The sequence below is a fragment of the Cynocephalus volans genome, chromosome 3 (assembly GCF_027409185.1).
Source record: "Cynocephalus volans isolate mCynVol1 chromosome 3, mCynVol1.pri, whole genome shotgun sequence".
Taxonomy (NCBI): Eukaryota; Metazoa; Chordata; class Mammalia; order Dermoptera; family Cynocephalidae; genus Cynocephalus; species Cynocephalus volans.
The window spans coordinates 150,608,872-150,726,760 of record NC_084462.1 but is presented as its reverse complement, the minus strand read 5'-3'; the positions used below and the strand labels follow the sequence as shown (position 1 = coordinate 150,726,760).

The following is a 117,889-nucleotide window of genomic DNA, read 5'->3' as shown; positions in this document are numbered from 1 at the left end:
GTGCCGTGCAGCCGGTCACAAAAAGACAAAAAAAAAAAAAAAAGACAAAAAAAAAGAAAAAGTTTTAATCTCATTAGTTTATTAGAAATTAGTGTAGGAATTTTATCAGAGATTCTAATTTCTTTTTTCTTTTTTTTTTTTTTTTAAAAGATGACCGGTAAGGGGATCTTAACCCTTGACTTGGTGTTGTCAGCACCACGCTCAGCCAGTGAGCGAACCGGCCATCCGTATATGGGATCCGAACCCGGGGCCTTGGTGCTATCAGCACCGCACTCTACCGAGTGAGCCACGGGCCGGCCCAGAGATTCTAATTTCTTTACAGAAGGAAACTGTCATTCACATCATGCAAAAAGATCTGTGTTAGTCTGTTTCTGTTGCTTATAACAAAATACTTGAAATTAGGTGATTTATAAGAAAATGAAATTTATTGCTTACAGTTTCTGAGGCTGGCAAATCCAAAGTCCATCTGGTGGTGGCGATAGTGACCCAGAGGTCTCACATTGCAAGACAGTGGAAGCAGAGAGAGTAGAGACTCTCCTTTTCTTTTAAAGCCCTCAGAACTACACCCTTAACCACCATTTTTAATCCATTCACTACTGCACAGTCCTACAATCCAATCACCTCTTTAAAGCTCCACCTCTCAATTACTATAATAGGATTTCCCACCCTTTTAACAGTCGCAGTGGGAGCTAAGTTCCTAATACATAAAACTTGGGGGACACAATTCAAGCTTTGATGAATTTTGGGGGGACATAATTCAATCCACTACAGCATCCTACTCTGGGTTTGAATTTTTTTTCTTTTACGGGATGATATCTCCAAAATCTCCAGTCCAAAGCTGTATCTCTAACTACCTACTATACCAGTGCTACTCATAGTACTAGGATGAAATGAGAGAAAGACCTTGCTCCAGAATGTAAATCAGTGTTCTGCTTCCTTCCTTGAGAAAACCTTCCTACAAAAATGTTGAGGAAATAAACATGATGCTTAGTGATAGTTGCTTTACATTATAGCAATGAGGAGCGATAAAAACAAATTGCACATAGTGTGGTATATACACGCAATGAAATATTATTCAGTCTTAAAAAAGAATGCAGTTCTGACATATGCTACATCATGGATTAACCTACAAGATATTATGCTAAGTGAATAAGCCAAACACAAAAGGACAGATATTGTATGGTTCTGTTTATAATGAGGTACCTAGAATATAGTGAAATTCACAGAGAATGAAAGTAGAATAGTGGTTACCAGGGCCTGAGAGGTGGAGGGAATGGGCAGTTAGTGTCCAATGAAGAAACATTTTCAGTTTAGGATGACGAAAAAATTCTGGAGATAGTGGTGATGGTTACACAACAATGTGAATGTAATTAATGCCACAGAACTACACACTTAAAAATTATTGAAATAGAAAATTGTAGGTTCTGTATATTTTTCCACAATGTTTAAAAAACGATTAAAATGGAAAATGTTGTAATATATATTTTACCTTTTTTTAAAAAAATTGCAGACTGGCCAGTCAAGAGACCACACTTTGACTTCTACTGCATTAGACTCCAGGTTCTGAAACTAAACTTATCAACCATGGCTGGCCAGTGAGCTCAGTTGATTAGAGTGCAGTGTTATAACACCAGGGTCAAGGGTTCAGATCCCCTGTACTGGCCATCTGCCAAATAAATAAATAGATAGATAGATAAATTTGTCAACCTCAGCAGGGGCTGATCTCTTTATATAGTACAAAGGAGCTCTTCTCTACTCTCTACTCCACATATATCCTACCTCTTTCTCAACTATTCATTTATACTAAAGCTAGAAACCTGTGAAATGTCCTAGACTCCTGCCTCTCCCTCAACCTCTGCATGTATTTTGAACAATGATTATCTAACTGTGCTGGTTATGAAAAGATTGTTCCGCAGCTTTAAACTCACCCTCCTATACTATGCTTTGTGGGGCTGAGAGTGGATCTCTGCAATCCACATTTTCCTTTGCCAGCCTGTCTCTCTGTTTGGTTCTGCCAATAAATAGTAGGAGATCTGAAGGCAGAATGAAGGGAGAGGGACTTGCTCCTTCCTGTTTGCTTCCTGTTTCTGCTGGTGTCACCCCAGCAACAGCTCTTCACGCCAGCAACAGCAGTTGGTTCCAGCCCTGGACTTTTCTGCATACTCCCAGAACAAACGTCATCACATTCCCTCGTAGATACCAGGACCAGCCAGCCAGCAACCCTCCTCTGAGATCTGAGTCCCAACACTACCAGGACCCTCCTCTGAGCCACTGAGGCACTAGAATAAGTTGGACATCATGTTCTCCTCTGTGTCTGGGTTCCAGCTATCTAGGGATCCTCCTTCAAGTGTTTGATCCCAATAATCTTAACTTTGACCCTTTATTTCTTCATCAGCTTCCTACAGTTACTACCTCTTTGTTCTACTTTCCCTTTTTAATTCTCAATACCTGTGATATCCCCAATAACTCTTTGATTAATTTAAGATAACTGCTGTAATATGGCAGTTCCTCAAAAAATTAAAAATAAAATTATCATGTGATCCAGTAATTTCACTTTAGGATACGTACCCAAAAGAATTGAAAGCAGGATCTCAAAGAGATATTTGTACACCCATATTCATAGCAGCATTATTCACAATAGCCAAAAGGTAGAAGCAACCGAAGAGCCCATCAATGGATGAGTGGATATGCAAAATGTGGTATATACATACAATGGAATATTACTCAGCCTTAAAAAGGAAGGAAATTCTAACATATGCTACAACAGGGATGAACTTTGGGGATATTATGCTAAGTGAATTAGGCCAGTCACAACAAGACAAATACTGTATATGACTCTACTTATATGAAGCAGTTAGAAATCATAGAGACAAGGCCGGCCCGTGGCTCACTCAGTAGAGTGCAGTGCTGATACCACCAAGGCCATGGGTTCGGATCCCATATAGGGATGGCCGGTTTGCTCACTGGCTGAGTGTGGTGCTGACAACACCAAGCCAAGGGTTAAGATCCCCTTACCGGTCATCTTTAAAAAAAAAAAAAAAAAGAAATCATAGAGACAGAAAGTAGAGTGGTATTTGCCAAGAACTAGGGGGAGAGGAAAATGGGGAGTTATTTTTTAATGGGTTCAGAGTATCCATTTTAGAGTATGAAAAGAATTAAGGAGATGGATGGTGGTAATTTTTCCACAGCATTATGAATGAATTTAATACCGCTAAACTATACAGTTAAAATGGTTAAGATGGTAAATCTTATGTTATATGCATTTTACCACAATAAAAAATACAATAAATCTTATAGAAAGAAGATGACTGCTATGTTTTCTGTTTCTTCACTGAATAATAACTAATATAGAAAACGGTCCCCAGAGTGGGTCCCGGAAACAGACTTTCTGATACAGAATTTTGAGTTGATTTGGTCATATCCTTAAACTCAAATGCAGTGTCGAACAACTTGTCAATGGGAAATGGGATGTAGTGGTATCACAAATAGTGAACTTATCACCATTAGTCAACCTAAAATGGATTTAGATTTACAGAAAACTTGTGAAGATAGTATAGAGAGTTCCCATGTATCCCATACTCAATTTTCTCTATTACTAACATCTTATCTTGGTGTGATGCATTTATCAAAATTAATGAACCAATCTAACATCTATACTTTATTCAGATTACCTTACCTTTTACCTAATGTTCTTTTTCTACTCCAGGATCTCATCAAGGACCACGTTACTTTAGTCACAATGACTTTTTAGTTTCCTCTTGGCTGTGGCAGTTTCTCAGATATTCCTTGTTTTTGATGACTGTGACAGTTCAGAAGAGTACTGGTGAAGTATTTTATAGAATGCTACTCAATTGGGATTTGACTGATATTTATCTCATGATTAGACTGGGATTATGTGCTTTTGAAAAGAAAGCCATAAAGATAAAATTCCAACTCTGGGGCCGGCCCGTGGCTCACTCGGGAGAGTGCAGTGCTGATAGCACCAAGGCCATGGGTTCAGATCCCATATAGGGATGGCTGGTTTGCTCACTGGGTGAGCGTGGTGCTGACAACACCAAGTCAAGGGTTAAGATCCCCTTACCGGTCATCTTTTTAAAAAATAAATAAATAAATAAATAAAATTCCAACTCTAATCAAATCACATCAAGGGTGCATACTACCAGCATCACTTATTATTGCCTTGATCACTCTCTGAGGTGATGTTTGTCAGGTTCCTACACTGTAAAGTTATTCTTTTCCACCTTCTTTCTATACTGTACTCTCAAAGGGAGTCTACACATTGTCTCTTGATCCATATTGTCTTTGGCCTGTGCTACTCCAGGATCCCATCATCTCCATTGAAATCATGGAAGCCACCTCAGCTGTAACATCTCCTTTTGTTATATACACCTACAAAAAACAGCCACCACAGAGCTTACAAGTATACTGGTGTCCATCCACTAACGTTCTTCTCTGTTTTTGCCAGCTAACCAGTACGGGAATCCAAACCTGTGACCTTGATGTTACAAGGCTGTGCTCTAACTGAGCTAACCAGCCAGCCTTCTAATGTATTTCTCAATGCCTTAGTAAAGGGAGTATTTTCTGGGACCTCTTAGATGACATAGTGAGGGGGTGGCAGTTCATACATGATAGATACACTTCAACATTTCTATCTCCTTCAGCTTTTGGATCTTTTCTTCTAAATTATACCAGAAAGTTCTTTCATCTCAGGGCTGGCTGGTTAGCTCAGATGGTTAGAGTACAGTGTTAACACCAAGGTCAAGGGCTCAGATTCCCTACAGGACAGCCAACAACAACAACAAAAAAGTTATTGATGCATCTCAATTCATTGAAAGTAGTCCACTATTGAAACAAAGTTTCCTTCAGTCAACCCACCAAGTAATGATAGATCCCTGTCCAGCTGCACAAACTAACACACTAAATCCAGAATTTGTGGCAAGAGCACCCATATCAACAATTCAACCAAATCCAGGGTTGGCTGGTTATCTCAGTTGGTTGGAGTGCATGCTTATAACATTTCAACCAGGGGACGGCTCATGGCTCACTTAAGAGAGTGTGGTGCCAATAACAACAAGGCTGCAGGTTTGGATCCCTATGTAGGGCTGGCCCGCAGCTCACTTGGGAGAGCGTGGTGCTGACAACACCAAGTCAAGGGTTAAGATCCCCTTACCAGTCATCTTTAAAAAAAAAAGCAACAAAACAATTCAACCAAATCCAGTGTTAAATTCTGTCTTTTGGGCCTATTTCCTTCTTGGAAAGAAAGAATCCATTCTTTCACGTATTCTCCACATTTCTGCAAATATAAATTAGTAGTAATATTGCAATAATAAGTATATTATTTCTTCCCAGACTGTGGAACATGCTAAGATTTAACCCTAGTTATGGATCTAGAACAGTAGTTCTCAGCTGGGGATCTTTCTGTCTCCCAGGGCACATTCAGCAGTGTCTGGAAACATTTTTGATTGTCAAAACTTGAAGAGGAAGGTGCTGCTGGATCTAGTGGGTAGAGGTTAGAAATGTTGCTAAATATCCTACAACACACAGGACATCTCCTCACAACAAAGTCCAATATGTTGAGAAACTCTGATTTACAGATATCAGTGGGTGGTTTGAGTGAAACTTGAGGAAAATAAACATTCTTACCAACAATGATTTTAAGTGTTTTTTTATTTTTTTATTTTAAAGATGACCGGTAAGGGGATCTCAACCCTTGGCTTGGTGTTGTTAGTACCACGCTCAGCCAGTGAGCGAACCGGCCATCCCTATATGGGATCCGAACACGTGGCCTTGGTGTTATCAGCACCACACTCTCCCGAGTGAGCCACAGGCCGGCCCAATTTTAAGTGTTTTTAAGCAAGGGAAGGAGGGCTATTTTGTATTGGTACTGGAGATTTAGCGAGATTTGGGCATTGTAGACTTTTTTTTGCAGAGGGGGAAGGCTGACCAGTGCAAACACCCAAACCCTTGACTTTGTTATCAGCACCAGACTCTCCCAAGTGAGCTAACTGGCCTGCCCCAGCACTGTAGAATCTTAACTTTCTTTGAGTCAATGCAAAATCCCTATTCCAAGTTTCAGTGTCATACCCTTCCTAATCAATGTCCTATGTTTAACTACAGAGATTTGGCAAGCTGTGAAATCAACTAGTGTTATAATCTGAAAGCTGCACAAATAAATTTTATGTTTGGTTTCCAGAAAGATTGGTCTGCACGTACAGGAAATAAGAAAAGATTTTTTTAGGGCTGCCATAGAAGTTCTTGTCCTCTGACCGTGACCTGAACTGAATGTTTAATGACTTGAACTTTTAATTTCTTTATGTAAGTTCCTCAGTGCATTCAAATGAAGTCATCTCTAACCTACAGTTGTTGTAGACACCATTACTACCAAACAGTCAAATGGGGCTACAAACTACTTGCGTTATTAAGCAATTCAAAAATTTTTATTTGAAAACTGAAAAACACAATGCGGGCACAATGATCATAATGAGCAGCAGGAACGAAGTGATATTCAGTAAGTTTTCTTGCTTTTTGTTTTCTTTTTTAAAAGATGATCGGTAAGGGGATCTGAACCCTTGACTTGGTGTTGTCAGCACCACACTCTTCCAAGTGAGCCACGGGCCGGCCCTATATTCAGTAAGTTTTAATATGTAAGAATCTTTGGCAGTGCTGTTTGATACTGGTGTCCCTAGTTTTTTTTTTTTATTTAAAAGATGACCAGTAAGGGGATCTTAACCCTTGACTTAGTGTTATCAGCACCACGCTCTCCCAAGTGAGCCACGGGCCAGCCCTTGGTGTCCCTAGTTAAAATAAACAGCTTAATAAAGTATTACTGGAGTTCTACTTACGGTATGTCCTAGTAAGACCCTGCTAGTCCAGATATAAATTCTGGACCAAACACACCAAAAAACAACACTTTGAAGGCACTGGGGAGTGAATAAAAGCAGATAGATTCTTACAGGGAGTCAACATAAAAAAAAGCAATAGCATGGAGTGAATTTTCCAACTTTTACGGTGTTTAGCTTGACAGCATGCTTCAGTCAGTGTTGCTCGGGGTGCTAAAACACTGATAGAAAACCCACAGTCCTGGGCCGAGCCCGTGGCGCACTCAGTAGAGTGCTGCGCTGGGAGCGCAGCGACGCTCCCGCCGCGGGTTCGGATCCTATATAGGAATGACCGGTGCACTCACTGGCTGAGTGCCGGTCATGAAAAAACAACAAAAAAAAAAAACAAAAAAAAAAACCCACAGTCCTTGGGAGGGAGGAGAGTGAAGAGGGAGGGAGGTTTCGGTAATGGGCCACAATAATCAACCACATTGTATATGGACAAAATAAAATTAAAAAAAAAAAATAAGAAAAAGAAAACCCACAGTCCTTATGGACTGAAAAACCAGAGTAAGGGGCTGGCCAGTTACTCGGTTGGTAGAATGTGGTGCTGACAAGACCCTTATTCGGATCCTTGTACCAGTCAGTCACCAAAAAAAAAAGAGGAGAGAATTGGGGAAAACGATAGCTGCTGGACAGTGAGAAGGAATCTAAGAAAGGAGAGAACCAGGAAGAAGGAGCAACATTATTTGTGTTTAAATACTGTTCAACTTTCTGGAGAACCCCTGAACCACACATACTTAGGGCAGACTGCAAAGCAGCTCAATCAAAGGTAAAAGAACTGAGCTGAGATTTGAGTCATCCAAATTAATGGCATTGGGCTGGCCCATGGCTCACTCGGGCGAGTGTGGTGCTGATTACATCAACGCCATGGGTTTGTATCCCATATAGGGATGGCCGGTTAGCTCACTGGCTGAGTGTGATGGGACAACACCAAGTCAAGGGTTAAGATCCCCTTACCAGTCATCTTTGAAAACAAACAAACAAACAAATTAATGGAATGCTAAAACAAATAAACAACAACAACAACAAAATTAATACTCTTTGAGAATCATAGCAAGCTTGACTGGTTAGCTCAGTTGGTTAGAGTGCAACCTTGTAACACCAATGTCATAGGTCTGAATCCGCATACTGACCACCCACCAAAAAAAAAAAAAAAAAAAAGAAGAACCAAATGCAAATTCTAGAAATTATATATGTCTGTAACATTGTATATAATATACATATCTATAACTTTACATGGATCTATAACTGTATACACACACATATATATGAAATTTTAAAATGTGCTAGATGGTATTAACAGCAAAATGAAGATGACATAAGAAAGAATCAGTTAAACTTGAAGATAAACTAATAGAAATGATCCAATGTGAAAAACAGAAGTAAAAATTATTGAGAAGAAAATGAACAGAGCTGCAGAGATCAGAAACAATATCAAAAGATCTGGAGTCCCAGAAGGAAAGGTAAAAGAGAAAGGGACAGAAAGAAATATTTGAAGACGCAATGATCAAAAATTTCTTAAATTTGTTGATAGATATACATTTACATAGTCAGAGATCTCAACAAGTCCCAAGCTGGATAAGTTTTTTTTTTTTTTTTGTCTTTTCTGTGACCGGCACTCAGCCAGTGAGTGCACCGGCCATTCCTATATAGGATCCGAACCCGCGGCGGGAGCGCCAGTGCTGCACTCTCCCGAGTGCGCCACGGGCTCGGCCCAAGCTGGATAAGTTTTTAAAAACTATGCCTAGGTGTAGCATATCCACACTGCTGAACACCAGACAAAGATAATATCTTGAAAGAAGTAAGAGAAAAATGACCTATTACATACATGGGAACAGTAAGCCAAATACCTACTACTAACTTCTCTCAGAAACAATGGAGAACAGAAAATAGTGCCAAAAGAAGAAACTGACAATCCAGAATTCTATACCTAGTGAAAATATCCTCAAGAATTAAGGCAGATGATCTGAAGTCTTAGTGGGGGTACCTGAGGCCTGTCTCCCCACTGTAAGGCCAGATCAATAGCATTGTGGGCCTTGCCTTCATTTCTGCTGTTGCAGATAATGGCATTAATCTATTCATGAGGGTAGAGCTCTCATGACCTAATCACCTCTTAAAGATTTCACCTCTCAACACTGTTGTTTTGGGGATTGAGTTTCCAACACATAAACCTTGGAGGATACACTGAAACTACAGCAGGGGGAAAGGCCAGTAACATTGGAGTGGATTAATCTATAGAAGAAAGAGGGGATAACTAATGGAACAAGGCCAATGAGGAGATAAAATGAGATGCTTCTTGGATAAAATGGCGCTCAGATAAGAGTTTTGTGGTAGGGAAACCTGAAGTTGAAAGAGTTCTCAGCTGATGGTCTCCATGATCCTCGTGAAGGGTGGTGGAGGTCAAGGGTCGGGGCAAGCACTTGGGAAGTGTGCTCAATTCCCAAGGGTTTAAGAAAGATATTATGGCAGTATAACAAAATTATTTTATTTAATCCTTGCTCACTCCCATGAGGTGTTATCATCTCCATTTTACAATATTAGTCCACTTTACAAATGTAGAAACAGAAGCACAGTGATTATGTAATTTATACAAGACAGCACAGCAGATAAATGACGGAGCCATTTTAGGAAGTCCTAACCCAGACCTCTCTGACTTCAACGTTCTGACCCTGTCTATGTCTCAACATTCTTTTGGAATGAAGTGGAAATGGTCCCAAGCTACCCCATCCTCTAATACAATGGTCCCACAGTGGAGTGGGATGAGCACATCCAGGGTGTGCATGATTATCCATTAGAGTGCTGGAAGACAACGCTAGATTTCTATTTTTTAAATGTAAAAAAAAAAAAAAAAGAAAGTAATTCAGCTTTGCTAATACTAAGTACAGATAGATGCCAGCATCCTTATTTGGTCTGTATGCCAGCTGGTTATGAGTCATTCTGATGTCTTAAGAGAGACATAGGAGTTCCACAGTGCAGATGGAACGATAATGGTGCTCCCTCATATTATACCGGGGTGCTTCAAGAAGGCCGAGGAGGGACTGGCCAGTTAACTCACTGAGTAGTGCGTAGTGCTGATAACACCAAGGTCAAGGGTTTGGATTCCCACACCGGCCAGCCAAAAAAAAAAAAGGGGTCATGGAAAATATGGAATTAAAAGATAATATAAATCTTTCATGAACATTTGTTATTTTTTTTAAAGATGACCGGTAAGGGGATCTTAACCCTTGACTTGGTGTTGTCAGCACCACGCTCAACCAGTGAGCTAACCGGCCATCCCTATACAGGATCCGAACCCGGGGCCTTGGTGTTCTCAGCACCACACTCTCCCGAGTGAGCCACGGGCCGGCCCTTTCATGAACTTTTTGAAGACCCCTTGTATTTTTTTTGTTTATGGGATGACACCAATGTGTTAATTATTGTAGAAATAATAGCAGAATCTTTATAATACAGTAGTCTATGATGAAATGGTAATTGATGATGAAGATATTTGGCTTCACTCAGAGGTTTGCCAGATGTTTCTTGTCAGACTATTAAAATAATTGTCAAATCTTTAAATAACTTGCACTTTTCTTTTACAAAAAGACAGGCATTTGAACTTTGCTGACATTTTTGATGATATAAGGTTGCTGTCAGTCGTATGCTATTTTACAGATACTAGGAAACAATATTTTAAAACTCTGTTCCCTCAAGGTATGGTTGATATTTTCACAAGTGAGAAAACAACTGCTTTTTGAAAGTTATTGCAAAATAATATGGAAGAATAATATTTGGAAGTGTTTCCATTTTGGTGTGTGTTTTGTTGCCAAAAGATACATAAATACAGTACGTCTCATAAAAAAGCTCATAATTGCACACATAAAACTTTGAGGGCTGGCCAGTTAGCTCAAACGGGAGGTCATGGTGCTGATACCACCAAGGTCAAGGGTTTGGATCCCCATACCATCCAGCCACCAAAAAAAACACAAACTTTGGAACAGTTTTCTACTGTGTTTAAGAACCTTAAAAAAAGTAAAAGAAGAAAAAGTGAGATTCAGTAGATTTTAAATACATTTGTTAAAAATATCATTTAATGTCTTCTAATTAATTGCGAATGTAGCTGATCGATATCATGGAAGATAAAAATTAACAAGCTGAATTTCAATAAAAACCTTTTCAAAATTGGTAAATAGAACTGAAGAATTAATTTAATTAGTGTGTAAGCACAGCCAACTATTCTTCCATTTGGACCCTTTATACTTTGTTTTTTTTTTTTTTTTTTTTTTTTTAAAAGATGACCGGTAAGGGGATCTCAACCCTTGGCTTGGTGTTGTCAGCACCACGCTCAGCCAGTGAGCAAACCGGCCATCCCTATATAGGATCCGAACCCGTGGCCTTGGTGTTATCAGCACCGCACTCTACCGAGTGAGACACGGGCCGGGCCGGCCCCATGGACCCTTTATACTTTTGTCAGATTTATTTCTATTAAAACCAAGTAATGAAGTAAGCAGATCATAGAAACAAACCTTTGAAATCATAGTATTATAGTGTGATAAACAACTGTTTCTTTCTTTCTTTTTTTTTTTTGGTGCTGGGACTCGGTTATTAAAGCACTACTTCAAAAATAAAGCATAGTCAATCAAAGTGGTCTTTAAGGAAAAGTTAGTCGGAACAAAAAAAGAGGTTTTTTGTACAGATAATAAACAACACTTTTCCTTTTTTTCTTTTTTCTTTTTGGCAGCTGACCAGTATGGGAATAAAGTTTTAAAGATTTTATTTTTATTTATTTATTTTTTGGTGGCTGTTCTGTATGGGGATCTGAACCCATGACTTTGGTGTTACTAGCACCATGCTTTCTCCCAAGTGTGCTAACCAGCCAGCCCCAGTGAAATTTTATATTTTAAAATATTTTGTTTATTTCAGTGTTATCTCATCCTTTAACTTTAATTTTTGAACATTTTTGTGATTAGAAAGGTGCATATAGGTGCTTGCTTTGGCAGCACATACACTAAAAAAAATTGGAATGATACAGAGAGGATAAATATATCCCCTGGGCAAGGGTGACATGCGAATTCATGAAGTGTTCCATAAGAGAAAAGAAAAGAAAAGTATATATAGGACTGTATTACATGTACATAATATGTAAATAACATCGGGTGCATATTAAAATTTGTTTAAAGGATGATTTGTGATAATACAGTTTTTGTTTGTTTGTTTTTGGCAGCTTGCCATAAGGACCCTTGACACTGGTGTTACCAACACCACTCTCTAACCAACTGAGATAACCGGCCAGCCTGTGACTGAAAGAAAGTGAGTCGGGATGCCAGGTACTGTTCATTCAAGCTTTATTAAAGAAAGAAATCTTCCAGGCTGTACTCAAAATGGAGGACAGCCCAGGGCTGCCCTGAAAATGGGAGACAGCCCTTAACGTAGGGGGGTGGGAGCTTATATTGGTATGTTGGCACCAAGAGCTGGGTGACGTAATTCCAGGGTGGGGATTGAGTTAGGTCATGGGAATAGAGAGCTCTGCGCATGCAGAAACGTGGAAAATTTCATTTTCTCCGAAACCATGAGGCTTCTTGTAAGAGAGGATAGTGGAGGGGAGGGGAGGAGGTGGACGGCACCACTTTGTACTTGGGCTTGTCTAAAATGGCACTGGTTATGTTGCAGATCTATTAGTAATAAGATAATATACATTTTTTTTTAGCAGCTGGTCTGTAAGGGGATCAGAACCCTTGACCTTGGTGTTTTCAGCACCACGCTCTCCCAAGTATGCTCTCTGGCCAGCCCCTTTGATAATACAATTTAGATATCATTGTTCAAATGCACATTTCTCAACCTGGGCACTATTTACACTTGGGGCTGGATAATTCTTTGTTGAGGGGAGTTGTCCTGTGCATTGTAAGGTATTTAACAGGACTCAGCCCACTAGATGCCAGGAGCAGCAGCACCCCACTCCCTCACTACACACAGTTGTGACATTCAAAAATGTCTTCAGACATTGACAAATGCCCCTTTAGAGTAAGGATGCCAAATTTAGCAAAACAAAAAGCAAAATATTTTAAAAAGGGCATACTTCCACAAAACAAAATTGTTTATTGATATTTAAATTCAACTGGGTGTTCTGCATTTTATCTGACAACCTTAAGAGAGGGAAACATCTTTCTCCCTCCCCATTGAGAACCACCATTCTAATGTATTTTTATCCCTATAATACTCTGCATCATTGCCTCTCCCAGCCTCAGCCTACCTTCCCTCTCCATCCAAACTCTTCCACCGTGCTCTTTGGTGCTAATGATCCATAACCTGCAAAAGTCCCTGCCATTCTCAAGCGTTTTCTCCAATTTCTTATCTTTATAAAAATCTGGCTCTCTCTCTTTCTCTTCTCTTTTTCTTTCTTTTTTGGTGGCTGGCCTGTACGGGGACCTGAACCCCTGACCTTGGTATTATAAGGCTGCACTCTATGGCTTTCTCTTAAAGACAGCATTTTCCCTTTACCCACTTAGATGATGGCTCTTTATACTCTAAGTTTCCACATATCTCAGGGATGAGAAGTGTAATGAAATTTGGAATAAGCTAAAATATAACTGATGTTTCCAGTGGAAAATTATACATACGTTAGAGCAGACCCTTCCAAGGTATCTGATTCTAGCTCTTTATTGCCTTTGTTGAGGTATTCTACAACTCTATAAATTGTAGATAACTGATAACAATGTAAAATAATTCTTGTCTATAGACATGCAAATCAACTCTGTTCAGTGGAAGTTCAATTGACTTGCTTCCCCTGCTGTGGGAAAGAGCCAGTTTGCCTACCTGCTCAAACTCAATTCAATATTCCTGATCTATAAATATAGGGCCGGCCCGTGGCTCACTCAGGAGAGTGCGGTGCTGAGAACACCAAGGCCCCGGGTTCGGATCCCATATAGGGATGGCTGGTTAGCTCACTGGCTGAGCGTGGTGCTGACAACACCAAGCCAAGGGTTAAGATCCCCTTACTGGTCATCTTTAAAAAGAAAAAGAAAAAAAAAAATATATATATATATATATATAAAAATGTGGATTCCCCTTTGAATGTCTTACTAGTCCTCTCATTAATAGTGATTTAACTAAAATCTTTAACATATTTAATTTTACATCTGAATGAGAGCCATGATTTTTCCTTTTTAAAATATTTTTTTTCCTGTCAAAGAACAAAATTACAACAAATTTAGTTGAAGATGTCAGTTGGCTTTATTGCGATTCTAGAATTGGGCAACACGTTATTCATAAAACAGTGTAAGTGTTCCAATGAGCCAAGCAGAGGAGGTTGGTTTTATAGGCAGAAAAGGCTAAAGAAAGCAGAAACAAAACAAAAAGTAGATCAGTCATTTCAAAGTTACTTTCCTTGAAAGGTGGGGACAGGAAGACAGAACAATAGAAAAATATCATCAGGCTACTTCAGGCTATCTGTTTTGTGTAAGGACTAACGCAGAGGGAACTTCATTTATCATACCTATTGGAGATTTAAACTGGCTTGTTGGGGAAATTAGCTGTTACCTTTCTCCTGACTTCTCAGAAGGTCAGACCATAGCCTAAGTGACATGGAATGTAGAAGGGGTGACTCCATTTTGGTTTTTAGTCTGGGTCTTTTGGGACCTAGTTTAGGAACTTAGTCCAAAACAATGGCCTTCTATAATTTTTATTTAACATTCCTTTAACAGAGGTGGGATTGTTATTCTTTTGCTAACCACTGTTGTCTCCAGACTATTATTCTTTCGTCTATACTTAAAAAGAAAAAGACAGCCTTGTAACATTATGGCCAGCCGCCAAAAAAAAAGAAAGAAAAAGTTATGGAAAAAAAAAAAAAAGGAAAAACTTGAAAAAAAAGAAAAGAAAACCTGAAAAAAAAAAAATAGAAAAAAGAACAAAAAAAAAAGAAAGAAAAGAAAAGCCAACTTTGAGGTCTACGCCACTCACCTGTCCCACTCTTTTCTGTATCTCATTGCTTTTATCTGTTGCCCTCCCTGTAACTCCCTGCTCAGTCAAGCAAAGACGTTGGCCTGTTATTTCTCTCCACCACAAGCCCTGCCATTGTCCTAGATGACTTCATCAATCAAAGGATGATTCAGTGCCCTGGCTGTTCATTCCTTGATCTCCTCAACATCCTTCTCCTTATTTTATTTTTTTTAAAAGATGACTGGTAAGGGGATCTTAACCCTTGACTTGGTGTTGTCAGCACCACGCTCACCCAAGTGAGCCGCGGGCTGGCCCTAACATCTTTCTCTTTAACTCTTCCTGGGCAACCCACTCCTTCCATCACTCCTTGGTCCCTGTCATCATCTGTAACTGTGCCACTTCCAGAATCTCTAATTCAGCCATCTTTTTTTTTTTTTTTTTGTCCTTTCCGTGACCGGCACTCAGCCAGTGAGTGCACCGGCCATTCCTATATAGGCTCCGAACCCACGGCGGGAGCGGGAGCGTTGCTGCGCTCGCAGCGCTGCACTCTCCCGAGTGCGCCACGGGCTCGGCCCTCAGCCATCTTCTTTGACCACAAACTCCTTTCCTTCCAACTTTCCTGTGATAGGGTTCAGGACACACTACACCAAAATATGGTACCTGGGCATATTAAATATTTTAAGCTGAAGGAATTTGAGAAAATAGCAGAAGGAAGGTCACTCTCACTTTTCTCCTCCCCTCACACCCTTCTCCCCTGAGGCAGGTCATATAACCTAGATCTTCCCCTGAAGCCTCTTCATTGGAGAGGTGCTCTCCTTATATCTGGAGGAAAGGAGCATCCTTATCTCTGAAGACATAGGGTCACAGAGTAGAATCTAAACAAACAGGCCTTTCTGTGTTCTCCCCAGTTCATTACCCCTTTTTCCAATTGTATTTATCCGTCCGTGACTGTCTACTTTCCATCAAACTTAGCATAAAAGCAAAAAATTGGGAGAACATTTAACTGTTTCTCTGGGTTTTCATTTCCTTATGTGTGCTTTTCTATTGTTAATCTGTCTTGTTATAGTGGCCTCAGCCATGAACCTAGGATGGAAGAGGAATATATATTTTCCCTCCTCTTCATCTGTTAATTACTCCTACAACAACTTTCTTTGACCTCATTGGGACCCTCATTCACCGACCCTCATCAATCCCTTATTTTCCCTCCTGTTCTAGCTTAGATTCTGTTGTCTATACTTTCACTATTTTGCGAAGACTGTAAACTTGATTGTTCCTCAATTTTTTTTTCACTTCATTCACCCACAAAACTCCCAAACTCTAATGAGCCCAACTATCTTTTTTTTTTTTTTTTGGTGGCTGGCTTGTAGGGGGATCTGAACTCTTGACCTTGGTATTATCAGAACCAGCTCTGCCAAGTGAGCAAATCAGCCAGCCTAATGAGCCAATTATCTGCTTTCTGTATGGCCCTGATTATGGGTAGTTTGTACACTGTTCTAGAAAGCTATATAATAGGGCAGTCAGTACCAGAGGAACTCCATGTGAGCCCTCAACATCAGCCAGCTAGGTCATCTCACTCTCCTAGTTTTCACTGTTTATCTATTTATTTTATTTTATTATTATTATTTTTTGAAAAGATGACCGGTAAGGGGATCTTAACCCTTGACTTGGTGTTGTCAGCACCATGCTCTCCCAAGTGAGCTAACTGGCCATCACTATATATCAGGATCCAAATCCGTGGCCTTTGTGTTACCAGCACCATACTCTCCCAAGCGAGCCATGGGCCGGCCCTTCAATGGTTTTTAAATATTGTCTTTTTTTCCTATTAAACGAAACAAAACCCTTCCTGGATCCTACGTCCCCTTCCCATTATGCATTTTACTGTCTCCATTTCCTTTCCTTCCACTGCCTGCTCAACCAATTCTCCTCTGGGATCCTGCCTTATCACAACCTTGAAGGAGCTCTGATTGAAATCACTGGTGTCTCACTGGTGGGATCTTGGTATCAATAAATACAACATTTTTCAGTCATATATTAACTTTTTAGCAATAATTGACACAACTGATCACTCCCTCCTTGAGATGCTCATTTTTCCCAGCTTCCATGATACAATGTTCTCCCAATTTTTTGCTTATATTTCTGGCCACCCTTTCTGACTCCTTGGTAAGTGAATCCTCCTCTACCCAAGCATCAATCCTAGGCATTCCTCAAAGTGGTACAGGGCACAGGTCCATCCAATTGCCTGTCCCCTTTCAAAAACAAACCACTCAAAGTCAAATGTTGGTGAAAATGGAAGTCAGGTTTTATGCAGGAATACTGGTGCCTGAGCACAGATGGTAGGTGTAGTGGATTGAATCATGTTCCCCTAAAACTCACTGAAACTTGAATTGTGTCCTCCAGGTTTTATGTGTTAGAAACTTAGCCCCCACTGTGACTGTTAAGAGGGTGGGAAATCCTATTATGGTAATTGAAATGTGAAGCCTTGAAGAGATGATTGGATTATAGGGTCGTGCTGCAGTGAATGGATTAAAAATGGCGGTCAGGGTCATGGTTCTGAGGGTTTTAAAAGAAGAGAGTATGTCTCCCTGCCCTCTCTCTGTTCTCTCTGCTTCCACCATCTTGCAATGTGAGACCCGTGGTTCACTGTCGCCATCACCAGATGGACTTTGGACTTCTCAGTCTCAGAAACTGTAAGCAGGGCTGGCCCATGGCTCACTCGGGAGAGTGTGGTGCTGATAACACCAAGGCACCGGGTTCGGATCCCATATAGGGATGGCCGGTTAGCTCTCTGAGTGAGCGTGGTGCTGACACCACCAAGTCAAGGGTTAAGATCCCCTTACCGGTCATCTTTTAAAAAAAAAAAAAGAAACTGTAAGCAATAAAGTTTTTTTTTTTTTTTTTTTGTCATTTTTTCATGACCGGCACTCAGCCAGTGAGTGCACCGGTCATTCCTATATAGGATCCGAACCCGCGGCGGGAGCGTCGCCGCGCTCCCAGCGCAGCACTCTACCGAGTGTGCCACGGGCTCGGCCCAAGTTTGTTTTCTTTATAAATTACCCAGTCTCAGGTATTCTGTTACAGCAACACAAAACAGACTAATATGGTAGGCTAACCTATCTGTTTGGTAAACCTGAAGGAAAATGGCCAGACTAAAGCCATCTCAATGACTCATTTTATTTTATTTTTATTTTTATTTTTTTTAAAAAGATGACCAGTAAGGGGATCTTAATCCTTGACTTGGTGGTGTCAGCACCACGGTCTCCCAAGTGAGCCACGGGCTGGCCCTACTGGGGGGGTTCTAAAGAGGGGGGCTGAGGGAATGGAATGTGGGAAATGAAAAGCAGGAGGGAGGGGAAAGTGAGCTGTAGGGGCTCCATGCAAGGAGCCAGGTGCAAGGTCTCTCCAAGGCTCCATCTGTTTTCTGTTCCCATCCTTGCTGTTATCTCAGGGTCCTGCTGGAGGGATGGAATCAGCATAGCTTTATTGATGTCTTCCTTGGTTTCCCAGGGTCTGGATAGTATGTGCAAGTCTGCAGCTTCAGGCTGACTGGAAAACAACTTTACATTTATATAAATAATATCATCTAGCCCCATAACCAAGGTTCAAAATACCAAATAACCACAGGAAAAGAGGGAACTCAGAGAAATGCATGCCAAGATAAAAATGTGTCCTTTTGGGCCGGCCCATGGCTCACTCAGGAGAGTGCGGTGCTGATAACACCAAGGCCCCGGGTTTGGATCCCATATAGGGATGGCCGCTTAGCTCACTGGGTGAGCGTGGTGCTGACAACACCAAGTCAAGGGTTAAGATCCCCTTACTGGTCATCTTTAAAAAAAAAAAATCTGTCACTGTTCCGTAAACACCATGAACATTAGTTAGGGTCTCTTTCTTTGCTCACTATTATATTCAATAAACATTTGTTGAATGAATGAATGATAATTCATATCTGTGGTATAAGATGAAACATATTTTGTCTTTGTCCTCAGTTCCTGTCACAGAGTTCCTAAAATCCTTGGAAATTCCTAAGTGCTGGGAGTGTCTTTTGTTATTCATAATGAATCCCTTTGATCAGTTTTAAAAGGTCCCACATCTCAACTGTAAATTAGTTCAGTCATTAAGGAAAATGGTATGGAGGTTCCTCAAACAACTACAGATAGAACTGCCTCACAACCCACCCATCCCACGGCTGGATATATACCCAAAGGAATGGAATTCATCATATTGAAGGGACATCTGTACTCCCTTGCTTATTGCAGCTCTATTTACAATAACCAAGAGTTGGAACCAACCTACATGTCCATCGTTGGATGACTGGATAAGGAAAATGTGGTATATTTATACAATGGAATACTACTCTGCCATGAAAAAGAATGAAATACTGCCATTTGTAGCAACATGGATGAACTTAAAGAAAATTATGTTAAGTGAAATAAGCCAGGCACAGAAAGAGAAACTGCATGTCCTCACTTATATATGGAAGCTAAAACAAACAAACAAACAAAAAAACCCAAATAAATAAAAAAAGAAAGAAAGATACAACAATCACAATAATATGTTGAACTTTCAAGAGAAGAAAACAGAGCTGAGGTTACCAGAGGAGGCAAAGGGGGAGGGGAAGGGGAGAAAGAGAGGTAAAGGGCTACGAAAACTGACTACATCGTATAATGAAGAATATACTAATTATCCTGATTTGAACATCACATATTGCACACAGGTATTGATATTCAATGTTGTATCCCACAGAAATGTACAATCAATCCCCAATAATAATAAAAAAATAGGTCCTACCTCTCCACACTGTTGCCTTGGGGACAAAGTTTCCACACATTTTTTTTTTAAAGATGACTGGTAAGGGGATCTTAACCCCTGACTTGGTGTTGTCAGCACCACGCTCTCTCATGTGAGCCATGGGCCAGCCCATCCACACATTTTTGGGAACACATTCAAACCATAGCAAGCCCGAATGCCCATCAACCAGTGAACGGATAAACAAAATGTGGTACATCCATACTGTGGAACATTATTTTGTCTAAAAAAAGAATGGAGTACTGATACATGCTACAACATGGATAAACCTTGAAAACATTATGCTAAGTGGATACATGTATATATATTTCTTGGCAGCTGTCTGGTTTGGATTCGTGACCTTGGTATTATAAGGCTGTATTCTAACCAACCGAGCTAACCAGCCAGGCTTAAAACATTATGCTAAGTTGGGGGCTGGCCCATGGTCGGGAGAGTGAGGTGCTGATAACACCAAGGCCATGGGTTCGGATCCCATATAGGGATGGCCGGTTAGCTCACCGGGTGAGCATGTTGTTGACAACACCAAGTCAATGGTTAAGATCCCCTTACTGGTCATCTTTAAAAAAAAAACAACAAAAACATTATGCTAAGTAAAAGAAGTCAGACACAAAGACCACATATTGTATGATTCTACTCATATGGAATATGCAGAATAGGCAAATCCATAGAGATAGTAATTAGAATAGTGGTTGCCAGGGGCTGAGGAGAGGGAGGAATAGCGAGTGGCTGCTAATATGTATCAGGTTTCTTTTTGGGGTGATAAAATGTGGAATGAGAGTGCCGATGGTTGTACCACTTTGTGGATATACTAAAAACCACCGAACTGTATGCTTCAAAAGGGTAAATTTCATGGTATGTCATTTACATCTCAATGAAGTTATTAAAAAATGAAAGGACATAAGTCCTATAGATCTTGTTGGAAAGATTTATATTTAAATAAATCAGTTTCTTTTTTCCCCCCCAAATTAAAATTAACTGCTGTCTATTTGAGATGATCGATAATAACTTATCCTTTACATTTTAAATGATGTTACAGTTAAATTATATGTATATTTGAAACACTGATCTCTGCCTGAATATCTCTTATCTATGAGTAGCAGTTTATTCTAATGTTGAAAATATTTTTAATTGAACAATTTCTGAGCATATTAGTACCCATATAAAGCTCTTATATGCTAAAATTTAGTAAATATTTGAGAAAGCGTTTAGTATTTTCTTAGTTTAAAACACACACACACATACAATTTCTAATGTTGGAGCATTTCCTTAGCATCTAGTTGACTTTTAAAGATTCCTTACTCTTTCTCCAGTGATATTAGAGCCAAACAAAATAGAAGTCAAAGAGTAAATGAATTTCTGGGAACTCTACATTTGACCAGTATTCAGACCATGGTGGAGCAATCACATAAGGGTTCCTGTGGTAAGGAATTTGCATACCTTTATTATTGTAGAATGAATTTCTAAAATAGTGTTTCAGGGTTTCCTGAGTATGAATGTTGTTGGGAAAATAAAATAATTTAATCAGGCTCCCCTGCCTCAGGGCCAGTTGGGGGTAGTTCAGCACATTCTCTGTAAAAAAATTGTGTGGGGGGTGGAGTTAGTGCGCACGTGCGGTGCTGCAGTTTGGCTGGCAACTGTCTTGGGCAGTGGCTGCTCTGAGCGGCCATGGCCATGCTTTCCAACCTACGGCTTCCAAGGACCTGTTTGCCAGTTACCTGGCTCATAGACCTGTGTGTAAGAGGTCTGGTGACCCAGCCTGGCATGTGAGGGGTCTGGGGACCCATCCTGGCATGTGAAGGGTTTGTGACCCAGTCTGGACAACGGGCTTGAGTGGTCTGTGAGCTCCAGACCCAGCCCTAGCTCGACAATTGGCCCAGTCGGCAGGATTACGGGCAGGTAAAAGAGCTCAACAAATGTTAATACACATAAGTTCTGGGTCTATGTAAGAAATATATGAATTTTCACTCTTTTTCCTCTTCTTCCACGCATTCTGCACAGTGGAGAGATTACTCAGGAGTTCAATTCTATTTCCTATTTTAAAGCTAAGTACACTATAAATGCCTATATCAAAAAGGCAAAGCTCATATGGTCATTAAAATTGATTAAGTGTTTGCATTATGTAGTTATTTACAATATTATTAGTTTGCAATTAACGACACTAGAGACTATGTTAAATTCTTATTAAAAGCAAATAGATACCATGGGGTTTGATCATCTGAAGTTGGCTATATTATAGTTAGGGTTTCCAGAGCAAACAGAAATACAGAATGCCCAATTCAATTTGAATTTCAGATAAACAAAGAATAAATATTGCACGGGACATACTTATACTAAAACATTATTCTTTATCTGAAATTCATACTGACTGGGCACCCTGTATTGTATCTGGTAACCGTAATTACAGAAATAGGGAGAGTGAGATTTTATTCACTATCCTTACAAAAAGCTGCCCAGACTAACAGGAGGACATAAACAGACTGGGTGGTTTTATTTTTCTGCCCTGGTTGGTCACTAAACAGTTAAGGAAGTTTCTAGTAAAGTCCTAGAATTGGGTTGTCACGTGATCAAATCCTGTCTATTTTTAGGCTGAGGTAAATAGGACAGTTTTTCCAGAGTTAGGGGAAAAGAGTAACATTTAAAGTTGTGGGAAAAGGTAGGTGCTTAAGAGGGGAGAGGAGGGTGTGTCATATATTACCATGGTAAAAGTCACTTCAAATACATTATTCCTCTGCCCATCTCTCCCACTCCAGGCAAATAAGGTAGGTATAAATGACCACCTATTAATTAGAAGGAGTCAGAGGGCTCCCTGTTTAGGAATGTGTGAATTGAGTATGTCAAGCAAAGGAACAGTTAGAAGGAAAACCGGCCTTGCAATGAATGGACTCCACTGGAATGAAGCATAGATACCTCATACTCAGCACATCCAAAACTGAAATCATTTCCTTCCTCTCCAAATTCCTCCCCACTCCCTAAGTTCATTCACATATTCAGCAACTATTAAAGTGGTCACTAAGTGCCAGCATGTACTGACTCTGGACATACATCCCTGAGTAGAACAGACATGGTCCCTGCTCTCAGAGAGCTTAGAGCAGAGTGGGGGATATCTTCACAAAAACCACAAATATAAATGATTATTATTTTTTTATTTTATTTTATTTTTTTAAAAAAGATGACCGGTAAGGGGATCTCAACCCTTGGCTTGGTGTTGTCAGCACCACGCTCAGCCAGTGAGCAAACCGGCCATCCCTATATAGGATCTGAACCCGTGGCCTTGGTGCTATCAGCACCGCACTCTCCCGAGTGAGCCACGGACCGGCCCAAGATAAATGATTATACATTATGATATTGCTATGAAGGAAAGATGTTTGGTGCTATAAATCTCCAAGCAAGCTGGTATACTACTACTGATCTTTATGTTGTTATTATAATGAATAAACATTATGGATTATTATAAAGCATCCTGAGAATAAAACTTTAAAAGAAAGCACTATGGGTCTGGATCCCCATACTGGCCAGCTGCCAAAACAACAACAACAACAAAAAAAGAGAAAGCACTACACATTTTCCTATCTGGGGAATAATATTTTATTAAAACTCTAATTTCTGGGGCCGGCCCGTGGCTCACTCGGGAGAGTGCCATGCTGACAACACCAAGGCCATGGGTTCGGATCCCATATAAGGATGGTCGGTTAGCTCACTGGCTGAGCGTGGTGCTGACAACACCAAGTCAAGGGCTAAGATCCCCTTACCAGTCGTCTTTTAAGAAAAAAAAAAAAAAAAAAAAACCCTCTAATTTCTGGAATTTGGTGAATTTCTGTGAAGTCTAGCAATGTTTGTTATAATGTGGACTTTTAAATTCAACACTTGCATATTTGTACCACAATTAATTTATCACTCATTGTACAAAAAGCAGAAGTAGATAATTTCACTTGTTGTGCAAACCTTTTCCACTTGCAGCCCATCTTTCAATGGTGGATGTACTTACTGCTCACGTGCCATTTCTGGTCCAGAGGATGTAATTCCTGCTAAATTGAAAGGGCAAAACTGACATCTACGTATTTCAGTAGCTTGTTACCATTTAACGACAGAGCATAACTTCTAGGAAAAATACTACAATGCATAGAAAAGGGGACTTTTTACTGTAACTGGTAGAATTCCAAAATACTTAACAAGCAGTTTCTTCACTGGGGTCAACGAGGTGATTCCTGAAGTACAGCTACTTCTGACCTGAAAAACAGCTGCTGGTTAACTTCTGTACAACCTCAGAGCGCCACACTCCAGACCATATTCAGGAGAGCTCACCGCACCCAATTAAATAACATATATCGCTATTTTCGAATAATGCTTCCTGTGTTTTGCAAATGTATCTGAAATTAATGGACTTTCTGCTTCCTGGGATTTTCTTGACTCGGTTTTGGCAATTTTCTTCTCACTTAATGTCTTTCTCCCTCTCTCTTTCTCCCATAGATCACGCTATTATCTCCCAGACTGAACAATTTAGCCTTTTTTACTGAAGGGCTGGAAGAAGGGAGTATTAGGGACCCGAAATGGGGGTAGGAGGGGAAGTGTTCAAAATGTGGGGGGCGGGGGAGAAGGGGCAGGTGCAATAACAAAATCCCCAGGCAACCTTCCTCCAAGTGTCCAGTCTCAACTCCAGGTTCCTTTCCTTATGACAGGGCTGAGGCTGCCTCAGGATTAGGCGAACAGAGGGAGTCCTTTCCCCACCCCTTCGCCACCTCGGGCCCCATTTTCCCCGAGCTCGTCCGGGTGCTGCGGGGCCTGCAGGCGCCGATGGGCCGGTGGGCCGCGGGGGCAGGAGGGCGAGCCCGCAGCCCGGCGGCCACTTTGATTGTTACGAGCATTCCACTTCACAGAGTGCGGCGCGCTGGGGGTGCAGCGGGACCCCAGTCCTGGCGCGGGAAGGGGCTGCGGCGGGGAAGGCGCAGTCGCCGCCCGCGGTCTGCAAGCTAGCCGCCCGCGTTCTTCCGGGCAGCAGCCTGCGGCGGGGGAGGGACGCCGACGCCCACGTTCTTGAGGCCCCCCGGCGGCCGGCGGGAGGGCTGCGCATCGCGGAAGCGCGGCCGCAGCTGAGGATCAGCTGCTGGAAGAGGCGGAGGAGGAGAAGGAGGAGCCTAGGGGGGAAGGGGAGGGAGGGCACCATCGGGAAGCCGCGAACGCCACCGAATGTCTGCACACCTCGCTCTGTCTGCCATGGCTGGTTAAAGAACCACCCGGATCGCAGCGCGGAGGGAGGGCCGGGTGGGGGGAGAGCGGCGGCCGCGCGTGAGGCCGAGGGAGGGGCGGCGGCGCGAGCGGCAGCGGCGGCGGTTCCAGCATGAAGAGGAGAGCTGGCCTGGGGGGCAGCATGAGGTCAGTGGTGGGCTTCTTGTCCCAGCGGGGCTTGCATGGGGACCCCCTGCTCACTCAGGACTTTCAGAGGAGACGCCTGCGGGGCTGCAGAAACCTCTACAAGAAGGACCTCCTCGGCCACTTCGGTTGTGTCAATGCCATTGAATTCTCCAACAATGGAGGCCAGTGGCTGGTCTCAGGTAAATCAACCCCCTTCCCCTCCCCGCGCCTCCTGGCCCCCTTCCTACCTCCCCCTCTCGCTCTCCCTCGCCACCCTCCTCCTGCCCTCAGTCCCCACCCCTCCCCTCTCAACCCCGCTTCAGCGGTGGGAAGGTTTGGTGTCAAATTCAAACCTTTGCAGGGGGAGGGGGGAGAAAGGGGAGGGAGAGGATGTCTTCTGTAAAAAAAGACCTAAAATGGTTGACAGGTCCTTAATTCGCTTTATCCCAAGTGCAAAGTGATCTCTCCAGATGACTGCCCTGAAAGTGTGGGTCGCGGAGGGGGGCGAGGTTACCGCTTGACAAAGTTGGATGGTAAACTCTTCCTCCGCGTACTTTAAAAGGTGCGGAGGGCAATTTTGGGATTTGGAGGCGGAGGAGGCCGAGGCGTGCCGGAGGCAAGGGGAGCTCGAGCCCTCGTCGCCGGTGTCTTGGAGAGGGGGCCTTGGGGCAGGGGGCCAGGCGGTGACAGGGCCGGACGCCGAGCGGCCTGGAGCTGCGACCCGGGGGCTGGTGGGGTCAGCGGGGGGAGGGGACTGGAGGGCAGGTCGCCACTGGCTGCCCCCTTCGGCGCCTTTACGGGCCCAGCTCCATCTCCTTTCCTACGGCGGTGGCCTCTTCCGCGTCCTGTTTTTATTATGGTTTTGAGAGTGGCGAGGGCTCTGGAGACTAAGGGGCACCAGGCTGAACTTGAATGAGCAACTTCCGAGGCAGGGGGTAGGTGGGCGACCCCCCAGGAGACTTGTTGGCGGGAGCCGGGAGCCAGCACTCTGTTTCCCCGTGGCTGCCGTTGCAGGTGGTCGCTGCTTCTCCTCCCGTCAGCCCAGCCGGGCCTGGTTGCCCCCTGGCTCCCCCTCCGGAGTGGGGAAAGTGGCGAAATCGAGGCCGGGGCTCCGGCCGGGCGGTGTAGGCCTCACTCTCCCGGGGCTCCTAGCGACAGGCTGCTGAATCGATAGCCTATTGCTCCCGGGGAGGCCCGGGCCGGGCGGGCCGCGGCGACAGCTGCCCCGGGGGAGGTGCGACTGCTGCCGGTCAGGGCGCTCCCCGCCGCCCCCTCCTCCCCGGGGTCGCGGGCCCAAGGCAGGGGCGGGCGGGTGGAGATGGGCATACCCTGGGGGGTTGGGGAGGGTCGGGGCGGGGAGGCGACTCCCGGAAACCCGGCTCAAGGGAGGAGGGTGAAGATGGGTGATCGGGCATTCCTCCCTTTCAGCCCTTCTGCGTCCCTTTTCCTAAATTGAGAGGAATGAAGGGGGAACCCAGCGCCGGACGTGGCGCCTAGTTTCACCCAGGTCGGTGCCCGAATGGCTTTCTAATTTGCGTCAGTGGGCAGCTCGCCAGAAACTTCTGGGATCATGGCAAAGCATCCGTCTTCTTCGCTAGTAACAGTCGGAAGTGACAGGGGCATACAGTATAATTTGAGGGTAGCAGAGATAAGACTTGTGTGATCATTTCTTGATAAACCTTCTGGGATTTCGCCAGAACTGACTTGACTTTTCCACCCCAGATCGTTTTCTCTTTGACTAGGTAGATTTTGGCCCTAGATCATCCCCTGGAGAAACCTGATATTCCACTTCATGGCAGACCCCAAACAAAAGCTTCCTTCCCCCACACCAGTGATAAAATTTTATCAAATAAATTCCAAGGGGAAAAAGGGGGAACACGTCTTATTTAAAAACCGAGCTCCCAATTTTTCTCCATAGCTTAGTCCATATTCATAATACTCCTGTCGTCTTCTAAGACTGAAGTTTTGCACCAGAGATGTTCCCAGACACAAGTAAACTTTACCTACGGAGTGAGGGAAGTTGGGGGGTGTTCTTTAATAGATAACTGAACTGATCATGTTAATTTAAAACGTAAGTAGTCACACATTGCCCAGCTTAACACACTTTAAAAAACGACAGATTTATTTAGATAATTTACACATCATACAATTCACCCATTGAAAGTTAACACATTTTATTTTTTATTTTAGTTAAAAATGAACTCGATATGTTTAATAAAGCTCGGTATTACCAAAATCGTAACACATTTTAAAACACTAAAAAGTTCCTTCTATTCTCTACCAGTTAACCCTTATCCTTGTTCAGGACCTTCCCCTATATCTTAGATGAACTCCATTTTCTCTAGTCTTGGCCAGTTCATGTCCTTTAGCTTAATTGTAGCCTGTAGAAGAGGAGGGGCCTTTCCAGAGAGGGAGTTTTGGCAAAACTTCTGGTTCTAGGCTTTTATTTCCTTACTTTTGTAGGCCCTGAGTACCCCATCTCAATCAGTACTTCCTAGGTTCCAGCTTTCATTGCTCCTTGCTCCTCTTCCCTCTCCATACACTCTCTCTCGCTCAGTTTTTCCTGTTTCCTTTTTATCTACTCCTGTCCTTGTTCGTAGTCTTTCCAGCAGGCTTTTCCACTGCCCCCTCCAGTTCGGCTGAGATTGACCTAGCTTTTCCTATTTTGTTCCCTGAGCTTAGAGTTTTGGTTAAAACCCTTTTTAGGTATTCAACTATTATGAGTACAGCTTGTGTTAACAGAAAGTTCCTCCTGTTTGCTTCAGATAAGGAAGCCTTTGGGAATAATAATATACCTTAGCTTGTTAAAACTAATTAAATTTTGTTCTGGGAAGTCCTTCAGTAATCTTCCCAAAGTTTAAAACTATTTAAAGTGTCATGTTTACTTTTTTTCTTATCTATCTTTGTCCCTCATTAGCAGTTAACACGTTGGGGGGGGGGAGGCGCAGGTATTTCAAGGCCCATGCTCTCTGTCCCCAATGTTTCACTATAATGTGGTGGGATGCCAGATTCTGGGATGGTAATGGGATTACATTTATGCATTTTGTTGTTCTTGAATGTCTTGTCTGGGTTGGCTAAAGCCTTTAGAAAGTAATGATTAAGGGCCGGCCAGTGGCTCACTTGGGAGAGTGTGGGGCTGATAATACCAAGGCCACGGGTTCGGATCCCATATAGGGATGGCCAGTTAGCTCACTGGGTGAGTGTGGTGCTGACAACACCAAGTCAAGGGTTAAGATCCCCTTACTGGTCATCTTTTAAAAAAAAAAAATGCTATTAGTTAAGGACAGATTACTTTTCTGTTCTAACATGTAGATCCTTTTCCAGGACACGGTGAGGCTAGCAGATATTAAGAGTAAACCAGAGAAAAATCAGAAAGGAAAAAAGGCAACGAAGTGATGTTATGACAGTAACAAGTGGGAGAATGGTTGTTTAATACTTTAAAACATTAAAGCTTCAACATTAAAACATTAAAGTAAAGTAGTACTAAAAAGTACTAAAAATACTAAAAAGTACTTCACTTTTCTTTGTTGTTGATTAGAAAAGGACTTCACTGTGATATCATGGAAGGCAGTGTGGGATAGTGGACACATGGTTACAAGCAATGCTATGTCATTTGTTTAATGTGTAACTGTAGTCAAGTTACTAAGATCTCTGTAAGTCTGTTTCCTGAGGTATACAATGGGAATACCAGCACCTAAACGGAGAGTTGTTGTGAGAACTATGCCGAGCTATACAAAGTATAGGTTGGGTGCCGAACAGGGGGCCTCTCAGAGAAAATGCTGTTTTTTTTTTTCTTTCCCCTTTCGTACTTATAGCACATGGTGTCATTAGCAGCTGACATTTGTTCTTACAGTATTGGTAATAGACCTGTGCAAATTGGGCCAGGATAGTTTTGTGACCTTTTGATATGGACCTTTTGATTTGGTGTCACATGATTTGAGTTGGAGGCTCTACCAGTCACACATTATATGAATTTAGGTAAAATCCTTTCATTCCTCATTTGTAAAATGGGGATAACAAATTGCCCTCATTGGTTATTGAATGGTGGTAGTGAATGGGCAATGAAATATGTGAAAGTGCTTTATAAAGTACATGGTTTTGAGTGAACATTACTTTTCATATAGACCAGCTTATGCCTAATGACTGCAATTTTTTCTTAGAATATTTATGTGTGTTAGTCCTTTGAAGGATGGGGAAATGCTACTTACAAGAGATTCTAACAGCATCAAGGAGGTTATGGCACTACACATATTTAGGGGATATACTGGGTTTACCTTTTAGGTCTTTGGTTGTATCTAGTACTTTAAATTGCCTTCACAGCCTCCTCTTAGCTTTTCCTTTCCCCTAGAATGGGGTCCTTTATACATTTGCTTAAAAGCCTTTTTCTGTTTTCTTTGGAAGGAAGATGAACACCTTTTTAGGTTCTGATTGGAAGACCAATCAGAATGTATTTCTGTATGCATCTGACTTGGATTGTAACTCTGCCTTTATTATCTTGCGAAGGGTTTGTGTAAACAGAATCCTAGCAGTAAATAAAAATAAAGATTTGGCTCTTTGAGGATGAGAGTTGCTATAATTATTATCTCCCTTGAATTGAGGTTTAAGGCATTGGAACCTGTAGAGCTAGCAGATTAATAGCCTGTAAGTATGAAGTTTTGAGTTACAGTGAGAGTTTATGATCTTTTTTTTTGTGCTTATAACTAAATGTAGGAAAAGTACCTTCAGAAGCGTTTCAAATAGCATTAGCAACTACTGTATGCTGTTACAAGTGTTAATAAGTAGGAGTTGTGAATGGGGGGGCATTTATTTGCTCAGTCATAAAATTTATAAATAGTGATAACTATCAAGCCTATTTCTAGTTCACGTGGGTGTCTGACCTTATTGATCATTATGAGGATCATAGTCGAGATGTAGAGATTCAGAGTATAAACCCTGGAGTCATACTGCCTGGGGCGAATACCAGCTCAACTACTTGCTAACTGGGTTACCTGTGACAAGTCACTTATCCTCTTTGTGTCTGTTTCTTCCATGTAATAAGGATAATATTACCTCACAGGGTTGTGGTAAGGATGGAATGAAATAACACTTGTAAAGTTCTTAGCACAAGGTCCTAGCTCATGCTGTTGCCCTGGTTGCTACTGTTGCTGCAACTTTTGTTGTTGTTTCCCTGGAACCTCACAAAAAAGCTTTTAGGAGATTGACGCCTTCAACATCTAACATTGCACAGGTCATATATGCATGAGAAAGCACATGGCACAATATGGCTTAAAAAATTGAGACAAAGGCCAGCCCGTGGCTCACTTGGGAGAGTGTGGTGCTGACAACACCAAGTCAAGGGTTAAGATCCCCTTACCGGTCACCTTTTAAAAAAAGAAAAATTGAGAAAGATCTCTATAAGGTAAACTGTTAAAAATGCTTTGTGAATAAGCTTAACCACAGTATTGTCATCAAAGAATATTTTAAAGCAATGATTTGAATAATAGTGATGATTATAATTATATGCTTAATTTGAACCTATTCATTAATGGTCATTTCCTATTGCTCAGTCACTAGTTATATAACATTTTATGGAATCAGTTTTCTTCTTGTAAATAAATAGTCTAAAAGCACATTATCTACAGTTAAGTTTTTTGGCCTTAGTTAAATAAAGTCTGACTTTATTAAAACTGCTCATGTGTTTAATTAGAATGAATTTCTTGGTCCAGTGGTTAGTTATCAAGAGAAATATGGCCAGTTGAGGGCCAGATTTTTGCCTTTGAAAAGCTTTCATTTCATAGTATACATAGTTTGACAAGATGATTGAGGAATTGATTCTTGAATTTTCTTCTGGGTTTTTCTCTTTGCTGATAATCCATTGCTGTGAAGGTGTTAAATTTTATTCTTTGGTCTGTTCATTAGTTCAGTAAATAGTTTTACTATTTATATGTGCGTACTATTTATAAGACAAGAGCTATGAAAAGAACAGAGATGATGAATCGTATAAATTATGCTCTCAAGAAGCTAGCATTTTAGGAATGTTTAGTTCTCATTTGTAGCAGAGCATGACCCTTTTTAATTTTCCCCCTCTGCTTTATGATATTTTAATAGATATTTGTTTTTTCTCTGGTTGACAGTACTTAATATAGCAAAATGTTCTTGCCTATGAGATTTGGTGGGTAAGAAGGAAGGCCCACAGAGATGGTCTTGGGGGACTTTGCTTTGATAAATTATAGGATCACGTCATAAGTATAAAGTAAAATGGGTATTTATAGATACACATTATTTGTCCCACTTGTTCTTCAGTCAGCTAATTGATATCTATCAAAGACTGGCAAATTTAGAATTATGCCTGGGTTTGTCACTTTTGCTTTAAAATAAACTAGTGAGGTTTAACTAATGACCATCAGTCTGTTTAAACATTATTAACACATTGAAAAGTTGTCTTTGCGTTCAGTATTGTTCAAAGGATCATCACTAATTTGATTTATGTCATTGCATTTTTGAGCAGAAGCCGTCAGTATGTATCCTGGCCACCACATTGAAAGGAGGTGTCAGCCCAGGTACAGGCATGTGCTCATTCACTGATTATAGATGGATTTGGTTGTAAAGTACAGTTGGAATTTAGATCAAGGAAACTTTATTGACCAGTAAAACTTGCTGCACAAATGGATACTCTGAATTCCAGGTTAAGAGTGAATTCTTTTTTTTCATGCATGAAGCAAAGCAAAGAGAGCTTATAAGAGCTTATATTTATTTGTAAGAGTACCCATTTCAAAAAACGTGGCACTTAATTTTAATCTTTTTTTTTTCTTTTTGATGGTTCCGAGACAGAAGAAAATAATTACTTTTCCTATTACTTTAGTCTGTGTTTAGACACTCAAGAGTGGAATTTAAGGGCTGAGCCCATGGCGCACTCGGGAGAGTGCGGTGCTGGGAGTGCAGCGACGCTCCTGCCGCGGGTTCGGATCCTATATAGGAATGGCCGGTGCACTCACTGGCTGAGTGCTGGTCACGACAAAGACAAAAAAAAAAAAAAAAAAAAAAAATGGAATTTAAAGCCTTTTACATAAGATTTGTGGTGGGTTTTTTTTTTTTTGGCAACTGGCCGGTAGGGGGATCTGAACCCTTGACCTTGGTGTTATGAGGCTGTGCTCTAACCACCAGACTAACCGTCCAGCCCATGGAATTAAAGTTAAATAAAATCCTAATTTAGATGAAGATTATGTAGGTTAAGAAGGAATCAATTCATTTTCCATTTTCAGTGTCCCACATTATTTAAAAAGTATTTTTTCTTAGAATGAAAGACCTGAATATTAATTTTTTACAATTACCCTTTAGATTTTTTTGAGAATATGAAATTCCATTTCTTTTCTATTCAATTCTCTGTCCTTAAAAATTTTGATTTTAAGTTATAAAGATTAGGTTACTATTTGCCAAAGTTTGGGTATGTAAGTGGAATTTAGGTGATCTTTGAATGAATATTTAATTTTTGATAGTTAATATATTTATTTTTATACACATTGGAAAAATTAGCATGAATAAAATATTTTAATGAATTTATTGCTTAAGGTGAGGTTAAATTTTAAAAGTTCAATTTTAAGAAAAAAATGGTGAAGGTGTTACATGGATATGGCAAAAATCAAAAGGTGATCAAGACTGACTGAAGCTTGGGAAATACTGTATTAGATGGCCCCTTTATATCTTCCTCATGGAATCAGAGAGATCTTCATTTTGCAGAAAAGGGAGCTGAGACCTGGGAAAGTGACTTGCCCACAGCTGCCTGGTTAGTCTTCAGCAGTCAGGACTCTAAGTAGGGCTCATTGCTTCCAGGCAGATGCTGTTTCTTAAGTTGCCTTTTGTGTTTCTGTTTACCTTTTCTTTTTATAGGGCAAGCCACCTTTTCTGGATCTGTTTTAAAGAATTGAAAGCTGAATGTTAGCAATTTCTGGAGTACATGTATAACTCTAGCTACTCTTCTTAAATGATAAATTATCTCTGTTTTGCTGTAAATAAAATTATTTTATATAATTATGTTTATTTTGTTTATTTTTATTTTTAAAAAGATGACTGGTAAGGGGATCTTAAAACCCTTGACTTGGTGTTGTCAACACCATGTTCTCCCAAGTGAGCTAACCGGCCATCCCTATATAGGGGATCCGAACCCATGGACTTGGTGTTATGAGCACCACACTCTCCCAAGTGAGCCACGGGCTGGACCTATAACTATGTTTATTTTTTATTTGTTAAATTTTTTTGGTGGCTGGCCAGTGTGGGGATCTGAACCCTTTACTTTGGTGTTATTAGCACCATGCACTACTGATTGAGCTAACCAGCCAGCCCCTGGTTATAATTATTTATTCATTAAAAATATTTATTGAGGGCTGGCCCGTGGCTCACTCGGGAGAGTGTGGTGCTGAGAACACCAAGGCACCGGGTTCGGATCCTATATAGGGATGGCCGGTTCGCTTGTGGTGCTGACAACACCAAGTCAAGGGTTAAGATCCCCTTACTGGTCATCTTTAAAAAAAAAAAAAAAAAAAAAAAAAAAAAAATTTATTGAGTACACACTACGTGTGCCTCTTTAGTCTTAGTAATAACCATAAGAATTATTTAACAGTATTTATCATATGTGCCATGCCTTTCACTAAGCACTTTATACGTCTTATTTGCCACTTGGAAAATAGCTGGTGTTACCTATATTGTAGAGATGCAAGGAGATTTGAAGGTTTTGTGTTAATTGTCATAAGTAAACGCCAAAGAATCAAGAAAGGACATTGATAAATGACTGCTGAGGGTTCTCTACTGCAGAGAACAGGCAAGGCAATAGTAGAAAAATAGATATTAGAATTTATTGTTTATGGTTTAAATAAAGTGAAATATAATTATAGGGATGAAAAAAGGTTTTTATTACTTTGGTTTATTACCTTGGTCCTTGTAGAAAATTTGTTTCCTATAACTGCTTCCTAAATTTTTATTCTTTTCAGCTATAATACTTACCAGTCACCACTGCCATTATACTGTAAGCTTCCCAAAACTTAACTTAGGTCATATCCCCTGCCCATCCCTCAAAAATCTATAGCGCTCCTCAGTGCCTACAAAATTAAGTAGGGATGCCTCACCCAACATTCAACTGAGACATTGCTGTTTATAAAAATAAGTGTTTAGGGCCGAGCCCGTGGCGCACTCGGGAGAGTGCGGCGCTGGGAGCGCAGCGACGCTCCCGCCGCGGGTTCGGATCCTATATAGGACTGGCCGGTGCACTCACTGGCTGAGTGCCAGTCACGAAAAAGACAAAAAAAAAAAAAAAAAAAGTGTTTAACAATAAAAATATCTAATATTTGAGCATATTATTCATTTATCAAATATTATTTTGGGGCGTTTCATGTGCCAGGCATGTTTACACGTATGATCACTTCTAATGGTTAAAAGAATTTTTTCTAAGTTAGGCATAGTACTATTGTCCTTATTATTACCTATGAGGAAACTGAGGCTTAGAAAAGTTAAGTAACTTGAAAGCTCCCATAGTTTGTGGTAGAACTGGATTTCCAGCCTGGGTCTGCATGTGCTCTGAGACAGGTTGCTAGCTGCTCTGCAATTCTTACAATGTTATGTACATTTTAAAAGGATCTGCTTTTCCCCTTTCATTCTCATCTCCTGATGTGTCACTCTTGATACTTTGCTAGTCACAGTATTCCCCTTTCTTTCTTTCTTTTTTTTTTTTTTTAAAGATGACTGATAAGGGGATCTTAAACCTTGACTTGGTGTTTTCAGCGCCATGCTCTCCCAAGTGAGCTAACCGGCCATCCCAATATAGGGTTCCAAACCTGTGGCCTTGGTTTTATCAGCACCACACTCTCCCAAGTGAGCCACAGGCCGGCCGAGTATTCCCCTTTCTGTGTAAGTGGAGGGAAGCGGGTGGGGTTGAGGAGGTGGAGCAGTGGGCTTGGAGCTAATAAGAAGGGTTGGTCACAGCCATAGTACTCACATCTCAAGCAGGTCTTTCATGGTGCTATAAATCACCTCACCTGGATTTTGGTCTTTGCAGTTATCTAAAGTTTCTTTCCTTACACTTTGTGTGTTCCACTCTTGCTTACATAAGCAGTGTGAAAAAGTCCCACTAGGTCACTCACCTACTTGAGTCAAATTTGGAGTAGGTATACTCTGGTTACCAAGTTGGTTTGTCTTCTCCCATAATTCTACCGAAAGTATAAACAATATATTTATGTATTTACTGAGCCTGAAATTAGAGTTTGATATCTTTCATATGCTGCTTTACTATGTTTGGCTGAATTTCAGCCAACAGAAATAGGTATCTTTCCTCATATAATTATACATGGGGAGAAAATATCTATGCCTGGAGCATAGATGAATAATTTTAGAATAAAGTGCTTTTTGGAAGAAGGTGTAGACATGTAACATGGGCTCATTTGTCCCGAAAGTGCTGGTGAGTCATTTGGAAGCACTTTCCACAGACCCAGTATCACAAAAGGACTTGTGTCTTCTAGACCAGGTGATAAACCTGTTTAATCCGTAATGAACTTGAAGCATAGTGTTCTTGAAGATAAAATTTACTTCTGTCACCAGCAACTTCACTCTGCTTCTGTGAAAAAGAAGGCTTTTCATTTCCAGGGTCATTTATTGATTGGGTGAACACGGAGGGTTGCTCTGTAGGTTCTGGTCTCGGACTTGATTTGCTCTTCACATCAGTTTTCTTGAGTCAGGGATTTAGGGAAAGATTTGACAGTAGAAGTTTGTCACTTTAGGTATCTGCTCTCCCCATGCCTTCTTGTTCACACTTCCCTTGTCACCTTATTCACTGCTTGCTCCTTGCAGTGTTGAATACCAGAGATTCTATCACGTACCTGTCAAGCAGAGTTGACAGTTATTGGAGGTCAACTCCATGTGCTGTAGTACTATTTTCCTGTTAGGGCAATTTTTAAATGAAAACTATATTCTAGAGGACTGGGGTATGTAGGAGCAATGAAAAAATGGCATTTGAAGAAATTGATAGGCTTATAATGTCTCACGGATAATATTGTCAGAACGGCTGATTCCAATCTTTCCTTCTGCCTCTGCTGGGGCTCCTGCCAGTTGATAAGGTGAGGTAAGATTGTCTTAATAAGGTTGATAAGGTAACTTGGGACCATTCTAAATTCCCCGTTGTCTTGGTGTAGTTATTAGCACTCCTTTTATTCTTAAAAAGGTCCTCGTTTGGATGATATATTATATGGTCACCTACTTATAATCATTCAAGCTCTCTGGTACTCAGGAAAAACCAAAGCTCTAGTCTCTTAACTCCTCACATTCACCATGGAATGCTTCTGGTGGAAAAACCTCTAAGCCTTCGTTCTTCCTACTTTGGGTCTTTCAGCTGCCACTTTTAAGGTACCAGACAGCTGGAGAGGCAGAGTCGTTGGGTTAGTTGTTTGTCCCCTCCTTGTCTTTTAGCTAGAAAGTAAAAAGAGAAAAAACAAAACAAAACAAAAACTGTAGCCATTAAGAAAATGCTAGACCCAGAGGCAAATAAGTTACCCCTTCCTTTCTATAATAACATCCTCTTATAGTTCTTGTTCTTCTGTTCACTTGTTGTACTTAATTATTATTTTTCTTTAAAAAGTCTTCCTGTTGTTTTTGAGAAAGGGCATTTTGAGGAATGATTCTCCACTGAGTTGAGATTTTTTTCTGAGGAGTTTTTTTTTTTTTTTTTTTTTTACCAAAAGTGGGTATGATATTAATATTAAAAACCATGTTACAGGCTTAATTTTGTGGAGTATCTGTCCAACACTAGAGTATATTTGTAGTATAAGTTAGTCCTTTCAAGTGTATATAGATAGATTGGCCCTGAGAAGAGTTTTCAGAGATTGTAGTTTTTCAGGTATGTTTGTGGCCATTTGGCTGTAGAATGTCTCATGTTGTGGAATGTCATTATTATTATTATTATTATTATTATTATTATTGTCTTTTTCGTGACCGGTACTCAGCCAGTGAGTGCACTGGCCATTCCTGTATAGGATCCGAACCCGCAGTGGGAGCGTCGCTGTGCTCCCAGCGACGCACTCTCCTGAGTGCACCACAGGCTCGGTCCTATTATTATTATTTTTTTAAAAAAGATTACCGGTAAGGGGATCTTAACCCTTGACTTGGTGTCAGCACCACGCTCTCCCAACTGAGCTAACTGGCCATTCCTATATAGGGATCTGAACCTGTGGCCTTGGTGTTATCAGCAGTGCACTCTCCCAAGTGAGCCACGGGCCATTCCTGTGGAATGTCATTATTAAAGAAGTTTAAGAGACCTGGTTCCCGATTTCACCATTCCCACTTGTTATCTTATGCTTCTGATGTTCTGTTTCTGTAGAATCACAGGATTTTATTGATGGAAAGGACTAATGATCATCTGATTGAAGTCTTTAATTTTATATATAAGTAAACAAAGGAGCAAAGAGGTGCAAAGATTTGCTCAGTACCTCACACCTAGTGAGTAGAACAATTGGATTAAAATGTGGGTCTTCTGGCCTGTTTCTTCAAGAGGGAAAGTCATGAGGTTCTGCATTTATAAAGGACTTGTTAAAGTAGAGTGTTAAACTCTTTAAGTGGCTTGTTCTGCCAGTACATTCTACTTGCAGTTTCATTGTCCCTGAACATGGTTGTTTTGATTAAATTGATGGTGCCCCATTATTTTACAGATGAGTAAGTAGAGATTTTCCACGGGGTGGAGGCAGACTGTCACTGTGGATGATGCTCCAGTTTTAGTATTTAGCCTGCTGAGCTATACTTCCTTAGTTTGGGAAGTCTTTGTTTCCTTCCAAGAACATTACTCAGGAGTAGGAATTCTTTGCAAATCCAGATGCCTGTCAAAATCCTATTACACAACTTTCCCCCCATTTTTCTGACTTTCCATTCAAGTCTTGTATCTAAATTCTAGTTGTATCTTTTGCATTAATACTTATGACCAAGTGACTGATTGGAAACTCTGTAGATTGTTATGTTTCTTTTGTGGGGGGGACAGGGCTGGCTGGTAAGGGCATCTGAACCCTTGACCTTGGTGTTATCAACACCTCACTTTAATCAACTGAGCCAGGCTGTTTCTTTTTTTTTAATAGGTGTCTTGACCATGTTTGATGGCTTAGTGCAGATACCTCATAACTTGCTGCTATTGATGGCTGAAGTGTGTGCTTTGTCTTAGACATACTGGCAAGAGACAACTGAAATTTGATTGTTTATCAGCTAGACCCTTGATTTGTCCTAGAGTTGACATCTGTTTACACCTGCTCGTGGGTGGGTGGGTGTAGTGTGCCTTCCTAGAAGGACCATGAAAGCATTGGGGCCCATATGGATTCAATCTTTTTAGAATTGCCCAAGAAGTGAAAAGAAAGCTTTATTATGTTGTTAATTTTGCTTATACAAAAATTTTTTAAAAGTCCAGGCTAGCAGTGTTCTTAATATACAAAAACTGAAATACTAGGACCTGCTCAAAATGGATGAAGAGTATCTGATATATCAGGAGAGCATATTGTCAAATTCCCAAGTCTGAATAACTGTAGTTTGTCAGTTGTTTCAAGTAAAAAAGTAACACCAAGGTCAAGGGTTCGGATCCCCATACCAGCTAGCTACCAAAGAAAAAAAGAAAGAAAGAAAGAAAAAAACAAACAAAAATGGTATTGCATGAAAAAATCAACCAGTTCACCTTACAACGTAGATTATCACATACATGCTTTTTCACAAATAATCATCATTCTGTGGTGTGCAGTAGAGGTGCTTTATGTATCCTTCCCATTTCATCATAAAGAATATTAAGATGTATACTCTGGTTGAAATTTGATAAAATCATTTTCACTGCTTCATCAAGGACATTTCTGAGTGTAAGTGGCGTTTGTGTTTTACCGTGAGTGGCAGTTAAAAATACACTGATGAATAGTACAATTTGTCACTGCCTTAATTAGTGAAGGCACCACTGGTTTTACCCCCATGTGCTTTTGCACTATTAGTACAATGTCAACACAGTGAAAAAAGCAAATAACATTGTAGTGTTATTGTGAAAATAGTTTTGACTTTACAGACCTTCTGGGGTCCATGGAACATACTTTGAGAACAACTGTTCAAAAGCATATTTGTGATGGCAGCATTGTATCCTGTCAATTGTTTACATCAGAATTTAGCCAATTTGATCTCGTTCCTTCTATTTATTTTTGCTTTTGTCACAATCCTTGTGGCTAAATCTTTGTGGAAATTAATTTTCTCCCTTAGAATAAAATCTTTAGAAATGGAATTCTTGGTCAAGGGGTTATGAATATATTTTATATTTTAAAAATGCATTTCATATATATTGCCAAATTGTCCTCCAAGATTGGTTGAACCAGCTTATTTACACTTGTACCAGTTTATTATGAGACTGCATCATGGCTATTGCTGAGCATTATTTTATCTTTGCCAATTCAGTCAGTGTATGAAAAATGGTATCATTTAAAAAGTTTATTGTGACTTGAGTTCTCACATAAATGGCCTTGATTACTAGTGAAGCTGAATATTTTTATCTTAAGGTTTGGCCATTTTGTAGTCTTCCATTAGGCTGATTGCAGTGCAACTGATTAGTTTGCAACTTTCTTTGTAAAAATAGTCACAGTCTCCTAATGCCTTCTGAGATTATTCCCTAGTTACCCTGTTTGCATGTGGGTGTGTATCAGATCTCAGCCTCAGATTTAGAGGCCTTCTCTTAAGGAGGTAATGATGTGCCTGGTAACTGATTCTCTAAATTTCAGAAGTTTGAGCCCCATCTTTTTGACTTCTGCCATATTTAAGGGGTATCACCTGTGTTGTTAGCATTTTTTTGAAAGTTGACTCCTTTTAAAATAGTATTTGGAAGGAAACTTTATATTACTACAATGTCTATGAAGTCGTGGGTTTTATGTACTAGTTGTTTTTTCTAATTACACCTTAAAATATGTAATTATTAAGATCATTTATCTCCTGTCTAAAATCATCCAGTGGCCTATGTTTACCATGCTTTAGAAAGAGCAGGGGCTTTAGAATCAGACATCTTCGATTTGAATCCCACTCTGCCTCTAACTGGTGGTGTGCTCTTGGATAGGTGAGTTTAATTAACCTCCTGTGACTCTGTAAAGAGAAAGGAATATTTGGATATTTGTGGATTCCTTTCTCTGTTTCTGCTCAGGAATTAAAGACATTGGTGTGCTGGGTTAGGAATTAAAAACCCTGGCTTTGTTAAGCTCCTCTGCTACTAGTCATCTGATTTTGGAGAAATCATTTTATTTCTTGGGGCTCTGGTTGTCTAGTTAAGGTGTTGCTGCTGCTTTAAGTGCTTTAAGTACTTAAGTGCTTTAAGTAAGTACTTCCTGTTTAAAGTAAAATGCTCTAAGTTAGGAGCCAAAGCAAGCCAGAGCCTCAATTTTGACATCTTTAAAATGGGAATAATGTTTCTGCCCTACTTACCTAATTGGAAATATGGAAAAATGAGATAATAGGTAGATAAGTGGACTCAGCTTTAAGCAGTAGAGTACTAGATAAAGACAGGGTGTCAGAAGTTAATGCCTGTAGATGTTATCCTTCCTGCAGCTACTTCTGTAGTGAAGACCAAAATTGGTATAGCACCACCTCTCTTTGTCTCACCAGACCTGTCTGCACTTGCCGTTTGATTTCTTCCCCCCATTTAGGAAGTGCCATTGGACACCAGTTTTGTGACCTTGGGCAAGTCACCCATCCTTAACTTATCCATGGGCCAAAAGCAGCCTGCACTGAGCCTGTATTCAGCCTGCAAAAATCAGGTTACTGGCTTTTGAAAAATTGGGAGATCTGGCAACCTTGAGCCTGCGTTCCTGTATGGCAACAACTGAATGGAGCTGAGTAGTGGCTTGTCCTTGAGTTAAGTGTTCTCCAGTCTGCCATTTAATCTGTCAAGTTTCTCTCATTTACTTTGCTCTCTGGCCTTTGTTATATTGGAGAGGCTGGATTGCATCATGGTAAGGAGCACGGTCTCTGGAACCAGATTACCTGGATTCAGATTCATATCTCAACTCCATCTCTTAGTAGCTGTGTACCTTCAGGTTACATAGCTTTTCTGTAGCTTCATCTGGATTATAAGGTTACCAACAATACCCATTTTATAAGGTTGTTAAAAGGATTATGAAGAGCTACCACATGTAAAACCATTAGGATAGTCCCTGGCCCAGAGTTTACATAGCTGATGTTAGCTGTTGTGTTTGAATTCAAATAGCATAATAATTAGCTTCCACTTATCTAGCTCTTGTTATGTATCAAGCAATGGGCCTGTCTTTTTTTTTTTTTTTTTTTAAAGATGACTGGTAAGGGGATCTCAACCCTTGGCTTGGTGTTGTCAGCACCACGCTCAGCCAGTGAGCTAACCGGCCATCCTTATATAGGATCCGAACCTGTGGCCTTGGTGTTATCAGCACCGCTCTCTCCCGAGTGAGACACGGGCCGGCCCTGGGCCAAGTCTTTTACATGCATCTCATTAATCCTAACAATAATACTACGAAGTAGATAAGAGTTATTTTCTTTATTTTACAGATGGGAGGACTACAATTTAGAGAGGTTAAGTAACCTGTCTGAAGGCACACAGCTAGTGTAGCAACACTGAGAGATGAACCTGTGTACATGTATCTTAAGCCTGTGATTTTGAATACTGTGCTATGCTGTTCCATGTTACCTCCATCTCTAAAATAGGTCTAATTGCAGAAGTGGCAGGCTTGGGTAAATAGAGATTACTGCTCTTAATGTTTTTGTAAGTGATCTGAAGAGAGAATGCATATAAAGTCTCCCAGATTTATATATGACATAAGTTCTTTTAGGTAGTGAAATGCCAAACCAATGGCGATAAACTAAGAAACTCTTTGCTACCTGAAACTCTTGTGCTACTTAAAACAAGAGTTTGAAACAGATTAGGACAAATTCATGGATGAACTTCAGAGAAACTAACTTTTTGAGGGGGTATGTGTACCTAATATTGGACACACTGGACTGAGTGCTTTTACATATATTATCTCACTTAATATACACAACAACCCTGGGAGATAGTTGGTTTTTTCTTCATTTTACAATCATAAAATTAAGGCTAGAGGAATCGAATAACTCACCCAAGGGCACGTGGATGGTGAAACTAGGATTTGAATGTAAGCACTTTTATTCTAGAACTTGCACTTCCTGTATCCTTCTATTGTACCCCCTGTGCTCAAAGATGAGACCCAGAACCCTGGATCTAATCCCACCGTGCCATTTGTTAAAAGAAAGTAATGTTTTGAATAATTAATACGATCACTAACACTTTATATTTTAGAGATTGTTCCATGTCAGTACAGACAGACCTGCCTCATGGGTTTTTTTTGGGGGGGGTGGGAGGTTGCTGCATAGTGCATATATGAACTATAAACTTCCTGCATTTTTTTATTATAGTAAAATATATGTAACATAAAATTTACCATTTTAACCATTTTTAAGCGTCCTTATAGTCAGTGGTATTAACTACATTCACATTGTTATGCAGCCATCACCATCATACATCTCCAAAATGTTTTCATCTTGCGAAACTGAAACTTTATATGCCATTAAACAGTAACTACCCATTCTGTTCTCCCTTGCTCCAGCCCTTGGCAACCACCATATTTCTGTCTCTGAATTTGTCTACTCTAGGAACCTTATATTAGTGGAATTATAAAATATTTGTCCTTTTGCACCTGGCTTATTTTACTGAAGAATAATTTTAATCAGACTTCTATTGATGGACATTTAAATTATTGTCAGTCCTTTGCTCTTCAAACATTTGAAGCATGTTTCAAACATTTGAAACATTTGAAACATTTGAAGCTGTAGGAGCATTTGATCCAGAGTTTCAGAGTGCTCTCTCAGTCTTGTCCTGTGCTTGGCCGACTTTTTGAGGAAACCTAAAGCAAATTCTTACCTTCTGTGCCTCAGCTTTTCTGGGCTGTAAAATAAGAAGAATGTTAAATAATTACTTTTGTTATAATGTGAAATAAGGGCTTGCGTAGTTTCTATTTAAAGCTCAGGACCCTTTGGGATAGGGTATTCTTTAAATATAAAAGTTTTCTGTAGCTATAAAGCTGCTTCCACAATGTGATTATAGTACTTTTTTTTTTTTTTTTACAAATCAGTGATTTTAGGGCAGAATGAAATCGACCCAAAATAACCAGAATTAAAATAGGGGTACTCAGATGAGTTGGAATTAAGCAATTGTTTGCGAGGAAACCAGGCTTAAAACACCTGGCCTGTGCTTGTTACTTGCCTGGCACTGGCACTGACACTGAGCAGAAAGGCCTAGCCTTCCTGAGAGGTCTCTGTCCTCTTATCTCAGGTGCCCCAGTGAGGGTGGGGCGGGGCTTCCTCTTTTTCCTGAGGCTGACCCTATAAGCGCCCAACTGCCAGGCTTATGGAGCTGGCTTAAATGATCATATTCTCCACTTGGCTTATTTGCAGGTCAGTCTCTCTGTGTGGAAGTATACAATAAATCTCTGCCGTTTTGAATTGACTAGGTGACTCAGAGAGACAGGAGAACTTAGAGCTTCCTTTCATGTTCTGAACTGAGTTATCCAGTCCTCCTTTTCTTTGTGGTCTCAGAGTCTTGGGCACAGCTGTTCTGCTCCCTCTGCTGGCTTAAAATCAGTCCAATAGTTTCAAATAATTCCTCAGTTTGCACTCATTGAGTTTTTTAATCAACAAGGGGTTGAAAGGTGTTTTTGCCCTGGGCTGTTAATACTTTGCCTGAGGAAATTGGGGCTGGGCTGGGCTGGGGTGGGGTGGGGAAAGGATGGATGTGCACCTTACATCTTCTGACACTAACCTTGAGGGCAAAGTGAAGTGACAGGCCTTGTCTGTTTCTGCTTCAGTGACCCTAATCTCTCATGGATTTGGGCTGTCATCATCATGTTAGGTACAAGGACAAATCATTGAATGATTTCAAGGCACTCAACAAATAGCCGGGAATTTGTGAAAGACTGAATACTTGGCAAAATTAAATCATCCTGTAAATACCTAGAAGGAACATTAAAGATGCTGTCTGGGTGATGGGAGAAGACTTTAGGTTGAGAATAGTTATGATTTTGTGTGTAAAGTTATAGATATTGGTTTTTTTTTTTTTAAATAAAAGATGACCGGTAAGGGGATCTTAACCCTTGACTTGGTGTTGTCAGCACCACACTCTCCCGAGTGATCCATGGGCTGGCCTGATACTCTGTTTTTAATTGAACTTGTTTTCTTTATTTTTTATTAAAAAAAATTTTTTTTTGATGGCTGGCTAGTACAGGGATCAAATCCTGGGCCTTGGTGTTATCAGCACCGTGCTCTAATCAACTGAGCTTAATCAGCTAGCCCCTGAACTTTTTTTTTTCTTAAGCTGCTCTAATTCAAGAGAGATTGTGCTGCCTGGCATAGCTTTTAGTGAATAAATATAGAGGTGCCAACAGTTATTATTTCTTTGCCATGAGTATCCCAGGCCATCCTCTAAAGTCTTGTTTTCTTTTTTCTTCTATCATGAATATTTTTAAAAATCCAAAAATATTTTATTATGGAAATGTTCAAGCATGTACAGAAGTAGAATAGTATAATGTACCAATATATAACAATAGTCTGCGTTTTATTAATCACCCTCTCCCCTTGCCTTTTTTTCTTTCTGGAACATTTTAAAAGAAACTCAGAACATATGCCATTTCACTCTACTCAGTGTGCATTCCTAACTGATAAGGACTTTTTTTTTTTTTTAACATAACCACAATGCTACTACTTTAGCTAAGAGTTGTAATAGTACTTCCTTCATATCATGAAATATTTAAACATAAAAAAAGTAGAGAGATACCAATTGAATTTAACAAAATGTTGACAATTGTTAAATTTACTTCCAATCTATTATTTTTTTGTTTGTTTGGGGTTTTTTTGGAACCCATGACCCTGGAGTTATAAGGCTGTGCTCTAATCAACTGAACAAACTGGCTGCCAGTTTTGTTAATTTTTTTTTTCCCCCAGAGCAATTTTAGATTCACAGCAAAACAGATACAGAGATTTCCCAGAAACTCCCCCCACCTCCATACATAACTTCCCCCATTATCAACATCCTCCACCAAAGTGGCACATTTGTTACAACTGATGAACCTACTTTGGCATATCATAATCACTGAGAGTCCTTAGTTTACATTAGGGCTTGTTGTTGTATATTCTATGAATTTGGACAAATTTATAATAACATGTATTAATCATTATCATACACAGAGGATTTTCACGGCTCTAAAAGTCCTCTGTGCTCTGCCTGTTCAACCCTCTAACTCCCAACCCCTGCAGATCTTTTTACTATCTCCATGATTTTGCCTTTTCTAGAATGTAATATAGTTGGAATCATACAGTATGTAGCCTTTTCAGATTGTCTTGTTTCACTTAGGAGTATGCACTTAAGTTTCCTCCATGTCTTTCAGTGGCTTGATAGATCACTTCTTTTTAGTGCTGAATACTACTTCATTGGCTGGATGTACTACAGTCTATCCCTTTACGTACTGAAGGGCATCTTATTTGCTTCCAAGTTTTGGCAATTATGAATAAAGCTTTTATAAACATTTATGTGCAGGTCTTTGTGTGGACATAAGTTTTCAACTCCTTTGGGTAAATGCTAAGAAGCATGATTATTGAATCTTATAGGAAGAGTATGTTTAGTTTTGTACAAAACTTCCAAACCATCTTCCAAAGTAGCTGTACCATTTTGCATTACCACCAGCAACGAATGAGAGTGCCTGGTGCTCCACATCCTTGTCAGCATTTGGTGTTGTCAGTGTTACAGATTTTGGCCACTCTGATAGATATGTAGTGGTATCTCATTATTTTAATTTGCAATTTCCTGATGACATATGATATGGAGCATCTTTTCATATGCTTATCTGCCATCTGTATATCTTTGGTGAGGTATTAAAGTCTTTGGCCAATTTTTAAATTGGGTTGTTTTCTTATTGTTGAGTTTTAGGGGTTCTTTGAATATTTTGGATAACAGTCCTTTATTAGATGTGTCTTTTGCAAATATTGTCTCTCACTTTGTGGCTTGTCTTCTCATTCTCTTGCCATTGTCTTTCACAGAGCAAAAGTTTTTTATTTTAATGAAGTTCAGCTTATTGATTATCTCTTTCATGGATAGTGCCTTTGGTGTTGTATCTAAAAAATCATTGTGATACCCAAGGTTGTCTATATTTTCTCCTATGTTATATTCTAGGAGTTTTATAGTTTTGTGTTTTACATTTTGTGTTTACATCCATGATCCATTTTGAGTTAATTTTTATGAAAGGTGAAAAGTCTGTGTCTAGATTCAGTTGTTTTGCATGTGGATGTCCAGTTGTTCCAGCATCATTTGTTGAAGACTATCTTTGCTCCATTGTTTTGCTTTTGCTCCTTTGTGAAAGATCAGTTGACTATATTTGTGTGGGTCTATTTCTAGGCTCTCTATTCTGTTCCATTGATCTGTTTGCCTATTCTTTCACCGATACCACACTTTCTTGATTACCATAGCTTTATAATAAGTCTTGAAGTTGAGTAGTATCAGTCCTCCAACTTTGTTCTTCTTTGGTATTGTGTTAGCTATTCTGAGTTTTTTGCCTCTGCATATAAACTTTAGAATCAATTTGTCGATATCCACAAAATAACTTGCTAGGAATTTGATTGAGATTGCATTGAATTCTTAGATCAAGTTGGGAAGAACAGATATCTTAAAAATATTTAGTCTTCCTATCCATGAACATTGAATACCACTCCATTTATTTCTTTGATTTTGTTCATTAGAGTTTTAAAATTTTTCTTATGTAGATCTTGTACGTATTGTGTTAAACTTGTACCTGGCTATTTCATTTTGGGGGTGCTAATGTAAATGGTAATGTGTTTTTAATTTTAAATTTCACTTATTTATTGCTAGTATGTAGGAAAGTGATGGACTTTTGTATATCAACCTTACAACCTGCAACCTTTCTATAATCAGTTATCTATTTTTTTTAAAAGAAATAAACCTTTACAGATATAGTTAGAGGCCTCTTTTACTATATGTGTCTTTATCCATAAACAGTATATAGTATTGTTTTGTTGTATTTAAAGATGTATACTTAAATGTTATCCTTTTCATATCATTCTGAAGCTTGCTTTTATTTGTTACCATTAGGTTTTTAAGATTTATTCGTGTTGGCATACATGTCTCTAGTTCATTTTAACTGCTGTATGGCATTTCATCTGGTTGAAAATTTCATTTGTATTTGCATTCCAAAGGAATTTATCCATTCTTGACGTGATATTTATTTTGTCTACAGTTCCTGTATTATGAACAATGATGTAGTGAAATTCTTGTACATTTTCTTTTGCCACTTTGTGAGAACATGTCTAAATTATGATTTGTATTTCCCTGATTACTATAGAATTTGAGATCCTGTTTGCCTCTTTACCTATTAGGGTCTTAAAAATTGTTTGTAAGAGCTGGCCCATGGCTCACTTGGGAGAGCGTGGTGCTGACAATACCAAGTCAAGGGTTAAGATCCCTTTACTGGTCATCTTTAAAAAGAAAAGAAAATTGTAGAAATTCTTTGCATATTATATATTAAGCTATTATTAGTTTTGTGCATTGCTAGAATCCTGATTATTTTAGGCTATTTCATCCTGGTTCCTCAGTTTACTTCAGTTAAGTCTGCTCCTGTTTTTTTACTTCTGTGCTCCCTTATTTTGTTCTTACCTAGACATTTTTGAGTTATGCTACCACAGCAGAGAATCTCTACATTGTCCGTCAGATGAATTTGCTTTGTCATTTATAGTTCATTTTTTGTTCTATAAGACAGGCAATATAGAGTAAGTGGTTAGGAGTGGGGGCTATGGAGTCTTAACTGATTGCTTTTTTTTTGGTAACTAATTGCTTTTGAATCTCTTAGCTCAACCCCTTTCTTTTTTTTCTTTTTTTTTTTCTTATAAAAGATGACCGGTAAGGGGATCTTAACCCATGGCTTGGTGTTGTCAGCACCACGCTCACCCAGTGAGCTAACCGGCCATCCCTATATGGGATCCGAACCCGTGGCCTTGGTGTCATCAGCACCACACTCTCCCGAGTGAGCCACAGGCCGGCCCCTCAACCCCTTTCTTAGTGTGCAATCTTTATTCTTTACTGTCTTGTATTTGGCCTTATAATCTATAAAACCTATGAGGGTAGAAGAACTGTTATGATCCCCATTTTATATTTGATGAAACTGAGGCACAGGGAGATTAGGTCAGAAATCTGAGCAAGCAGAAGAAACATGTGGACCTCTATCTTATTTTCATTTATTTATTTATTTTTGGTGGCTGGCAGGTGCCGGGATCTGACCCCTTGACCTTGGTGTTGTAATACCACTCTAATCAACTGAGCTAACCAGCCAGCCTTGGGCCTCTGTTTTTTTTTTTTTTTTTTTTTAAAGCAAGCAATGCTTATTAAAAGAGGAGATAGACTTAATGCATAACGGAGGTAGCTTTAGGGAAGCTAGATCTCTGAGGGAAGGGGGTGTTGTGGTCCTTTATAGGGCAAAGGGACAAGGGGTGCAGGCCAGCATCATCATTCTGTGCCTATGGAGGTGGTCAATTCTGTTCTTCCTGTTTGCATTATGGGTGCTTACTCAGTTAGGGCTTTGGTTCTTGTGCCTGCTCAGGTCCAAGATGGTGGTATATTGCTCGTTATTGCCACCCCAGGAGAGTTATTGTAGTGGGCACATTGAAGCTTTGTGTGCATCCCGGGCCTCTATTTTAGTTTTCCACTTTTCTTGTTTTTTGTTTGTTTGTCTTTGGTGGCTGGCCAGTGCAGTGATCCAAACCCATGACCTTGGTGTTATAAGGCTGTGCTCTAACCAACCGAGCTAACTGGCCAGCTAATTTTCCTCTTTTGATGGAGACATTGGTATAGAGAAATATTTCTCTAATATAAAAAACACAATAACAAAAGCAGTGATAAATCCCTGACTCAGTGTTGAGGAGAAAAAATAGGAGTTGAGACTATGGAAAACTGAAGTGCCTATGGCCTGTCTAAATCTATTAATAGGGTAAAAAACACTTTGTGTCATTTTCCACTAAAATAAAATAACAAAAACCCAAACTGTTATTTTCATGACCTTTACTTGATGTTTTACAAAGTGATCAATTTGTAAGAGATATAGAATTTAGGTACCAGGTACCATCCCAGGCCAGAATACTCCTAGTTGAAATAGGCAAATTACAAACACAACACTGTGGGCCTCACTTAAGGGGTCAGTCTGGTAGACAGTGAAATCCTTTGAGGACACAGAAGTTAATTTTGACCAACAAGGGAAGGAAAAAAAGGAACTCACTGAACAAAGAACTCAAGGGACAGGAGAGAGAGAATAATCATGATTTGGCTACTATATCTTCTGTTAATTTTTATTATAAAATTTATAATTTTTATTATAAATTTTTATGGCAAAAAGTCAATCAGTACAGGAAAGTATAAAGTAAAAATTAAAACATAAATGTTTTCCAATAGTGTATACCCAAAGTAATTGAAAGCAGGAATTCAAACATATTTTTACACCCATGTTCATAACATTATTCACAATAGCTAAAAGATAGAAGCAACCTAAATGTCCACCAGTGGATGAATGGATAAATAAAATATGCATACAAAAACATATATACAACAGCCTTGAAAAGGAACGAAATTCTGATACATGCTACAACATGGATCAACCTTGAAGACATTACGCTGAGTGAATAAGCCAGACCCAAAAGGACAATTATTATATGATTCCACTTATATGAGGTAACTAGAGTAGTCAAATTCATAGAGGCAGAAAGTAAAATAGTGGTTACTAGTAGCTAAGAGGAGTTACTCTTTATTGGGTATGGATTTTAGTTGTGAAATGGGATGATAAAAAGGTTCTGGAGAGGGGTACTAGTAATGGTTGCACAATACCATGACTGTACTTAATGCCACTGAATTGTACACTTAAAAATGGTTAAAGTGATAAATTTCATGTTATGTATATTTTCCCACAATAAAAAAAAGTCTCCCAACACCAGCCAAGCAGTTACAGTGGATACTGTAAACAACGTCTTCTACAGCCATCTAGATAATGGCTACGCAACTACAAGCATAGGTATGCAAGTTAAGCATGTTCAATGCCTACTTTTGGGGGCACTCATTTAGGTGCTGGAGATTCTGCATTGAACTAAACTGACAAGGTTAACTGTCATGGAGCTTTTTAAAAATTAACATTTTACACAAATGAATGTTGGTACACATACTGTTTTACACCTCATTTTCCCCCTTAACAAAGACCTTTGGACATCCTTCCACATTAGCTCTTATAGATCTACCAACTTACTAGTTTCATGGTATGCCCTTGTATGGATGTGCTATAATTTGTGGCTGTTTTATTTTTAATTGAATGGAGGAAAGGAGGCAGAGGTACAGAGCTTGCTGTGGTTTGCTGCTGATGTAACTTTAATTTTTATAAGGAAATTAATATAAGCTTGTTATAAAAAGTCAAACAGTGCCACCAAGTATATAATAGTATGAGTAAACGTAAAAAACAAAACAAAACAAAACTGTCTGAACTCTACCTCTCTCTCCTAATTCTTTTCCCTAGAAGTAGTAACTGTTGTTAATAGTCTGTTCATCCTTCCAGACTTTTATTTTTGGGTGGCTGGCTGGTACGGAGATCCAAACCTGTAACCTTGGTATTATACGGCTGTGCTCTAATCAACTGAGCTAACTGGCTTGCCTTTCTAGTCATTTTTAATACATCTGCAAATATAAAGAATATGTAGAACATGTATAGTCTCATTCTCCAGGAACTGGCTCATGCAGTGTAATATTCCTCATTTAATTCAGACTATTGATAGTTATGCAGACGTAAAAGCAGGGCTGAACTTCATGAGAGTCAGGTTCTGTCTAGATCTATGACTGTGAGAGTCAGGCAATTCCTTACTTGTCATTTGTACAGTGTCCCATTGTCAGTGAGATTATCACGTCAAGGAGATTGCTTTGAAAACTAGTATGCTAGAAACATTACTAGAACAAAACGTTCTTTGGTTGCAGGCAATAGAAATCAACTCAGATTTTGTTAGACAAAATAAAAGGACTTTATTTATTTATTTTTTTTTCGTGACCGGCACTCAGCCAGTGAGTGCACCGGCCAGTCCTATATGGGATCCGAACCCGCGGCGGGAGCGTCGCCGCGCTCCCAGCGCAGCACTCTCCCGAGTGCGCCACGGGCTCGGCCCAAAATAAAAGGACTTTAGAGGAAGGGTTCTAGGTAGCAAAAGAGGAAATATTTAAACGACTGGGTCTCTGGTAAGACAGGAACAGGGTGGCTTTGGGGGTTTCAGTGTCAGTACTTATTCCTTTCAATTTCTGTATGTCTGATTGAGATTCAGTTCCTGGGAGAGAGTGGCCTTGAGGTCATGTGCCTACTGATAGTTAAGTGGGGGAGAGCCCTGGGTTTATGTGCCCCATCAGAATCGTATGAAGTTAGGGAGATGCAGTTTTGGAAAGGATGGGATTTGAGGCTGGCAAAACCAAGTGTCTGCCTTGCAATGTCAGCTATTTTAACCCTAGATTCTTACTACCCTCTCAAGGAGGAGATGACCGCCGGGTTCTGCTATGGCACATGGAACAAGCCATCCACTCCAGGGTCAAGCCAATACAGCTGAAAGGAGAGCACCATTCCAACATTTTTTGCCTGGCTTTCAACAGTGGGAATACCAAAGTGTTCTCTGGAGGTGAGAAGAAGGGAGGTTCCACCTTGGGAAATTCATGGTGGTTGGGATTTTAGAGAAAGGGATACTAAAATAACTCCTTATTTTTCTTTCTATATTTCATTGAGCTGTGTGGAATTACTGATTTCCCATAACTTGTCTTTTCTGCATTATAGTGATTTAGACATGTGTATTAGAGTAATGTCTTCTTTTTTTTCCTCTTTGGCAGAAAACTTATCGCATTGCAATCTAGTACACAGAAACACACACATATATTTGAAACAGTATTTAACCTTACTATATGTGGTACACTCTGATTTTGTTTTTTATTCTATTTTATTTTTTAAAGATGCTGGCTGTGAGTCAAATTGATGTCATGACGCATGCACGTATGGCTCCTGTTCGAAAAGCATTGTGTTAGGGTACATTTGGAAAGGCTGGTGCTCAAGCCAACGTTTTGTTGATGGCTCCATCAACTACACCCCTTTCTGACCACCACATTTCTAGCTCTAACTCTCTTCTGAGCTGCAGATTTCCCCACAGTTTATCTGCCTGTTTTCCCAAAGTAATTTAAATGTAACGGACCTAAAACCAAGATTATTAGTCCTCCATTGCACAAAAATTTCTTCTTGTCTGCTAGATTTCCTTTCTCTGTTACTATTATCATTCTCAGTTACATAAGCTATTAGGTTTAACTTTAAGAAACTCCTGACATTTAACCATTTTCACCTTACAAAATGGTGGTTTCACGTGGTCCATCAACCTGCCTTTTGAAAGAAAGTTTACACATCTAGTCAGTCACCAGGTCCTGTCAGATCTATCTTGAAAGCCCTCATATTCATCTTTTGGTTTCTATTCTCTTTTTGTACCCATTGCCCTGATTCAGGTCCTCATCCTAGGCCTGAACTATTGCAATGGCCTTCTGTGATTTCTGCTCTCAGTCTCTAACCTTCCTTCTAATTCATTGCTTACATAAGTTTTCTTTTAAAAATAAAGATTAAACCATGTGAGTCTTTGGACCTGTAGTGCCCACAGAATAAAGTCTAAACCCCAGTCTACCTGTCTGGCCTCATTTCCCTCCCCTGTGTAATACACTCTAGCCCACTAAACAACTTGCCCTCTTAGGTGTGCACCGCACTGTACTATTTTGTCCTTGTGGCTTTTGCTCATACTGTTCTTCCGTTTTAGTTGTCCTGTCCCCACCAATTCCCTTGTGTCATCCATTGGTTTTGAGTTAAAGTTTCTCTTCAAATGTTTCCTTCTCCCACTTCCATTTACCCTTTTCATGAAGGAAATAATTGTCCTCATAGCTAGTCCATATCACTACAGCAAGACAAACCCTCCAATTGTTATTAGTTATTTGTGCAGGTGGACTCTGAGTTCCTAAGGAACTGGGCAGAATCTTATGCTTCTCATATCCCCAGTACCTAGTACTATGCCTGATACCTAGAAGGCATTAGTATAGGTTTATTACTTTCATTGTTTTCTATTTAAGTGACTTGGTTGTACGTTTCAGTATAGAGTGGGACATTTTTTACTTTTTGTCTTTTCATTCAGGTTATTTTGTTTGTTTGTTTGTTTTGGCTATATAAACCATATGAAAGCAGGACTGCACATATCATGGGTGTAGCAGTATTTTTAACTCCCTCGATGGAAAAAGGAGAAATGCAAGAAAGAAAAGTTATAAATAAAAACTTTCTCATCATTTAAAATCACACAATCATCAAATTCTAATGCTATAAAAGATGATGAGGATAGGAATAGTAGCAGACATTTATTGGAGGCTTATTAAGTGCTCAGTCCTATTCTGAATGCCTTTACAGATGTACTCTTATCCTCACAATAACCCTATGAACAGGTACGTTTATTCTCCCTATGTTGCAGGTAAAAAGCTGAGGCATAGAAATGTTAGATTTTATTTCAGGTCTCACAGTTAATGAATATTTTGCTAATTAAAAAAAAGTTAATTTGGATGAGTGAATTGATTTGCCCATGATCATTTACTCTTTTCCTTAATGGCCAAAGTTTTTTTATATCATCCACTGGATAATACATTTTGGGAACTGTTACTATGTTATACTTTGTTGTTATTATGTTTTAAAAAATTCTTTGTAAGACCAACCTGTCCATCTTAAATTATTTTTTAAGCCCTTTTTTAGTTAACACTTCTAATTTGTGTTAACATTGACTGTTCATTTTTTTCCTCAGAAAACTTTAAAATACTAAATTGCAATGTGGACAGGAACTACCTTGCAGGAATTATCAAATGTCTGCTTTTTTCCTTTACAGGAAATGATGAGCAAGTTATCCTCCATGATGTTGAAAGGTAAATAGATTGTTGGTGTGCGAAGGTGATTCATTCTATTTTTTATGTGAAGAGAGGCAAATATCTCTTTAGAACAAAATAATTTTTGTTTTTAAAGAAAACATGAAACCAGCTGTCCTTTTCTGAAAGAGTCGCATAATAGTTTTGAAGTAAAGTTTTGATTTGAAAAAGAAAAAGGGATTTGCAAAGTTGGTGTGAGATTATAATTTTTAGGAAAAATTTAAAGAGAGAGGTTGGAAGAGAAGGAAACATTGTTTAATAATAATAATAGTTAATATTTTTTGAGTTCTTACTATGTGCTGGACACTGTTGTAAGTACTTTGTACATACTGTATTAATTAATTTAGCCCTCACAATTATTTTATGAGGAGATACTATTGTGATCTCCCTTACAAGTAAGGAAACAGGCACAAGATGTTAGGTAACTTAGGGTCAAGTGGTGCTACGATCTGAAGTTGGGCTGTCTGGCCTTATATCCATGCCAGATTGCTAGGAGATCCCTCTTCACCCCTGCTGGCATGAGACCTGTCTTCTTTAAAGCTTTCCCTTGCTTTTTTGAAATAAAGCACTACCGTCAAATCTGCATAAGCAGATGCATTCTGTAATAATTGAAAACACAAAACTCAGCTATTGAGTCACTTTCAAATATGCTTATTATTGTCAAAATTATCATGAAATTTATAAAAAGTCTCTTTAATAGTACCCCCCAACACACACACACTTTTTTTTATAACCTGAGAGTTAAATACTTACCTTTTAGGGAATATAATGTCCTTTGGGTTTAGCTAGGTTGACTTTCTCCTAGAAATGAAAGAGACTGCACCCTAGGTAATCAGAGGGCTGGGACTCTGTACTATGTTTGTATGTCTGTGCCTCTCCCTTGCTCTCTGTCTCTCAGCAGTGAGACATTGGACGTGTTTGCTCATGAAGATGCAGTATATGGCTTGTCGGTGAGCCCAGTGAATGACAACATTTTTGCCAGTTCCTCAGATGATGGCCGGGTTCTCATTTGGGATATCCGAGAGTCTCCCCATGGAGGTAGGGTCACTGTGCAAAATGCTGTTGGATTGTGTTGAACAGTCTGATGTGAAGTTCATTGCAGATCCAGTTCATGACCTGAGTATTTGGGTGTGAGTGATGCAAGGGAAAGGAAATATGAGATTTTCACATGGGGCATCAGATGTGTGTCTTTGGAGGTCCCCTAAATAGTCGGAGGTGAGGCACCTTTGCCAACCACCTGTGAGTCTCCATAAAGCTTTACAATTTAGTGTTTAGTGGGCCCAAGGAGCAGAAGATGTGACATCTCATTGTAGAGGGTAGCCACCAACGTCCAGTTCTGTGTGTGGGGCTGACATGCATGTATTCTTTTTTTTTTTTTTAAACAGAGAATGGGGTGCTATGCACTTTCTGGTTTCAGGCTTGTTATTTTGTTGAAAGAACCTTACCCGTGTATAGATTTTAAAATGATAGCAAATTACTCTGTTTAAACAGGATTGTCTGTGTGAGTGCCTCCTCCAAATGTACGGAGTCTCTGACTTGTAAAATGAAGAACTTGTTTTGTTGACTTTCTCCAAAGTTCTTCAGGAAATGAATCTTCTCAGCTCATTTCCTGCAGAAAGATTTCTCTCTGAAACTCTGCCTGTCTTCAAAGGCCCTTTCTCTGGCACCACTGCCATGCCCACTCCTACCCTAGCAGCTTTATAATAGTAGCACCATGTACATAGAGCTACTACTCTGTCTGTTTTATCTGGCAGGATCTGGGTCTTTTTGTTTTTCTATATTCCAAGCATTTAACATGCTGGGCTGTGCTCATTGCTGAGGTTCAGACTATACTCTTATTCTTGTTCTTAGGATCGGGCAGGTAAGGTAGCAGCAAGTAGCAGCTGTGGTTGAGGCACTGTGTGCTTGGTAGGTGAAATTCTCCTTTGTTTGCACTGCCTGAGCACTTCACCTGCCCAGAAGCCTGTGAAGTACTGCATATGGAAATCATAGATTGAGAAGTACTTTCTGTCTGTTACTCTATCAGTTTCCATAGGAGTATGTCCTCCTAGGTAGCAAAGTGATTCTTTACTCAACTGGGGTTCTAGGTGAAGTTGATTGGGAGCTGGCTGGCTGCAAGAGAAGTTCAAATATTAGGACCTTTTAAAAAAAAAAAATTCCATCACTGGAAGTAAAATCATAAAATTCGAGACTGAAGCCACTTTTTTTTTTTCAATTTATGGAGCATTGTGAACCAGAAGAGAAAACTGTACTATAGTTTTGCTTTGTTTTAATTTTTTTTGTTGTCTTGATTTGTCTTCATTAAACCTATGTGCAGTTTAAAAACTTAAAATTTCTAAAACTAATAATTTGGATTAAAGGCAAAATAATTCTACCAGTAATTGGTCATAAATTTTTTCAGGTCACCTGGAATTCAGTTTTACTTACTGTAAAACAGCTTACCTTCCCATTTGCAGTGACCATTTCTGTTTTGTCACAGGATCTCAATAGGTGCTATATATATTTCTGAGTATTATAGCTTAAAATTTGGTTAAATGTGCTTAAGTTGCTATTTTCAGACTTTCTGCAAGCAGAAAGTATGTGCAGAACTCATGAGGTGACTGGTGGGAGTAAAGGCAACTGGTGGCATGGTGTGCTACGTTGGTTCCAGCCCACTGGAGTGGTTATTAAGGAGTGTGCTTCTGCATGCATTCACACTCCTACTTATCTGCCTGCCACTAGCCCAGAGGTCCCTGGAATGAACTGACTATAGTTTCTCTTTTCACAGAGCCTTTCTGCCTGGCAAACTATCCATCAGCCTTTCACAGTGTCATGTTTAACCCTGTGGAGCCCAGATTATTGGCTACAGCCAATTCAAAGGAAGGAGTGGGACTCTGGGATATTCGAAAACCTCAGAGGTGAGCTCCCTTGATTCATGAGGTGTTAAGCAACCCCTCAACACCAACCCCCAACTTACCTCGTTTCTCAGGTAATCAGCCAGCAAGTGTTGTGAGGACCTGTTCTGTTCAATTGGGCATCTTCTAATGGGTACTGGTGTCTCTGAAGCCAGGAGAGCCTATTCCCAAGCAGCAGGCAGTGTGAGAAATCCACACTCCTTGCTGAGGGGGAAGCATAAATTATAATCTGTGATGTATACAGGCTCAACTCTAGGCAATTGTTGAAGTAGTAAGAGCCTCCCTTCGGTACTGCTTTCTTTCTTCAGGCCCAGTGTGCCCTAGATGCACTGGAGCTCTTGCTGGGGGGAGGAGACTTGCCAGACTCATGGCTACTAGGTCAGGGGTTCTTGACCTCAGGCTGTAGGGGGTCCTTAGATGGGCTTCAGAACTGTGAACCCCCAAAATTATATGGATATTATATATTGTGTGTCATCTAAGTGCATTATTCTGAGAAGGGAGTTTGTTTGCTTTTTCCAGTTTCTCAAAAGTACCAGTGCAGTGACCACACAACAGAAGGTTAAGAACCAGTGCACTGTGGTGTTAGGGACCTAGTGTATTTCTCCTTTTATTTCAGGCATCATTAAAGGATATGAGGGTGGGGGGTAGTAGGAGACTCTTTCATGTTCCTTAAATCCCATGGGGGAGGGACAACCTTTTATGATACCTGTAGTAAAGCTGGCATTGCTTTATAAAAGACTTACATTGCATTGCTAACCATTTCCTCTGGAAATTCTACATGGAGATAATTTCCCACTTTGCAAAGCAATATTGCAGAAGAATATCATGGAAAATAAGTGAGGTTGTAATTTATTTCATGGGCCTCAGATAAAATCCTCTGTTAAATACAGAGGATTATCTTCCTTGATGATTTTCAGTCCTAGCTGATTCTCTTCATGGGGCAGTCAGAAGGGGGTTGGAACACTTGCAGCAGATCTGTGTAGCCCAGAGGGTGTCCCTGCTGTTGAGCAGGGCTTCCTGAGGCTACACAGGGCAGCAGAGATATCTTCTGCACTCTCTTTTGCATACATATCTATTTCTTCCTTTTCCATGCTGTTGAAATGCATGTAGTGGCAGGATCCCTGATGTGTCTTTGCACTGTGTGCTTAAGGAGGCTTGCTGTCTGCCAGGAAGACAATCTCCTGTGTTCAGTGATAGCGTTCTCTGCCACTTCAGGTTCTTTAGGAACAACTGTTCTGTCTCATACATATTACAAAAGGCAGGATTTGGACAAACTATACCAGCCTTCTCTCAACCTACTATGTCTCCTGCTTACAATTGCAATGAATAGCTGGCAACCAGAGTGGGGCACTGAGCTTTTCATCTCTAGTGGGAAGCTTGAGTAATTCATGATGTCAGCAGTGTCTTGAGAGAAGAGGGGAGTGTGAATGTTTTAATTCTCTTCCTGATTCTCCCCTGGTCTCCTCTGCCAGTTTCCTACTGTGTATCATGTGGGCCCTCATCCCATTCCACTTGTCTCCTCAGATTATAAACATAGTTTTTTTCTTTTTAAAAAAATCTAAGTGGGGCCGAGCCCGTGGCGCACTCCAGAGAGTGCAGCGCTGGGAGCGCCGCGACGCTCCCGCCGCGGGTTCGGATCCTATATAGGAATGGCCGGTGCACAGTGCCGGTCACGAAAAAGACAAAAAAAAAAAAAAAAAAAAATCTAAGTGACAATTATTGTTTTCTTTTTTATAGTAACATTTATTGGATTTGGGGTTTTTATGCAAGCAAGTGTAATGAAAACAAAGAAAAAAATTCCATCTCCAGATGATCTGTTATTTGTATATTTTAAAAAATGTACATCAGTATGGTTCTTTTCCTTCCTGTTCTCTAGTCACTCTCTCCAAAGTTAATTGCAGTAGATAATTTCTTATGTATCTTTCCAGACCATAATTTAATGCATATACTGGTATGTATATGCATCCTTTTAAAAATTGAGACAAAAGGAACCATGTAATAATACTCACTGTTCTCAACTTCTTTTTTCAGGTAATAATGTGTCTTGGAGCTCTTTCCATATCAGCACTTACAGATCTAGCTTGTTCTTTAATGGTTACATGATATTCCATTAATCTGATGTATCCAACAACCAGGATTTTCTGTTTCTGGTTTTTGGTCATTATAAACAGTGCTTCATTGAACCTGGTTGCACATTTGTCTTGGCCTACTTTTGCAAAAATATCTGTAGGGAATTGCTGCATCAAAGGGTATATGTTTTAAAATTTTTAGTAAAAATTGTCAAATTGTAACCCCACCACCAAAGGCTGCTCTGACTTATAGACCTACCAGCTGTGTATGAGACTGCATGTTTCTCCAGACCCTCACTATCACTTAAACGGTTGCTAGTCTTATGGGAAAATAGAATATGATATCTTCTTGTTTTGATTTCTTCTGCAATTATGGGTGAGGTTATATGGTTTCTTTGGTAACCTAAAGTTTTCAGAGCCCATGTGGGAGAAAAGTCATCTAATAAGGCTAGTTGGCAATCTTGACTGATTTCTTTCTTGGAATAAAAGGGAGAGCAAGGCGCCGTGGGGACTAGGATGTTTTTGCATTTATTAACCCCATCACATATTTTGTGGCAATTCTTTTTTTTTTTTTTTTCCCCCTGATGGCTGGTCAGTAAAGGGATCCAAACCCTTGACCTTGGTGTTATAACACCACACTCTAACTAACTGAACTAACCAGCTAGTCCTCTTGGGGTAATTCTGAATCCCTTGGGAGGACAGGCCTGGAACAGGATAGGTATATTTCAGGGATACTTAAAATCTAGAGAGATATTTTAGGTGATTTTTGAACCCCTTATAATTGCAGGTAAAATTGTGTGTGCTTGAATATCTGAGTGAGAACACGTGGCATTTTTTCTGTAGACAATAGAGAGCTTTCACCAGGCTCTCATAGAGACCCTTGACTCCAAAAGGTTAAGAGTTGCTCTGTATTCTGAAGATTCTAGATTTAGAGCCTATTGTTATTCTTTACCAGGCTTATAAGTGACTTCCAGCTTGTAATAGCATGGGCATGTGGGTGAATTCAGGGCCTACTCAAAAGAACTGCTGGCCTCCTGGAAACAAATATAATCTCTTTGGAGCAGTGAGGGGAGCCTCACACTGAACACCTTTTCCATTCTGGCTTAACCTATGGATTATTCAGTGCTTGAATGGTTTCTCTGGCTTACCTCAAGCCTAAACTACCTCTCTACTTAAGCTTGTAGGTGTCTGAGCAGAGTTACTTTTGTCCCATCACTGCACTGAAATAAGCTGACTAGAGGGCTGGCTGGCAGAATAAAATGTCAGCTCTAGAAAGAACTTTTTATCAGCTGATCTGACTTCCTCATTGTATAGATTAAGAAACTAGACCAGTGAAGTAAAGGAAGGCAGAAATGCTTGATGGTTCAGATTGTGGAATCTGAAGCCATATTTCCTGGGTACAAATCCAGGCCAGTATATCTTTCTTTCTTTCTTTCTTTCTTTCTTTTTTTTTTTGGTGGCTGGCCAGTATGGGGATCCGAACCCTTGATCTTGGTGTTAACAGCACCATGCTCTAACCAACTGAGTAACCGGCCAGCCCTGAGGCAGTACCTCTTAATAGCCATGTGATCTTCAGCAAGTTACTTCACCTTTCAGTACCTCATAGTAATAAATAATAGCTAACATTTACTAAGCATTACTTGCCTGGGGTATGACAATGAAATGAATATTACCTTATTCAATCCTTATGACAACCCTACGAAGTAGGTTCTGTTATTCTTGTTTTAACAATAAGGAAATCAAGGCACAGAGAGGTGAAATAACTTGTGTGTTATTTTCGTGCGTATGTATACATACATACATATCATCCTCCTTTTTCCCCAATTTTTTCTAAATCAGATAGGGTCCCAACACATTCAAGTTTTCTTTCATCTGTGCCTCCTTGCAATAGAACCTTTTCAGAATTTCTCTCACATTTTTCCAATACAGACCCGTCCAACACTGAAGTCTGAGTCCTTTAGATTTTCTGTCCCTAAAAGTTGGTTTAGCTTTTCCTTTTCATTGTCTTATGGCTCAGTCTCTGTCTACATGCTGGCTTTACAAGTTTCTTACATTTTCCAACCCTGGAAACCTGCATATGCTATTTATTTTTCTGCAAAGCTTTAGAACAGAGGTTGTAAACTAGCTGTCCATAGGCCAGATTCAGCCCACAGAGGTATTTTGATCTACATGATATAGTAGAGGTTGGAAATTACAAAGAAAAAGATAGCAATTTCTGACATCTCTTTAAAAAGTCAAAAGATCTGATATCATTGGACCTTTATTCTCATATGGTAGCAGTTAGCCAAAAATGGAACATGGGTTCCCCTTTCAACCTTTTTGATTTGTTAAGGCTCCCACCACTTCTTGATGTCTTAATCCAGGTGTAACCCTTCTTTTGCATTATTTGCCTGTCGTTATGGACATTTGAGTTAGAAAGGTTGCTTTAGGGATTTTAGTGGTGATGAGTGGGCCATAGAGAGGGGAAACTTGAGTATAAGTGACTTGGTAAGAGAGAAAACTTCACATATACAAGCATACATTGCATGTTCAGACAAGGTTTCATTTGTTTCATTTAGATTATTTCTGTTGATGTCTTTTCAAAACCATCCCCCTTTGTCGTTGACACATCCCAGTTACGCCTTTGTTGGACTGTCGCAGTGGCTTCTGAATAGTTTTCAGAATTGAGATCCTCTGTCTAGAGAATTCAGGAAAAGAAAATTTTTTCCTGCTGTCACTCTGCTTGTCTCACCCTTTGCATTGCCTGTTTTAACTGTCTGTTCACTCACCACCTTTCTTCCTTCTAGTCTCTTTAGTTTCTTTCAGGAACTATTCTGTGACAGGTAACAGTGTCTTGCTTTGACAAGGATAATGAAGAGAGTGGTTCTTTCTCAATAATGAAACTGGGGCAAGCCAAGGATTCCTATAAAGACTTACCTTATAAGATGGTGATTTTATGTGTTGTGTAAATGACACATCTGAAAATGGGCAATCAGTGTGAACTCCTACTATCAGAGGAAATTGCTGTTAGGTTTTGAAGACCTCTAGGTTAAATGTCTGTTCTTTGAGGCATGTGCTAATCCTGTTTCTATAGAGACCAACTTAAATGTAACTCCTTGCCTTCTGAACAAACCAGACAATCTCTGCCATATTGCACTTGAGGGTTGCTCATGCTATTATGCGAAAATAGAGCCCAGGGGTTCAACATCAAAGGCTAAAAAAGACACTCATGCTCTGATGTTTGTTGAAATTGTGAAGAATGAGGTTCTCCTGACCTTGGCCTCTTCTTTTCAGAATGTAAGGCCTTCAGGGTAGACAAATCTCCTAAATTTCTTAAACAGGACCGAAAAAGTACTATACATGAAAGAAAAAAATTGATAAGTTGTATTTCATTAAAATTTAGAACTTCTGTTCTTCAAAGAACTATTAAATAAGTGAAAAATGAGCCAAGGACAAGCCACAGCCTGGAAAAAATATTCATAATACATATACCAAACAGGCATTCATACCCATAATTTATAAAAAACTACAAATCAGTAACAGACAAAAAGTCTATTTTTAAAATGAGCAGGAGTGAACAGTTGTTTCACCAAAGAAGAAATCTAAATAGCCAATAAGCATTTGAAAGGTACTGAAGTTCATTAGTCATGAGAGAGGGGGTGGGACTAGGGGTCAGGAGGACCTAGCAATTTACATGGTATTACAGAAAACCGAAATGTCAAAGCTGGGGATCATTGGAGTTGCTTTCTAGCTTTAGGCCACAAGGTGGAGCTACAGAGTTTGTTTTGCTCACTGGAGGGGGACTCCCGGCATCCTAACCCAGTGAGTCACAAACTTTAAGGGGCATCAGAATCACCTGGTAAGCTTGTTACGCATTCCTTCCTGGAGCTCATACCAGAGATTGAATTGTTCCGGGATGGGACCTGTGAATCTGCCATTTTAAAAACAATACCCCAGGGCTGAGCCCGTGGCGCACTCGGTAGCGTGCTGCGCTAGCAGCGCGGCGACGCTCCCGCCGCGGGTTCAGATCGGTCATTGGTGCACTCCCTGGCTGAGCGCCGGTCACGAAAAAAAAAAAAAAAAAAAAAATACCCCTGGTGATTTGGCAACTTTGTTTATTGTGCAAGATGGAAGCGGTGATTTTTCAGAGAGGTCCCTGTTGAATTTGCTACCAAGTTCACTCGGACCCAGGGTCTTTGCGCTTTAGGTCAGAGCTTCCCTGTGTCCCTTCCTTCTTAACCAAACACAAATGTGCCTTTTATAACAAGAGGCTTAGCGTCAGACCAAGTCATCTGGGGAATGTCTGGTGAGTGGATGGGAGTTCTAGAATCATGTATGGTTTCATATCCTTCCTTTAATACTCTTCAGGTCCAGTTATTCAGGGGGAGGTGATATCAAAACCCTAAATTAAATAGTCTTTCTTATTTTAAAATCAAATGTTGACCTTTTCTTTTAAAAAAAAATTTGTGGTAAAAAATTTTCAAATATATTTAAGTAGAATAGTAAGTAAAAAGAACTCCACTGTATCTATTACTTATCTTCAGTAATTGTCAACCCAAGGACAAATTTGTTTCATTTATTCCTCATCTGTAATCCCTCTTCCTAGTTATTTTGAATCAATTTCCATATAGCATTATATCATTTCCTCTGTAAATACTTCAATATGTATCTCTAAAAGATAATTGTTTTTAATTGAGGTAGAATTCACATAACAAAATTAACGATTTTAAAGTGAGCAGTTCAGTGGCATTTTAGTACATTCACAATGTTGTACAACCACCACTTCTATCTAGTTCCAAAATTTTTTTTTATCACCCTCAGATGAAATCTGTACCCATTAAGCAGTTACACTCCCCAGAATGCTTCTCTCTTCCCTCCAGCCCCTGGCTACCATCGATCTGCTTTCTGTCTCTATGGATTTACCTATTCCTGATATTTCATACAACCTGTGCCCTTTTATCTGGCTTCTTTCACTTAGCATGTTTTTGAGATTCATCAACTTTGTAGCATGTATCAGTACTTCATTCCTTTTTATGGCCGAATAACATTCCATTGTATGTATATACACATTTTGTTTATCCATTCATCCATTGATGGATTCAGGTTGTCCAATCTTTTGGCTGTTGTGAGTAATGCTGCTATTAACTTTTGTGAACAGGTATTTGTTTGAATCCCTGTTTTTAGTTCTTTTGGGTATATACACCTAGGAGTGGGTTGCTGGGTCATATGGTAATCCTATGTTAAACTTTTTGAGGAAATACCAAACTGCTTTCCATACAAAGATAATTATTTTTAAAACTTTTGCTACAATATTATTATCCCGCCCCCCAAATTAACAATAATATCTTAATATCATTGCATATTTAGTTATTACAATTGGTTTTTATGAATCAGGATTCAGATAAGGTTCATACAAAGCATTGGTTGATAAGGCCTCTAAGTCTCTTTTAGTCTATAGGTACTCCTGTCTCTCACTTTTTTTTCCTTGCAGTGTATTTGTTGAAGAAACTTGATTGTCTTATGAAATTTCTTGTATTCTAGCTTATGCTGTTTGCATTCTTTTTCTTTCATTTAGCATGTTCTTCTGACTCTGTTTTTTCCCATAAATTGGTATTATGTCTAGGGGCTGGAAAAAATTCAGGTTTGATTTTTTTTTTTTAATGGGTATGAAAATATTTCAGAGGTGGTGTTATGTACATCCATAAGGAAGCTAAAAATGTCTAGTTATTGCTTCTTTTGTTTTAAAATACTGATAGACTTAGTTTAGTTTTTTAAAATATAAGTAATGCTGGTGAAGATGTGCAGAAACTGGATCGCTCATTGCAGGTGGGAATGTATAATGGTACAGCTACTCTGTGGTAGTTCTTTTATAAATTAAAGATGAATTTACCGTATGACCCAGCAATTGCACTGTTAGGCATTTATCTAAGAGAGATGAAAATTTGTACATGAATGTTCATAGCTGCTTTCTTAATAATGGCCAAAAAAAAACTGGAAACTATCCATATATCCCTTAGTGGGTGAATAGTTAAACAGTGGTACATTAATACTGTAGAATACTACTCAGCAATAAAAAGGAATGAACTATCAATACATGTGACAACTTCTATGAACTTTAAGGGAATTTTGCTGACTGAAAAAAGCTAATCTCAAAAGAATACATGCTGCAGCATTCCATTTATGTAACATTCATGAAATAATGTAACTGTAGAGATGAGAACATATTATTGGTTGTCAGGAGTTAGTGATGAGGGTAGAGGGGAAGGTAGCATGAGGGAGTCTTGTCGTGATGGTACAGATAAGTATCTTTTTTTGTTGTTGTTCGTGGGGATCCGAACCTTTTGCCTTGGTGTTGCAAGGCACAGATAAGTATCTTAATTGTGGTGGTGGTTACACGAAGTTATACATGTTGCAAAGACATGTATACACACAGGCACACCAGTGCACGTATAACTGATAAAATCTGAATAAGTTTTGTAGATTGTACCAGTGTAAATTTCCTGGGGTTTTTTTTGTTTTTTTTTTTTTGTCTTTTTCGTGACCGGCACTCAGCCAGTGAGTGCACCGGCCAGCGTCGCCGCGCTCCCAGCGCAGCACTCTACCAAGTGCGCCACGGGCTCGGCCCGTAAATTTCCTGGTTTTGATATTGTGCTATACTGTACTTATGCAAGTTGGTAACATTGGGAGAGGCTGGGTGAAAGGTGCACACAGGACCTTCTTGTACATTTCTTGCATCTTCCTCTGAATCAGTAACTATTTCAAAATAAAAAGTTAAAAAAGTAACATATAATAACATTCTTCTTTAAAACTGTCAATAAGGCTATAAAGTTCCCTCTGACCACTTCTTTCAGTCCTGGTCCTTTACTCCTTTCCCTGGAGGTAATCAGTGTTATGAATTTATAATATATGTACCAGAACTTTTTCTTGGCTTTTATATGCTTTTACATGCTCATAGAAATTATATGGTGGTGTTTCTATATACATATGTTATTTTCACACAAATGATATACTACTATATAATCAATCTACAACTTGACTTTTTTGCTAATTGGTATGTGTTGAGAATGTATCCATATTAATTATCCAGATTTTTCTTGTTTCTTTTCCCAATTAAAAATTTGAGTCAACTCTTTGACTCTCTGTTAAGAGTCAGCTGAGGTTTTTCTTCCAAGAAGTCTTTTGTGACCATTCCCCAGTGGAGTGTAGTTCTCCTTCCTATGTCCTCTAATAGCACATCCTCCCCTTATTACAGCACTGTTCATGTCGTAGAATGAAATTATTGGGTTTCTTTTCCCTCGTTAGTTGTTGAAGGTGTCTTATTCATCTTATTTTATCTTCAAATCCATGTACTTGGTGCAGTGCCTAGGATAGTTAACAGGTATTCAATACATACTTAAACTAATGCTTGCATGAATAAATGGGTTATTGAATTACAGGGGGAGGTGTGAAGTGAATGACTTAGATGAATCCTTTTTGCCCTAAAGCATTGCAATCTGATGTTGTTCTCTTTGCTGTGTGGAATAATACATCTCTGCAGTATATTCAGTGAAATCTTGTTGAACTAAGAAGCAGAAAAAAATTGCTTGTCCTATTTCTGCTGCTTGATTGTGTAGTCGGAGCCAAGTCATATAGTCATACGGGACTTTGTTCTCCAGTGTGAAATGAGGATGATGTTCTCTCTCCACTGTCTATATTATAGGATTATTATTTTTTGGCAGCTGGCTGGCACTGGAATCTGAACCCTTGACCTTGGTGTTACAAGGCAGAACTCTATCCAACTGAGCTAACTGGCCAGCCCTATAGGATTATTGTAAGGATTAAATGATGTACAATGTACATGAAAACATTTTGGAAATCAAATTTAGAAAGAACTTGTTGCTTCTTCAAGGGTTTCTTTTTTATTATTGGAACATAATTGATTATACATATTTGTGTGGTACAGAGTTGACTATCAGTATTTGTGTACAATATGTGATGATCAAATCAGAATTATTAACATATTCGTCATTAAAAAACCTAATTCTTCAAGGGTATCTGTCTTGGTATAATTCCTTCAGTGAGTTCTTCATAGGTTGAACTTTTTATTTTGTGATCACGGGTTTGACCACTTATATTTTATCTGTTGTGAGTCACATATTTTAGATAGGGACTTCTAAGTACACTCTCAGTAATAATCTTGGCTTCATTTACCCATGAATTTGCCCATGTATGGGAGTTTTTCCAAGAACATTGCTAATGTTTCTGGATTTTACATAGAATATTTTGTGTTTTGAATCAGTTTTCTATTCTGATAATATAACTTTTCCATTTATTTATTTATTTATTTATTTTTCTTATTGATAAGGGGATCGCAACCCTTGGCATGGGGTTGTCCGCACCACGCTCAGCCAGCGAGTGCACCAGCCATCCCTATATAGGATCCAAACCTGCGGCCTCAGCACTACCAGTGCCGCATTCTCCCGAGTGAGCCACGGGGCTGGCCCAAGTTTTCCATTTATTTATGGATACTTTGGAAGTGGGATGGTGGATTTGTAGAAAGAAATGAAACTGAATGTAGTTTCAGACCTAACCTGGTGACTGTGTCCAGTTCTAACCAGTGGAGGCCTGTTTAGCATCTAGAATCCTATCAAAGGGAGGGGTATTATTTGCCCTCATCGAGAAGGATGGTGAGAAACACTGAAATTTTCAGAGTTCTTTGAAAAAAAAAATTTTTTTTTTTTTTTAAAGATGACCAGTAAGGGGATCTTAACCCTTGATTTGGTGGTGTCAGCACCACGCTCTCCCGAGTGAGCCATGGCCCAGCCCTATATAGGGATCCAAACCTGTGGCCTTGGTGTTATCAGCACCACACTCTCCCAAGTGAGCCACGGGCTGGCCCTAATCACTATGTATTTTTAAATGCAGTTAGGTAGGGCATGTATTCAATACCTGCAAAATTCATTGGTCCCTTTCTGAAACCTGATAGATGAATCTATTTTCTATTTTTTTTTAAACTTGTGATTGGCTTCTTAAAACTTATTCATTTTCCTTTTGAACTTCTTTTCTGCAAATATCAGATACTTGCTTTAAAGTACAAAATATAGTTAAGTTACCTGTTTACTTGTTGAATTCCTTCTCCATGTTGGCTGCTTTCATGATTAGTAGATGGATAAATTTAACTCATTTGAAGTATGTGTGATGGTGTCATGTGAAGAGGATGAGACCTGAATAGTCATTGACAGATTACTTTCTGGGCCAAGGTTTTGCACCTATGAATGAAGATGTTGGCTCATATGATCGCCAAGCCTCCTGCTGTTTTTCTGGTTTTATGCTGATCTGCTGCATGCCTCTCAAGATGAGGTTTCTTGAGCAGACAAATGTGAGGAGCCATATGAACCTTGATGGAGCCACTTTTTTTTTTTTTTTTTAATGTTCTGTGTAAGAGTTTTTTCAAACTGCTATTAGTTCATTCAAAAGCTGTTTATTAAATGCCTATTATGTGTCTGGCACTGTTCACACACTTGGGATACATAGGGAAAAGATATAAAAGCAAATAGTCTAGTGGGAAAAGACAAATGAAAAGCAAAATAAATACATAAAAATATATGGTATGTCAGGTGACTGATGCAGTAGAGGAAAATGAAGTAGGCAAGGGAGATAGGGAGCATTGGGGAAGTTGTATTTCTGCCTAGGATGTCAGGAAAGGCCTAATTGAGGAGGCTATTTAAATAAAGAGGTGAGTGAATGAACCATGCTCATACCTGGGGAGGAATATTCCAGGCTGCAAGATGAAGTATGCCTGGCATGTTCTAGGAACAGTAAAGAGGCACTATGTGGTTAAAGGAGAATAGAGTAAGAAGAGAGTGCTAGGAGGTGGGGTCAGAGACAAGGGATTGTCTAGGGCCGTGTTGGCATTGTAAGGAATTGGGTTTTTAATGGATGGCCACTGGAGGGTTTTCAGCAAAGGAATGATGTGCTCAGATTCATGGTTTAGCATTCTTCTGACTGCTTTGTTTAGGATAAATTGAAGCATGGACCAAGAGTGGAAGGAAGGAGACAAGATAGGAAGCTCTTTCAATAATCCAGTGGGTCATGAAGTCAATTTAGATGGTCACAAGCATTTATTAAATAAAGAATAGAAAATCAGTGCATTGCATGTAGTAGGCGGTAAATATTGTTTAATGAATTTATGCTAAATAAATGTGAGTATATTGGGATGCAGTATAAAATGTACTCATTACAGAGGGTTACTATAAAAAAGCTTGAAAGCCATTGTTCTAAGGCATTCATATGATCGCCAACCAGAGTGACTTTGGTTTTTGGATGCCTTCTCAGTGACTGGCTCCTGTATGAAACAAAGTTTCTTCCTATGAACATATTTCTCATCAAGCAGCAGTTTGATGAAAGGGTTCTTACCTTGACCTTCCTCTCTTCTCTTGTTTTCAGTTGTTTGCATAAGAGTTCTTAAAAAGTAATAAATCAGGGCTGGCCCATGGCTCACTTGGGAGAGTGTGGTGCTGATAACACCAAGGCCACGGGTTCGGATCCTTATATAGGGATGGCCGGTTAGCTCACTTGGGAGAGCGTGGTGCTGACAACACCAAGTCAAGGGTTAAGATCTCCGTACTGGTCATCTTAAAAAAAAAAAATAGTAATCATAATTTTTATTTCCAGGCCCTTTTCTGCTTAGGATTTTTTCTCAGACTTTCTTTCCTTTTCAACATTTCTCTAGCTTTGTGGCCTTGTCACCCAACACTCAGTACACCTACCCCAGTTTCTTCTGCCATTAGGGACTGCCTGTTTACCGGCATATCTTCCTACCCACTCCTTCTACTCTGTTTCTGTTGCTGTAGCAACTGCCATCTTTTTTCTTCTTCCTGCCAACCACTGTTCACTGAACTCTCCCTCCCCAGTTTTATATGCTGTGAGGTCAGGGCTGATGGTCTGTAAGATGAAGATTAAATGGCTGCTTACCAAATTCCTCTATATTTCACGAAGCTTGGGGTAAAGGGGGTTTTAAATAAGCAGATCTTCTGATGTACTCATATGACTAAATGTTGAATCCCTAATTCTGTGGGAAAGTCATGAATGTCCTAGAACAAATCTGTTATGGCATTGCCTCTTAATTCATTTTCAGATCTTGGCTGGTTCTATGTGGCTTTTAAGATCTCTCCCTGAAGGCAAAAACCTGGGCTCCAGAACACTTCAACTCTAGGCATTTTCCTGTTGTGGAAGATGATTAGAAACCCTGCAGTGCCTGTCACCCATGTTTGCTTTGTGGAGGGGGCTGGATATGCCATTTAATTATATAAAGATCTCTATCAGACATGTAGTCAAGCCCTTCTGCCTACCTCAGTCAAACTTAAATTTGTGGATTCAGAAAGTCTCCTCAGATCTGTGTTTCAGCCAGAGAAACTTGGTGGTGAATCATGGTCTGGGGAAAATAAATTTCTTCAGTCACATATCACAATGTATCTTTCTCGGGCTGGTTGCCCAACAGTTCTGGTTTCCTCTTGAGAAGTTTCAATCTTGGGACTGATGATTGTTTTAGAAAACAAAAGAGAAAGCCCAGGTTCCTTAGCCCCCTTCCAACTCAAATCAAAAAAATGGTTAAGGGATTCTGGGACCCTGAAAACACTTGAATGGGATCAGCATGGACCATGACTACCTGAGCAGAACTTACTCACTTTTTACCTAGTTCTAGTATCTTTTACGATTTGTCATAGTCTATGTTTTGTGTTATAGGAAGTACAGAATGTCCCCTATTCCTTACAGGTCATCCTGTCCTAAAGCAGAAACCGTGGTGGGGAGAGATTTTCTCCCATTCACAGGACCTTGCTTTTGCCTCTGTGCTTGTGGTACGACACCAGATCGTGCGGTCTGTGAGTTGGAATAGCAGTGCTTTGACTCTAAGCATTTCACAGGTCTTATGGAACTTTCATATAGAAACTATAAGAAATTCATGCCAGTGGACTTTGGAAAATCTTCTTGGTACCATTAGGTAGCATCAGATGAATTACTTAATCATGGATTTATGGTAATCTAGGTTCATGGAGTCTGATTTTGGAAGCTTTTTCAATTCCCTGTATTGTGCCAGACATGATACTCCCAATCACTTTTCTCTGGAAACAGCTGTGGCTTGTTTCTCTTTTGTTCCAAGGCCTTAGTCTTGGCAAAATACTTCTTAAAATGTTCTTTTTACACCGCCAGAGCGATAAAGAAGTCCAATTGAGTATTTTTTGTATCTTAAAAAAAAATACTGGAGACCACTCTAGTGAGGAATATTTTTTTGATGTTTTGAGGCACGCTTGCTTTTCCTTGTAGGTCTTTGCATGCTGAACCTTGGATCACCTCCTACCCCACTCTTCTTGCATTTTATAGCAAATCCTTGGTTGAGGATAGGTTGGGAATAGATGTGTTCCTTTTATTTTTCTTATAGGAATGCTTTTATTGGAACTCATTTTAACTTGTTTTGCTAGTTCTTTGAAGATACAGTAGTCCCCCCCTTATCCACGGGGGATATGTTCTAACACCCCCCAGTGGGTGCTTGAAACCAAGGATGGTCTTGGACCCGATTGTTATCAATTGAAACACATTTCTGTTCATGTCTTCCAGCCACGAATTTAATGCCTTTTCCATCTTTTTCTTTTCTTTTTTTTTCTTTTGTCTTTTTTCGTGACCGGCACTCAGCTAGTGAGCGCACCGGCCATTCCTATATAGGATTCGAACCCGCGGCGGGAGCGTCGCCGCGCTCCCAGCGCCGCACTCTCCCGAGTGCGCCACGGGCTCGGCCCTGCCTTTTCCATCTTAAGTAAGTACTTTCCATGCACTATGGCAGTAATGATTGCAGTTTGAGGTGTGGCAGCAAAAGTAGCAAGAATTTCTTTTTTCGTTTTCATAATTTCACAGATGGAAGATTGGTTCTTACTGTAGATCTTGGCAACCTCAGCATATGACTTTTTTTCCCCTTTATTAAGTCGAGGACTATCACCTTTTCACTTAAAGGAATCACTTTACAGCTTCTCTTTGGCATATTTGAATTGTCAGCATTACTACTTTGCGCCTTGGGGCTATAACATGAATTAAAACAAGAGTTACTTGAACACAAGCACTGTGATATCAATAACAGGACAGTTGATCCTGATAACCAAGAGGGCTACTAAGTGACTAATGGGTGGGTGGCATCTACAGCATGGGGATGCTGGACAAAGGAAGGATTCATGTCCAGGGCAGGATGGAGCAAGATAGTGTGAGATTTCATCATGCTACTTAGAACAACTTGCAATTTAAAACTTATGCATTATTTATTTCTGGAATTTTCCATTTAATATTTTTGGACAACGGTTGACTGCTGGTGACTGAAACCACAGAAAGCAAAACCATGGATATGGGGGGACTGCTGTACTGCTCATCTCATCTGGGTGGAGACAGTGGCATCTCCATTAGCAAGATCAACATCCAGAAAGCTAGTTAAGACTGAGGCATTCTCATTTTTCCCAGAGAAAATGAGAAATTTCGTCTCTCTCAGGGAATGTGTTGAGGACTAGAAAAAACATTTCAGGCATTGTTGGTGGAGAACTCTGATGTTAAAAGGAGTCGTAGACCCTTCTGCTAATATACATGGGGCTTGTAGAGAGTGCCATATTGTGTGGCTAGCTTTTCACTGAGCCTCTGGTAAACTCTTTTCTCTCCTCCTTGTTTTTTTTCTACCCTCTAAATTCCAAAATGGAATCTTACTTCTCAAAGTATGGTTTGAAAGTCATCTGCATCAAAATTCACTGGGGTTGCTTATTAAATCGAGATACCTGGGCACACTTCCCAGATTGAATTAGAATATCGGGGGTGGGGGTGGGGGGTAGATCCTGAGAATCTACATTGTAAAAAAATTTCTAGATGATTTCTCAAGCACATTACACTTGGAACCATGAACTACCGAATCTTTGACATAATCTTTATATCTTGACTGTGAGGGCAAACTGCTTCTAAACCTTCTCTCCCTGGTGAGCTAGATCATTCTTATCATTCTCACCAGGCATGGACAGCTGCAGAACCCCTACTGAGAAACTGCAGTTAATGTAACTTTCTTTTTGGATTTTAGATGTCATTCCATCCCTTTGGAAGGAATCAAGTTTTGTGCCCAGACATGAAGTATTCAGTATTGGCAGCTGCTGCTCTTTGGGTAGTACCTCTAAACATTCTAGGAGCAAGATTCCTAGGCACCCTCTTTGTGAGACAGTTTGGACTTCCCTGTCCAGAAGTATAGGCAAAAAAAAAAGGCAGTGACTATCCTGGAGCCCAAAGACAGACCCCTGTATTGTGGCCAGATTGCAAATGGTGGGTCAAGGAGCTGGGGTGGGGTTGGGATGGGCCTGCATGCTGTCCTGGGTGGACTCCTCTATAGGCCTGATTAGAATGGGCAGAGGAAGTTCCTGTTAACAGATGCAGAGGGCACTTACCAGAGGCTTCAGCTTTCCTGTTAGGGATGCCCAAGCTGATGTAGACCCCTGTTGCTATGGTTAGTGGGGCTGGCCAATTTCTTTCTGTTGAGTCTTGTTTCCACCCCCTACTCCTAGTCAGTCCTACAGATGCTGGTTTATTTGCACACTCTATGATGATTTTGTCAGCACCACGCTCACCCAGTGACATAACCGGCCATCCCTATATGGGATCCGAACCCATGGCCTTGGTGTTATCAGCACCTCACTCTCCTGAGTGAGCCACGGCCGGCCCCTCTATTCTGATTTTGGATTGAAAGCCTCTTATTGTTTTTGAGCTCAGTGTTTAGATAGCACCACATGCCTGTGGCAGCCAGGGAACCCTATAAAGGAAATGCCTGACTTCTAACAGCCCTGTCGTTTATTCTTTGTATGGAAGTGAGTATGGCCTGTGTTTAGGACCATTATAAAAACATTTCTCTGCAGGGATTATTACTTGGGGCCTGTAAGGGTACCAGACCTCTCCTTGATGTATGGAATAATAGGGATGGTTTTCTAAGTCTCTTCCCTCTTGCCTTTTATTACAATTCATAAGAGGGATTAAAGGCTGTTTTCCTAAGCCTTGTTTCCCCACGTAGCTGCAGTACCAGAGCATTTCTTCCTTTGGTGAGAAAGCTGCTTTGGGGGACACAGATCTGCCTCTGGCTGGTGTTGGTATAGGCTGTTTTTATGACCAAGCTATGTTGACAGCTGCCTCTGCACTGTGGTTTCAGGGCCCCTCTTTCAACAGGATATCTTTTTTCTTGTCCCTTTAATCTTCCCTATCACTCTCTTACCAGAAAAAAGAAAATGTGTTATTTTCATTCAATATTAAATCTCTTAAAGAAGTTTTCACTTGGTAAAATGCTATTAGAATTTCTTCCTTCAAAATCTTTCAAATAGATCTTCTAGGCTCTAATTTAAGTATCTTAGGCCCTTTCCAGCTCTGTGATTTTCTGGGGTACATAAACTGTTCTTCTCTAAGACTACTGGGTCGCTTCCTTTCCATGACAACAATATCTGTGTAAGGCAGAATGAGTTGGTAGTTCTGACGGTGGCACTTGTTCTGCAGTATCCTCGACATATGTATTTAATTTCACTTTCCTACCAGTGATTCAGTGCTCCAAGAATGGAGCACTGACATGGACAGGGAACAGTCATTCCTCTATAATAAAATAGTGTCCAGGTAATCAAGGATCCTGGCTGCCAGAAGGATCACACACACGTGCGCGCGCGTGCACACACACACACACTTTTAAAATTAGCACTGTATAATTGTTAATGTTCATGGCCATCCGGTTCACTGTAACAATGAAAGTATCTTGAGTCATCAAAAGAAATCATTTAGAACCATACTGTGTGAAGCTAAATAAATGCAATTATATGTATTAACCAAAGTATATTTCAAAGCTAACTGTAAACTCGTTGGGAATTGTAAAGGGAAACAAGTCATACTACTTGCTCTGCATTTAAATGTAAATTTTTTTCTTTAATATTTACTCTCTAGTCATGCCATATGGACTATAAAAATTCTCTGTGAACAGATTAAAAATTCAAAAATAAATGCTTACTATGCTTAAGTAATAAAACGATTGTTGAAAAAACATCCAGAATAAACATTAAAGTATCTATTGTTCTTGCTGATGGCTCCTGTACCTCTAATACAAAGGGTGAATATATTTCATAAATACCATCCGTGATTAGCCAGTTAGAATGGGCAAGACTTACTTCCCAGAGTCTTGATGAATATCTCTGGTTGTGCAGTTAGCTTAGGTAAACAAAACAACTGATGATTTTAATGTGTCCCTTCTTTCAAGATGTTTTTGTTATCCTTACCTTGATAACCTTAACTGATAATTTACCTTTTGGAGATGGAAAAGGAGAACTGACTAAGTAATTTGCTCTAATGTAACCAAGGAGCCATTCTTACCCTCATTACTACCTTCTAGCCACTGCATAGATATACCCTTTTGCTGAAATTCAGATATACAAGCCTGACAGGAAGTGCTGGACACATGTGAAGAAATAAATTCAGTGTGTTTTTCTTTCTTTCTTTCTTTCTTTTTTTTTTTGTGGCTGGCCAGTATTGGAATCCGAACCTGTGACCTTGGTGTTATAAGGTTGCGCTCTAAGCAACTGAGCTAACTGGCCAGCCCCAGTGTGTTTTTCAGACTCTTATCTAGCCTGCCTCATGCCTGATCCCTGTGCTTTCTACCTTCCAGTTCTCTCCTGCGCTACGGTGGCAACCTGTCCCTCCAAAGTGCCATGAGTGTGCGATTCAACAGCAACGGGACCCAGCTCCTGGCCCTGCGGCGTCGCCTGCCCCCTGTGCTCTATGACATCCACTCCCGCCTGCCTGTGTTCCAGTTTGACAATCAGGGTTACTTCAACTCATGCACTATGAAAAGCTGCTGTTTTGCAGGAGATCGTGACCAGGTAAGTGCCCCTTGCCTTCTGCATCCCCACACTCATGCTTTCCTCTCTGATTGTTCTTTCTGTACTGGTCTCTCTTTTTCGTTAGCATCATGTCAGTTAGAAACAACGAAGGGGAATCAGTAAGTGTCTGGGGGCATTCTGGCATAATGAATATTGAGTTTCTTCATCAAATCTGCCATTAGGTGCACAGGAGGCACACACTATAAACCAAGGCCGGCCACAATGTGGTTCTGAGCAGCCTAGCTCTGCCAAGTTGGTGAACAGATTTTAAGATTCTAAGAACGTGCCATTTCAAAAGAAAGGAGAGAGTTCATGGAAAACGAGCCTGCCAGTAAGAGAGGCTGTTTTTTTTGGTGTCAATAAAACACAGTGATGAACGAAACATTCCAAGTACTGTCCAAGAGACATGTAACTTGAATGGCCTCTTGGGATGGCGTCTTTTTCTTCGATGAAATGGGCTGAGCAGCTTTGTTTGAGAGAGAGCCAGATGCTGACTCTTTTTCTTTTTACTGCCAGCATCACAACTGGGGATGGAGAGCCCAAGCTGTGAGTCTCATCTTTTCTCAGTCTCACTGGGAGTGGAGATAGTGATGTTGATTTAAAGCTGGCAGTTTAAAAACATACTTGGCATAATTGCACCTGTCTGTCTTGGCTATAGAAGTTCTGAAGTAGTTGTCAGTGACCTGTTGGACTGGTCTGAGTAACTGAGCTGAGTAAAGACAAATATAAAGAAAGATTGATCAAACAAATAGAATTTTTTTCTTCTCAAGCACAACAAATCTTATTGCTACTTCACATCTAGATTGGAAAAAAGAGAAACTTTAGTTTCTTGCCAATGCTTAGTATTCTCATCTTTGGGCCTATAAACTATGTCAAGTTTTGGCATATAATTCTGACATGCTGTACCCCACCTCTTTAGAATTGTTTCTGGGCAAGAGGCATAAAAGAATCAATTCTTTGAGAAGTTGCTAAGACCCTGCTTTTTGAAGGCAGAAGCTGATTTTTCTCCCTAGACTGAGGTTGTTAAAGGTTCCCTAATGTTGTAGTTTAAAGGTTAGTATATGTAGGTGGGAGCAGAATAAATGCTTGTTGAATTGAGTTTCATGTAGATAGATGGGAATATTCTTTTAAGTTTTCTAAGCTAGGGATTTCCTCTCTTATAAATACAGAATATATATCCAAATTCAGAATTATACCCAGGTTGGAGTCGTAGGGCCTACTTAGCTGAGATTCACACTGGAAACCACTAGGTGGCCTCAGTTACACAAAAGATATCTCCTTGAGGAGGCCACAGTGCCCAAATAACTTAGTTTTCATTTGCCTATATGGTGCTGCAAGCAATTTGTTTCTTGGGTGGGAAGAAGCAGTTTCTAGAGATGATCAGGTTCACAACTATTTCTGGTATGCAGAATGGTTGCTTTAGCTTCATTTGGCTGAGGAAATGACAACCAAGCCCCTCCCTCTCTTCCTTTTTCCCTTTGCTTTTGTTGATTTTCCATTTTCTGTCAACCACTTATGTGTGTGAGTCTTATTTCATTGAATAATAAAGAACATGTGGTAAATGAAATGGCTTATTAGGCTTTATTGGCAGAAACACAGGTGCTGAGGGAAAGGTAAAAGAGATGAAGGAAAATAGGTGTTGTGTTTTCTTAAGGTTGTGTATTAGCAGCCAAAGCTTGTCTGCATGGAGTCCTTAAAAGACCCAAAACAAAGGCCTCTAGCCAAAATGTAGAGCATGTAGACCATGGTTTTTCAACCTTAGTGCTATTGACATTTGGTCTGGATAATTCTTTGTTGTGTGGGACTGTCCTGTGCACTGTAGGATGGTTAGCAGCATCCCTGCCCTCTTTCCACTAGATGCCAGTAATATCATCCTCAGTGGCCCTACAGACAACCAAAAATGTTTCCAGACGTGGTCAGAGCCACACAAAGTATTTTTTGTATTTCAGTGTATATTGAAAATATAGTTGTTTTTGCCTTTCAGGTTATGTATAATGATAAAAAACATTGAATGGCTATTGGTTTTCTCTATTCAGATTTGACTAATTTATTATTTGTGACTTTTGTTCTGTGGGAAGAGTTTATGAGTATTACATTCTCTCTGACAAACTAGACTGCTTTTTGGTCGGGGTAAGTGTTTTTTCTTGGATGAATGAGGATGAGAATTTATGTTTAGCTTTTTTGTTCACTCCTTAGGGACTAAGAAATATAGTTAATTCATCATTGTCTTGTCTGCAAATCCTGGTACACAGTTAGAGCACAATAAATATTTGTTGAAGTGAGTGTTGAGTACTTTGGTCAATATGTGGTATTTAGCTTTCTGGCCTAAGTTTTCTCTATCTGTAAATTAGGTTTGATGAGTATCATTTTTCCTGCTCAACCACTACCAGGGGCATTTAGAAGGATGAATTAAATAATAGATTTACAGTAAAACTAATCTACTGAGCTTATAGTTTGTTTTTTTTTTTAAAAGATGACCAGTAAGGGGATCTTAACCCTTGACTTGGTGTTGTCAGCACCACACTCACCGAGTGAGCTAACTGGCCATCCCTATATGGGATCCGAACCCGTGGCCTTGGTGTTATCAGCACCACACTCTCCCGAGTGAGCCACGGGCCGGCCCCCGAGCTTATAGTTTTTAAAGTGTCGCACAAGAAGACAAACTTACTGTCCCACTTCTAGAACATATGTCTCAAAGGTGATTTATATGCTTGGACTTTCCATACTCAGGGCTAAAGTAGCAGCTGCCATGGTTACGGTATGATCTGTAGGACTGACGTATATATTCTTTGACTAGTCAGACAGGATTTTTTTTTTAAAAGATGACCGGCAAGGGGATCTTAACCCTGACTTGGTGTTGTCAGCACCACGCTCTCCCAAGTGAGCTAACCGGCCATCCCTATATAGGGATCCGAACCCGTGGCCTTGGTGTTATCAGCACCGCACTCTCCCAAGTGAGCCACGGGCTAGCCCCAGACAGGGCGTTTTTTTGCTGCTTTCAAATTCCAAAGCCTATCTTCTCCTTTTATTGGTCTTTGTGTTTGACCTCATTCCTGTATACTCTGAGAACGCCCACAGCCTGAGGCTCTGTGCTCTGGAACTCTTCATTTAGTCATAGGCTGGATAACCATCCCAGAGAGGAATCTGAGATTTCCATAATAGGAGTGAACATGGGCAAGAAAAGCAGTAAGTGATGCTATCTATCTGAGACAGTGTTCTGGCTTTTAATTACTATGAGATTACTCAGTCCACACAAACGGACCCAGATATTGTGCCAAAGAGCCTGTATTTCTTTTTAGACTATCCTAGGTTCACTAGGTAATTCATTAGCCTCAAAATGAAATTAACATTTCAAGAAATTGGACTCAGGGAATAAGGTGTGAAATATGCTGAGCCTACTTTGTGTCTCTGCCATGCTCAGTGCCACCAATGTAGATAAATTCTAATTATAAAACTATTAGAGATCATTTTATACAGACCTTTCCTTTTATAGATGAAAAAGCTGAAGCTCAAAGAGGTTAGGTACACAAGTCACAAAATATACAAGTTTGTAGCAGAGCCAGGACTAGAACTCAGATTTTGGGGTTCTCAGAATAAATCCCTTTTCACTATACAAATGGTCACAACTTGATGCTAACAGGAGCAAGGCAAGCAGCAAAAATGAGGGCTTGGACTGGGAGTAAACAATAGAGAGTGGTGGGAACTGTGGCCAAGGGAGAGCCCACATACTGTCTAAATGGAACAGCTTCTACTGAGCTTCAGCGCATTGTTTTCATGTGTTGCCAAGGCCTCTGGTTTATTTCAAGGGAAAGTAAGAAATAAAGATTTTTATGTGAAGTCTCCTGATTTTTAAATATTGCAGCAAATTCATTCTTTATTGTATGGATGAAATAAATCTGTGCACCATACCTATTCTGCTCTTGAGCCACCAGTGTGAAATCTCTGAACTTCATCCAGCAGGATGTTTTTTTCCTCGTGTCTAACTCCTTGATCTGTCATTAACCCATGGATGAGTGGAGACAATTTCATTTTTTCTGGTTTGTCCTAACTTCATGCCTTTTTCCTCTTCCATCTTTTAAAATAAGAAAGATATTTACTGAGCACTTAGTATGTGTCAGAATGCTGTGGTAAACACATTCACATGACATTGCCAGACTGTACCCTCTGAGATTTTTATTCAAAGCCCTATTGCAATCTGTCTTCCCTGCTTTTGCCTACAAATACATGGTTTGTTTATTTCTAATATATTTTAATTATTCAAGTTTAATAACTTCCACCATCAGATCAGGTGACAGAAGTGGCATCAGGTTGGCTGGCTGTCAGCAGAAACAATTAGCTCCAACTAAAGGCTTGAACTTTTTTTTTTTTAAGCCAACCCACTTTCTAGTCTTGCAATACAGTGAGGAATCTTGCAGTAAAACTGTATTCCTTCCTCTGGAGGCGGCCTGAATCCAAGGGTTCTCCTTGCTTTCATATCATACTCGGGTTTTTTTGTTTTGTTTTCTCCCTCAAGCCCGACTGAGTGCATTTTGCCTTCTAATTTTCACAATCCCCTCTATATGCTCAGTGAACCAGTCTCTTTACGGGGTTATAAAAGGATGCCAGTGTTACACCTGCTAGCTTTTTGGCACACGCTTGTAAGACAGTACTCTGCTTTTGTTCCCTTTCTTTCACAATTCCTTAAATGGCTCTTGTCCTGGATTGTGAGTCCAGCAGAGCGGTTCAGGCGTCTGGGAAGTAAGTCTTTCAGGCTAGCTCCTGTGTGCCTAGAAATAGACAGTCTGAGCATTTAAAAATCTTCTCTTAGACTCACCTACTGCCTTAGTGTCACCTACTGCCTGGGCTAATAGTCCCTATATCTTGTTGAAAGTGAGATGGGGAAGGAAGGAGAAAGTATAATAAAGTTTTCTTGAAAGAGATGAGCGCTGGAGTAATCTGAGCACTGGTATCTCTGACACAGGTCTTTCTTTTGAACTTAATAGATGGCAAGACCCCAAAAAACATGATAATGAAATCATCCTGTCCCATATTCTGGAGAAAAGAGCTGACTTGTACCCTGTAAATCCAACAAAATGGCCTTGATTATGTGGCCTGGCCTCAGACATTACATCACCACTCAGCCTCTCTGTGTTGATATTATATGGGTATAGCAGAGGTGCAGGAATGCACCAGTAAGTGCTCTCCAGGCCAGAGAAGCACCCTATAAAGTTATAACTTTGCATTTTATAACTCATGCAGCCCTGATTAAGCTCACTGGGGGCCTGGCTTGCTATATGTTCTCCTTTATCTGAAATAAAGATCTACTTTTAATAGGGGAAATTCAACTCTTGGGTTCTATCCTTTGATTTGTTTTGTGACTTTAGGCTAATTGTATCTTATACATTTTTAGCCCTTTAACTTCTAAAGTACTTTCATATCCAGTAGTATAATGAATCTTCCCAGCAACCTTTGGGTTAGCTGGGATAGGTTTTATACCTATGTGAAACCGAGGGCCAGAGTAGTTTGAAATGGCAGATCTAATAGGTAGCAGAACCAAGACTAGACTCAGCCTCTTGCTTGTGATTATACTCTCTTCCTCATAGGTATGCTGCCACCTGTGTTATAGAGATCATGAGGTGGTATGGTCTTCCATGGGCTGATGAGGAGGAGTTAAATACAGAATGTGGTAGCAGAAGAACTTGTATGTATTGTTTAGGGAGTGAATATTTTAGGAAATTTTTTGTTTCTTAAAGAGAAGGTAAATTGAAAATAAGTTGTTAAGTCAGCCGTTTATAACTGTTTCTGAATCTTGGACCTCTTTGAAAGTCTAAAAGCTATGAATACTAATCTCAGAAAAAGGCATATATCCACATAGTTTTGCATATAATAATAAGGGGTTTAAGGAACTGCTGCAACCTAGAGGCTCAGGTATTACCAATTTTGGATTAAGATTTTTTACCAGTGGATTAGATCATCTTTTAGTCCATTTACTCATGAAGTTTTAGAACTTAGAAAGCTTAAAAGATTTTGGAGTATCCACAGGCCTGTTAGTTATGGTCTGATTTATAATTGTTTAGCTGAAAAGGAGCACTAGGTGAACTGGATTTTTTCTTAGGAACAAATGGAATTGATGTGATGTGGTGGCACGACATGACAGTTCTCCATTAATGCATGGCTTCTGGCTGGGAATCTGGACCCCACTAGGAAATCCCTGGTAGATATTAATGAAGGGAAACAAAGTATAACCTTTCCTACTCTACCTGCCCCATCCTCCTTAGAGACTTTACTTTCAGTAGCTATGCCTCTTATTCTGGGTGCCTTCAAGTTTTGGAGAAAAAGGAAAATAATGTTCCTTCCTCAGAACGCTGGGAGACACCTTGCTTGATGAAGAGTGTAAGTACTCATATGTGGACCGGAGTGAGTGATGCCACCTCCCCACTTCCCAGTCCCCAACTACAAAAACTGAGGCCCACAGAGGAGAGACTGAGGGCTGAAGGCCGTTTGGTTGATGGCTCCTCATCTTGCCCAGGTTTCCAAAAAGAGTTTTGCTCAATAAATATTCATCTTTAAGTAATGTAGCTACTTTGTTACAAGCAGCTGTTGGTGATTTAGAGCATTTTAAAAAAATATTTCTTCTGTACTGATTATTTGACTATTTTGGGCTGCTTTTATGGAATATTTCTTTATTAATAGAATTTTTCCCACTCAGAACCCGTAAAGGTTGGTTATTATAATAAACCAAAGGATTCCAGGAGCCTGATGGAGCTGAAATGGCAAATGGTCCAAAGAAACAAGAATAATGTAACTTCACATGCAAAAATAGTATTAATCTTGTGGGTATGAATATTTATATGCTTTTATTGGGAGCCAATGGAATTCTATTTCTTCTACCACAAATAAAATAAATATGGTTTTGCCCATTTCCAAAGATATTTTACACTGATTGCTTTGGATGGTATTTGTGGCAGGCACAGGGTCTAAATGATATGGTCAAATGTGTATTACATACCAATTAGCAAACCTTTTCCTGGAAGTAGTCTTCTAGAGAGCACATCACAGAGTTGTTCAATCACATTTTTTCCCCTTCTGACAAAAGGTCAGGGGGAAGTAAGACTTGTGTTTGATTTAAATGCTAAATAGCAGCCTCTCTGCTGTTACTGATCCAGGCTAGAAAGCCATCTGGTTTTTCTATCCTAGTCAATACAGTTAATTAGACAGGCATGCCATTTACCGGTGAATAATTAATCAATTAGCATGGAAGGAGTCTTTGTAGAGAACTGTGTAAGTTGATCTGTACTCAATGAATAGTAACTGATTGATATGTTTTTTTCTTCAATCAGCAGATGTTTAGGAATATCAAATGCTGTGCAAACATGCACACCACAAACAGACAAGGATACTTAAAGAAGTTCATGGAAAAATGGAATGGAAAGATAATACGAATCTTTCAGTGAACTTTTTAAAGTACCCTCCTGTGTATGTGTGTCTTGTCTGTCTAGAGAGTAGTGAGAGATTTTTCTGTTGGCAAAGATATATTCTGGGTTATTCTTAGAGTATATCAGGTGAATGGCTTGTCTCTCCTGCTTTCTAGAAATTTTTCTTCTTTTTTACTTGGATTTTGGGGGAGAGGGACATTTTTTGTTTATATTTCTAAATCCAATGAGGTCTTAGAATGTACATGTTAGGGAGTTTTCTATCTTCCAAATTAGTCCTTTCATTGGTTTGTTTAACCATTAAGTTTTAAATAAAGGTGTTAGGGAGGAACAAATAGTTGTTTTGTTTGAAAATGCTATTAAATTTGATTTTTTTTTCCAGGAAGCTTTTATTTAATAAGCAGTTTTGCTGTGGCAGGCCATGTTTAGATCCTTCTTTGAACCTTCAAGTCACTAAAAAGTTCTCGTGACTTGGGCAACTCTACAAAGGTAGCCTGTATATTTAAAGGCATGGGCTTCTCTGGGTATTCAGCCACCAAAACACCTTTGCAAATAGAAAAAGATCTTTCAAGAGCACACATATAATTTAAGAGGTGAAGAAAGGGGCATGTGTTCTTGGAGGAGATGCTGGGCATTACAAAAGTACCGGGGAGTAGGGAGTTTTACTTGAGTGGCTGTTTTCTATAAAGGTTAGTCAAATGCCCTCTGACTGACAGAGGGCATTTGAGCAAATGAGGCAGTGACAGAGTGCCAGTGTGGTAATCTTTTCAGCATTGTTCGTGGTGGTGACAATGGTGGTTCCTTCTTGAAATCTATTCAGAGGAGCAGTTGTTAATCTCTTCCTGTGCTTGAGCAAGTTAATACCTCTGTACTGACAGTGGATTAGATAAAACCTCACCATGCACTGGCCTCAGGTTAGCTCTATTTAGAATGTGTAGCCTGCCTTCAGATCAGTAAACAGGCTGCTCTCTTGGACCACTGAATGTGTGAATAGAGAGGTGGGTCAGAGTGTGGCCAGCCTTTAACCTTTGTGGCCAGCTGGGAGGGATTATGGATAATATGGATCCATACAACAACTCATGCTCATTTTCGCGTTGGTATCACCCATCTTACCTACAAAGCCAAATTAAAATTAAGTATGTCTTCCACTCTCTGATCTGAAGTAATAGTCTATGGGTCTCATACCTACCCCTCAAGTCAGAGCACTTTGGGAGTTGGGTACTCTATTACCTAGATAACAGAGTATCTAAAACATTCTTTCTTCTTTAGAGGTCTGCCCTGTTCTTCTCAGTTAGGATAGGAGGTAAAAGATTCATATCAAGTAAGTTTTTAATTTGTGGTTTATTCATCACCATTTAGAATGATGTGAAAAAAAGAACATAGAAAAGGTAATAAATTCTTAATATTCATGTTCCTGCTTGGCCACAAACTTAATACCACCTTGTTTAGCTTTTGCTGTTCTAAAACTGAATAGTACTTTTTAGTTTTTTTATGGGATGATTTAAAAATGTGAACATCGAAAGTTTCTTCACTTCTTGAACTTTCTACACTACAAAAGAGAATAAAAATGTTAAAGGAATTATAGGTGACCATTTTTTCTATTATGTTTCTATAGTTTGCCCATTTATAGAAGGCTGTCTGCTGCCAGACCTTACTGTTATCTAGGCCAGAAGCGCCTTACTTCAGGTCAGCTTCAGACTCAAAATACCATATTCCCTGGGTGAGAATGCACACACACTGTTCGAAATTAGTTATCAGGATAACAGGGAAAAGAGAGCGAGAGAAACCTATACTTCTAGTTTCACCACTTGAAGTGAAATTCAGTTTTCTGGTTAATTTAAATAATTATTGTGTTCAATTAATTTTAATGTAATTGTGGACTTTTTAAGTTTCTTTTGATAGTGATTGGCATTGGCAAGGTTTGGTCTTTGTTTTCTTGCTTATTTTTTTCTCGTATCCCACACCAAACGTTCGTGAGATGGCCCTCAAGACTTGCAATGCCCTATTGGTCCTCTTGAGCACTAACCATTACCAGGTCCTTAGTGGAGGCTCCCACCGAGCTCAAGTCCAGGAGGTGCTGATCCTTTCATCATAGCTTTAGAAGAGAGGAATCTTTCCAACTGCAAAGATGATATTAAATGTATCTCTGCACTCAACCTGCTTGAAATAATCTTTATTTCTGCATGGCTTAAAAAAAAAAAAAAGGCAAACAAAAGAGCTCTTAATGGCTACCTTATATTTTAAAATAGCCAGAATTTTATCCCCTTTCCTGGAATACTCTTCTCCCAGATATCCACATAACTTGCTCCCTCATTTCCTTCAGGGTTCTGCTCAAAATGCCATTTTATCAGAGCGGCCTTCTGTGACCCTATAAAAAATGGAAGCTAACTAAACCCACCCCCAGCACTCCCTATATGCCCTAACTTGCTGTTTAATTTTTCTCTATAATACTTAGCACCACTGAACACATCATATGTATTTTTTGTTTAAATTTTTTATTCTACCCACATTTTATATGTATATAATTTTTTTACTCAATCAAATGTAAGCTTCATGAGGGCAGAGACAGGGTCTGTATTGATCAGTTCTGTACTCCCTTCCTTGGAACAGTGTCCAACACATAGTAGACATTCAATAAATATTGGTTTAATGAATAAAGAAATGAACTCATTTTTACTTCAGTGTCTCACAGTCAGCAATGTCCCAGGCAGCCAACTTTTAATGTTGGAAGGGGTCCAGCAGACAACCATGAAATGCAATAAATGAATTCCTCAGGGCAGTTTTGTGATTCCAGTGTGTGTGAATACTTAAGCAGTCTGACTATACATCAGTGGGTCAAGGCTCCCTCCTTAGAAATCATCTTGAGCTGCTCCCTTGTGGTGGGTGGAGGAGCAGTTCCAAGGGGAAGAGAGGTCAGGAGTTGCTTCCCTGAGAGGAAGCCTGTATATGTTATGCGTTTTCTATGCATTTTAGGAGCTATCATATTAAATCCAACAGGCTTTAACTTTGTGGGGTAGTAGTTCTTCCTTCTAAGGCGGTCTTTTGAGTCAGTATTCTGTCTGGGAATTCCCTTTTACCTTTTGATGGCTTTGTCCTGGTGAATAGCTGAACAAATAAGAAAGCACTGAACTTTTACAATGAAATAGTAAAACCTCTGATAAGCCCAGCCTTAGCTCAATCTTTTTCAGTATTTACTTTTGTTTATGTGTGGGGAACAGGGTTCTGGCCTTTTTTAAACGTAGAGTGTGAAATGATGAGATGTTGAGTCATAAGTTATATATTACATACATATAATTAGTGGGCAGTTCTTTTGTGTTCTGTCCTCCTGCCCCCCTGTCTTAATTTAGGCTCGAGTTTTAGGTGCAAGTAGTTTATTTGCAAATACAGTAACTAGTAGCAGAGGAGGAGGGAAGTGAGACAGGTAAAGGAAAGGTGATTTAGTGAGCTAACTACACTGCGGACAATGGATTTTGATCCTGAGAGGGAAATTGTATAGAACAGGCATGTCAGAGTTATTCTACCTGGGGGCAAGGAAGCTGGGATACTGATAAACCAACTCCCTTCAGTCATTGGTTAAGGGCTGCTTCTGTGGAGTGTTCATTCCCCAGAGCAGCTTGCAGACTCCAAGTCTTCAGAGAAAACCCTCAGGCAAAGATATGGATATTGGGAGTGGGAGATCAGGCAAAATATATACAGCAGTAAGGCCTGAGGTATATGAGCAGGGTATCAGGGAGTGAGCTAAATCATACTTCCTGTTTCTGTTAAAATAGTAGATTACACCATCGCTTTATCTTTACTCCTTCCATCCTTTTTCCTTTAAACCACATCTTTCCCTGAGGCTGGCTCAGTGCTCAAATCTATCTTGTCTTGACTCTTCCGTGAATCACCAGGCATCTTATTTCTCATAATAGCACCTAGCAATTTTTATTTCATGGAATGGTGGTTATATGCCTATATATTTTTTTATATTTTCTACTTGATTTAAGCTCCATGGGAATCCAGGTATTACCTTATATTACATATCCGTGAGCGCCAAAGTGCCTGGCATATAAATTCTTGGTTAGTGTGTAATGAATAAATCTTTCCCCATAACTAGTAGTTATTTTGCAAAACAGGTTATGAGAAGAAAACCCTTGGGCTCCTGAATTTCAACTTGATAACTTCAACCAGATAGTGCCATAAACTGCAAAGGGTTACTGGAGACTCTAAAGTCAGTGCAATAAGGATTCTCTTTTTAAAGAAAACTTTAAAAAAGCATATGATTTAGTAGTATTAACTGTCATCACTATCCATCTCTAGAACTTTTTCATTATCCAAAACTCATACTCTATACCCATTAAACACTAATTCCTCGTTCGCCCTCCCTGCCAGCTCCTGACAACCACCATTCTTCTTTCTGTCTCTGTGATTTGACTACTGTAGGTACCTCACATAAGTGGAATCATGCAGTATTTGTCTTCTTGTGATTAGCTTATTTCACTTAGCATGATGTCCTTAAGGTTCATCCATATTGTATCATGTATCAGAACTTTCTTCCTTGTTAAAGCTGAATAGTATTTTGTCAGTGGACACTTGGTTACTTCTACCATTTAGCTATTATGAATAGTACTGCTGTGAACATAGTTTGCAAATATCTCTAATATTGCTTTCAATCCTTTTGGATATGTAACCAAAAGTAGAATTGCTGGATTATATCGTAATTCTATCTTTAATTTTTCAAAGAACTGTTTTTTGTTTTTTAATAGTAGCAATCCTAATGGAGGTAAAGTAGTATCTTGTTGTCTTGATTTCCATTTCCCTAGTGATTAGTCATGTTGAACATCTTTTCATGCACTCATTGGCCATTTGTATATAGCCATGGTATATTTCTTCTTTGGAGAAGTGCTCTGCTACCCACCCCACCCCGTCTTTTTTTTTTTTTGGCAGCTGGCTGGTACAGGAATCTGAACCCTTGGCCTTGGTGTTTGCCCATTTTTAAGTTCGTGTTTTTGTTGTTTTTTTTTAAGGAAACTTTTTTTTTTTTTTTTTAAAGATGACCGGTAAAGGGGATCTTAACCTTTGACTTGGTGTTGTCAGCACCACGCTCACCCAGTGAGCTAACCGGCCATCCCTATATGGGATCCGAACCCATGGCCTTGGTGTTATCAGCACCGCACTCTCCCAAGTGAGCCACGGGCTGGCCCCTTAAGGAAACTTTTTAAGTGAAGTGTAACAGGCTTAGTCTTTGAGCTTTCTTGTCTTGAGCATATTTGTGTAGTGACTTGTCAAGTCACTTGAGCTGGCAGCTTAGGGACTTTAAAGTCTGATGTGGCTTGCACAGAGTAATCATAGAATCTTAGAATTGAATGAGCCTCAGAGAACAACCACTCCAGTTCTCTCATTTTGCAAATGAGGAAACTGAGCCCACTGCTTTTTCTACTCTGTCCTGAGCCAATCACCTAGCCCCTATGCATAGCAGTTTCTTCATCTTTAAACAAAGTCTCCCTGCCTTTGTCTCTTCTCTCATGTTCCTACAAGAGTTTTGAAAACTAGTAAATTGATTTTTAAATGATTGCAAAGTATTTAGTAAAGTTTTTACATTAGGCATGATGTTGTATACAGTTAATTGGAATTGTTCATAGTGTCCTTTTGAAGTGCAAAGTTTTTCTTAGAAAACTGTAGGCCTTTTTTTTATATATATAGGAAAATAAGCAGATGGGGTCAAAAGGCAGGAAATAATGCTGACCTCAACTTAAAGTAAAACATTTTATTAATCTTTGGAAATAAATGAGCTCTCAGAATTGCTCACTTGTTGCTGTTAGACCATGTTAGACAATGCTTTTATGAGACCAGATTAGATCTGGCTTAGTGTCCTGTCTTTTTGAGATCAAGCAGTTCAAACTTCCATATAAAAGGGGATTGCCTATGCCTCTGGCATTAACTTGTGGCAGAGTTGGCAATGGCTTCCTGCTAAGAGATGTCAACTGGCATTAGGGAAGTTCAGGGTGTTTGTCCTTGCATAAAAGATCTCTGGGAAGCACCTTGTTTTTATTTTGTGCACTAATTTTTTTTTTTTTTAATTACAGTATAGTAAACATAACATGAGATTTACCATTTTAACAATTTTTAAATGTGTACTCAGTGGCATTTACATTGTTGTGCAACCATTACCGCTATCCCTCTCCAGAACTTTTTCATCACCTCAAACTGAAACTCCGTACCCATTAAACACTAACTCCCTGTCCCCCTTCTCCTCCCAGCCCCTGGCAACCGCCATTCTACTTTCTGTTTCTATGAATTTCACTACTCTAAGTAGTTCATGTAAGTAGAATCACACAATATTTGTCTGTTTGTGTCTGCCTTATTACACTTGGTTTAATATCCTTAAGGTTCATCCATGACAACATGTGTGAGAATTTCCTCCCCTTTAAAGGCTGGATAATATTCCATTATATGTATTATCACATTTTGTTTATACATTTATCTGTCAGCAGTTGCTTCCATCTTTTGGCTATTGTGAATAATGCTGCTATGAACATGGGTATACAGATATCTGTTAGAGTCCTTGCTTTCAGTTCTTGGATATATACCTAGGATTGGAATTGCTGGGTCATATAGTAGTTCTATGGTTTAACTTTCTGAGGAATCATCGTACTGTTTTCCACAGTGGTTACACCATTATACATTCCCACTAGCAAAGCACAAGAGTTCGACTTTCTCCACATCCTTGCTAATACTTGTTGTCTTTTTTTTTTGGTATTAGCCATCCTAATGGGTGTAAAGTGGTATTTCATTGTGAATTTGATTTGCATTTCCCTAATTATTAGTGATGAGCATCTTTTCCTGTGCATAGTGGCCATTTGTATATCTTCTTTGGAGAAATGTTTATTCTTTGCCCCTTTTTGATTGGTTTTTTTGTTGTTGTTGCTGGGTTTTATCAAACAAGCCTTTTGATTTGTAAGTACTTTTAAAAGGGTGTTTGCTGTGTGATGCCTTATAAATATATGCTCATTTATCTTATCTGTTTTTTAAAACATCTCTCTCTCTACACATAGATAGATACAGATATATTATAAATCAATATATATTTTTATTATCATATATCATAATATATAATATATTACATATTTTTTCTGTCCCAACAGTATATTCTTTCAGGCTCTGATGACTTCAACCTGTACATGTGGAGAATTCCTGCAGATCCAGAAGCAGGTAAGTATATCCCCAGTATGAACCCACTGTTGTTGTTGGCTCTATTGACCTTTGGCATGCTGTGTTCTGAGAGGACAGATCTGTAACCATGAGGAAGATGTTTCTCTTTTAACATAATAAACAGTTTACTGGAAAACTGACCAAAGGAAATTTTGAAGTAAAAATTAGAGGTGAGATTTAACTGTATCCCTCACAGATATCCTTACCTGTCATAAATGATGCTTAGATTTTTTCCTCCCCTCCTACAAACCTTTCTTTCGACCTCATAGATCTCCTTTATGTCCTTTATTTCCTTTCTCTATCTATTTCACACCTGGAATATTTTTAATGTTGTTTTTACATGCTTTTCCAGTATTATTACCTATCTTCACATTCCTGTTTATTACTCTACAAACAGTTGTTAAAGCCTTTTCCTTTCCTTTGGTCTCCCTGGTCATGTTGACTAAGGGGAGGCTTTCTCCATTGATGGACAGACATGTTTCCCGGGGTTTTGCTGACCCCAGACATCAAAGAAATTAGGAACAAGTATTTCTGCATTTGTTCTAGATGTATGCTGAGAAAAGCCTGCAGCTTTCCATAAATTTGGATATAAGCCATCTGAGCTTTCAGACAGTATGGATCATTCTTCTTCATTCTTGGTAATAGTGTCCTCACGTGCTCAGCGAGTGTTACCTACTGGTAGAAAAATGTCTATTTTTATACTCAGGACAGCTCAATACAGCCATCTGCTCCAGGTGATACATGGCATTTAGCTGGAAAATGGCCATTCAGAAAATAATAGAGTACTATGACAAGTGTATTACACAAAATGTGCCTAGTGCTTAGAGTTTAGGGAAGTTTTTGGCTTTGCCTATTGCTGAATTAACAATATTGTTACCAAACTGCTGCCTTTCAAAACCTGTTGAGGCCCACTTTAGGTGTAACTATCCAGTTGCTGTGGTCTAGTTACTAAACAAATTACAAAAGGGCTTTTCCCCTTCTAGAATTTGGAAAGCATGAGGGAAGCAGCTTACCTCTGAAGCATGACCAGATGGGACAGCAGCAGATTACTCAAACAAAAAATGATGTTCTAGCACTAGAGGTAGTGCTGGATTAAGTCTCTCACCACCATAAATCTTAGATTGATTAGCTGAGAAATAATCTTTGGGCTTGATTGTATCTTTTACCTGATCTTGAAAAGCTTTTAATTAAGTCAATGGGACTTTAAAAATAGAAAGTATATAATTCCCCCTTCTCTCTGGGACTGTTCTCTGGTATCTTTTTCACATTTGTGTAGATACTGGAAAAGAATTAGCAGTAGTATCATAGGTTTTTTTCCTCTCCCTGCTGATTTCTGTACTTACTCAGGGTATGGGCCACCTACTCTGCCAGGGCTGTGATAAAATATCACAGGCTGGTGGCTTAAACAACAGAAATTAATTTTCTCACAGTTCTGGAGTCTAGAAGTCTAAGATCAAGGTGCCAGCAGGTTTGCTTTCTCCTGAGGTGTCTCTCCTTGGCTTGCAGATGGCATCTTCTGTATCCTCACTCTTCTCTGTGTTTATGCTTTCCTGGTGTTTGTCTTCTTATAAAGTAGCTCCCATGTCCTCTTCTAGATGTTCTGCAGAGATAGTATCCCCAAGTTTATTTAGTAATTCCTCAAAGAAATGTCAGTTCCTTTGCTGTACTGGTATTCTCTCCTCTGAATTTGTTCTACTTCTGTTTAAGGGTTAACAATAAAAGAAAAGCATAATGTAATAAAGTTAGCAGGCCTGGTTATTAAATTCCTGATCCATTCATTTTCTAGTTGGGGGCTTTGGAAAAATTGCCTAGTCTTTCCAAACTTCTGTTGCTTCCTCTGTAAAATAAGGATAGTAACATCAACAACAACAACAACAACATCTACCTTCCTAGGGTTATGGTGAGAGTGCGTAGTAGCTGCTCGATGATTGTTATTCCACCTTAAGAAAGTTTTCTCCTTTTTTAAATTCTTATTTTAAAAATTCCTTAGAGATCAAGACATTGTCCTCCTTTAGTGCCCTCCTGAATGGCTGGTTGAGTTGTTCTCACATGAAGGCTGTCTTGACTCATCAGTAGTTTAAGAGGGTTCCTTTATGTGACAGTTTTTTCCCTGAATGGAAGGGAAAAACATGCATTTTCACTGTCAAGTCACTGCAGCCACCCCCCACTGTCAGCAGGCTGATGAAGTAGGCTAGAAACAGCTGTAAATGCGTTTTCATGGGCCTGCACATGTGGGTATGCTCTATGTCTCTTCCTTTTTCTAGACACGTATTCATTCTCATTCAGTTAGGCCTAAGTATCTGCTTTTTCTCCCCACGTAACTGGAAAAACAGCTGTTTTTAATTGGTCACAAGTAGTTGGTTACAAACACATGTGAAGTACATATGATGAAAGAAGAACTCAGTATAACTGACTTTTTTGTGCAACTAAGCATCGCTGCCTATGGAGATCTTTGAGCTTTACTGACACCACTGGCTGTCCCCATCTGGCTTTTCTCATCTGTTAAGTGGTTACATGGTCCCCAGGAGGCAGCCACTGCTCTCTCTGTATTGTCAGTGTCCTTGATTGTACTTCTCTTTGTGGTTTGAAACTTGAAGACCCCGCGACTGTTCCCTCAGGCCTTTTGGAAATGCTAAGAGGTTGTTTGAGCACCTCTTTTAGATGTACCAGGAAAAGGAGTAGTTCCTTGCCCCTCATAGCAGTACATTCTTGATTCTATCAGTGGAGTCAGGAATGAAATAGATTGTCTCAACAGCTGCTTACCAAACCTCATTTTAGCAGATAATAGCTTTAGCCTTCTCCTTCAAGTTTTGTTTCGGAGAAAATGATGAGGGGATTTACTTCAATTTGTTCACTTATTGAGTATCCTTAGATAAGACATTAGCAAAGCTATACGGGCCTTTGAAAGATAAACACTTTCTTGCCTTCCAAAAGCTTCCAGTATAATAGCAATGAGAAAAGGTTAATGAGATCGGAAAGTTTTTATGGAGCAATAAGATCGGTAAAAAGCAATGAGATCAGTAAAGATTTTATGGAGTTAGTGTTTCAAAGGACCCTGAAAGATAGAGAATATTTCAGCCCTTTTATTTCTCTATTCTTACTATACTAAAAATGCTATAAAAGAAACATCTGGAATTGGCAACAGGAAGATGGAGAAAGAGAAACACTTGGATGATTCACACATTGGGTGATAGAGCCCACCAATGGAGGGTTTTTTTTTCCCTGAACATTTGTAATCCACAGTTTTTTACACTCACATCTTTTCGTTTATTCATCAAATACTTATTGAGAATCTGCTCTGTGCTAGGTACTGTTCTAGAGATTTGAGATACAGCAAAGACATAGGAGCCCTGCCATCATGGAACTTACATTCTAGCGGGGGAAACAGGCAATGAACAATAGGCATAATAAGTCATATAGAATGTTTAAAAGGCTAGAAGTGCTATGGAAAAAGTCGAGCAGAGTTCAGGGGAATACAATTTTAGATAGGATGTTTAGAACAGGCCTCATTGAGAAGGTCACATTTGAACAAAAACCCCAAAGTGGTAAGGGAGATAACCATGCAGAAATCAGGGAACATTTCAGGGAGAGCCAAAGTGTAGGTCCTAAAGTAAGAGTGTGTCTGGTGTGTTTGATAAACAGCAAGAAAGCAGATGTGTTGAGGCAGAGCGAGGGAGGGGAGAATAGAAGGAGATGAAGTCAGAGGTAAGTGGGACATGGGGGTGTCCACTCGTGTAAGCTCTTACCGAGTTAATAGGGAGCCATTTGAGAGTTTTGAGCAGAGAAATGACATGATCTGATGTATTTTGAGAGGATCACTCTGGCTGCTGAGTTGAAGATAGACAGTAGGAGTGGGGCTGCCAAGGATAGAAATGGGGAGAAATATGAGGAGTCTCACATAATACAGGAGAATGGTGCAGATGGCTTGAACTAAGGTAGTACGGGTTGGATTCTAGAACTATTTTTAAGGCAAAACCATCAGGATTTCCTGAAAAAATATCTGGGGGGCTGGGGTGGTAGGGCATGTAGTTTGAAATGTCTCTAACATCCAGTTAGAGATGTTGAATAAATAAGTTTGGAGATCTGGAGTTCAAGAGACAGGTCTGGACTAGAAATAAAAATTTATGTTTTGATAACATCTTGATAGTATTTAAAGTCATAAGATTGAACGAGATGACCAAGCAAGTACAACTAGTCAAGAGAAGGGAGCCAAAGACTGAGCCCTAAGGCATTCTAATGTTTAGAAGTCAAGGAGAGGAACCAAAAATACTCATCCTTGGTCAGGAATGAGTAACCAGTGAGGTAGCAGGAAAACCAAGAGAGGGTGATCCTAGAAAGTAAAGTGAAGAAAATGTGTCAAAGAAGAGGCAACTATGTTGAATCTTGCCAATAGGTCTAATAAGATGAGTTAGGATGAAGACTGAATTAACCATTGGATTCCTTGGTGAATATCACATGCTGTTATATGCTGAATTTTCCCAAGCCCAAGTCTTCTTGCTTAGGGAAGGACTAGGTAATTACAGAGACTTGATATCCATCATATCATTTGAATAACTGCTGTTACCTGATTTTTCAACTTCTCCTCCTACAAAGTAGTACCCCTTCTTTATGTATTTGCTGATGGTCTTGCTTTATCAGTATGTTCTGCAGGATTTTGTCTGATACCCCTTTCTGCGGCTACAAGATAAGGTTTTTACATGAAATGCTGAGAGGATTTCTTATACCATAATCTTTTTTACCTGAGTATAGAGTTTTTAAATTTTTGTTTATTGATTGAAACATAATTGATAATATACATCTGTGAGGTACAGTGTTGAATATCCATACCTGTGTGCAAAATGTGATGCTCAAATTAGGATAATTGGTATCTGCAACATTACACAATATAATCAATTTTTGTGGCCCTTTACCAATTTCTTGTAAACCTTTCCTCCCCCTCCCCCTTTCCTACCTGTGGTAGCCTCAGTTCTGTTCTTTCCTTTTGAAAGTTTAACGAATTATTGTGGTTGTTGTATCCTTCTTCTTAATTTATTTGTTTATTTTTTTAGCTCCCACTTATGAGTGAGGACATGTCGTATTTCTTTTTCTGTGCCTGGCTTATTTCATGTAACAATTTTCTCCAAGTTCATCTATGTTGCTGCAAATGGCAGAATTTCATTCTTTTTTATGGCTGAGTAGTATTCCATTGTGTATATATACCACATTTTCCTTATCCAGTTGTCTAATGAAGGACATTTAGGTTAGTTCCAACTCTTGGCTATTGTAAATAGAGCTGTGATAAACATGAGAGTGCAGGTATCCCTTCAACATGATTTCCATTCCTTTGGGTATATATGCAGCAGTGGAATTGCTGGATCATATATGGTAGTTCTATCTGTGGTTGTTTGAGGAATCTCCATACTGTTTTCCATAATGACTGCACCAATTTACAGTCCCACCAACAGTGTAGGAGAGTTCCCCTTTCTCTGCATCCTCGTCAGCACTTGTTATTCTCTGTCTTTTTGATAATAGCCAGTCTAACTGGAGTGGGATGATATCTCAGTGTGGTTTTAATTTGCATTTCACTGATGCTTAGTGATGTTGAGCATTTTTTAATGTACCTCTTGACCATTTGTCTATCTTCCTTTGAGAAATACATGTTTAGCTCCTTTGCCCATTTTTTAATGGGGTTACTTGTTTGTTTATAGTTGTTTGAGTTGCTTGTATATTCCTTGTCAGATGCATAGTTTACAGATTTTTTTCTTCCCAATCTGTTGGTTAATTGTTGTTTCTTTTGCTGTTCAGAAGCATTTTAGTTTGATATAATCCCATTTGTTTTTCTTTTGTTGCCTGTGCTTTTGGGGTCTTATTCATAAAGTCTTTGCCTAGACCTATTTCTTGCAGTATTTCCCCTATGTATTCTTTTAGGAGTTTTGTATTTTCAGGTCTTATATTTAAGTCTTTAATCCATTTTGAGTTGATTTTGGTATATGGTGAGAGGTATGGTCTAGTTTCACTCTTTTACATAAGAATGTCCAGTTTTCCTAGCACCATCTATTCAAGAGACAATCTTTTCCCCAAAGTATGTTCTTGGTGCCTTTGTCCAAAGGTCAGTTGGCTGTAAGCTTGTGGGTTGATTTCTGTGTTCTCTATTCTCTTCCATTGGTCTGAGTGTCTATTTTTATGCCAATACCGTGCCATTTTGGTTACTATATTGGTAAGCTTTGTAGTTTTGGTTAGCTTTATAGTATAATTTGAAGTCAGGTAGTGTTCCTCTGGCTTTATTTTTTTGGATTTTTAGGATTGCTTTGGCTATTCAGGGTCTTTCGTTGTTCCATACAAATGTTAGGATCGTTTTTTTCTATTTCTGTGGAGAATGTCACTGGCATTTTGATGGAGATTGCATTGAATTTGTAGATCACTTTAGGTAGTATGGATATTTTCACAATGTTAATTCTTCCAATAGAAGAACATGGAATGTCTTCCCATCTTTTTGTGTCCTCTTTAATTTCTTTAAGTAGTAGTTTGTAGTTCTCATTGTAGGGATCTTTCACCTTCTTGGTTAAATTGATTCCTAGATACTTTATATTTTTGTTGACTATTGTAAATGGGCTTGCTTTCTTGATTTGTTTTCTGTTACTTTATTGTTGGAGTATTAAAAACACTACTGATTTTGTGTGTTGATTTTGTATTCTGCAACTTTACTGAAATCGTTTACCAGCTTTTAAGAGTTTGTTGGTAGAGTTTTTAGGTTTTTCTGTATATAGGATCATGTCATCTGCAAACAGGGACAGTTTGACTTCATCTTTTCCAATCTGGATGCCCTTTCTTTCTTTCTCTTGCCTGATTGCTCTGGCTAGTACTTCCAATACTATATTAAATAGGAGTGGTGAAAGTGGGCATCCTTGTCTTGTTCCTCTTCTTAATGGAACTGTTTCCCATTCAGGATGATATTTGTAGTGGGTTTATTGTATATGGCTTTTATTGTGCTGAGGTACTGTCCTTCTATACCTAATTTGCTGAAAGTCTTTATCATGAAAAGATGTTGAATTTTGTCAAATGCTTTTTCTGCATCCGTTGAGATAATCATATGGTTTTTGTCCTTGATTTTGTTGATGTGGTGTATCACGTTTATTGACTTGGTTATGTTGAACCATTCTTGTATCCCTGGAGTGAATCCCACTTGATTGTGGTGTATAATTTTTTTGATGTGTTGCTGTGTTCTGTTTGCTAATATTTTGAGGATTTTTATGTCTTGTGTTCATCAGAGATATTGGCCTGTAGTTTTCTTTTTTTGTTTTATCTTTGTCTATTTTTGGTGTCAGGGTGATGCTGGCCTCAGAATGAGTTTGGGAGAATGGCCTCTGTTTCAGTTTTTTGGAATAGTTTGAAGAGAATGGCTGTTAATTCCTCTTTTAAGTTTGGTATAATTCAGCAGTCAAGCCACCCGGTCCTGCTTATCTTTGTTGGGCGACTGCTGATTACTGCCTCAATCTTGTTGCTTGTTATTGATCTGTTCAGGTTTTCTATTATTTCTTGGTTCCCTCTTGATAGTTTGTATGTGTACAGAAATTTATCCATTTCCTCCGAGTTTTCAAATTTGTTGGCATATAGTCGTTTGTAATAGTCTCTAATGATTCTTTGTATTTCTGTGGTATTGGTTGTAATGCCTCCTTTTTCATTTCTGATTTTTGTTATTGGGTCTTCACTCTCTTTTTTTAGTTATCCTTGCTAATGGTTTGTCTATTTTGTTTATCTTCTCAAACCAACTTTTCATTTCATTGATCTTTTGTATCATTTTTTTGGGTCTCTATTTCATTTAGTTCTGCTCTAATCTTAATTATTTCTTTCTGTCTACTAATTTTGGGATTGGATTGTTCTTGTTTTTCTAGTTCTTTGAGGTGTGACATTAGGTCGTTTATTTGAAATCTTTCTATTCTTTTGATGTAAGCATTCATTGCAATAAACTTCCCTCTTAGTACTGCTTTTGTAGTAACCCACAGGTTTTGGTATGATATGTCTTTATTTTCATTAGTTTCAAGAAATTTTTTGATTTCTTGCTTAATTTCTTCTTGGAACCATAGGTCCTTCAGGAGCATGTTATTTACTTTCCATGTATTTGTATAGTTTCCAGAGTTTCGCTTGTTACTGATTCCAAGTTTTAATCTGTTGTGGTCTGAAAAGATACTTCAAATAATTTCCATTTTTAAAAATTTGTTGAGACTAGAATTTTTTTTAATACAACTCTTAACAGTGTTTTTCACTAATTTCCATTTAGCAATCATTTATCAAGTACTTCTTATATGTGTGACTCTATTTTTACTATCCTGGATTTGTCAGCATCTAAATCATTGAAGATCATGGTTATTTCCCTCTTCATGAGGGCCTGTTCTCTACTGCTTGGAAATGGAAATTTTGTCTCCTGTTTTCTTGATTTTTTTTGTCTCCCATCAGCCCCTTCTAGTAGTCATTTGGTCCCTATTCCTGGTTCCTCACTGCTGCTTTCACATTTTCCCCTCCTAATCAAAGCGTTGTTCAATAGTTTTTCATTCCCCTTCTCACAAAGGTGGTTGTCCAACCCATTAATTAGTTGGGGGAAAAAAATCCATAGAGTCCAACAAGAAAATTAATACTGATGTTTTATCCAGGTTGCATTTGGGATTGATTTCAGTACAGAATACGTAAGTGTCCTGTTCTATAGCCCCAAGTACCATTGAGGACCACTTCCCAACATGAGTGATAAATTGCTGTTAGACCAAGACGTCAAGAAAGCTTGACCATGTTGCTTTTAGCTTTTGAATTGAAATCACAGTCATTCTTGGAGGACTTTGTGAAGCGAATGAAACTGGAGAGAGACAGAAGTGACTGAAGTTGGCTAGAAATAGTAGTGGTGTTTTGACCCTTGAGAGGTCAGAGAGGATAAACCTCTTGCTGGATGTTGTGAAAAGAGGAGCATAAGTAGAGAAAGGGAGGTACATTAGGACCTGTACACTTCCTCTTGTCTTCTCTGGGGGGAACATTTGGCCTTGGCATTTTAGAAAAGTCTTTATCTGGGTTCTGAGCAAGGTGTTTTCTCTTAGTTGCTTGTGTTTCCTGGTATTCTGGGGTCCCCTAAGGTAGTGAGCAATTCACTGATGCTGGAATTCTTTGAGATGGACTGCTCTCATTTTCTTTTTTGTGGTCTTGCAATAAAATAGGTAAGGTGATTTATAGCCTTCACTGCCTCTCTAGTATCCCTTCTAAACCAAAGAAAGATGGTTATATGGGAACTCTGGCCTCAATTTATGAACAAAACCTATAGAGGAATAGCAATATGTTTGGCTAAGCCAGCCAGAGCAGATGGCCCAGAGAAATGACTGTTATTGTACAGAACTGTGTAAACAAATGGCACCTCAAGGATGAGCCAGGTCCTTTTTCCTGGGTATGTGCTATTTTATTTATTGGTATCCATTATTAGTGATTAGGTCTTGACTCAGCTCAACAACCATATGGGGTGAGGTTGATCCTCACCTGGTCCTCATGCACAGCCTTAGAGATGACCCTGAAGGGAGGTTATGTAGGTTATACAGTTCTTGGAAAAAATGTTCTCTGCCTCAACTCCTTCTAATTTGATCCTGCTGTTGGCCAGCAAGATCTGGCCAGATAAAGGAAGAAGGGAGCCCCAGGTTTTTATTGATATTGGCGTCTTGACTTTAGCCATTTCAGATTAAAGCAGAAACTATCTGGTTTATGCAAATTTCCAGGACTAATAAAAGTTTATTCTCAAGAAATCATTGTATGTAAACTGTACAATAGCAGCTGTATGCAATCATTTGAAACCAGGCAACCAGGAAAGAGACTGTAGCGAACCTCTCTAAAGCCCATTCATTGCTATGATTTTGTGTACACAGCCTTGGTTACCTTAAACAAATGGCAGTAATAATTCTTCCTGTACCTGTTCTCACCATTATTCTCTTGGCTATATTGACTTCCTCCTCTTCTTCAGATTTCCTAGCTACCAGTTTGGGTGGGAAGAAGGAGAAAAAAACTTGTATTAAAATTGCTGCCAAGAAGAGAAACCAGATGAGGACCACAGTGCATGAAAGAGCAGTAGAAACAGTTTTTCCATGGTCTGAAGTTTCAGGCATGATACCCTTCGATTATTCTTAAAGTAATTGTAATTGTATTCCAGGTAACCTTTGACAGAAAGGTTCGTTTGGTTGATAAACTTTAGTTCTGCGGTAGCTGATTCTTTAAGTGTGAGACCCTCTGTCAGTCCTCCTTTGGTGTTACTTATTCTGGAATTGCACTCTCCTCAAAACCTATCCATTCAACAAATACTTACTGTGCACCTGCTGTACTTTAGGCATTGTGTCCCAGATTCTAGGTATGCAAGAGCAGATTAAACAGATCACTTCTACTCTCATGGAGTATTCAGTGTTGGCAGTGTGATGAAATGTCCCGTGGTGATAATATAGAGCTTGTGCTCAGGATACCATTGGATAGAATGTCCCCTCCCCTCATTTGACTAGGACTTCAAAAGAAGGCCAACTTATCTGATAACTGCTAGAAAGATTTAGAAATCAGTTATAAGTTTTCTGACTCCATTCCTATTCAAACCTTTCCATCTCCTAAAGGCAGCTGATGTCCAACCTATCTGATAACTGCTAGAAAGATTTAGAAATCAGTTATAAGTTTTCTGACTCCATTCCTATTCAAACCTTTCCATCTCCTAAAGGCAGCTGATGTGGTAGAAAGCGTATTAGGCATTTAGCCAAACAGACTCTGGTTCAGATCTTGACTCTGCCATTTTTTCTAGCTGTATGACTTGGGAAAAGTCTCTTAAATTCCTTTTTTGGAGGCAGTAGGATTAAACGAGTTTGATACCAGGTTTAACCCAAAGTTGCTTTGCTGCTGACCACCCAGTGGGGACAGGGGTAGGAGTAGGATGCTAGAAAAGTAGAATTCAGAGGAGACTCAAGAGCAGAAATGGTACTTGTCAAATCAGCCTTATCTGGAAAAGAACTATTCTGCTGAAGATCAGGGGTGAAAAAATAAAGAAATAAACCCAAAGGAACTCCTTGGGGGTGGTGAGATCGCTGTACTGAGATAGCAGTTTTAGGTTCCTTAGAGTCCCATGGATCCCTCTTCCCTAACTCTCTTAAGTTTATTTTTATTTTAAGTAGGCCCAGGTCACCTTCCCTTCCTCTCACCCCACCCTAGGAACCCAGTGCACTCAGACTGCCTAGGAGTTCCCACCGTGGCAGCCTGCCTCAGTGCTTAGCCTTTCCTGATCATTTTTCTCCATTAAAAGCCCACCAGTCCTATGTCCTACTCACTCTCTTTTCCTTTATGGCTTATTTGCAAACTTGATGATGGACTGAGATTGAATAGCTTTGAATGTATTATCCATTCTGGACAATTCAAATATTACTAATATTGAATATGGAGAAAAATTTTGGCAAAGGACATTTTTGTCATCCTCCAAAGAGAAGAGCACCTAGAGCTGGCTAAATTGGCACCTCCAAGGAACAGATCAGTATAGTCCAAAACCTTCTACGGTCATGAAAAACATATGTACATGGTAATAAAGAGGGGATCTCTTCCATGAGGCAAAAAAGGAGTTGTGTCAGGAGGCCAAAAGCAGAAGACACCTCCAGAACCAGATTATTTCTGGGGAAGCATTGTTCTAGTCATTTTCCCTTTAGACACTAAGACATTGAGAAATGTTTGGAATGAATGTTTGAACAAGGTGGGGTTGGCAGTGGGATGGAGGCTGTGCAGCAGAGGCTTTTCCTAATGATACTACATGCCCTAGTGGTGCCATGCTCGTGTTAGAGACTAAGGAGGTATTAAAGAAATGAACACTCACATGTATGTGTCTGGATGCATCACATCTTGCCAGTTGGCCAGGGACACAAATTGCCCTATGTGTACTGAGCTGTTGGTGATTGCTCAGAAGGGACCTTGTTCAGAACTTGAGTGCATGTGTTCTGTGTGCGTGTGATACCATTACCAGTGAAGTTGAACCTTTCAGTTTATCCGAAGTTCATAAATGGTGACCATCTTGATCTTTGTTGTAAATTCCAGGCCTCTTTTACTTTTCTCATTCACTGAAGAAAAAAGCCTTCAGGATGATCTCTAAAATACAGCTTTCTATCTAAAGCCTCTTGACTTTAATCTATACATGGTTTCTTTAAGGCCCAGTCTCTAATTCAAATTCTCCATACATGGACCCTGCTTATTATGAAAGTGATCCAAATCTCCTTTTTTTATCCTAATTTCTCCCTGCTATTGGGAGGGAGGTAGGGGGCGGAAGGATTCTTTACATTTTTTTTCTCAGTGGTTTTGCTTTTTGTTTTGTTTGCTATCTTCATCTTAGAAATTGAGAGCAAATGGATCACAGATTTTTTGTGTGCACTTAAGTCATTATATACTTCTGGTTCTCAATGGCACTGGCTCAGCTGCCTCACTATTCCCAGGCAGTTCAGTCTCAGTTTGCTCATGATTGGCCTTTTCTAAGGTAACACTTGGATTCTATCTTGGAGATCAAAAACTTGAGAAATATTTTAGGTGGCTTTGGTTTCATTGACAATGGAGTTGCAGTGGTTGGGCGTGGGCAATGCTTAAAGGCTAAATAAAGGCTCTTGGTAAGAAGACATATGTTGAGAGGTGTTTCATCTTTTCTCTCTCCATAGCAACTTTATCTGTAAGATTAAGCATTCTGTTGGTGGTGCAGTTAATAAAAAATCTCAGCTCCCATTCAGAGCTGTTTATCTGCCTTTATTGGAACCTATTTACTTTCATCCATTTTATCATTTGATTTTTGTTTCCTTCTGTTTTCCCAGGTGGCATTGGTAGGGTGGTCAACGGAGCCTTCATGGTGCTGAAAGGGCATCGGTCAATTGTTAACCAGGTTCGATTTAATCCCCACACCTACATGATCTGCTCTTCTGGTGTAGAAAAGATTATCAAGGTGAGGCACCTTCCCTTTCTGTCCTTTTAGAGAAATTATTACAATTCATAATTAGAAGAAACTAGATGTGGGACCTCATATCTAAACATACTGAAAGTATATCAAAGTTCTCATTGCTTTTGACATTACAAAATATTGGAAAATTATATTTAAAAGTGGTTTAAAACCCTCTATTCAGAACCTTTTTTTAAAATAGTCAGTAGGCTTTGAAACAGAGGACGTCTTCTAGACACTACCTTATATGCTGCTACATTTCCAATGGCCTTTGATTTTGAGTGTGATGATTTGTGCTTTCCAAACCTCATTTAGAGGTTAGGAGAGCCATTGTCCCCTCAGTTACTCGGTGTGCACTTTGCATTAATTGCTGTCCTAATATGGTACAGATATAACTAAGTGATTGCCGGAACCATAGCTAAATTGTTTTAGGACATATCAAAAAACTATTGCACATGGTTGTGATTGACGCTACTTGGATATGAATAAAAATACTTGCATCAATTGCACATTGGCTGAATGAACTCACCTCTGCCAAGGAATATTTTTATAGCTGCAACAGAGGGACCCCGCCTGCCCTCTGTCCACAGAAGGGTGGCCCACTCCCCATTACTCACAGACCAGTTGCTAGTAACCCTTTCCCATATCTGAGGAAATGAGGGTTCAGGGCAAATGATGAATTCTTGAGGACCATGTGATAACTTGACTTGTAAGTGAGGATAAATGATGTTCTAACCAAAAGTTAAAATTCCTCAATTTTTAAAAAATGACATCAAAAACCTGAGAGAGATTTCAGAGAAAAAGTAAAAATTGGTTTATGATGATTTAGTAATTTTCATTTTCTTTTGTCCTTTTTTAAAAAAACCAAAAAACTATCCAGAGTTAAATCAAGTTGTGTTTGTTGGCAGGGCAGCTATCAGAAATATACTATTGGTGTGTGGGTCAATATTTGTATTTGCTCTTAGTCCAACCTCCTTGGTTTAGGCTGTGGGTCCTATGGGTCAGGGCTGACTTTCATGGCTGCACACATTTCCCCACAGGGTTAGAACAGGACTTCCAGATCATTTTTACTGACTTTTTCTTTTTACAGATGATGAGATTTAAATTATAAATGAACTGTCCAAAGTCACACAGCTAATTAGTGTTAAAGCTAGGATCGATCGAGCCCTGTCGTCTCTTCTTCCTGGTATACCACCACATTTGTCATGCTAGTGGGAAAACAGTGGGCAGCTTGATGTCCCTGCTGGGTTTGACCATCTCAGTAGTCCTTTACTTAGGCCGATTTTGAAATGGCCCTGTCCCTTGTATGGCTCTCCCCGCTGCTTTGGCCTGCGAGTCATGGATTGGCACTGTAACATGTCCTCTCTAGGCCATTGACGTGATTCTCTTTCTCAGAAAGCTGTCTCCTTGGGCATCTCCTTTAGAAGAGATGTTCCTGTTTGGTCGTGTACTCTGGGATGCTTCTATGCTAAGTTTCCCTAGTTATTGTTTAGTCAACTAAAGTCCTTACCTTAAAGGTCATAAGTTGGAAAGCAGCCAAGTTCTCAGAGGAGAAATAAAAGAAAATGCTTTCTCTGTGAGGTTATCCAGATTGAACTGTGGAACTCACTGGCCCCAGGTTCCCATGGGATCTAAACCCTGCCCCACCAGGAGGCACGTTCAGCCATTTGAAACCTTGAGTCCGTACAGATGACCATGGTGAGAGGGAAAGCAAAAAGGTCTAGAGTTGTAGCTTTGCCGTCTTGCCAGTGTCTTCCCCTTTCACAGGCTGATTGGGCATGGTGTGGCATTAAAGCACTGTGGGAAAGGAGGTGGGAAGGAGCAGAATGAGACCTGCTAGCTGCATGTGTCTGTTGGAACACTGCCCTTGCCTGTGCCTGCATCATCCCAAAAGGAGTGAGGACATTAACAGTGACTTGCCACCCAGGAGTGCCTTCTGAATTACCTGTGCCTGACAATTTCTGACTATTTTAGTAAATGTCACTTTCCTGCTTGCGATTTCTGAGAGGATTCGTGGCTCAAAGAGCATCACCCACCATGTTCTATTCCAGTCTGAGACCCGCTTTTCTCTCTCCATCTCTTTTTACTTCACCTTCTCCCTGTCCTTGTCCTTTATTGCTACCTTTCTAGATTGGAGGAGAAGAGTCCCTCCAAGGGACAGCCTCTTCTCACCCATAACAGGTCTTCTGTCCCCCTGAATGTCCATTTAGCAAAAGAAGGGAGTTCATTTCATAGTTGAACATATTGGGGGACATGTGGCAAACCCTGACATTTTTTCCTCAAAGACCAATATTTGTTTATTCACCCAATATTTGTGATATACCTACTGTGTGCCATTTGTGCTTATCCCTATGGGGAACACAAAGATGAAGAAAAATTACACAGGTCTCCCTAGGAATTGATGACCCAATAGGGGAGACAAGAAATGTAGATAATGGGAAATGTGGTAGATGTATAAGAGATATAAACGAAGTGCTATGGGAGGCTGGAGATTTTTTCCTTAATTGGGGTTATTCAGTGTAAGTTCATATTTGAACTAGATTTTGAAGACTAGATAAAGACTTCAAAATGAAGGAGAGGAGTAAAATAAGAAGAACGTTCCAAGTAAAGGGGATGGATATTTATTTATTTCACTGGATCAACAAATATTTATTCACCATTTACTGTGTACCAGACATTGTGCTTATGAATAATACTCAGAAGCAAGAAAGCATGGGACCTGTTCAGAAAATGGTCGTGGTTAGCCAAAGTGAAGAGGAAGAAAAGGGAGGACTAGGATGTAAGGCTGGGAAGATAGGCTGGAGGCAGGCCCAGAGGATCTTGGAAGCCAGATTTAGACAGTGTGGCAACCACTCAGTATCAATTTAGGACCTTATCTGTGTAGTTTTTCTCACAAATTTTTTTTTTTTTTTTTTTTTTTTTTTTTTGTCTTTTTCGTGACCTGCACTCAGCCAGTGAGTGCACCGGCCATTCCTATATGGGATCCGAACCCGCAGCGGGAGCATCGCGGAGCTCCCAGCGCTGCACTCTCCCGAGTGCGCCACGGGCTCGGCCCTCTCACAAATTTCTAAAGTCAGTGTAATAGCACAAAGAGAGAAGAGGGCTTAGAGCTGCTACATCAAGCATGTCATGCTCATTTGTGTAGCTCAAACACTTGTCACTTAATTGCTTTCTATTTTGATAATGTTTGAATAAGAATTGAACTGCATCCTTTCCCTCAGCATCCCTTGAGCTAAGCTCTTGACTGAGCTTAGAGAAAAAGCTGCTCACTCTTCTTTTCCCAAGAGGAGACATGTGTAGCCACAGTTAATTAACATGTAACAGGAAGTTGTTTTTTCATGGCTTCACTTCTGAGTTGTTGACTTTCAGAGTAAAGAAATGAACAATTTCACAAATGTTTGAAATTGATATTTTAAGGATGAGGGAGGACCAAGATAATAGGGACAGTCAATACTTCTGATATTCAAAAGTCTCTCTGAGGGTGAGACTTTTTGGTTGATGTATTCAATTGCCAAATGAAAGAGAAAGCACCACATTTATTGGTGCTTGGATATAGGTTATGTCATTTCATCATCCTCATTTCTACAGATGAAAAACAGAGGCTTTCAAGGATGCAGTCATTCTTGCAGGCCCATGGGAAGTGGTGGGGCTGGGGCTCCCACCTGTTCCACCTACTCCCACAGCCCCTTGAGAACTGAAGACTGGTGGTCTGGGATGGGGGTTTTGTTTTGCTGTGAATCTTAGGACTGGATGAGACTCATATACTTTACTGTTTAGATGAGGGAGCTGAGCCTCACCCAAGGTCACTGGCTAGCTAGGAGCTGCGTGGGAACCTATTCTCAAGTCCCCTGCCTCTTGATCCTGTGTTTTGTTCCATTACTCCAAGCTTCAGGAATGAACGGTCTACCTCAGCTTAATACATTCCAGAGCCCAGACAAAAGCTGACTTTCAGTGTTATGATTTTCATTCCTGAAGTGAAAATGGGGGTGGTAGAACTTAAAAACTGGCTTGTCGAGTAGTTAGACCAGCATCTCACCATCATTATTTTGCACTGTTAACAAATTCTGAGTTTCTATAAAGTACAAATAGATTTATCTTTATATTAGAGAACATGGTTAATAACATTTTACCATTTTTTTTTTAACCTGAGTAGGTGAGAGATTGGCTCAGAATTTAAAATAAGACCCAAAAAATACCCAAAGGGCTCTGCTTTTTTTGGGCCCCTTGGCTTCCTTTCTAAATCACCAAACTCTTATTTCCTTAGACATCTGTTTGCAGAGATAGTCATTTATAGCTTGAGTCTCTTGAGAAGACGTGTCTTAATGTTTCCCAAACATTGAATCTCACAAAGAACCAGAGGATCTCTTCAGACAAATCCTTTATTTTCTGCTACTTATTTTGTGCTAACTATATTCCAGTGTTTCTTAGAAGTTGGTCCACCTACTTACTCACCCCTTGAGTTCTTGTTAAAAATGCACAGTTCCTGATACCTGTCCATGACTTACTAAATCAGCATCTCTAAGATTGGGGTTCACGATTCAACATTGTAACTACAGGTGATTTTTGTACACTCCAAAGTTTGAGAACCACTGCTTAAAACTCTCCTGGATGAGATTATGTAGCTGCAGAGGAAAGAACATCTGAGGAGTTATGAGCAGGGAACACGTTGAGGGAGGATTGAATTTGAGTTGGAAATTGGAGGAGAGAAGCTATCTAGAAGGTTTCTTCAGCCCTTTTTGAACTGTCGGTCCTCCAAAGAGACACCCACTCCCAGGAATTGCCAAGTAAAGCATGGTGGGAATGAGCCTCAGGAAAGTTACCACAGGGAGGTGAATTTGTCCTTACATAGCTTTGGGGGAACAAAGCATTTGTCTTGGTGGAGGATGGGGAATGAGGGGCCACTGTTTTCTGGGTTGGGTGCCACTAAAGATAGACACAAGCCTGTCAGGCAAGAAAATTGCCTGGAATTTCATCTGAGTTGCCATGGCTACAGGCTGATGTAACTGAGCTTCTCTGTGCTGCTCTGTGGACCAGTCTGGTAGTCAGGTGGAGCTAATCATTCTCATTTGCAGTGACAGCTTAATTACCTTGAACTTAATTTTTGCATAACTTACCCAACTGTGAAGTTGGGCCTTTGGTTCAGAGAGACCTGAGTTTGAATCCTAGTTCTGCCACCTTTTATCCCTGAGCTCATGTCATTGACTGTGGAGTGGAAGAGTGTTATGTTAAGGGATGAGGCTACAGTCACTTCTCCTTGGGGAGTTGTCTTGCCTATTCCTGTAGCTAACAGATGAGTGGAGGAGCAAGCCAGCAGCCCTGGTTAAGAGGACCCAGTTTCCTGGGTAACTGCTGCCTGCATGTCCAAGAGGGAACTGCAGTGTAGGCAGTTGGTTATTCTTATCAAGCTCCAGTAAGCAATTCCCATTAGTTAAAAATAGAAATGTTGCAGTTGGGGAGAAATGGAGCTATAGGCTGAAATATTAACTGTCTCAGGGGACTTAACTGCTGGGTCTGTTTTCACTTTGGAAAAGTGGTACCTCTCTGTACAGCTTCAGTTTTCTGAAAGTTTTTAACACATCGGCCAATCTTCAAGTCATCTTCTATCCTCTCAGTTTATGATTATAATTTCTAAGCTACTAACAGAGGAAACTGAAGGGGAGGGAGACTGTGGGGGAGACAGTCTGTGATTATCCTGGGCCTAAGGTCTCTTGACACTAGGCTAATACTATGTCCTAGACCTTGCTTATTCCTGCATCTGACTCTAGAAACCTCAGTTTTCATATGCAACCCACATGATCTAGTCTGGTAAAGAACATATTTTTACAGTTGGTTACCAAGTCCTGGCTAAATGACAGGGAGGGTCTGGGGACGTTCTACCTTGCTGTTCTTCTTCACCACCAGCTGTAGAATACTTTCCAGTCAGTCCTTGTTGCTTTTGTTTTCCATCTTCTATGCAGATCTGGAGCCCCTATAAGCAGCCAGGATGTACTGGAGACCTTGATGGTCGGATTGAGGATGATTCCCGCTGCCTCTATACCCATGAAGAGTACATCAGCCTTGTGCTGAACAGTGGGAGTGGCCTGTCACATGACTATGCCAACCAGTCAGTCCAGGAGGATCCCCGGATGATGGCCTTCTTTGACTCCCTAGTCCGCCGAGAGATTGAGGGCTGGAGCTCTGACTCAGACAGTGACCTCAGTGAGAGCACTATCCTCCAACTTCATGCAGGGGTCAGTGAGCGCTCAGGCTACACTGACTCAGAGTCCTCGGCCTCCCTACCCCGCTCCCCACCTCCCACAGTGGATGAGTCTGCTGACAATGCCTTCCACCTGGGGCCCCTGCGGGTCACTACGACAAATGCAGTGACATCAACTCCATCAACACCCACATGTGAGGATGCAGCCTCTCGCCAGCAGCGCCTGTCTGCTCTCAGACGTTATCAGGACAAACGCCTTCTGGCCCTTTCCAACGAGTCTGATTCTGAAGAGAACGCCTGTGAGGTTGAATTGGACACAGATCTCTTCCCTCGGCCACGGTCACCTAGCCCCGAGGATGAATCCAGCAGTTCCAGTAGCTCCAGCAGCTCAGAGGATGAGGAGGAACTGAATGAACGCCGAGCCTCCACTCGGCAGCGGAATGCCATGCGGCGCCGACAGAAGACACCCCGAGAAGAGAGGCCCAGTGCCCCAATCAAGCCCACCAACACTTACATTGGAGAAGACAACTATGATTACCCCCAGATCAAAGTAGATGACCTCTCCTCCTCCCCCACCTCTTCTCCTGAGCGGAGTACTGCCACTCTGGAGATTCAACCAAGCCGGGCATCACCAACTTCTGACATAGAATCAGTTGAGCGAAAAATTTATAAAGCTTACAAGTGGCTCCGCTACTCCTATATCTCCTACTCAAATAACAAAGATGGAGAGACCTCCCTAGTGACAGGGGATACAGATGAAGGGAGAGCAGGAACCAGCCGCAAAGACAACCCAGCCCCTTCTTCCAGTAAAGAAGCCTGTCTAAACACAGCCACGGCCCTGAGGAATCAGGACCTGCCCCCTGAAGGCTGCAGCAAGGATGCTTTTAAAGAAGGGAACTTGCCTAGAAACCCCAGCAATGGCCCAGGCCACGAGCACAGCAGCCACCCTTGGGCAGAGGCACCAGAAGGCACCTCTCAGGACACTAACAATGGTGGTTCTGTAGAACACTCTTTTGAAACCAAGAAGCTCAATGGAAAGGCTCTGAGCAAGGTCCTGAGCAGCCGGGCTGAGGAGCCACCCTCTCCTCCTGTCCCCAAGGCATCTGGCTCCACTCTGAACAGCGGGTCTGGCAACTGTCCCAGGACCCAGTCTGATGACGGCGAGGAGAGGAGCCTTGAAACCATCTGTGCCAACCACAACAATGGACGCTTACACCCCCGTCCCCCTCACCCCCACAACAATGGGCAGAACTTTGGGGAGCTAGAGGTGGTGGCCTGCTCTTCCCCAGGACATTCAGACACTGACCATGATAACTCATCCCTGACAGGAACACTCCTACACACAGATTGTTGTGGGTCTGAAATGGCCTGTGAGACCCCGAGTGCTGGAACAAGAGAGGACCCCACTGACCCCCCAGCCACAGACAGCAGCAAGGCTGTTTATGGCCACAGTGGCCTCAAAAGGCACCGAGTTGAATTGGAAGATACAGATTCAGAGAATTCCTCAGAGAAGAAATTAAAAACATGATACATAAGAAGGGAAAACAAAAAGCTACGAAAAGTAGCCTTACAAAAAAAAAAAAATCCTGTTTAGTGAACACAGAGGAAAGGAAAAACAAGTATTAAAGGCACATAAAACCAGGGCCTGAAATTTTGTGTCTGATGCTGCTCCCTTCTATTCATCATGTAACAATGGATCTGAATGTCTAGCTGTCTGTTAGCTTGTGCTCTGTTAAGAAAGGGAAAAAAAATCCAAGTGACTCCTTTCTAGTGAGACTTGAGCATAGTGTCCCTGTGCAAGGTTCTGTGAAAGTAAACCCTTGTTAAGACGTTTGACTTGTTTTTGTGTGTGTGTGCACACTGGCACGTGTGAGTGCTTTGTCTCCCAAGACCTTTCTTTTAGTTCTCCATGGAAAGGATCTGTGGATCTGCATTTTTTGCCCTCTTACCCTGTTTACATGCCATAGGTGTGCTGGTCTTAATAATGAGTGCCTGTTAAATCATGTGTTGCCAGTGAGTTGTAGATTTATGCAGGGAGAATGGAAAGGAGAATGGAAACAGGCCTTCAGCCAATTGGCTATGCTGGAGAGGAAAGCATGGTTTCTTTCTTAAAGAAACTTCCATGCTTTCTCTAAGTAGCACTTCTTCATTGAGCATTTGACGTGAACGTACTAAAAGTAGAGCGTTTTTAATGCTAATGAGAGGTTAGCACTTAAGATCAGATTGAAAAGAATATAGATCCCTGATAAATTTTACTCTTTGAAAAACTGAACAGTGCTGCAATTTGTACTGTAGGGAGGTCATAAAATATAATTAGTTTTGGATAACACACTTTAACCAGTTAGGTGCTAGTTCCCAAGAGGCACTCAAAAGGCCAGCAGGTGCTTTCTTGGCTCCATGTGATGGAGTCTAGGCATATTGAAAGAAGGGGAAAAGACAGCTCTCAAGAGCTTTGTGCTCAGACTACTAAAGTGGGTGTTGTAGGTATGTTAAAGAAGTGTAGTGATGAGCAGAATGTGGTACTATATTCATTTAATTCAATGGAAAACCATTGGTTAGAATTGGTGGGACCGGCATCTTCAGGCTTGTAGTTGACAGAGGCTGTGGAGGTCTGACTAGACTTTGCACAGCAGTAGGCATCTTAAAGTAACAGATTCTCATTGAGTAGGCCTGTTGGGAGGCAGAGGGTGTGGGAGAGGAATCTCCGGTTTAAGACTCCTGGCTCCCAGAAGAAACTCAGTTTCATTGAGGTAGATAAAGATTGAGAGGGGAATAGACCAAGAGATTTTCAACATTGCAGTGATGGTTACAGTCACTCGGTTATCAATGAAGGATTGTACCAAACAGGAAGACTTAGGAATGACCAGATATCTTGTTGGTGTAGATGTCATGAAATGTCAGAATACTGGCAAGAAATGAAGAGAGAGAGAACAATGTAACTTTCTTGAGTGCAGAGGTGCTAGAGGGGACCCAGGACTGGTGTAGGGAGGACCTAAGGCATGGGTAGTGTGGCCTCACTGACGCAGTGTTTCTTTTAGAGGAGGTCCTCGCCTGCTGGAACTGGGACCAAGGGGAGACATCTGTGGAGGCTGAAGACTTTGGGTGAATCCAGTGCTGAGGGAGGAGGTTATTAATAAAGGAAGGTAGTTGAAGCAAGCCAAAAGGAGATACCATCTCGCTAAGCTTTGCAGAAGGGAAGATGTGCCTAGTTACGTTGATGCGGCTGGGGTGTGAAAACAGTTTTAGGAGGAGATGGAGGATTGTGATTAGCAGTGGGGATGCATACAATTTATTAACTGGACTCTTATTGGGGGAGCGGGAAAGTGATTCTGTAACCAACACTAGAATTACTTTGGATTTGTAATCAAAATGGTTCAATGATGTGTCTTTGACTATTATAGATAATTGTAAATTCCAGTTTTATAAGCCCAAGTCATTTTACATTTGCTTTTCCAAAATGTATTAAATTGGAATTTTTTAATCCTTTATATACAAAAAAGGATATAATCACTCAGTGTGTGTTTCTCTTCCCCTTCTTAGCCAGCATACTTAACCCTTATATTTTATTTTATTTAAGTCTAATCAGCAGGTAGCCTCTTCTGAATTCTGTAGGGATAGTCCACATATCTTCCTAGAGAAAAAGGAGTAAGTAGTTAAACTTTCCTTGGGAATTAGCTACTTGGTGTTTATACTTCCCAAATGCAGAACTTGGTCTTCTCATGTTAAAAGCCTTAATCTCATGAGGGTATTCAAAAGAGCAGTCAACATTCATTCTGGTTAACTTTTGAAGCCAAGAAAGATCATTTTTATTTTTAGCAAGGATGCCTGCCTTTCTTTTGAGAAACTCTTCCCAGCTTCCCAGGTTCACCTACCCAAGAGATAGGCCCCATGAGATACACACAGGAATAGGCCGAGAAATGCTTGTTTCTGTAGCCGTCCACCGTCATTTCCAGAGATTTTGTGTCTGTGTCCTGGAAACATGGCAGGAACCACTCCCAGGGTTCCTTTGCCTAAACTCTGGTAGAATTGAGGCCTGAACTTTGGAGGTGCATGTAATCTCCAAATTCTCCCATGATAGGTATTTTTACTAGCAGGACAGATGGCACTGATAAGATTAAGAACTATTTGCAAGTGTCTCTTGTTTTTTTCTGTACATAAAAAAAAATTTTTTTTTTTAAAGATGACCGGTAAGGGGATCTTAACCCTTGACTTGGTGTTGTCAGCACCACGCTCCCTCAAGTGAGCTAACCGGCCATCCCTATATAGGGATCCAAACCCGTGGCCTTGGTGTTATCAGCACCACACACTCCCAAGTGAGCCACGGGCCAGCCCTTCTGTACATAAAGTTTTAAATGGCAGGTCCAGATATATAAAACCATTTCTCTTCACTTTGTTTTTCACCTGGTTTTCAAATGATTCTCTAGGACAGCAGGAAAACGAGTTAATGAGTTGTTGGCTTAGGGCAAATGAAGTTTGCAGCTGTGCTTGCTTTAATAAGCCAAGAGTCTCTTGTTTGTCTGTCAAGGTGCCTTCCTCTGCTGAAGCCTTACCTCCTCACAAGCCCTGCCTCTTCTCACCCAGCAACGTTAACTCTTCTCTTGTGTATATGCAAATAAACCTGTTACTCACTTCTCATGTCTTCCTCTTCTCTTCCAGGGAAGACTTGGTTGCTTAGACACCCCTTCTCCTTTATTTCTTTCCTGTTTTAATTCTTGCCTCGTTGGATACTAGAAGACTAGATGAAAAACTGTGGTAGTCCACATCCATGACAATGGTCATTGTCATTTCTAGGTATTGGGTCAAAGATCACATCTGGACACCAAAATGCAGGGTAAAGGTGATTTCTACTTGGTCTCCTCTACCAGGCCTACAGGGCCTAAGGATAATGAGATCCTAGAAATGACCCTTGTATTCGTTGGAATTGAGGGAGCAATACGGTGAAGCGATATTACAAACAGCCCTCAAAGAAATGATGTTTCCAAATATCAAATTGCTTTTCCCAGGCATGCATTGCAATCTTTTTCTCTTTTATTAAAAAACAAAACAAAACAAAAAAACCCTCATATATCTTGCCTGTAAAGCTGCCTCCTGTAGTTAACAGAAAAATTCTTGCCGACCAAGACCCTTGTCAGGAAAAGACACTTCCAAAGGAAGATCCTTCCCTTGTGATGTAAGCAAGGCAAGGTGCCAGGATTGACACTCCAAGGTAAAGCTCAGCAAGTCTCAGATTTGCCCACAGCAGGAGGATAATGGCTTTGGACAAGCTGTGTGAGTCTCTCGGGTGGAGTATTCCAGTGTGAGTGCGTTTGTCTTCGAGCACTCATTATTAGAATGAAGTAACATGAATTCAAATACCATGAAAGTAATTTTTTTTTTTCCTTCTTTGGAGGCTGGCTGGTATAGGGGTCTGAACACTTGATGTTGGTGTTATAACACTGTGCTCTAACCAACTTAGCTAACCAGCTAGCCCATTAGTAATTTTTTTTTTTTTTTATAGATGACCGGTAAGGGGATTGTAACCCGTGGCCTTGGTGTTATCAGCACCACACTCTCCCAAGTGAGCCATGGGCCAGCCCAGCAATTTGTTTTTTAAATTTATTTTTCATTGTACATGTTTATGGTATACAGTTTGTTTCAATACAAGCATATTTTGTAAATGATCAGAATAGTTAGCATATCTGTCACCTAAACATTTATCATTTCTTTGTGGGTATAACATTCAAGATCCTCTTTTCCAGCTATCTTGTTATATACAATGAAATATTATCAGCTGTTGTCACTCTAGGGCACCAGAACTTACTCTTCCTATCTAACTGTAACTCACTTTGTGCCAGTCTACCAACTTAACATGAAAGAAATATTGAATTTCTTAAAAGATCAATGCTTCTCACATGCAATAGAAGAGAGTGTACTTGAAAAGAAAATCTGATCCATCTGCATCATAATTGCATTTCATTGTTAGTACAAAGGTGGTAAAATGCTTCTCAGAATGGAGGTTTAGAGGCAAAAGATAAGCTTCACCAGGCCCTGCACCAAGATAACCAGAGACAGCAGAAGGAGTTATTTGATTAAATTCACAACAGGGTTTACTTGAGCTGTGCAGAAGGTTGTCCTGCAGTACTTATCTATAAGACAGTCATGTTGTAAGGAAGTGGGATATCTAGTATTTCAATTTACTAAAGTTGGGAAATGATTTCTTTCATGGGCCCAAAGCCATGAGCTCATGGAATATTCCAGCTGAAGCACAGAATGCTATCTTACAAGTCTCCCTCTATCTCCCCACCAAAGTTAGGGAAAGGTGATAAAACACTAAGATATCCAGGTGCTGGCCCAGAATCCTTAGGCGGAAGAGTTCATATGGTCTAGGGAAGCTGGGAGGGAAGACATTTGTGGGCAAAGGGATTAAGAAGACTGCAATGGAAGAAATGAAGTGCTAGGTGGGTTCACCAGCTTCCTGGATCCATAGCACTAGCATTCAACATGTCATGGGATTGGCCTCTAAAACACTTAGTCATTAAGATTCTCCAGCCAAAGTCCCCAAGTAGAATATGTAATTTATAATGGAAGGCAATAAAAATGCAGGATTGGTTTGGGAGAAATTCTCTTTGCAGACCTCTTTGCTAGAATGCATAAATACCATGAAAAATGGAGATCATAGAATGACCTGAACACCAGCATACCTAAATATGTACCTAAAACAGGTGAGTGTGTGGTTATCAGTGATTGGCATAGGCTTTCAGAGGATAACATACGTCTCCCTAATTGACTATTCTAGACTAGTTAGTGACAATGTTTGGGGCCTACTCCTATCTCTTTTTTTCACTTTCTTATTTTCTCTTCATGTCTCGGAGTCAGTGTTTTCCAACATTTCCATTCTCACCAAGACTCCACCTTAGTCACCAAGACTCCACCTTAGTTTAGTCTGATTTGTTTTTTTCTCTTCCTCCTAAGAGAGACCTATGAGTGGGTGGAAATAGCGTTGAGCTAGCATGAGAGGTGATCTATTCTGGTTCTTCAATGGAGTAGCTGCATGAGCTTTAGGCAAGTCACTCAGACCCTTGGAAAGTGTGAAATGGAGATTCCTCTCAATTCTTAAAATCTGATTGCTTCCATTCCAGCTCCTTTATGCGTCCCTCCTGGGGATCAGAGGGCTCTGTAGATCCCACTCTGATGAATTCTCATTCTTTTTTTTTTTTTTTTTTGTCTTTTTCGTGACCGGTAAGGGGATCACCCCACACCGCGCTCAGCCAGTGAGAGCACCGGCCATTCCTATATAGGATCCAAACCCGCGGCGGGAGCATCGCTGCGCTCCCAGCGCTGCACTCTCCCGAGTGCGCCATGGGGTTGGCCCTGAATTCTCATTCTTGTGACATCTCTGTAGTACCCACCAGAATCAGGCGGTGAGCCAAGACCTTTGGCAAGTGTATAACTGACCCAAGCCTCAATTTCCTCCTCTGTAAATTGGGGAAAGAGAGCCTGTCTGAGCACATTGTCAGATGATTAAATGAGAATATATATATATGTATAAAACAATAAATACATAAAAGCTATATAAATAAAATAATGTAAGTATACAATAAGATATATATATATACACCTTAGAACAACGCCTGATATATAGAAAGCACTGAAGTGTTTGCTATCATTTGCACATCTCTTGTTTGCTCTCATTGCTTGTTGATAGCAATGTGCATACCACATAGAAAGCTTTTTTGGATGAGGTCTGCTGAGGAATATAGAAAGTAAGTTCTGGGGGGCCTGGCCAGTTAGCTCAGTTGGTTAGAGCGTGGTATTGGTAACACCAAGGTCCAGGGTTTGATCCCTGCACTGTGCAACAGCCAAAAAAAAAAAAAAAAAAGTTCTTCAGAGAAAGAATTTACTGGTTATTAGCAAGTCTTAGTCTGAAAACACAGGAAGAGAGTAAATTATCGCCATTATAGTGGGCCTGACTAAAGCTGAATTTGGGGCCTTGGATGCCACCTCTGACTTGGGGAAGCACTGTCTAGAGGCTCCATCTAAGAGCTGGGAGCTTGAAAAAAAAAGCTAGGCCTGGCTGACAGGCCCTTGCTTATGGCAGCAAGTCTGCAGGGGCTGGAGTGAGGAATGGCAGGTTTTATTAAACTTTCTTAATATGGTGGTGCTGGAGATGACCCAGACCTCAGGAGCTGGGATAGCAAACTTCTCTCTGGCCTTCAGAGCTGAAATTCTCCGATCTGGAGTTGGACCAGCCATAAGAGAAAGTGGCAAGCTGGAAATGCTCTGTGTCCACGCCAAAGAAAAGTTTTGACCCGAGTTTTCCATGCAGCATTTGGGTGTGTGTGCATGCGGGCGTGCGTGTGTGTGTGTGTGTGTGTGTGT

At 40.0% G+C, this 117,889-nt stretch overlaps 1 protein-coding gene and 2 non-coding genes across 7 annotated transcripts; all 3 read left to right on the top strand.

Annotated features, from left to right (window-relative positions):
• The first annotated feature begins 8,844 nt into the window (after window positions 1-8,844).
• On the top strand, window positions 8,845-8,972 carry LOC134374481 (small nucleolar RNA U89). The gene has a single exon (XR_010023323.1). It is a non-coding gene; the product is annotated as a small nucleolar RNA U89 (small nucleolar RNA).
• A 2,869-nt stretch (window positions 8,973-11,841) lies between these two features.
• Window positions 11,842-11,952, top strand: LOC134374211 (U6 spliceosomal RNA). The gene has a single exon (XR_010023081.1). It is a non-coding gene; the product is annotated as a U6 spliceosomal RNA (small nuclear RNA).
• A 12,803-nt stretch (window positions 11,953-24,755) lies between these two features.
• Window positions 24,756-114,182, top strand: DCAF5 (DDB1 and CUL4 associated factor 5). Of its 5 annotated transcripts, none has more exons than XM_063089581.1 (9): window positions 24,756-24,965; window positions 51,528-51,671; window positions 53,937-53,973; window positions 54,872-55,011; window positions 56,741-56,870; window positions 75,591-75,804; window positions 90,341-90,407; window positions 103,214-103,341; window positions 109,293-114,182. In XM_063089581.1, the coding sequence occupies exons 2-9, from the start codon at window positions 51,560-51,562 to the stop codon at window positions 111,057-111,059; spliced, it is 2,595 nt and encodes an 864-aa protein (XP_062945651.1). In that variant the 5' UTR covers window positions 24,756-24,965; window positions 51,528-51,559; the 3' UTR covers window positions 111,060-114,182. The 5 variants fall into 5 exon arrangements, with proteins under 5 accessions (XP_062945651.1, XP_062945650.1, XP_062945655.1 ...); XM_063089580.1 differs by having other exon boundaries at window positions 24,756-25,144; XM_063089585.1 differs by lacking the exon at window positions 24,756-24,965 and adding an exon at window positions 25,860-25,879.
• The last annotated feature ends 3,707 nt before the right edge of the window (window positions 114,183-117,889 follow it).

Coding starts and splice junctions, on each gene's coding strand:
- DCAF5 (XM_063089580.1), top strand. CDS start 24,931: ATGAAGAGGAGAGCTGGCCTGGGGGGCAGCATGAGGTCAGTGGTGGGC. Junction 25,145..51,527: donor AGGCCAGTGGCTGGTCTCAG/GTAAATCAACCC, acceptor TACCCTCTCAAG/GAGGAGATGACCGCCGGGTT. Junction 90,408..103,213: donor TCCTGCAGATCCAGAAGCAG/GTAAGTATATCC, acceptor CTGTTTTCCCAG/GTGGCATTGGTAGGGTGGTC.